The 144,179-nt window shown below is 39.2% G+C and overlaps 3 protein-coding genes across 4 annotated transcripts in view; 1 reads left to right on the top strand and 2 right to left on the bottom strand.

Moving 5' to 3' along the window:
- Window positions 1-454: 454 nt before the first annotated feature.
- SYTL3 (synaptotagmin like 3) lies at window positions 455-38,261 on the top strand. Its single transcript, XM_070733785.1, is given in 12 exon segments — window positions 455-865; window positions 7,454-7,669; window positions 10,469-10,487; window positions 10,489-10,534; window positions 18,014-18,065; window positions 20,520-20,586; window positions 23,494-23,560; window positions 27,317-27,444; window positions 28,336-28,455; window positions 30,189-30,367; window positions 36,307-36,409; window positions 37,631-38,261. Coding segments are annotated over 12 exon segments (1,287 nt in total). The 5' UTR covers window positions 455-755; the 3' UTR covers window positions 37,811-38,261.
- Window positions 38,262-44,656: 6,395 nt separating this feature from the next.
- EZR (ezrin) lies at window positions 44,657-90,021 on the bottom strand. 2 transcript variants are annotated; one of them, XM_070733786.1, is made up of 14 exons: window positions 89,572-90,021; window positions 88,000-88,097; window positions 71,331-71,414; window positions 67,541-67,636; window positions 64,055-64,329; window positions 63,058-63,141; window positions 62,482-62,628; window positions 56,821-56,917; window positions 55,510-55,673; window positions 54,383-54,513; window positions 52,124-52,284; window positions 50,475-50,567; window positions 46,909-47,160; window positions 44,657-46,045 (listed from the first exon to the last, which is right to left on the bottom strand). In XM_070733786.1, the coding sequence occupies exons 2-14, from the start codon at window positions 88,009-88,011 to the stop codon at window positions 45,881-45,883; spliced, it is 1,761 nt and encodes a 586-aa protein (XP_070589887.1). In that variant the 5' UTR covers window positions 88,012-88,097; window positions 89,572-90,021; the 3' UTR covers window positions 44,657-45,880. The 2 variants fall into 2 exon arrangements, with proteins under 2 accessions (XP_070589887.1, XP_070589888.1); XM_070733787.1 differs by lacking the exon at window positions 89,572-90,021 and adding an exon at window positions 88,206-89,298.
- A 34,710-nt stretch (window positions 90,022-124,731) lies between these two features.
- The window catches only part of RSPH3 (radial spoke head 3), a 44,134-nt gene continuing 24,686 nt past the window's right edge, over window positions 124,732-144,179 (bottom strand). Inside the window, exon 8 of the mRNA XM_070767278.1 lies at window positions 124,732-124,885. Coding sequence (XP_070623379.1) covers window positions 124,732-124,885 — 154 coding nt within the window. The remainder of the gene's footprint in view (window positions 124,886-144,179) is intronic.

Here is a 144,179-nt window from a genome sequence, read left to right on the forward strand (position 1 = left end):
TTGAATTAATGAATTAATATGCATTGGTGTAATATGAATTGCACATTGCTGGAAATAACAAAAGGACATCATCTTGATTTGTATGAGAGGGGTGTGGTCAGTTAGAATTGCATTGTTTTATGCAAAGCCATTTTATGTGCTTCCAAAGACATAGGCAAAGCATAATATATTCTCTCTCTCTCTCTCTCTCTCACACACACACACACACACACACAGAGCACACATGAAACTAGGAAACAGCCCTTTACCTTTTATTACTTTGCTTATTGTAATCAGCTATTAAATACTTTTTTTTAAAGCAACATGTAACAAATTGCACAGAAGGCGTATAAGCGTGGTAAAACTGAGCAATGATAAACCACATTTCATACCACACTTATGGACCAACAAAGTAATATAGTCAAAAGAACCAGGAGACATTAAACAAAAATATTCCCGTATCAATTTTCTACCAGAATTGCTAATTTATTTCTTTTATCAATTTAATGTTATTTCCAGTAGACTGGGAGCCTGAAATTCATTTCTTCATGGGAGAAAGCAGTCAACTGTTAATAAAGAAGAGCAGCTATGCTAAACAGATTATGAGTTTTTGAAAACAAAAGCTTGCGTGAAATACATATCTCTATTTTTACCGTTTGTAAAACAGACAATGCATAGCAAATGCTTCACTAATGAATGAAGGATGTAAGTTTTCATAACTCCTTTGCCTGCTGGATAACACTGGATTCTCTGTCTTATGAACGTCAGAAGAGAAGATGTCTCAAGAATTTAACCTTAACTTACTTAAGGAACTGGAGCAAGATATTGTTCTAAATGTCCTTTGCCGTGATGAAATATTGAGAAAACTGGAGGAACAAAGAGTAAGGTATGTGTGTGCTTATTTGGGAATGCAGGGCGCTGTTGTTTTCTGAGCTGTGTAAGCTAATCTACTGTTCAAAATATATGTATTATTTATTTATTTATTTATTTATTTATTTATTTGTCAAACATGTATAGGATCGTAGTAGTTTGTATAAACACAACATAAGTTAAAAAAAAGTAACTATAAAAGAAGACAATAGGACAATAGGACAGGAACAGTAGGCACAGTGCTGTGCTTATGCACGCCCCTTACAGACCTCTTAGAAACGGGGAGAGGTTGACTGTAGACAGTCTATGGTTAAAGTTTTTGGGGTTTGGGGAAGAAAGCACAGAGTCAGGTAGTGCATTCCAGGCATTGATCACTCTATTGCTGAAGTAATATTTTCTGCAGTCGAGTTTGGAGCTGTTTATATTTAGTTTGAATCTATTTTATACACATGTGTTGTTGCAGTTGAAGGTAAAGTAGTCATTAACAGGAATGTCATTTTGGTATATGATTTTATGAACTGCATTTAGATCAGATCGGAGATGACGTAGTTGTAAATTGTCTAATCCCAGTATTTCAAGTCTGGTGGAATAAGATATTTTGTTGCGAGTGGAGGAGTAAAAGACTCTTCTTGTGAAATTGTATTAATTGTACAGTGGTACCTCGAGATACGAGTTTAATTCGTTCCGGACCTGGGCTCTTAAGTCGAGCAGCTCTTATCTCAAACGACTTTTCCCCATAGGAATTAATGTAAATAATTTTAATTGGTTCCAGCCCTCAAAAAACTCACAAAGTTAGTCTAAATTATGCAGAAAGACATGTTTTTAATGAAGAAATGTACATGTACATATAAATGAATAATGAAGTTTCTTTCACTTAACTTGTAAACTTTCTTAAACTTTTAAATTTACATATGTTCAACTTCTCTGCCACCCAATCCTGTAGGACAGAGGTCCCCAACCCTTTTTGCACCAGGGACCGGCTTTAAGCGATCAAGAGAGGAATGGCTGAATGAATGGACGGAGGGTGGGAAGGAAGGAAGGAAAGAGGGAAGGGACAGGAACAGAGGAAGGAAGCAAGGAAACTTATGAAAGGGGAGAGTAAGAGAGGAATGAGTGAAGGGAGGGAGGGAGGGAAGAAGGTGGGAAGGAGAAAGAAAAGAAGAAATAGAGGAAGGGAAGGTAAAAAAGAGAAAGAAAAAGAGCAAGAAAGAAAGCTGCAAGCACCCCCCCGAGCCCCCCAGGCCGGCTGCAACCTTTTAAAACACCCGCACCGCTTCGCAGCTGTCTCCTGAAGCCGAACGCGGAAGTTAGCGTTTGGCTTCAGGAGACAGCTCCTTGGCGCTTGTATCTCGAATTTGGGCTTGTAAGTAGAACAAAAATATTTCTCCCCTCCCAGCTCTTATCTCGAGTTGCTCTTAAGTAGAGCAGCTCTTATGTCGGGGTTCCACTGTATTGTAATAATGTCTGGTAAGCAGACCAGGTTTCAGACAGGTGAGCTGTATTCCAGAATTGGTCTAACAAATGTTTTGTAAGCTCTGGTTAGCAATGTAATATTGGGAGAGAAGAAGCTACATAAGATTAGATTAACAACTCTTAGTGCCTTTTTGGCAATATTGTTACAGAGGGCTCTAGCATTTAGGCCATTGGATATGAGTACTCCAAGGTCTTTAACAGAGTGAGGGTCATCTACAAGTTCGTTTCCTCCAAGTTTGTATTTTGTATTCTGATTCTTTTTGCCAATGTGTAAGACAGAGCATTACGGTGGACGCGGAGTAAGCACACAGACACAGTAATGGGTTATAAAATGGGTCACATTTATTATAATCAAACAGGACCTGCAGAGATAAGACAAAGAGGGCGGAAATGTCAATCCAAATTTTCTGAGCAACTCTGGGCGAAGCCTCCTGCTGAGCAAAAGGGGGAGGTCACCTTGAACTTGAACTTGACCTCCCCCCTTTTGCTCCCTGCCACGCCCTTGCGTGTGGGGTGGCTCACCCACCCAGATACTCGACTCTAGGCGTGCGGTGGGTGAGCCCCAATGGCGTTTCCCCTCCATACCCGAGCCGGCCGAGCCCTGTAGCCATGTCGGGGAGTGGCCGTTCACCTTCCAAAAGGTACCCAAAGAAGATCACACAATTGCTGAAATCTCCATTTTCCGCCCTTTACCACTTTCCTGTGACCAGAGGGACGCTACCCCCCCCACTCACCTTTTCTGCCGCCGGTATCCTCCCATGTCCTGTGGCGCTCCTTGCGCCACCACAATCGCCACTGGCCTGAAGGCGGCCAATGGACCCTTGTTGGCTGAGATTTGAAGTTGTCAAATTGTTTGACCATTCTGCTACTTGACCAAGGTCTTTTTGAAGGTTAGCAGCATTGTTGGGGATGTTAAATAATTTAACATAATCAGCAAAGAGAACACAGTTGCTTATAGTATGATCACAAAGTTCGTTTATGTAAAATATGAAGAGTGTTGGTCCTGCCTTAAGGGACACCACTGTTGATAGGAGCAGAATTTGATATGGCACTTCCTATTTTGACCACTTGTTGTTTGTTAGACAGGATCATGGTTATCCAATCATGTAGGGATCCAGAGATGCCATAGGATTTTAGTTTCAGAAGTAGTTTATTGTGTACTACTGAATCAAAGGCTTTACAAAAGTCTATGTAAATTGTGTCTATTGTTTTACCTTGACCAAGTTAAGTGGTCCATATGTTTTTGCAGTGTAAGAGTTGTAGATTACAGGATAATTTTTTCCTGAAACCAAATTGTTTGTTGAAGAGTAGGTTATTAGTTTCTAATTGGAGTGTAATGGATTGGTTTATGATTGATTCCATGACTTTGCAGGTGATTCAACCCAAAGAGATTGGTCTGTAATTTTCAATGTTACTTGGATCTCCTTTTTTGAAGATAGGGATAACTGTGGATAGTGAGCATAGGTTGGGTAAGAAGCTAGTCCTGAAGGATTTAAAAAAAATTATGCTTAGAGGTTCGGTCAAGGTTGTGGAGGGATATTTAAAGAAATATATACATAGTCAATCAGGTCCAATAGATAGAGATGCCTTTCTAACATTATCTTCTGTAAAATTGATTTGTGTTAGATCGTTGAAGCTAATTGTGGTACAACTAGGAAATATTGGGCATGAGCTATTGCTGTTTACAAAGACTGAGCTGAAGAATGTGTTAAAGAGGTTGGCTTTAACTTTTTCATTGTTATAGTCTTTACCATTTGATCCTTTAAGGCAGACCTGGGCAAGATGCGGCCTGAGGGCCGGATGCAGCCCGCCAGCTGTCTGTGACCGGCCCGTGGAGGTCGGTCCAACTTTTCTAGATAAGAACCAGGTGTTTAAGATATAATATATAATATATAATTATATATATAATATATAATATAATATATAATTATAATTTATAATTATAATATAATTAATTCAGTTCTACCCAATAATATACAGTATTGGGTAGAACTGAGTTAATTATATTAGTCCGGCCCTCTAAAACCATCCCAATTTCTCATGCGGCCCTATGGCAAAATTAATTGCCCACCCCTGCTTTAAGGGATGGGATGGATCTTGAGTCTTTTGAGTTGGTTGTTTACAACGTTATATAAGGTACGTGTGGACTTTGTGGGTAGAAGGTTTACTTCTTGATGGATGTAATAATTGGTGCATTCAGAATTTATTTGGTAACACAGATTTTTGTAGCAGCTTTTAAAGTTTGCAATGTATCCTGCTTTGTTTTTTCACCAGAGATCTTTTTCTGGATTGTAGCTTCTTTATTTTTATGGGTAATTTATTTTCCTTGGTTTTGATGATTATTAGCGGTACATAGAATTTAATGACTCTTTGGATTTCAAGTAAAAATATATTGTAGTAGTCTTTGGCAGTATTACAGCCAGAGAATAGAATATGTCAATCAAGGATAGTGTATGCCAATAGAACACAATTATTACAGTTGCTTTACTGAGGACCAAAAAAAAATGGCATGCAAAAATGTACAAGTTTACTGTCCAGGTTTTTGAGTCATCCTGAATGCTTCTGTGGTAGGACAGTACAAAAACACCCTCTAGTGTTGGAATTTTAAATGAAATCATTTGTAGGAAAAAACCTAAGTGATTTCATAGATTAATTTAACGAACATGGTGATTTGCTTAAGAACTACTGCAAAAAAAAAAAAAAAAAGTAAAAACAAGTCGATCAAGTGCCCAACTTATTTTATGTCCATCATAACTCATGACTACCATTGGCAGGCTCCATTACTATCCTAAGTTGAGGACTATATATCACTTGTTACCAACTCTTATATTTCAGTTACTGTGATGAAAATGCTAGCTGATGACTTAATACGTTCTAAGAAGATAAAAACACCAGAGTAAAACTGGTTTCTGGTTTTGTCGTTTCCTCTTCTCTAAAGTTAGAAGCGGTCAATCTGCCACTCTCTAAATAACTGGTTCTTTTTCTTCCTCTTTTATGTGGATTGTTGGGTTACAGGCTCTGCAGCAGTTTGGGTGCCTTCTCAACATTTCAAACAGGCAGAAGCAGAGATATTAGTAGACCAAGTTCCAAGTGTTTTTGTGGGGTTGGGTAGTGAAACTGGTGCTGTGTAGAAGTGCCATCATTCATTGCTAGTGGAGTCAGCATGGCAATTAAGAATTTTTGGGAAAAATATAAGGCTTTTGATGCCTCCATGCTGATTTTCAACATAAAGAGTGTACAGTATCAGAAATTTAAATATTAAGAAAGCATACCATTCAGTAAAGCAACTGTAATAATTAGCCAACAATCTTTAAACATGAAAACAGAATTTCATGTTCAAAACCAGTCACTTTTTAAAAATTCATTAAATTCATAAGGCTCCTTAACTAATGATGGATTGATACTGTATTGGACAAACATATTCTTGAGGGCAAAGTTGCACAAATAATGGGAGACCAATAATGATATTGAATCATTCATTCTAGTAGTAAGACAGATCTTAATGCTAGTGCAATGTTATATGCTTGCAGGGAGTTCTTCACTATGATTGGTTTGGTTTACTACAAATATCACCCCCAAATTATGGGAAACTCATAATTGATCTTTCAGAGGAACTGCGACCCTATTCACAACAGAGTAAATGGGTTATTTATCAGCTTTCCCACCAATTAAAATTTCAATTAATTCTCCCTCCTCGAAACGCTTTTCAGAGAATATTTCATGGTTTATCTATGATCTATAGATGAAAATGCAAACTAGAACTTGTTTCTGCATTGATAAGGCTAGATCAGAGGTGTGCGTTGTTGACTTGCTCAAAATGCTACGTAGCCTTAACATTAGGATCACACTGCAAAAATGGGAGGAGTGGTGAGAGCCAAGTTTAGAAGGAGGGTTTAGAGGTTTTAATCGGTGACATTGTTCGATAGTGTCATTGATGCAATTGACATGAATTTCAGCAAATTTTGGGAGACAGTGGAAGACAGGAAGCCTAGTGTACTATGATCCATGGGGTCGTGGAGAGTCGGACATGACTTAGCAACTGAACAGCAATAAATAGAGGTTTTAAGTATTTTGAAGAGTTAGACACTAGAGTGGCAAAAGAGTTTTGCCCTTAAACTGGCATATCTTCTAGAGCAGAGGTCCAGATTTGGCCCTAACCATTCTGGGAGGTTTAGAGTTCTACATAAGGAACATGCTGTTTGAGATCCTTTGGAATCCAAATCTCCAGATTCTTTCCTTTCCCTTATCCAGTTTATTTAGGGATGTGAGAGGGGTTGTAAGCAGTGATGAGATTCAAATAATTTAACAACTGGTTCTCTGCCCTAACAACCAGTTCACCAAGCTTCTCAAAATGTTTCCCGAATTGGTGCAAACTGGCTGAATAGCACCGCTGGAAGATAGAATAACATTTGCAGTGCCCCATATGCGGAAGCCATTGGGAAATATAGAAACTGTTAAATATGCATGGAAGCAATGTAAATAAGTTGAATGTGGATTGAGCGTTCTGATTGGTTGAAACAATGACAGTTGAGTTTAGGCGGGAAAGTGAAAGTATATAAGGAGCGCTCTGACACTGTTACAGTCAGTCGCGTTCTGAGCTGAAGTCACTTTCCAAAAAGAGCTTTCTCCTGCTGAGCCAAATAAAGAATTTAAAAGAACCGATTGCCTCAGTCTTCTTCAGAAACAATTTAAGTACAGGGTCAGATTTCCAGATTTCCAGTCAGGACAAATTGGAATCTACCTAATGTCAAGTCATTCAGATCATTCAAGCCATGTAGCTCAAGATTCTATTTTTCATGAGAATCTGTAGCTTGACACCCTTCCTGGTTCTTCTTGTTCCCCGAGCAAGTAAGAATCAAATTAAAATATATCCAACTCCTCAGAATCATCCAAAATTGCTGGGAATTCAGATGCTATCATCTTCTCGAAAACCTTGTTCAAGAATGGGTCATTAAATATTCTGGGGTAATTTCCCAGGCAATTGACATTGGAGATTTAGAAGGGTTCCTTTCCATGGAACTCAGAGTATCACAATTCACAAGTAAAGCTTACTAATTAAAATTTGTAGCACTGGTGTATCTCCCATCTGACAAATGTGTAAATATTCTTATTTCTTTCTGGCCAACTACAGCAAACTGAAAACCCAACTGCAGCAACTTTGGCGGAAAGGAACAAAAAATGCCAACTATGGATCTCAGAAACGGTCCTGTGCCCGTTGTCAGAAGCCGTTTGGAATCCTGATTGATAGAGGAGCAGTGTGCAAAGGATGCAGCCATCTTATATGCTCTCAATGTCGCATTACTGTAAACGCCTTTCTGTGGAAATGCACTGTCTGCTGTGCTTCTGAGTAAGAACCTATCTTACAATTGCTGGTTATTCATCATCATCATCATCATCATTATTATTATTATTATTATTATTATTATTATTATTATTATTATTATTATTATTTGTTCTGTCGGGCTCTCTGGTAGACTCCTCCCAAAAATTCACAGGTACAAATTTCAGACACACACATGTTTGAAAATTCAAAACAATGTTCTTTATAATGAAAATTCACTTAAATCAAGCCCTCTTTTGGTATAGCAAAGAGCGCTCGTCTCCAAGCAAACTGGTAATTTGTACAAATCCCTTATCAGTTCTGTGATACTTGTGAGGCAATTCACAGTCCTTCTTCTTTCACAAAGTGAAACACACTTTGCCCTGGTTTAGTTTCAAAGCGGGGAAAAATCAGCACACAAAAGGTCAAAGTCAGTAAAGCTGTCACGAAACAGAACGATCAGATAATCCTCCACAATGGCCAAACCCACAGGCTGCTATTTATAGCAGCCTCACTAATTACCACAGCCCCACCCAACCACAGGTGGCCTCATTTTCTTTGATAATAATCTCTCAGTTGTTGCTGCCTATGCATCGCTCTCCGCATGCGTGGCTGTATCATTAACTCTTGTTCTGAATCCAAGGAGGAGCTAGATAATTGATCTCCTTCTGAGCTGTCTGCCCCACTCTCCTCCTCCCTGTCACTCATGTCTTCTTGGTCAGAGGAGCCTTCATCAGCAGATTCCACCGGGGGCAAAACAGGCCTGCAGCATGTGGATGTCTCCCCCACATCCACAGTCTTTGAGGCAGGAGCTGGGCCAGAGCTAACCACAACAATTATTATTTATTAGATTTGTAGACTCAGGGCGGCTTACAGCAATGATAAAAACAATATATAACGACAAATCTAATAGTTAGAATCTAAAATAACAATAATACATTTAAAAAGTCTAAAAAACAAGAAACCCCAATATATTAAAAAAACATCCATACAGTCATATCATACACAGAAAACTACATAGGCAGGGAAAGATGTCTCAGTGCCCCCACGCTTGATGACAGAGGTGGGTTTTAAGGAGTTTACGAAAGGCAAGGAGGGGTGGGGGCAGTTCTAATCTCTGGAGGGAGCTGATTCCAGAGGGTCGGAGCCACCACAGAAAAGGCTCTTCCTCTGAGTCCCGCCAAACGACATTGTTTAGTTGACAGGACCCGGAGGAGACCAACTCTGTGGGACTTAACCGGTCGCTGGGATTCGTGCGGCAGAAGGCGGTCTCGTAGATACCCTGGTCTGGTGCCATGAAGGGCTTTATAGGTGATGACTAACACTTTGAATTGTGACCGGAAACTGATTGGCAACCAATGCAGACTGCGGAGTGTTGGGAGTAACATGGGCATATTTGGGAAAGCCCATGATTGCTCTCGCAGCTGCATTCTGCACGATCTGAAGTTTCCGAATACTCTTCAAAGGTAGCCCCATGTAGAGAGCGTTACAGTAGTCGAGCCTCAAGGTGATGAGGGCATGAGTGAATGTGAGCAGTGACTCCCGGTCCAAATAGAGTCGCACCAGGCGAATCTGGGCAAACGCCCCCCTCGCCACAGCTTTAGTAACTTTCTGATATGAAAACACATCAAACTTAGGTACAGGTGGTCCTTCACTTACAGCAGTTCATTTAGTGACATCCCCATAATTTGGATGTTTGATAACTGACTCACATTTATGATGGTTGTAGTGTCCCAGGGTCATGTGCTTCTGACAGACAAGATTCACTTAATAACCGTGTTAATCAATTTAAGAACTGTGTGATTCACTTAACAAATGTGGTGAGAAAAACGTGGCAAAACTCACTGAACAAATTTATTATTTAACAACATAAATTTTGGGCTCAGTGATTGCAAGTTGAGGGCCACCTGTATATATTTGACAATGGGAACTCCTATCTTGGGAATCAGATTTATAGGCGTTTCTGAACAGCCAGTTGCTGAAAATGGCAGAACGGCTTGATAAAGGATAAGTCTGCAGTTTCAGAAGAAGAATTGGAAGAATACAGGTCCCAAGGAGCAGGTGTGGGGGTTCCACTTACCTTTCGCCCATGTCCCCCATGCAAATTCACTTCTGCACATGCTCAGAAGGTTGTTTCAGCATGAAACACAGCTGGTGAGCTGCTCGGCTGTGCTTTGGGCTTTGGGTGAAGAAATAAAGGTCGGTATTAACTGGGGGGTAGTGGGAGGGTTTTTTTTCAAAGCAGAGGATGAGGAGAAGCCATCCAAACATCGAAAAAATCACTGAAAATTCTGAAAAAAATATGGCAGCACACACAGACCGGCACAGACTGAACTGGATCCACGACTCCATATACACATCACCAGTGGGTTGCTAACGGTTTGGGCGATCTGGTTCGAACCAGGAGGAACCCAACTCTGCTGAGGAGGGAAGAAAAAAAGGGTTGAAGTGGGTACATATATGAGCTAACTTTCAGGAAAAACTAATTTTGTTTTATTTATTAATACAATTATTATAGAGCCAGAAGCCAAATACTTACAGTGTCTGAATGGAGTTTCAAAAATAAATTGCAGCTATATTGAGAGAATTCATATTCTCTCAATATGAATTATTGCAAGATTTGAAAAGAAAGGGATTGTGTATGCTACTGCGAAGTCACAGAATACATAACTTTGATTATGCAAGAGTTGATGTTCCACTGCTCTTGATCACCATGATGGAATTGATTTGACTTTAAAAATAACTAGTCCATTTGTTGTTCCTAAAGTCATCCTTGAAAAAGGCATGTAAAAAATTCAAATAAGCACTTATTTTGTTTATTTGCAGGTCTGTTAAAGTGAAAACAGGGTGAATGGTTCTTTGAGGAGCGAGCAAAGAAATTCCCAACTGAAGGTATCAACTAAAAACGGAAGCATTAAGTCATATGCCAGATAAATTGATAAATTTGATAAGTTTCTCCTTCTAATTCATGTTTTGTCTTAGCAAAAACAGTCTTCAAGAATGCAAATCTAGAAGTATCGAGATTTTGAAAGGCAATTTTTTTGACCTATTAATAGTAGTAATTGTATTGAATTTCTTATATTCACCTTGCCTTAGCTATAGATATATATGCATTTGTCATAGATAATAACACTCAACTGCTTACCAGTAGATTAGAAACATAGAAACATAGAAGTCTGACGGCAGAAAAAGACCTCATGATCCATCTAGTCTGCCTTTATACTATTTTTTGTATTTTATCTTAGGATGGATCTATGTTTATCCCAGGCATGTTTAAATTCAGTTACTGTGGATTTACCAACCAGGTCTGCTGGAAGTTTGTTCCAAGGATCTACTACTCTTTCAGTAAAATAATATTTTCTCATGTTGCTTTTGATCTTTCCCCCAACTAACTTCAGATTGTGTCCCCTTGTTCTTGTGTTCACTTTCCTATTAAAAACACTTCCCTCCTGAACCTTATTTGACCCTTTGACATATTTAAATGTTTCAATCATGTCCCCCCTTTCCCTTCTGTCCTCCAGACTATACAGATTGAGTTCATTAAGTCTTTCCTGATACGTTTTATGCTTAAGACCTTCCACCAATTTTGTAGCCCGTCTTTGGACCCGTTCAATTTTGTCAATATCTTTTTGTAGGTGAGGTCTCCCGAACTGAACACAGTATTCCAAATTTGGTCTCACCAGCACTCTATATACACCTTCCTTTTTTTAAAAAAAACTATCATGAGAATTTTCTTAAGTGGATATTTCTATGCATGCTCTTAGAAACATAGAAACATAGAAGTCTGACGGCAGAAAAAGACCTCCTGGTCCATCTAGTCTGCCCTTATACTATTTTCTGTATTTTATCTTAGGATGGATCTATGTTTATCCCAGGCATGTTTAAATTCAGTTACTGTGGATTTACCAACCAGGTCTGCTGGAAGTTTGTTCCAAGGATCTACTACTCTTTCAGTAAAATAATATTTTCTCATGTTGCTTTTGATCTTTCCCCCAACTAACTTCAGATTGTGTCCCCTTGTTCTTGTGTTCACTTTCCTATTAAAAACACTTCCCTCCTGAACCTTATTTGACCCTTTGACATATTTAAATGTTTCAATCATGTCCCCCCTTTTCCTTCTGTCCTCCAGACTATACAGATTGAGTTCATGAAGTCTTTCCTGATACGTTTTATGCTTAAGACCTTCCACCATTCTTGTAGCCCGTCTTTGGACCCGTTCAATTTTGTCAATATCTTTTTGTAGGTGAGGTCTCCCGAACTGAACACAGTATTCCAATGTGGTCTCACCAGCACTCTATATACACCTTCCTTTAAAAAAAAACTATCATGAGAATTTTCTTAAGTGGAAATTTCTATGCATGCTCTTGCCACAACTGCCTACATACCAACTGTCATTGCTTACTTGGCTTCCTAATCTTTTCTCCATCTACCCAATTAATTCCAGAGCATTTCTCTTCCAAAAAACACTGGAAGATAGAGGTCAAATTGAATTTTGTTCTAGTTGCAAAAAAGGGACATTTGTTCAAAGGCACTGTTGCTGTTGAGATCCAGAAGATGAAGGAGGGTTGTTGTGGATGTTTTTAGTATATTTTTAAAAATAATAGAAAAGAGAAGAAAGGAAATGCAATTTAAACATAAGATGGGGAAAAGAAAAGAGGAAATTATGAAAAAGAATTAATATTACAATTATTTTTATAACAACAACAACAACGTACAGTAGACACCAATACCACCGACAACAACAACAACGTACACCAGACATCATGATTGTGGAGAAAAAGAAAGTATAGAGCATCAACATTGCAATCCCAGGAGACAGCAGAATTGAGGAGAAGCAGCTAGAGAAATTTGTGAAATATAAAGGTCTGAAAATTGAGCTGCAACGACCCTGGCATAAGCCAGTGAAAGTGGTCCCAGTGGTCCTTGGCACGTTGGGTGCAGTGCCAAAAGATCTCAGCAGACATTTGAAAACCATTGGAATTGACAAAATTTCCATCTGTCAATTGCAATTGCTTTACTGGGATCGGCATACATAATTCGCCGCTACATCACACAGTCTTAGGTGCTTGGGAAGCACCCGATTGGCGATGAAATACGAAATCCAGTATAGTGATCTCGTTTGCTGCGTTGTATTGTTAATAATAATAATAATAATAATAATAATAATAATAATAATATATAAGTTAATTTTAATTACATTTCAAATGTATATATTCAACAATGTTAGTAGGAACAAGATCAGTGATGGGCTCCTATGGGTACAATCGGGTACGTAGTACCGGTAACAAAATTTGGACTCCACCCAAGAGCACCCAATTTGCACTGAAAGATTTTGAAACAAAATGCATAAACCATGCCCACAGTGTGGTAGTAAAAATTTTGGTAGCCCATCACTGAACAAGATATATAAAAAATCTAAATCTAGGTATATACTTAAAAGTATAACCACCAAGAGAAATCATTTTTATTTTTATTTGTAAAGGCACCAACTCGTCGTATTTTGACATAATGTTACTCTCCTGATGCCATTGTCCCACCTTGATTATTAGATCCATCAGATTGCTTCTTCTTTCTCTTCAACAGTTCTTGCTAGGCTTTGGGTTGGGGTAGGATATAATGGGAAAACCCCCAGAAAAATCTAGTTATTTGTCTGTGAAATATTGTCTGTTAAAATTGGTTTTTTTCAGCTAGATTTTTTTTATATCAATCTTTTTCCCACCTCAAGATGTAGAAGACACCTCCAGGTCAACTGACTAGAAATTATGCAATATCAAATTCTATAAACTTAAAAGGGAATCAACTTGGGGAAGATAACATTTCCTAGATTGACAGTTTAAAATGGGGAAAGCTGAATTTTTGAATGGAGAAATTTGGCAATCAAGAACAATGATTTGTTCTTTGATAAGGACAAATAACTTTCTAAATATGCAAAGTAACTCATATAATCCTTTGTTTTCCTAGAAAAGTACTGGACGTCTAGCAGTTTTCAGTGCAAATTATTGATTATTGAATTTACAAATGAGATGTTATTTTATAAATTCAAACAGTGCCCTCTTTTGGCACTTCATCATAATGCCAAAGAAATTATTCAGTTTTAAATGCAATTCAATATAATATAATCATTATGATGGTACAATTTAGGAAAAAACCTGCTAAATTACTAAGAGTTCATACTAATCCAGTTCTAAAATGCAGCATAATATTAACTTGTCCTGCTAGAGAAAAGACTTCCCTTAGCATAGAACTACCACATCTACAATATACATGAAATGTAGAACTCTTTACTCTTTATTTTATGACCACTTGTTTGCATTTTTACAGTCCAGCTATAGCAATGTCACATTAGCAGAATGGACAAAGAAGTTTTCTTCCTTACATTTGTGCTTTCAAAATCTGCTTCATAATTATGGGATGTCCTGCAGTAGATTGGGATGGAAGCACAATGGGATGGGATGGACAGGAAAGGAAAATTCAGTTGTAAATGTTGGATTCTATTTATCTAGCCTGGTATGTCATCCAGAATTAGAATTCAAATAAACTCAAATAGTTTGAAGATTGTTTTTGCAAATTGATTTCTCAGTCTTGAAAAATGAAAAAAAAATGAATGGGAAATAATATCTCTTGATAAAAAAAACCTTAAAATTTGGAACAATAACTAGAAACTGAATAAATGTAAAAAATGGTCCAGAAATAACCTACTACCCATGATTGTGCTTATGCCCCATTGAAATCAGCTGATTTCAATAGGGTAGGCTGTAGGTGTATAAAGAGGTAAACCTTAATTATAACTCACTTGAAGCCAAAATAATTTAACAGACTAGTAATATAATAGTAATATGACTATTAATCATAATAGCAATAATTATTATCTGTTAATTCCCCTTGGGTTCAGTTTACAGTATTTATAATTATACAAAGCCAATAAACTCTTGATATATTTGGCACAGTGTTAACAATAAGGAACTGTAGAAAGTAGGACTATAGATCAATTCCATCTTTTCATAGAAAACTAATCACCTACACTTTCATGTATTGCTTAGTAATAAATTAATTTTAAAACTTCAAACAAATGTATTTTATCTGTTGTAAAGATTTGTGGCATTAGTGTAGTATTTTTCACATAATGCAAAAACATTATTTGAAAAACAAGATACCTATCTAACAGGGGTAAATAAATAAGCAAAACAATCTTTTTAGAAGAAATTTCCAGGCTGCATTTCAACTGAAATATGAAACATGACTAACCATGAGTAACCATGACAAATATAAGAAAATAAATTTAGTCCAGCAACTAATGCTAACCCCAACAGCAACTCGCCTCGAGTCCTCAGAGAGGGGCATCATATAAATCCAATAAATAAATAATAAATAAACATGGACATTTGGTAAGAGCAGAAGTAAAAAGAAAAAGCTTTAATAAAAGAACCAGTTCAACAAATGGATGGAAGCTCTAGGTATTCATGGCCCAGTCAGGAACATTCCAAAATCCAAAGTCCAATGGTTGAAAATGGCCCATTAATCTTCTAATGGCAACCTCTTGTCTTCCAAAACCCAAAATGAAATTATGAAATTATTTTATGAATACCAAATTAATGCTTCATTAAATTAATTATTGACTGTTCCAACTTTTCAAATAATTGGTTATCTGGCATTTAATCTAACACCTTCATACTAGTTGGCCATGTTCTCTACCAATCTATCATAACTAGAACTCTTATTAATTGAATAAGCTATATAAAAATAATATAAATAAAATACTCTTTATTGCTTCTTAAGTACAGTAAGTCATCAGAGCTATGATGATAATGATGATAGAAGGAGAGTAGATTTTATGCACATCATGCTTCACAATACCTACTTAAACATATTTTTGGATTTCCAATTTCAGATGAACAGAAATCTAGAGCATACTATAAATGTGACAGGAACAGAGTCCTCGGAGAGGGGTGGCATACAAATCCAATTAAATCTAAATCTAAATCTAAAACTGGAAAAGATTGTAAAATATTTGGACTAAACAATTGAATTACAGAGACTATGGACTAAATCCGCAATATTTCCCCTCATAATTATTGGAACATTAGGAATTATAATAATGCAATTGTAAAAACTACTGAAAAAATTGTACTTATTTGACCTTATTTATGAAAAAACAAAAACCACATACATATATTACTGTGATATTTGGACAATTCTTAGGCTTTGGGATAAAGCTTGAATCTACCCTAAATTATCAGGGCAGCGTTTTTCAGAAGATAAGTAATCATCAACATAATCTTTATTTGCAATCTGGCATGTTCAATAATTAATATATTTGTAAGTAGTAGTTTTTTTAAAAAAAACACACCTGCATTTAGCCTTTGAAATGTTCATTCTACTTCCCTTCACAAAAATCTTTCCCTCAACTTTGTAGGTGTGTGAATAGGATCATTTCATTATTTAAAGCTAAGACTCTGGATTTGAGGGCTGTTTAGTTTGTGAAGTAAATTTGAAGAAGGCATTTCTGTTAATTTAATTACTGATCAAACTGATTAAAGCTTGCAGTTGTGGTGGAATCTTTTCTGCCAGTAGCTATTTTTCTTAGGAAGGTCAAAACTTAAGTTTTTCTCCCTTCATTCTTCAGTGTCCAGTTGCTGCATTTTATTACCCGTCCATCACCCTGGGGGGGAATTATTGATCCCCTTGGAGAGGGTCCGCAGGCGTCCTCCTCGATCCACAGCTCACATTAGAGAAACATCTTTCAGCTGTGGCGAGGGGGGCGTTTGCCCAGGTTCGCCTGGTGCACCAGTTGCGGCCCTATTTGTACTGGGAGTCACTGCTCACAGTCACTCATGCCCTCATCACCTCGAGGCTCGACTACTGTAATGCTCTCTACATGGGGCTACCTTTGAAAAGTGTTCGGAAACTTCAGATCGTGCAGAATGCAGCTGCGAGAGAAATCATGGGCTTTCCCAAAAATGCCCATGTAACACCAAGACTCCACAGTCTGCATTGGTTGCCGATCAGTTTCCGGTCACAATTCAAAGTGTTGGTCATCACCTATAGAGCCCTTCATGGCACCGGACCAGGGTATCTACAAGACCGCCTTCTGCTGCAAGAATCCCAGCGACCAGTTAGGTCCCACAGAGTGGGCCTTCTCCGGGTCCCGTCAACAAAACAATGTCGCTTGGTGGGATCCAGGGGAAGAGCCTTCTCTGTGGCGGCCCTGGCCCTCTGGAACCAACTCCCCCCGGAGATTAGAATTGCCCCCACCCTCCTTGTCTTTCGTAAACTCCTTAAAACCCACCTCTGTCGTCAAGCGTGGGGGAACTGATCTCCCCCTGCCTATGTAGTTCTAGTGCATGATATGACTGTATGTATGTTTTTTATATTGGGGTTCCTTGCTTTTAGATTTTTAAATGTATCATTGTTATATTAGATTTTAATTATTCGATTTGTCAATATATATTGTTTTTTGTCACTGTTGTGAGCCGCCCCGAGTCTGCGGAGAGGGGCGGCATACAAATCTAATAAATAATAATAATAATAGTAATAATAATAATAATAATAATAATAATAATAATAATTAGGTAACCTTAGTATTATAGGCTAGGATGATTTATATAGAAACGCTCTCTGTATACATTAACGAATCTGGAGTAGCAGATCTACTGCCAGAAGACTTCTGAATATCATATACACACTTCCCTGTTTTATTGGCACACTTGACATGAAAGATCAAGTGATTGGCCAGTGTGAGAAAATAATTTTTATTGTCCGCTTACTTGATTATGCCAAAGAATTGCCAAATATTGTTAATGATTTACCTAATACAGAATGATTTTCTTTGTGGACAGCTATAAGAACACATTCCAAATGTAATTCTTAATAATCAATGCTTTTATTGCTGCACACCATTCATCATTTGCAACATGTGATGGATTGAATCACATGGGTTGATTGTGTTTTAGTTGGCTGCCTCTCTATAGTTTTATAATCAGTGAGATTTTTCCAGGACTATTTGTACGGAAAAGTTGTGCGACATTTAAATGGTATTACATAGGAAAGTTGCTTCTTTTCATTTTGTGGTCTTGCCTTATTGGTGTTTATTTCTTCTTCTTCTTCTTCTTCTTCTTCTTCTTCTTCTTCTTCTTCTTCTTCTTCTTCTTCTTCTTCTTCTTCTTCTTCTTCTTTTGCTGTAGTTGAGGTCTCCATAGTTTATTATAACATGGGGGATTGAATAAAAACAGGAACCACAAACATTTTCATATTGGCAATGTCAAGTAGTAAAAACAGTTGATAAAAATGGCTACATCTGATTAAAAAAACCACTGGCATGCAAGAACAGGTTTATTGCTATCAATGACCTTGGGTTCTTTTGTTTCTTGATAGGTAGATATGAAACTGCTGGTGCAAAACTCTTGAAATCTTATCAGAAATTAAGGTAAGGACAAGAAGGTTGACGTGTCCTACAGACGTTTGATGCAGTACTAAGTGCGTATTATCCCATGCAAGAAGCCTCTTGAAGCTTTTACTGGTAGTGAGTGTAGATAGAGTACACATTTCGTTGCCATGGACACTTTTTAGATACAAAACTTGTGCAACTTCAGCCCTAGCAGCATTTCACAACTTGGCCTCATTCAGATATATAAGACTTGCAATTCTTGGAATGTCTAAGTCCAACTTTAGAATGGCTTAAAACAAAAGACGTCTTCGGCAAACTGATTCATGAAATCTCCACGTGCAAATATTTACTTGGGGAAATTACTTCAGTTTTCCTTGTGTTACCTTGCAAGCCATCAAAAACACAGCCTTTTATCTCAGCCTTGCAGTCTAGTCAAGTACTCGGTGTTGCTTTGTAGTTATGACTTTTGCTATAGCCACAACTCCAAGAATATTGAGGGTAGCATAGGGCAGGGATAAAGGGATGTCTCTTTAACACTGTGGCCCTTGACCCTGATACTGTAAGCTGTTCTTGCAAAGTTGGTAAAAGGGATTAAGTTGTAAAGTTTTCTCTCGGTTCCACTAAAAAAGTTAAAGGTTAAAAAGCTTAAAGCTTAAAAATAAATACCAAGACTAACCGGAATGTGACTGGCAGATCCCAAATATTATTACCTCTTGAATGTTGAAGGGAAATGGGGGAGTTGACTTTCAGTAAACTATTCAATCAAATATATAGTTTCAATCCTGATATCCTTTCCTAGTGTTATTCAAGAATCGTTTTAATAAGAATTGAAATGCAAATGTTACAATTTAAATGTAATGTCACATTTTACACACATAAAACAAGCACTTTTTAAATGAGATTTCTGTGGCATTTCATGCAGTTGTCCTAATGTTTCAATCACAGATGTGATCTAAGTGACAAATGCCCTAATCCCGTGTCCCAAAGGTGCTTTTTCAAGTGGCTCTGAGTTGAAGAAGCTTCTTGGATGAAAAACAAAATATCTTATTAGATATTTGAATAAATGGTTTACATTCAGTGGCAAATATTAGGGTAAAAATAGTGAAATCTAATAGGTTATAGATGCCCTTAGATGTCACTAACATTTTGTTATGTCCGTAAGGAAGTGTGGACAAGGAAGTGTTACGACTTCCATTCTTCATGTTGACTTTAAGAGGATCAAGTTGGGTGAACATCAGCATTTAAAAAAAACTGATGTTCACCGAAAAACCCAACATGATAATAGGATTTTTTGCTAATGACATTGGGAAAACTGTGAGAAGACATGTTTATCCACCCATGAGTAGATAAACATTTGGACAGATGGACAGATGAACCTATTCCAAACTGAGGTTTCATGTTCCTATAAATCTTAGGTCAATCTTAGCTTAATTCTCATATCAAGAAGTAGTTCTTGCTCTTTGTTTAAACTTGGAAGTTACTGTAGGCTGAGAAGATTTATCTCCTAAGTTTTATCTTTATTTCATTTTCTTAGTTCTTCATAAGAAGGTCTTCATGATCCTTTGCAGTCTTTTAAGTTCAGATGGAGATTTTAATGTATTTCATAGCTTGATGCTTGGTTTCTGAAGTTAGTTGTTAATATTAATAGTACAAAATACCATACATGCACAACAAAGAGAAAGCCAGTATATTTGGTACAAGTAGTCCTCAATTTATGATCACAATGAAGCCCCACATTTCCATTGTTAAGCAAAGCAGTTGTTAAGTGAGTTTTATCCCATTTTACAACCTTTTTTTTGCCACAATTGTTAAGTGAATCACTGCAGTTGTTAAATTAGTAGCACGGTTGTTAGGTGAATCTGGTTTCCTCACTAACTTTGCTTGTCCGAAGGTAATAAAAGGGGATCACATGACCCAGGAACACTACAACTATCGTAAACATAAACCAGGCCGAATTTTGATCATGTGACCACAGGAATGCTGTAATGGTGATTGTGTTTGGAACTGGGTCACAAGTGACTTTTTAAAGCGCATTTTAACTAAACGGCAGGTTTTTTAAAATGCAATTTGAACAGCCACTAAATGGACTGTTGCTATATTGTATTTTATGTAACTTTTTATTATTATTTTATTCTGTTTTATTTTATTTTATTCAGTGATTCACTTAACAATTGTGGCAAAAAAGGTTGTAAAGTGGGATAAAACTCACTTAACAACTGCTTTGCTTAACAATGGAAATGTGGGGCTTCATTGTGGTCATAAATTGAGGACTACTTGTATCAAATATACTGCTTTCTCTTCATTGCGCATGTATGATATTTTGTACTATTAACATTAACAACTAACTTCAGAAGCCAGGCATACATTAGAAATTCCTGAATTCTAAAATTGGAGATAAATAATGAAATGTGAAGGAGTCAATTCTGGAAATGTAGCAGATATAGTTGCCAATTGCTTTGTTTGATGTTCTTTTTTTTTCTTTAAAACTCTTAGCAAGGTATCGGTGATTCCTCCAACTCCTCCACCTTTTGCTGCATCCGCCAATAGAACGAGTACATTGGTAATGTATCATTCTGCTTTTCTATTTGACCAATCACCTACTTACTCACAAACCTTTCAGCTATTATTGATTTTATGCTTAATGTGTTTCTTTTATCTTATACGCCTTTCTGTCTGGTAGTCTTTAGAAACTGATCTCTTTGCATGTTTTCTTTTCAGCCTAAAGTAGCAGACTTAGCTATTAATTTGTATAACCATCCATGTATTAACTATTAAATATGAAATAGGGAAGAGACTAGACCAGTGATGGCAAACCTTTTTTTTCCTTGGGTGCCGAAAGAGTGTGCGTGCGTGTATGCTATCACGTATCATGTAGGGCGAGTGTCCACACCCATAATTCAATGCCTGGGGAGGGCAAAAACAGTTCCCCCCACCCCTCCAGAGGCCTTCTGGAGGCCTGGAAACAGCCTCTTTCCCAACTTCTGGTGGGCTCAGCAGGCTTGTGTTTCGCCCTCCCCAGGTTCCAAAGGCTTCTCTGGAGCCGGGAAGGGTAAAAATGCCCTCTTTCATCCCCCAGGAGGCTCTCTGGAAGCCAAAAATGCCCTCCCAGGGCAGGCCGCGAGAGCTATCATGGGACTTCCAAAATCTGCCCACGTTTCACCAACACTCCATGGCCTGCACTGGTTGCCGATCAGTTTCCAGTCACAATTCAAAGTGTTGGTAATGACCTATAAAGCCCTACATGGCATCGGACCAGAATACCTCTGGGACCACCTTCTGCCGCACGAATCCCAGTGGCCAATGAGGTCCCACATAGTTGGCCTTTTTCGGGTCCTGTCGAGTAACAATGCTGTTTGGTGGGACCCAGGGGAAGTGCCTTCTCTGTGGCGGTCCCAGCCCTCTGGAATCAACTCCCCCCGGAGATTCGAATTGCCCCTACCCTTCCCACCTTCCGCAAGATGTTGAAGACCTATCTATGTCGCTAGGCATGGGGGGAATAACTATCTCTCCCCCCCCCACCTTTTTCCCCTGACTGTAATATATGAGAATGGTGTGATTGTGCAGTAATGATTGCTTTTAATATCTATGGGTTTTAAATCTCGTTTTTTAACTCTGTTGGATTTGTATTTTATGTATTGTATTATTGTTATTGTGAGCCGCCCCGAGTCTTCGGAGAGGGGCGGCATACAAATCTAATCAATCTAAATCTAAATCTAAATCTAAATCTCTGTGTGAGCCAAAAACACATGCATGGTGGAGCTGAGCTAGGGCAATGGCTCACGTGCCAGCAGATATGGCTCCGCGTGTCACCTGTGCCACCCGTGCCATTGGTTTGCCATCACTGGACTAGACTTAAAGAACAGGAATAAATAGGAATGCCCCCCTCTCATCTTGCTGTTCATTTTTCTGCCATGCCTTTCTTTCGATGATAATCATTGTCAGGTAAAGGAAATGAATGTATGTAACTGAGGAGAAGGCTGCAGCAGCAGATAGAGGTCCACTATCACTTGGAATACACCTGAAATGGTACGACCGAGACAACACTGAATACAGCTGCAATAGAGAAACTATTTCCTTGTCCATTAGTGCGTTCCTATTTGGTGTTCGGGTCACCCTTCATTTCATTTCAGTACTGTAGACATTTGTTTACGCTGCTCCTTGTCTGGAACAATAACTACGCTGTAGTCATTTTCTGTAGCAATTTCTTCCGTAATTTGGAAATGAATTAATTTTGGTTGCCTTTTGTTTAGTCTGAGTTTACTCTGCCACACTCTGGGATATTACAGTATCGTCTCTCCTATTGCAAAATAGAAATATTCATGGTTTATTCATCTGTCTCGTCTTCATGATAACTTTAATTTAGTTAAATGAGGATGGCAAAGTTATTTTGTCTGCATTGCTTCTCTTCAGTTTCCCAAGATTAGTTAACGATACATACTTTGCAGCCAGTTTCCATCCTACCCACCCCAATACTGCAGGGAGCAATATTTGAAATTGCCAGGAACTAACTCTGAGTCATGCCATTTATCATGATTGATTACTTATTATTTGTTTTAAGGAAATTTTTGCCTTTTGTTGTAATTGGAGAGCTTTGATTCCTGTTTTAAGCCTTGCATGACAAATAAAAACAAGTCCCTTATTTTGAAAGTGGCATTTGAATTAAATGGGTTTAATGAGTTAACATTTTTAATGAAGAGAATAGCGATTAATTTTTCAAGGAAAGTAAGAATGTGATTGAAGTAAAAAAAACTAGAAAGCCGATATTGTGTACTATGTACTGTGACATAATTTATTGCTTTAGAACTCTTAGATTGAATCATATTTCCTATTTAAATATTTTCAAAAATGAAATATAAAATAATTATAAGCAGTTACTAGATCTGAGTTGCAAAAATCCCGATGGTCATTAGATGGCAGCAAAGTGACAAAAATGTAGTGGTTATTATTATTATTTTTAATTTATTCTTTGTCCAGTATACAGTACAAATGAAAGAGAATAGACATTAAGTAATATAAAGATAGGAAGTAAAGAAGAAGAGAAGTAGATAGGAAGAGAATATATATAAAGGGGAGGATATATAAGATAAAAGGGATAAGGAAAGACAATTGGACAGGGGACGATAGGCACATCAGTGCACTTATGTATTTGTTTCTTTACAACCCAGACTGGGATGTTGGCTGATTTATAAAATTACTATGGTAAATACGGTGATATTTTAAATTCCAAAGGACTGGACAGCATTTGATTTTTGGCATGAAAGCTGGCTGGGTGAATTTGGTCCAGTTGCTGTCTTTAAACCAATTTACCTCACATTATTGTATGAAAAATAGGAGGAAGAAAAAGTATTAAGTAAATTTGCCACCTTGAGTTGGCCAAAATATTTAAAAGGTGGGAAAGAGGATATCCAGGAAACCTTGAGAAGGTAGCTCCGTTTTATTTATTTCTTCTTCTCTTTTTGTCTTTCAGGAATTAAATCCAGGTTTCCACAAGTCTATGGAAAACATTTTTCTGACTTTTACCACACATATCAAAAGTAAGAGTCTTTACTATTCTGAAATAAGATGTTGTATTAAAAGGGTAGGTCTAGTCATCTGATAGCTTGAAGAATAGTACTGTATTTTACGATCTATTTTTTGACTTTGGGGGAGTTAAAGAGATTCCCAACAAGTATCAAGTGTGCATCTGACTTAGAATCCGGATTTGAACTTCTTCAAGTATTGTAGTTTACAAGGAATGGTAGCTTTCCTGCCTCTCATTCCCAATACCATTCATCAGGAAAATAATAACTTCTCATCTGACAATTCCCTTCTGAGGCAGAATCTAACGTGGTCATGACGCTAGATTGAAGTGTTAAGTTCTTCTACTGAAGAGGCAGGAGATGGTTTATTGGTCATTGCAAGCAAACACCAGCAAGTTCTGCTATAGGCAGTGGTTTAAATAAGGATCCCTTTAAATCAGGAGCCAATCAGATTTTATTTGCTTCAGTTCGTGGTTGGACTGGAGTGAAAACTTCCCAGCTTCTTAGGAGAGAACATCAATATTTCATCATTCATTAATAACCTATATTAGTAAGTTCTAGTGAGGTTAAATGAGATTTCTTAGTTATGCCACTTCTGATTGTAGTTACAGCTTGTGGGACTGTATTATTTACCATGCTCTAAAAATATGCCTGCAGAACATGAGATATTAAAGAGTCCTCGGCATACAAATCTAATAAATTATTATTATTATTATTATTATTATTATTATTATTAATTATTATTAAATTTACCCATCATGAAGAATTATTCTTACATCATTTGAAAGAGTTCTGTATACTCTTACCAAGATAATACAAGTTACAGTCACTTCTAATTTCGGTCCTTTGTGACAATATCAATCAAAATGGTCAATATATTCTTAGATTTTCCTCTGTTGCAACATTGATCCATTTAAAATGTATTTGGCTGCCCAACTCACTCTCAGTGATTCTGGGTGGCTTACCACAATGCAAACCCAATAAAACCAAGAATGGAAACCAACAATCCCATCCTCACATCCTGGCGACAGCAATGAAATGAATCATTTGATGGGCTCCGTCCCACTCTGGCCATCCCAGACCTGTTGGCAAAACCCAAGCCTTGCAAAATAGGATCAAAGTAGGTGCCAATCTTATCTATCCACCCAGAGTCCTCCCGGAGTGGTGCAGCATATAAATCCAAATACTAAATAATAAATATCTCCATGGGGATGATATCCTTGAGACATCTTATGCAATAAAAATTCACATATAATTTGCACCTATGGTTATTTGAGAAATAATCGAGACAAGGATTTCTGCCCTCCTGCTTATCATCAAGTTTATTGTTAAGTCAAATGTGGAGCCACACAAGAGAAAATAAAGAGCAAGTTGTGAAGTGTTTTTTATATTCTTGCTTTTGTATAGTCAGCCTCTCCGCTTGTAACTCGTTCTCCATTCCGTGCCAATGTAAACTGCAGTCCTACAATATACACAACTGTCTGAGAGACGTTTCCAATAAACTGACCAGGAGACATTCCTTTGAATTCATACTACTCCCTTGAAACGATGTTATAGATAATAGAATAAAAATTGATCCTGTACGGTTGGGTTTTATCTATCTATCTATCTATCTATCTATCTATCTATCTATCTATCTATCTATCTATCTATCTATCTATCTATCTATCTATCTATCTATCTATCTATCTAGTTAGTCCAATACACAATAATACACAATGAATGTTATAGAGGATATAGTAGAGAAGAAATACGAGATATAGGAGAGACTATAGGACGGAAGGCACTTTAGTGTGCTTATGTACGCCCCTTACTGACCTCTTAGGAATCTGGAGAGGTCAACCATGGATAGTCTAAGGCAGTGATTTTCAACCTTTTTTGGGCCGCGGCACCTTTTTTACATTTACAAAATCCTGGGGCACACCACTAACCAAAATGACACAAAATGACATTCTAACACTGTATATATTATACAAATAGTTAATAATATAGTTTCTAAATGTATTTATACTCACGTAGTGTGAAACCTGGGCCTGTTTCGATGAACACAAAAGGGCAGGAATGTTTTTAGTTATTATCGCAGTCAAGCTTGAGAAGCTCAGTTCACATAGATATGTGGTTGAAAATGGGAGCAATCTTTGTTGGCCAGAATCAGGAACTCCTTGGCAACAAATAACCAAAAACTGTCCAAAGGAAGATCAGCAAATTTTAGCTTTAAACCATGATTAGAAATCGGGACCTTGGGGAGGAGTAGCAGCTTCAATTACTCGCCACGGCCACACAATGACAAGTGCATGGCAGCCCAAACAGGGACCTTCCTGGGTGTGGATGAGAGGAGGCCTGCTATTGGTTCATTGCTAGTGGTCAGGATGAAACCTAGAAGGTGATTGGTCAGTGAGCGTTCCCTGTGCCTCTTCCTGTCGCTGATAGCTGGAGGGATTGTGAGGGGAATGTTTATGTTCGGATGGAGGCGGTCCGGGTAAATGGCCTCCGCAGGCCATATCCGGCATGTGGGCCATAGTTTGGGGACCCATGTTTAACTTCCCCACAGCAAACCTGACCATGTCTCACGGCACACTAGTGTGCCACGGCACACTGGTTGAAAAACACTGGTCTAAGGGTAAAATGTTGGGGGTTAGGGGATGATACTACGGAGTCCGGTAATGAGTTCCACACTTCAACAACTCGATTACTAAAGTCATATTTTTTACAGTCAAGTTTGGAGCGGTTAATATTAAGCTTGAATCTGTTGTGTGCTCTTGTGTTGTTGTGGTTGAAGCTGAAGTAGTCTTTGATAGGCATAGATGTTAGATACAGGGGTGGGCTGCTGCCCAGACGGGGGGTGGAAGGAATGCAGTGGGGTAGCAAAAATGGAGCTCCACCCCAGAGCACCCAATTTGCATGAAAGATGTTGAAAGAAAATGCAGGGCATCCTGCATAAGTCACACCCACAGTGTGGTAGTAAAAAAATTGGCATCCCTTCCCTAGTTAGATACATATTGAAACTGTTACTTTAATTTAGACCTATGTACAGGCTGTACTTCTTAGCAAGAGCTGTCTGGATGTCAGTTTTTAAAATTATTATGTGGAAATTGTAGAGACTCTGTGTTGTGGGCCTGATTTCCAAAGTACATTTCCAAATTAAAGTTATATTTGTATAATCCCATTAACCCTGGGATACCTCTAAGTAGGCCTTTTCAATATGTCTTCTGTGAAGCACTAAGCTCCTACAAGAACTAAGATTCTATGACTTTTCCATTGGCAAAAAAAAGTTTGTTCAAATATATCAATTTTTCTGTTACAAGAGCTTTATTTCTTAATCCAAGATCAATTGGAAAGATGACTGATCCTGTTAGCTAAGGTAAGACTAGAATTCCCAGTCTCCAGCGTCTACCCTGATGCCTTAACCACGACATCAAACTGGCTCTCTAATCCAGTGTTTCCCAACCTTGGCCACTTGAAGATATTTGGACTTCAACTCCCAGAATGCTGGCTGGGGAATTCTGGGAGTTCAAGTCCAGATATCTTCAAGTGGCCAAGGTTGGGAAACACTGCTCTAATCTATTAGAGAGAAATACCTCCTCACAGTAAGTATTATATAATTGATATATTTTAATAGGGCTGTTTTAGTTTCATAAAATGCAAACAAGAGTATACTTCAAATGCTGCCGGCTCAGCCTTGCAAGTATTATAACAATGATAAATTTTAGACTTACAACTATGAAGATACTGAATTCACTTTTTTTAATTCTCTGATTTTCCCCCCTCTAGAAATCTCAAAATCACAGAATGATGTGGCCAATGAGAAATACCTTCTCACAGCAAATTATGGGCCTGACAACGATTCAGTGAAGGATAGGAGAAGCCTATCTGATACAGCTATTGATATTTCAACTAGGGTACGGTACTGTTGAATGACATTAACTATGCAATATATTAATGGAATGTTGGGTATTCTGCACTTGAATCACGATCAGATTTGATGAAAAAACACAACAAGTTCTATGAACTCAATAAATTATACAAAATATGTGTCAAGGTTCCAGGTAACATCCAAATCTAAATCAGAGTCCAAGTCAATGTATTTCTCAAAGTTCCAATTTATTTCTGGAGCCATCCTGGCACCTACACTGAGGAACCTGAATGTGAGCTTCCCATCCAATTGAAAGTTCACATGCTTTGCCTCCCATCCATAAACTTGTCACATTGCCCACTTAGGTTGTGCCAGTGTGGTAACTCCTCCTTCTGCTTCCACCCAGGTGGTGGACATATGATGGCCTTGAACTTCTCAAAAGAATGCTTTGTGGCCACATCTGTTCCCTCATGAAATCACCCCTCCCAAGTTCCCATAAACATCAGGACTTCTACAAATAGTGTGGCAAGCCATTGATTTATCACCCACTTCTGCACTGGCTTGACATATGGAGGTTTACAGCATATATAATTCCTGTAATCACATTAGTGTATACTTGGGAAATCATAGTTTATTTATCTCTCCTCCCCAATGGGAAGGGGAAACACATTCACATGGAGCTTCCAGATCTACAGTGTCTCCATTAAGCTCAAACTGTCCATGCAGTCCATTGCCAAGTATGGCAGTGAATGGAAGTAGCTGGACTCTTTTTTAAACTGTCCATTTTGCTATGCATTGTTATAATTACAAACAGGTTCACATTATTAAGCCATTCAAATTTAATCAATGACTGCATCATTTTAAAAGCCCCCCTTGTGTTGATTTTATAAAGTAGCATTTATATATTATTGCCCCTCTTCTTCTTTTTTAAACAAAGAAATCTTCTCTCAATGGAGAACAAGTTGATGGTAGAATTGCTTGTATAAAAGCATCAAGTGAAGAAGTCATATCCTCCACGGTTAAAAATGATGCCTTAATCTATGGAGATAGAAAATGTGTAAGTAGTGATCCTCTTTGTCCTGTTTATATTATTATGCATGGAAAATGTATAAATTTCTAATACTTGGCAGTTTATCAGTTTATCTATCTTCACAAAAAAGTACCATATAATTCTCAAGAATATGTACAATTTCAGAAAACATCTGTTTCAGGGGCAGAAATAATGATATAAACTTAAATATTTATCTCTTTACAATGGGCCTTTTTAAAATTTTGAACAGCAGAGCAGAATGCTACTTCAAAATTAGTTGTGTGGGAAATCTTATCTTTCTTCTTCAGATATTAAGCTTTTATTATAATTTGATTGGACAAATAATAAATGACAAAGAGATGCAAAAAATCCCCCTCTAACTCAGTGTTTTCCAACCTTGATGTTAGGCCCAAGCCCAAAGATGGCACAGTGAGATCCATTCGAATCCAGTCCTTTATTTACTTATACATATTTAACAGAATCTTGCCAAATGAAAGCTATGTCCTTCTGACCTACTAGATGTCGTATATCTTGAGCAACTTTAGGGTGAGGCTACCCTTAACCACTTCAATCCTCCATCTTGGGACTGCAGTCTCTTGATCTGGGCCTCTATCTAGGAAAGCTCTGGGTTACTGCTTCTGCAGATGTACATTCCATCACAACCTGGTTACTTTAAGATTTATTTATTTATTAATCAGATTTGTATGCCGCCCCTCTCTGCAGACTCGGGGCGGCTCACAGCAATAATAGTACAATGTAAACAAATCTAATATTTAAGTTTAAGTTAATTTAAAACCCCAATTTAAAAACCAATCATACATACTAGCATACCATACATAAATTTTATAAGCCTAGGGGGAGGGAAAGTATTAATTCCCCCATGCCTGACGACAGAGGTGGGTTTTAAGGAGCTTACGAAAGGCTAGGAGGGTGGGGGCAACTCTGATATCTGGGGGGAGTTGGTTCCAAAGGGTCAGGGCTGCCACAGAGAAGACTCTTCCCCTGGGTCCTGCCAAATGACATTGCTTAGTTGACGTGACCCGGAGAAGGCCAACTCTGTGGGACCTAACTGGTCTCTGGGATTCGTGCGGCAGAAGGCGGTCCCGGAGATATTCTGGTCCGGTGCCATGAAGGGCTTTATAGGTCATAACCAACACTTTGAATTGTGACCGGAAACTGATCGGCAAACCAATGCAGACTGCGGAGTGTTGGTGTGACATGGGCGTATTTAGGAAAGCCCATGATAGCTCTCATAGCTGCAGTCTGCACGATCTGAAGTTTCCGAACACTTTTCAAAGGTAGCCCCATGTAGAGAGCGTTACAGTAGTCGAGCCTCGAGGTGATGAGGGCATGAGTGACTGTGAGCAGTGACTCCCGGTCCAAATAGGGCCGCAACTGGTGCACCAGGCGAACCTGGGCAAACGCCCCCCTCGCCACAGCTGAAAGATGTTTCTCTAATGTGAGCTGTGGGTCGAGGAGGATGCCCAAGTGTTGAAAAAAAGATGTGTGGTCTTCAATCCCCAGAATTTCGCAGCCATCGTAACATGTATAAACATCAATTCCCAGAATTTACCAGCCAACATGTTGGCTGGGAAATTCTATACATCGACACCCACACATCTGGAAGTTGCCAAGATGGAGAAACCTTGTTCTAACCCTTTATGCCATCTAGTCAGTCTAGACTTTAGGATTCTAAATTAAATCTAGAAAGCCAACGATTAAAACCCTTTTGTATTGTCTTAATTCACTTTCTTATACAGGATAGTTTATCCAGCATTAGCAGTGTTTGCAGTGGGGCTGTTGACTTTGCAAAAACTGATGTGTGTGGTGAAATCGAATTGGCCATTAGGTACAATTTCAAATTTGGCATTTTGGAAGTATGCATCAGTGCCTGCAAGAATTTGGCCTATGGAAAGGAAGAAAAAAAGAAGTGCAATCCGTAAGTTTCTTTGGATTTAGGTTTTTTTTTTAAGATATATTTTAAATCTAAAACAATATTATTTGTAAAATTGAATCCCCAGGGAGGTGGGAGGAGAGCCACGTGATGAAATATATATCATGATGCAAACTTTGTCTCTTATGAGTGTTCTGTCTGGGTCACTCCGGAAGCTATGACCAACCCAAAAAGATAAGCCAGACACACCGGTTGAATCCAAACACAGTTTTATAATGGTAAAGAGAAAAGAAGCCAACAGAAAATGTCCTTACAGATCAGGAAAACAGTGGAACTCCAAATAGATACATGAAGGCAATTGTTCATACAGAAACACAGGACCCTTAATGCCAAATAAGGCTGTTGCTAACAGACACAAACCTCCCACGGGTCTTCAAGACTGCTGGGCCACGAGCCAGGAACAAAAACGCTGAGAGAAAAGGCAGATAACACCAACTTCACTTTGATAACACTCCACGCTGCCGGAATGATTCTCATGCCTTATAAACCCTTCCCTGCTAATGAGGACCACCCCCCACCCCCTGGTGTTCCTCATTCAACGCTGATAATATCTACGTAGCTGATTTCTCCTTTGAGCTATGCGTCTCTGCCGCATGCTAATGATAGCTTGTGCGTCATCATCCAGAGACTCCAGGGAATCACAGCTACTTGCTTGAGATAGCCCTTCCCCAGGGCTCCCAGGCCTTGCATCACCTTCACTTTCGTGATTGCTGTCTGCACAGTCTGACTGCAAAGAACTCTCCTCTTCACTCTCAGCCTCCCCCGGGCATGGAGCCAGCAGAGACGCAGCTGGTCTTTGATCTGACTCAGAACCATAACAATGAGCTTCTATGTGATGCCACAATGCTCATTTCATTATTTTTATAACATTGCTATTAGGAATGAACACCTATGCATATATATATATGAATACGGTGGTATAGAATTCTGCAACTTAAAAAAACAAAATCATTAATAATATTAGTAATAGGCTTGTTTACTTTCTTCCACTTGGCATTTATTTTCCTCTAAATCAAGTTTTTAAACAAACATAGAAACATAGAAGATTGACGGCAGAAAAAGATCTCATGGTCCATCTAGTCTGCCCTTATACTATTTCCTGTATTTTATCTTAGGATGGTGTTCTGTCTGGGTGCCCCCAGACTTCAGCACCAACTGGAAAAAGCAGCCAGACACGCTGGTAGAAACAAAAGCACTTTATAATTTGAAAATAAACACAGAGGAAAACCTGTTCTTCCCCACAGGCAGGCTATGAGCCTTCGCAGCAGACCTCTTGTTGGCACACCCACCTTTTCCCCTCAAGGTTTCAGTATTCAAAGTCACAAGCCAGAATTCCAAGACGCCAAAGATCACAGCCAGGTCTCACGACTCCCAAAGATAATTCTCCACAAACCAGGAAGGGTGGGTCTGCCTTTTTAGCCTTTCCGGAGAGCACCACACCCAAACCCAGCTGTTGCCCATTCAGTGCTTGAAGTACCTGGCTAATTGTCCCCTTCGTTGGGTTGCCCTTCTCTGCCGGAAATCTATTATTCCTTGTGCCTGGTCATCTAAAGAATCCAGGCTGCTTGCTGGGGAGAGCTGCCCCTCGGGCTGAGATTCCTCCTCCTCGTCTGCCTGAACCTCCTCCTCCTCTCCCTCCTGTTCCTCATCCTCCCCCCCTGAGCAGAGAGCCGGCAGAGGGTCAGCCGTTCCCTGTTCCTCATCCTCCCCCTCTGAGCAGAGAGCCGGCAGAGGGTCAGCCGTTCCCTGAGGGGCCTCAGACGGAATCACAACAGGATGGATTATCCCTGGCATGTTTAAATTCAGTTACTGTGCATTTGCCAACCATGTCTGCTGGAAGTTTGTTCCAAGCATCTACTACTCTTTCAGTAAAATAATATTTTCTCACATTACTTGTAATCTTTCCTCCAACTAACCTCAGATTGTGCCCTCTTGTTCTTGTGTTCACTTTCCTATTAAAAACACTTCCCTCCTAAACCTTATTGAACCCTTTAACATATTTAAATGTTTCGATCATGTCCACCCTTTTCCTTCTGTCTTCCAGACTATACAGATTGAGTTCATTAAGTCTTTCCTGATAAGTTTTATGCTTAAGACCTTCCACCATTTTTGTAGCCCGTCTTTGGACCCGTTCAATTTTATCAATATATTTTTAGTCCTATGAGGTCTCCTACATAGGACTTGGACTTTTTGTTAAAAGCGTTTCCAGACGCTCTGATCTGCAAGTAGCATAGGTGATGATTTTTCACAGAACACTCTTTTTTTTCTCTTTGTCCATAGTCTTTTCAGAAGACCAGTTGACCCACACTTAGAAATACTCCAAGTCCCTCTGTATTGGAGACCTATTACTCATGCAACCAACTGGAAAGGTGGTTAATGCCTCTCTTCGAAACACCAACCACACTCTTGAAAGCTGCCCCTGCCACACTTTTAGTAGTGTGATGATTTTGGATCGGTGTAGGAAACCCCCCACCCCTGGAAAATCTCTGCCATTAAATTGTTCTGCAATAAAGCTTTAAGGACTGGTCCACTTAGGGCATTTATGGCTAAGATAAGTGAAAACTTGGTTTAATTCCTAGAACAATGCCAATCATGCTGGCAAATATTCATGCAAACTCAAAGATAGATGAAATGCACTTTAACATGGCCATGAAGAACAGCCCATAAAGCAGCAGATGTAGGAGATGACCAGATTGAGCCTGAGGGAGGGGTCAAGTGCATCATAAGTCACAAATCCATGCCCTTCTACGTAAGTTCAGCCCAACTTGAATAGCTATCTTATCTCCCACACATTTCCCTTAACTGTTAGTTAGAAACATAGAAACATAGAAGACTGACGGCAGAAAAAGACCTCATGGTCCATCTAGTCTGCCCTTATACTATTTCCTGTATTTTATCTTACAATGGGTATATGTTTATCCCAGGCATGTTTAAATTCAGTTACTGTGGATTTACCAACCACGTCTGCTGGAAGTATGTTCCAAGCATCTACTACTCTTTCAGGGAAATAATATTTTCTCACGTTGCTTTTGATCTTTCCCCCAACTAACTTCAGATTGTGTCCCCTTGTCCTTGTGTTCACTTTCCTATTAAAAACACTTCCCTCCTGAACCTTATTTAACCCTTTAACATATTTAAATGTTTCGATCATGTCCCCCCTTTTCCTTCTGTCCTCCAGACTATACAGATTGAGTTGGCCAAATTCTTGTAGAGAATAATATTTCTACTCATTTGAACTGCTTGTATCTCTGGATATCCCAGCCACTTAACAGCTGCATTAGTGGTGTTGAAAAAAATGGCTAAATGTGTCACTTCTTTGATGCCCTTTGCAACTGACAGATGTTTTGTTTTCCTTGGTTTAGAAAGAACACACTGATAAGCTTGTTTCGCTCCCACCTTTGTTATACCATTGAGTAGGCTCATTCTCCATCATGCTTCTTTATTTTCAGCCCCTGGATTGTGAGTTGTAACAAATGTGAGTGTTGCTTAAGATCGGAGGGCCAATTTTTCATTCACAGGGGGTGAGTCAGGAGTCATAACAATACTTCATTCATAGCAGCAAGAGCCAGTTTGGATTAGTAGTTAAACCATAAAGCTGGAGATCAGGACATTGTGACCATGACCATAGTCCTGCCTTAAGCACAAAGCCAGTTGGGTGACTTTGGGCTAGTCAATCTCTCTCAGCCCCAGGAAACGACAAACTGCTTCTGAAATTTTGCCTAGAAAACTGTAGGGACTTGTCCAAGCAATCACCAGAGGAGTCAATCAGTATTCGGAAGCACATATTCACAAGTAGCAAAAGTATAATAAAATATAACTTATTATATATATTTCAAAGAGATATTATAAATCTGGGCATCTTTAAAAACACCAAAACATTATGAAAAACAAACCACAGTAAAAAATCCCTGGTGCTCATTCCCAGGTCACAATTTTTTCACTATCAGCATTCTGCCTTGCTGGGCTGCAATCTCATCGTTCCCCGATGTTTGAAGGAAGACCCACCTCTTCGAGACTTCTGAAGAAGGTTAAAACAATGGAGAACTGCCATATTTCTGGGGAATGAATGTTCCAGAGGCCAGGAACAAAGAGGGAGAAAGTGTGATTCCTGGGACAAATGTTGCTAGATGGTAATATTGAGGGAAGGAGCCTGAACACATCCAGCCTATCATACCATATAAAACCTAACTACAAGTTCAAACCCAGTAGGGCGGTTTCTTGATGTCTAAAATTTATTTGTACTGTCTAAACTCTAAAGACAACTACGGTATCTGTTTTGTTGATTTAATGCTCTTCAAATTCATGAAGTAATTACTAAGTTTGTTTCTCAGAATTGATGGATGGGTTGACTAGACTAGTGTTTCCCAACCTTGGCAACTTGAAGATATTTGGACTTCAACTCCCAGAATTCCCCAGCCAGTGAATGCTTGCTGGGGAATTCTGGGAGTTGAAGTCCAAATATCTTCAAGTTGCCAAGGTTGGGAAACACTGGATTAGACTGAAGAACACAGATTCTAGAGAAGACTGACTAATTATGAGTCATCAGGAAAAAATTAAGAAAGACCAAAACAGAGGGAATAAGAAAACAGCCTTATTATAAAAAGCAAAAAGCAAATGCTTCTTACAACACAAAATAAAATTAGAAAGCAGAAGCCAAATACATAGAGGTAACAATGATTATATTTTTCCTAACTGAATCCCAAGGCCTACATACTATCATAGTTCCCTCTAAGCGGAGCAGTGAGCAATCGCTCCCTTAAAAATCATCATCAACTCAGAGTTTTCCAAACCTGCCCAGAAGCTGAGAGGGAAAGAGTGAGAGGGAAGGAGAGAGAGAGGAAGAGAGGAAGAGAGAGAAACAGATAGAAAAAAGAGAGGAAGGAAAAGAGAAAGAAAAAGAATGGGAGTAAGGAAGAGAGAAAGAAAATCAAAATCTAGTTTGAAATTAGCTTAACTATTTAAGTGGCATTTTGATATTGATAGAGTTGCCCTATTATGAGCTCACTGTTATAGACACACAGTACAGTATTTTATTTTGAAATTCTCTGAGGCAAAACAGGGTGGGTTTTTTATTTGTTTGTTTGTTTATTTATTTATTTATTATTTCTGTGCCGCCCAGTCTCAAAGGGACTGACGCTCAGACACTATACTTTTCCGCCCCCCCCAAAAAAAATTAGAGGGAACACTGCATACTATATGTACAAAACTGATTTCATACATATGCTTATTAATGTTTCAAGCTTAGCCTTACAATCTGTTTTCATTGACTTAATTCACTCTTAAAAAGTGGATATAATAATAATAATAAAGAATTCCATCACAGTGATCAATGTATACTAGACATCACGTGGCAATTTCAGTTCACAAGTATACTAAATTGAATTTGTACTCATTTAAGAAAAAATTTAAAAGTTTCAAGTTTAATTGGATTTGTATAAAGATCTTATACAACATAAAGAATTGAATCCTAAAATATCAAAGTAAGTGTAATTTTGGGTCAGATAATAAAATGTTCTTAAAAAATACCTGTTATAGTAGTGTCTGGGACTTGAGTTATTTTTTAAAAAAACTTGGCCAACATCCAAGTTTTTATCCTTATCCTGTTGTAAGCCGCCCAGAGTCCTTCGGGAGTTGGGCAACATAGAAGTACAATAAACAAACAAACAAATAGACAGACAGACAGACACACACACAAAATCATACATACATAAAATCCACACTTTACAAAGCAGCCTATGAAGTCCTTCCTTACTCTTCAAGTAGTACAAAAAAAAAATATCAACACTGCATTTATGAAACTGAGAGAGTAACTTCATGCAATTGATCTTCAGAGGCATCAATTAACCACACTCTCTTTATGTCTTTATTTCTTTCCTCCCTTCTTTTCACAAGTTTTAATTGTTGTCTCTATCTTTGATTGAAAGATATGTCAAGACTTACTTGCTGCCTGATAAATCTCCTCAGGGTAAACGGAAGACTTCTGTCAAAAAGAACACACCGAATCCATTGTTCAAAGAAATATTAAAGGTACCCTAAGCAATTCTTGGTCATATTGTCAAGGAAGATCACAATATACAGGATTTTTTTAAAATTTATGAGCAAAAGTTCTTCCTATGAGTTTTTAAAAACAGCTCCAATCAGTATAAAAGTGATAATTCAAAACCGTTCTATAAAATTACTATGTAGATTTAAAAAAAAGATATTCCTCTATTAGGATTTGCAGTGAAATCCTAACAAAGAAAAGATGGAAGGGAAATGGAATGGAAATTTCTGGCCTCCCATCTAGATATGTTTGGATTTTTGAAGCCTATGTATGCCATTATGAGAGAGCTGCTTGCTACTGGCATAAAAGTTTGAAAAGTGTTCGGAAACTTCAGATCGTGCAGAATGCAGCTGCGAGAGCAGTGCTTCCCCAAATATGCCCATGTTACACCAACACTCCGCAGTCTGCATTGGTTGCCGATCAGTTTCCGGTCACAATTCAAAGTGTTGGTTATGACCTATAAAGCCCTTCATGGCACCGGACCTGATTATCTCAGGGACTGCCTTCTGCTGCACGAATCCCAGCGACCAGTTAGGTCCCACAGAGTGGACCTTTTCCGGGTCACGTCAACTAAACAATGTCATTTGGCGGGGCCCAGGGGAAGACCCTTCACTGTGGCGGCCCCGGCCCTCTGGAACCAACTCCCCCCAGAGATTAGAATTGCCCCCACGCTCCTCGCCTTTCGTAAACTTCTTAAAACCCACCTTTGCCGTTAGGCATGGGGGAACTGAGATATTCTTTCCCCCTAGACCTTTACAATTTACGCATGGTATGTCTGTATGTAAGTTTGGTTTTTATAATAAGGGATTTTTTAAAGTTATTTTAGTATTGGATTGGATTGTTACATGCTGTTTTTATCAATGTTGTTAGCCGCCCCGAGTCTACGGAGAGGGGCGGCATACAAATCCAATAAATGAATGAATGAATGAATGAGTGAATGAATAAATAAATAAATAAATAAATAAATAAAATCCAACTAATAAATAAATCAACACTGCCTCGGATTTTCACAGCATTTCATATAGTATGATGACAGTTGATGTCCAGAGATTGGTACTCTGAATGCAAAGAGTGGGAATAATTGTCAGTGTGCTGATCTTGCTCATTTTTGTTGCTTGATAGTAGAAAAAAATTGCATGGCCTGCACCTGTATAAATTGCATTTGTTAATCTCACACTGATCAGTAACCACATTTATCTTTATAGTACAATATTGAATATTCCCAACTGCAACGCCGACAGCTTCAGATAACCGTCTGGCACACTGGAATTTTCAGACATCCTGTATTCCTTGGAGAAGTGGTGATAGATTTTGAATCCTGGGATTTTGAAAACTACTCTACTCACTCATTCAACTGGTACCAATTGAAAGCCAAAAAGACATGACTGCAATCGATTTATTTATGTTTACTGTATTTATACGTTTCGTGTTTCTTCAGATTTTAAGAATAAATGTGCCATAAGCAGATCATTTTGTTCAATGAAGTAGGTGCATTTAGAGTTCAATTAGAATGCATCTCAAAGATCATGCAATCCCTTCTCTGTGTCAGCTAGGTAAAATTGCTGAACTTGACTTCTGGAAATTTCATAAACACATCCAAGTACAGTGATACCTTGTCTTACAAACTTAATTGGTTCCGGGATGAGGTTCTTAAGGTGAAAAGTTTGTAAGACGAAACAATGTTTCCCATAGGAATCAATGGAAAAGCAATTAATGTGTGCAAGTTTAAAATTCACCCCTTTTGCCAGCGAAGTGCCCGTTTTTGCACTGCTGTGATTCCCCTGAGGTTCCCCTCCATGGGAAACCCCACCTCCGGACTTCTGTGTTTTTGCAATGCTGCAGGGGAATCCCAGCATCGCAAAAATGAGTGCTTCACTGGCAATGGAAGTCCAGAGGTGGGGTTTCCCAGCGAAGGGAGCATCAGTGAAATCACAGCATCGCAAAAACATCGAAGTCCTCGAAACTCCACCTCCAGACCTCTGTGTTTTTGCGATGCTGCGATTTCACTGAGGCTCCCCTCGCTGGGAAACCCCACCTCCGGACTTCCGTTGCCAGCGAAGCACCCGTTTTTGCACTGCTGGGATTGCCCTGCAGCATCACAAAAACACGGAAGTCCGGAGGTGGGGTTTCCCAGCGAGGGGAGCCTCAGGGAAATCCCAGCAGCACAAAACAGGTGCTTCGCTGGCAACAGAAGTCTGGAGGCGGGGCATCCCAGCGGCAGCAGTGGGTTTGTAAGGTGAAAATAGTTTGTAAGAAGAGGCAAAAAAATCTTAAACCCGGGTTTGTATCTCGAAAAGTTTGTATGACGAGGCGTTTGTAAGGTGAGGTATCACTGTAGTTTAAATTTGTGTACAGTACAAATATGCATTGTTATAACTTTCCAGGATTTTTTGACTTCTTGATCTAGCATCTGATCATATAATTTCCTGGCTGTTCCACAAATGTCCAATCCAAAGCATTAACCAGGCTATTAAAAAAAAAGATTTACATTATCTAGGTCAGCAAAATCACTATTATTCCCCCTGGCATTTGGATCAGGTGGTTAGGTAAGCACTGTTGATGGTAGGCCTTTATGTTTGGGGTTGTCATTTTAACCAGAACCCCATGGATTATATTTTATTGTTGTTTTTTAATCTTTGTATGCTGACCAGAGTCATTGTGAAATGTGTGGTTGTATAAACTACTTAAATAAATATACCTTCCACTTAATATATCAAATGAAGAAAAACCAGAAGTTTTCAGTGCACTCTGCTTCATCATTCTTTACATTTTTAATCTAAGTTTCCTTACACATTCCTTTAAATTTATTGGTTTCGATTCTGCCCTTGGAGCAAAGGGGAAAAAAAGTATCATATATGCGGTAGCATTTTAAATATTTGTAGAGGCCATTGCGTCTGCTTTAAAATCTGTTCTGAACATATTCAAGCATAATGATAGCCATCAGCTTGCATTAGATAACATAATTAAAAACTAGTCCAGAGTTTAATGGAATCCTCATATAAAACAGACCTGTGCTCCAGAGGGCATAATGTTGGATGATAAACAATTGGAGGTAACTATGATTTCCATGCAATATTTCTGGATTTCTGTTTTGAAAATATTTTATCTGAAAAAAAAAAGGATTTAATGAAATATAGTTGTCAGTATTTGAATGGATATAGTAAATTCCTGGCCTGAGATTTGATTCAAGAAGTTAATTCTTTTTTTTCTTAGAGAAGATCATGAGCATGAAAGAAAATACAAAACACAATACAGAGGCCCCTTGATTTTCGCGGGTGATACATTCCAAGACCGCCCGCGAAAGTCAAATTTCCATGAAGTAGAGACCCTTCCTTCCTTCCTTCTTTCCTTCCTCCCCCTCCCTCCTTCATTCCTGGTTTTACTTATCCCCAGAACCCACAGGGGCAACGGGGCACCAATGCTCAAGGTCAGGGCAGGGGAAGGGGAAGCTCCAGACAAGAGGGATCCAACCCAGGACTTGAAGCTGGGATTCCAGGTCGGTCAGCTGGGAGGTTGGATGCTACCACTAAGGGAGACGGCTTAGGTGGGTGGGGGAAGAAGAGGTGGTAGTGGCGGGTGGCAGTGGAAAAAGAGGCAGCAGTGCCCTTTGGTGCTTGAGGTGACACTGAGCTGCAGGCAGAAGCTACCGGAGGGTTGTGACAGGCCCACCGCAAGCCACCCATGCGATTAGCGTGTGGCCCCCTGACCCAACAATGCCCTCAGCTCCTCCCCCCTTGGGCGAGTTAGGGTGGTCTTGTCCGCCCGTAAGGCTCAGCTTCAAGTGGAGCGTACTAACGCTCCGAGAATTAAAGGGGAGGGACCGGGAGGCTGGGGCAGAAGCGGAGCTTTTATTTAAAGAATCAGGACAGCTGGGGTGGGGGGTGGAGAGGAGTTAAAACGCACAGTACTGTACATCGGGGAGCTGCGGGAAAACCCGTGTTCAAAAAAACCACAGACTATTCTTTTATTAATATTTTTTGAAAACCCGTGGTATAGCCTTTCCGCGAAAGTTGGACCCACGAAAGTCAAGGGACCACACTGTATATGCTAATTTTGCTGCCAGTTTTTTAGTCCATTTTTGTTATGTCCCCAAATCTTACTTTGTATTTGTACAAGATTTCAGGTGGTGACAAAGCTTTCACATGGAACATCAAGAAGCATGCCCCGCGTTAATTGTTCATACAAAAAAAATGACTCCAATAGAAGAGAATATATGTAGCTCAAGATTGAACTGAGGAGTTCTTTGTGTTTGTTGAGTTTGGTTGTTTGCTTGTAGATGTTTCATTACCATTCTAAGTAACATCATCAGTGCTAGGAGTGTGGATAATTAAATTCCTGCAATCAACCAACCAGATTCAGAGAGCACCAAAAACTCCACAGGGAATTACCATCCGATTGAATGCTGCATATAAGAAACAGGAAAGTTATATTACAGGGATGTCAAACTTGCGGCCTATAGTAGACCAGATGCCTCACATGTTGTCCACACCCCCAGTTTAGAGAAGGGGGAGAAAGTTGCAATACATCATGTGACACGAGTTTGACACTCCTGATGTATTACATTAAAAACAAAATACATACATACACATATTCAGTGATGTAAGCTTCCACCTTCAATATGAAATGGTATACGTAGTCCAGATACAGTCATTCCACAACGTTTCAAATAATTGGACATTCCTGTATTAGTGCTGTTAGCTAATGCAATCCCTTAATGGAACGATTTCTTCAGTGGGAACTTTTCAACTGACACGTCTTTCTTTCGCATGCTCCTTTCTATTTTACTACTGCTTTTTCCACTTTGATTTTTTATTAGACCTTTTTCTGATTTAAAAAAAAAATAAATTAACTGTATTAATGGAAAACATGGCTATAGAAAAAATTACCAAAGATTATAGAAGAACAGAAGCAGATAATGGACCTATAATGCTCATGGACCAATGACAAATTCCCTGTGTGTCCAATCACACTTGGCCAATAAAGTATTCTATTCTAAAAATGGAGGAACTTTCTAAAACTAAAAATATTAAACCAGCCAAAGTGCTTGGGCCTGATAGATTATCAGGTTCTTATTATATATGTTTGGAAGATGAATGTTTACAATCTTTGCAAAACAAATTAACTCTTACAGGGAAGAAAGCTGTTAAGAATTCAAAAGAGGACAACTTAACAAGATTTGATACATAGAACAAGATTTAACTTCAATAACAAAAGTATAGAGTAGACCAATATCATTATTTTAAAAATGGGTAAAATAGGTAAGATCAATTTATACTTCATAGAAACATGTTAATGGAGATTTAACAAAACCTTGCAAGATATAAAAAGGAATAAGACAGGGTTGCCCAGTCTTCTCTCTTGTTAGTTTGGTTTGTGAAATACTGAATAGAAATATTAGACAAGAGTAGAGTATTGTGGTAGTAAAGATTTTAAAAGGAAAAAAAATATGTTAATGCTTTTTGTAGATGATTTTGTGTTGGTTTTGGAAGATCTTTTAATTTTTTTATCAAGGGACTATAAAATAAAATCAAGAGAAGAACTAATGGCAGGCTGATAGAATTTATGGTTTTGAATATTGTTAAGATTGGATTTGGAACAGAATTGTGTACAAAAGATGCAAATGTAAATTTCTAAAATATATAAAGATTTATTGAAATTTGAAACAGGAGAACAAGTAAATGGGCTATATTATGTAGATGGAACAATGGGAAAATATGTGGTTGAAATAATTGAAATTTACATTGTTATAACTAAAGAATTTTTATAACCGTTGGAGTATGTCACCAGATAAATTGTCTAGAATGACTAAGGCATTTCAAATACATGTTGGAAATGTGAACAAAAAGGAGGGTTACATGTTAGATATTACATGTTATGCTTTGCAGACATGTAAAAAAGCTAGAAACTTTTTAATTCAAATACATATGTGGTAACAGTAGATTTTAAAGATTAATGTATATTTCTGGTCAGAGAAGACAATTGTGTCTTACTGAATTACTGATCCCTTTATAGACTTTTTTGCATAAACTAGAAAAACTGGTTTTTGATATATGGTTTTATAATTTGACAGAATAGATTATAGAAAGAGAAGTCATTTGTAAACTAATAGAATAAAAGGTAAATAATTTGCTGTGAAGATCAGAAATCACTTCTATTTTCCAACCCTTTATTGGACTTCATAGCTTCCTTTATTCGTTTGTATTGTTTATCTTTCATTTTTAAAATTTGAATAAAATTATATAAAAATGAACTTTGAAACTTGTAATTACTTTATGAAACTTCTATTGGCCCCAATAAAATGTGTTCTGTATTGATTTTTATTTTTTTTCTCATGGCCAACAGGATTAATGCTGTTTTATGGGAAAGTTATATACTATTTTGTTTATAAAAATGCAGCTCAGGAGGAATCCTTGAATACCATTTTTACTCAACTGACTGTTGTATGTCTGTCTCTTGTGCCCTCCATATGCCTATAGCCTTTACATAGAAAAGCAACATTCTTCAGTCTTTTTATGAAGTGCTAAGATTATTTAGACAAGTATTAAATACATTCTAATTTCAGGATAGGAAAAAGTAAAGGGAAAACTTACTAATACCAAATATACTCAGGGATTCTACAGTACTATTGGAACATCTTTTACAAGAAGTATTATATGTTTTTAACACTGCTGTAAATCTGGAAATCTTTAACCAACCATCTTAAAAAAAAAAAATCTATGTTTTGGAACTATGTTGAACCCAATGCCATCTGGGAAATGAAGATGATTACTAAAGATGCTAATTAATTTTACCGCATGCTACTTTTCCATTTAAATTACAATCAATATCATGTTAATAAATGGAACGAGTAAATAATATGGGTAATTTGGGAATTACAAAATGCCACTTTGGATTGTACACATCTTCAAGGTCCTGATAAAACAGAAGGGCAGAATGCTCCATTGGTTTTTGAATAAATGTCAAAGCAGCTGTCCTGGTGAACATATGAAGCTCAAAAAAAGCTCTCTTCTTATTGTCAAGTAATTATTCTTGGTATTCACAAGGCTACAGACAATGCAAACTTACCTAGCAATGAGGTGAAACAAAAGATATAAATTTACAGGACACAAATCACATTGAGTGCAGGTGGAGAATCTAAGAAGACGTGCTTTATTCATAAGATGTAATTATGGCCTGTTACAGGTTTAGCTTGACCTCAGTCTAATGTTTTGCAAACTCAGGCCAGCCTAAAGTTAAACTATCACTAGACTTCCAAGAAAACAACATGGAATGCAGAAGCCGCCAGTTCTTTCGTTCGACTTTGATTTTTTTTATCACCCACAAGTAGGAGCATCTTTCCTGGGAAACAAACAGGCAGCCTTTCAGAATCCTGAATATGCTGGCTCTGATCAGGCCAGAAGTCTTCAAACTTGGCAACTTTAAGACATGTGGACTTCAACTCCGAGAATTCTCCAGCCAGTTTCAAAGTTTATTTATTTATTTATTCAATTTTTATGCCGCCCTTCTCCTTAGACTCAGGGCGGCTTACAACATGTTAGCAATAGCACTTTTTAACAGAGCCAGAATATTGCCCCCACAATCCGGGTCCTCATTTTACCCACCTCAGAAAGATGGAAGGCTGAGTCAACCTTGAGCCAGTGATGAGATTTGAACCGCTGACCTTCAGATCTACAGTCAGCTTCAGTGGCCTGCAGTACAGCACTCTACCTGCTGCGCCACCCCGGCTCTTTGTTGCCAGGTTTGGGGACCCCTGGATCAGGCTATTGCACTTTATTTGTAAAAAACAGGAAAGCAAAAATAAAAACAACCCCCCCTTTCCTAAAAGGTACTATCATGCAGATTGCAGGCTAGTACTATTCAGTAATCAGCTGGGTTAGTTGCTAGACTATGATTAAGACTAAACATGGGTCACACTATTTAAACCTTGCCATACTGGTTAAAGCTTATAGTTTATTCATTTCTACCTTGCATCCAAAGCAAATATTTTGCTGTTCTGTGTGACTAGTTTATATACTACTAGTCTGCGGAGAGGGGCGGCATAAAAATCTAATAAATTATTATTATATTATATTGAACTTAATTAAACATTTATCTTCAGTGTCGTAATTTCTTCCATAATCATTTTACCTTTCTGTTTTATTATTAACATTCACTGTTGCTTGAACAAGTGGGTTGCTTCATAGTTTTTCAGAAAAAAAGAAATGGAGAAATTTAAGAGGAAAAAAAAAAAGTTGCCTTGCAGATTTTTATTTGCGGGCCGATTGCATTCAACAAATCATCCCACACACTATATCAGGATTCCAGAGGTATAAACTTCAAAATACAAAGCAGCATAGAATGTAAAGCAGGTCTAACAACATACTGTACTCTTGAGGCTGATGATTTCCAAGGCCTAAAATGGGATGGGGGTGGGAGGGCTAGGAGGTGATGGTGGTCAAATGGAGGTAAACAAGGGGGTACTGAGGCAAATCTATAGCAACTCTCTTCAAAAGAGACATTTTAAAAAGCTGATAAAAGTCCCTTCATGACTGGAGTCTGAAACGGTACCATTTTTAAAAAATTAGAAAATTTGCTAGAAAAAAATAAGAATAGTGAAAGTAGTTGTATTGAATCACAGGCATGCATTACAATTTTCTTTCAAGTAAAAAAATCATCTTTACAAATGTTTTCTAGATTGTGCCTCACCCAAGAAATTTGATTTCCCCCCCAAAAAATATCATTCGCTTAACAAGAAATAATAACAAAATATACAAAGCAAAAAAACCCTTTTCAAACTAGAATTATATGCTATTTATATTTTTAACACGCATATGTATATACGTGACATATATATATTATACATATAAATATGATACTACAGCTGACTGGTTAAGCTGCAGTTCAACACTTGAATAATATTGCATACCGACAATTTCCCTCTATCTGTGATATAAAAGAGGCATCCCTTTGTGATCACCGGGAACTTGTCTCATTCAAGATGAAAGATTTTTTTAAAGTCTTTTTGTGACATTTTTACAGCAATAACAAGAGCAAGTGAGTTGGAGGACTGACTTGAGACCTAAGAACGTCATAATCTTCAAATACAATGGGTGTTCAAGAACAAGAAACATGGCACAACATTTTCCCACACCCCAAACAAATCTGGATATATTTGTGGTAGTAAAAAGCCCTCTATTAAAGCTGCAAAACATTTTTAACATGTAGGAAAAAAGTGATTCCGAGACACCCTTTGACATTAGTTTTTTTTGACACAATATTAGTAAGATTTTACTACATCTGTGACCGTTCTCCTTATTATACTTAATTCCTGTAGCTGCTTCTATTAAATTCAGCTGACACCTGACAGTGTGGGAGTTTATTTCTTTATTTACTAGTACGACTTTGCAAGTGACTTTTCATGGAGAAACGTCAACATTCAAAATCTGCATTTCCCAGAGTCTTCATTGAAACTACATTTACATAGCTTCAAATTCATCAATTCTCTGCTTGGTATTCCCTTGTCGTATCTGTCTCAGTGTCTTGTACTTGTCTCGGCCTTGTCGCATGTTCTCTGTGTGGATGAGGTCATTCGCAGTCTTCAAATCTTCATCTCTGGCCAGAGCTAGTTCATCGGTCAGTGTCTACAACATTTAAACATAGCATTAGACACTTGCACAAATAATACATTTGTGAAACTGACATTATTTATTTATTTATTGGATTTGTATGCCACCCCTCTCCGCAGACTCGGGGCGGCTAACAACAGTGATAAAAAACAGCATGTAACAATCCAATACTAAACAACTAAAAAAAACCCTTATTGTAAAACCAAACATACATACAAACAAACAAACATACCATGCGTAAATTGTAAGGCCTAGGGGGAAAGAATATCTCAGTTCCCCCATGCCTGGCGGCAGAGGTGGGTTTTAAGAAGCTTACGAAAGGCGAGGAGGGTGGGGGCAATTCTAATCTCTGGGGGGAGTTGGTTCCAAAGTGCCGGGGCAGCCACAGAGAAGGCTCTTCCCCTGGGTGCCGCCAAACGACATTGTTTAGTTGACGGGACCCGGAGAAGGCCCACTCTGTGGGACCTAACTGGTCACTGGGATTCGTGTAGCAGAAGGCGGTCCCTGAGATAATCTGAGGAAAACAAAAAACTAACATGAAATTCTGCAAATGCTATCTGAGGGTGAGTTTTGCAGATATCAATCTATGCTCGTAAGCATAGTCACATCTAAGAGCCCATAATGGTTAGCGTTAGAAGATTGGAATCATTTAAATTTGCCAACACATTTCTACCTTCCATATAAAATACACTTTATTTTTAGATTATGTCCTATGTCATTATCTTCTTTCTGTATAAAATGTGAAATCTTTCTTAAGCCTTTGAAAAAAAGATAAATTTCAATTACCATCTTTCTCCCTTCTTGGGCAAATTATAAAATGGTACTCGGAATGAGAATAAATACTTTGTATTGCTAACAGATTGTTCAGTAAGTTCTACCTTTAGCTGTCTTTGGACACGCTCATTCTTTTCGGCTTCAGTAATCCGCTTCTCTTCATTACGATCGTTCAGTATGCCTTCACTTGAGAATTCTGCACTGTAGCCATTGGACTCGGTCCCTTCATCTTGAAGATTATCATGAACATGATAGTTCACTGGTTCATATACAGGTGGAGGTGGAGGAGGCGGAGCAGTCATTACCAGGTGTAATTCTTCCTTCGTTTTCACCAGATCATCTTGGGCTTCTTTAGCCTAGAAAAGGGAAACCAAGAATATGTTTCCAGTGACAATGTTAATTCGAAAATAGATGAGATCTGATATGGCATTTATGCCTTCCTGAAATAATCTTAAAATATAAATTATATAAAATAATACAGTGTTCCCTCGATTTTTGCGGGTTCGAACTTCGCAAATAGCCTATACCACGGTTTTTCAAAAAATATTAATTAAAAAATAGTTTGCGGTTTTTTTTCTATACCATGGTTTTCCCCGCCCAATGACATCATACATCATTGCCAAACTAATAATTTTTACAAATAAATAACAAAAAAAATAATTATTGTTAATAAATAATTATGTTTATAAACATCAGGATTACTAAGTGTCTTATTCAATGGTGAATACCAGTAATAATGGTGAGTAAATGGTTGTTAAGGGAATAGGAAGTGGTAATTTAGGGGTTTAAAGTTTTAAGGGATGGCTTGTGATACTGTCCATAGCCAAAAATGGTGTATTTACTTCCGCATCTCTACTTCGCAGAAATTCGACTTTCGCAGGCGGTCTCGGAACGCATCCCCCGCGAAAATCAAGGGAACACTGTAACTTATATTTTAAGATTAAAATCTTATATTTCCTGTATGTTATATCCTATATTTTAAGATTAATAATTTATATTTTAAGATTATCGTATTTTAAGAAGTCAAATAAATTAAATTTATTGGCAAATGGGGTTTGTGTTCCCCTAAATTATGTAACTTGTTGCTTGTGTCCTTAGGATTTTTGTTAATATTGATTGTTTCCTGATTGCTTATTTGACCCCTATGACAATCATTAAGTGTTTATGTACACTGAGAGCATATGCACCAAAGACATATTCATTGTGTGTCCAATCACACTTGGCCAATAAAGAATTCAATTCTATCCTATCCTATCCTATTCCATTCCAATCTAATGTAGCTTGATTGCTTAGCCACACAATCAGCTGTTTGATGAGAAGCTGTTCCCTGAAGCTTTGACATATTTAATTATGGAATCCTCTATCTCAAAATAGAGTAAATTACTTTCATAAACCTGAATGTTTTTAAAAGGCAATAGTCAAATCTGTGGGGAATAAAGCTATCAGTGTTATTAATTCAGTCACAATGGCTATGTATTGTTTATACTATTAGATGCAATATGCTTTTGAATATAATATTTGGGAAACACAAGTTGGTATAATTATTTGTTTGATGTATTTATTTTTTTATTTATTTATTGGATTTGTATTACTTGCAAGAAGAAAATTTAGTGGATAAAAAGAGCCATCTCTGCATGAATGGCTCTCTATCGTTGATGTAACCTGCAAGTTATCAATAAAGCATAGCTGTGTACTGAATTTGTCTTTCTTATTATTTATGTTGTGTAAACATAATATAGAGTTAGAAGTCAACTGAAAAGCTTTGAGTGTGGTGTAGGTGTAAGCAACAGTCTTGGTTTAGATTTTGTTGGAGTTTGGAGAAGATGGAAACAAAGGCTTGAGATTTCTTTATTGTGATAAGTGGGGCCAATAAAAATAATAAGAAATTAAAAGCAGTCTTATTTCAGCTTGGTGATGGGAAGGAGACAACAGGCATTACATTCTAATCTGAAGAGAAGGTTAACAAGCAGATATTGCAGGGGTTGAGAAATCTGAAACTTGTTATGTATCAAGCAAGGACATTACATTGTTATATTACATTACTTGTTATACCTGGCTGCATAGCTAGAGGTATAACAAGCAGGAAGAGGGAGATTATGATCCCACTACATAGAGTGCTGGTGAGACCACATTTGGAATACTGTGTTCAGTTCTGGAGACCTCACCTACAAAAAGATATTGACAAAATTGAACAGGTCCAAAGACGAGCTACAAGAATGGTGGAAGGTCTTAAGCATAAAATGTATCAGGAAAGACTTAATGAATTCAATCTGTATAGTCTGGAGGACAGAAGGAAAAGGGGGGACATGATCGAAACATTTAAATATGTTAAAGGGTTAAATAAGGTCTAGGAGGGAAGTGTTTTTAATAGGAAAGTGAACACAAGAAGAAGGGGACACAATCTAAAGTTAGTTGGGGGAAAGATCAAAAGCAACATGAGAAAATATTATTTTATTGAAAGAGTAGTAGATCCTTGGAACAAACTTCCAGCAGACGTGGTTGATAAATCCACAGTAACTGAATTTAAACATGCCTGGGATAAACATATGTCCATCCTAAGATAAAATACAGAAAATAGTATAAGGGCAGACTAGATGGATCATGAGGTCTTTTTCTGCCGTCAGTCTTCTATATTTCTACATAAGGGAGGAATACATTTTTTACAATGAAACAGAGAGGCCTATATAACAGAATTAAAACTTTTAGTGCAGCCTTGTGACTTTGGACAGTGAAATGACTACGTGGAATAAGACTTGAAAGAATAAGAGTCAGATTGTTAGGGACAGATGATTTAACATTGGAACATGCTGTTGATGTTTGTAGAGCTGAGGAGTAGGCTGTAACTCACTTAAAAGACCTTGGGTGTATTGATAAGGAACTGGTTATTTTGAGAAGTCATGAGAAAGCTTTAAACCCCAGTCAACAGTTGTAATGCCAAAGACCAAAGAGTGGAAGAACCCATGCCTGAGATATAGAGTTACTCAAAAGGCGCCTGGGCAATGGTTGGAAAAGAATGCAGAAAATGTGGGTGGCTGAATATTTTATAAAAAGTGAAGAACTAAGAACAAAAAAAGTAACAACAAAAACATTATGTACTATATATTACATGAGAAAGAACCTTCTTCAGAGCTTTGTAACGGATTGATTACATGGAAGGTTTAGAAGCTGAATGCGCTGTTTGTTTAGTTATTAATGTTGTAAAACTGTAATATTTAAAACTCATAAGGGGGAATAAATACTAGGTTTATAGCCTGTATACAATTGTTTAGGTTAAAAGCAGTTTTAAAAGCAGCATATCTGATTTAGCTGCAGTACTGCTTCAATGAGGAGTTCCACATGAACTCTCGAGTCTAGAGCAGAGGTCTTCAAACTGGGCAACTTTAAGACTTGTGGACTTCAACTCCCAGAATTCTCAAACCAGCTGGTTTTTTTTAAAGAAATAGGAGGCCTATACTACAGCAGTCAATTCGTGCATTCTGTTGGCCATTGTGGAAAGCAAACATGGAATGTCAGTTCTGATGCTGTATGGCTCATCTTATATTCTTACAGTGTAGCAAATTTTATACAACAGTAGACTGTTTACAATGAGCCATGTAGTAATCAAGATCCAGGGAAGGCTTAGAGGGGCTAAAACCCTGCAAGTAAAATAGAGTGGAATGCACTTGCTTACCCTGTGCTGCCATTCTTCAACCTCAGACTCTTTACGCCTTCTTGCCTCTTCCAGAAGAGAAATCTTGGCTGTGTACTCTGCGAGTTCTGTAGCCTTTTTTGAGAAGGAAAAAAGAAATTACACGAGATAGAAGTAGTTTGGATCAGCAAGAGAACTGCTCCCTATTCCTAAAGCCTCTGGGTTTGTTCTTGGATAAGAAAACGACACAGTAGCAGTTACAAAAAAGAAAATCATATGTGGGAAAACTTCAGTTATGCTAAGGTTAGAAACAGGAAAGTTATATTACAGGAAGGCATGAGTGATAGGAAAATATATATTTCTTTCTATAAGATATAGTTGAACCCTGCAGGGGTTTTAATTCATTTCCAAATGCAGCCCAACCACTTGCCCTATATTAGTGATGGAGAACTTATGGCATGGGTGCCACAGGTGGCACGCGAAGCCATATCTGCTGGCACGCAAGCCGTTGCCCTAGCTCAGCTCCAATGTGCATGTGTGTGCCAACCAGCTGATTTTTTCGCTCACACAGAGGCTCTGGAAGGGAGTTTTTGGCCTCCAGAGAATCTCTGAGGGGATGGGGGAGGGCATTTTTACCCTTCCCCACCTCCCGGGAAGCCTTTGGAGCCTGGGGAGGGCAAAATACACGCCTACAGGGCCCACCAGAAGTTGGAAAACAGGCAGTTTCTGGCCTCCAGAGGAATGGGGGAGGGCATTTTTACCCTTTCCCACCTCCCGGGAAGCCTTTGGAGCTTGGGGAGGGCAAAATACACGCCTACAGGGCCCATCAGAAGTTGGGAAACAGGCCTTCTGAAGGGATGGGGGAGGGCATTTTTAGCTTCCCACCTGGCTCCAGTGAAGCCTTTGCGGCCTGGGGTGGGTGAAACATGAGCCTACTGGGCCCACCAGAAGTTGGAAAAAAGGCAGTTTCCAGCCTCCAGAGGGCCACCGGGGGGAAAAGGGAAGCTGTTTTCAGCCTGCTCAGGTATTGAATTATGGGCGTGGGCAGCTGTCAATGCGCGATAGTGCACATGCACGCTCTTTCGGCACCTGAGGGAAAAAAGGTTCACCATCACTGCCCTATAGCATCGGTAGATTGTAGAAACCCTTGTTTTGTAAAAAGCGATGTGCCCTTAAATTTTGTCATTCATTCAGGAAATATTTGTGCTTGTGTTATCCATTTTCTGAACTGAATCCATTTTAGGTATCATTATCATGTTTACATCAGGGGTGAAATGCTCCCAGTTCGCTTGTGCCTGTCAGTCGTTGGGGAGCCGGCCGCGAAGGGAGCATGAGGCTATGCCCACCCATCTGGATGCCACCATTTGGGTTCTCTTACCCTCTGCGCATGCACATAACACTTTGCACATGTGCAGATGATAAAAGAACCTAAATGGCGGTGTCCAGGCGGGTGGGTGGAGCCTCGAGCTCCCTGCTTGACCAGCTCTCAGACAACTGACAGGCACGATTCACCCCTGGTTTACATGTTTTAAAATTACTTTGAAAAGACACTATAGGTTGCCGTGAAGGTCTTGAGAAGCAAATTTGAAAAGCTATAACTGCTGATGATGCTTGAGGAACTTAGCCCAACTTCTTTGCTAAGATTCATATGAATTTTCCTAACTTCCTTCTGAAATGCATCCGAGCCATACCAGCTGCTCCTGACTCTGCATCTGGTCAACCGCCTGCCTCTCCAGCTCTTCCTTAGCTCTCAGAGCCGTCAAACGCTCATTCTCCAGACGCTCAGCTTCAATCTGGGCCCTTGTTCTTTCATCTTCCAGCTGCCTGGCTTTTTCTATCTGGTCTGAGAGCTCTGGCAAAAACAGGGGAAAAAACAACAACAGCAATCAGCCACATACATGTATATTTTAAATGTTGATTTTGTTCTTTTAAACACCACTCTTTAGAAATTGCACCAGTCTGGCTGCTTATGAGAGAAGGTAATACAGGTAGTCCTTGATTTTCAATTAGTGACCGAAGTTACAACAGCATTGAAAAAGTGACTTATGACCATTTTTTTACACTTATGGTCATTGCAGCAGATTGATCTTTGGATGCTTGACAATTGACTCATCTTTATGACCATTGCAGTGTTATAGGGGTCAGCTTTTGCAACTTCTGACAAGCAAAGTCAATGGGGAAACCATTGACAACCGCAGCAAGAAAAGTTGTAAAATGGTCCAAAACCCACTTAACAAATTTCTCTCTTGGCAACATAAATTTTGGGCTCAATTGTGGTCATCCGTTGAGAATTACCTGTAGTATTTGCAGAGAGGTAGTTCCTTCACATTATCATTTTATGGCTAAGGATGACTTAGCAACTAAGACTTCTGGCTTCCGTGCATTTATGCTTCTGGAATGCTGGTGCTTGTTTTATGTGTTAAGATATTTTTTGAAGATAAATAGTTACAGCTTTAGTCACCAGAGATGACAGCACTGGCCGACTTGCAGGAAGTCCCCAGGCTGTTGACTTAGGTGGAAGACTGGAAAACATCTTAGAGGAAATATCTATTCTCAATCATCAAGGTCATGGTTGTCCCAAAGGGTCCCCCCCCCCCCAATGAACTGAAGAAACCTTTTCGAGAAGAAGCAAAACATTTTCAAAGGGGGAAAAAACCCCCTATAAAGTCCAGTTGGCTTTTTAAAAAAGTACCTTTGGGACTTCCTAGAAGAAAGCAAAGGAAGAAAATCACCTTTGCTTTGTGGCCAAGAAACCAACATGGATGTGTCCAGGTTGTGAGAATGTTATAGATTAAAAGGCAGGTGTCATCCATTTAGGTTTTATAATTATATTGTGATTATTTCTATCTAGATTTATTAGACCAACTTCGAACCAAACCACATACCTGCCAAGATAATCAGTGCTGATTTCACTGAAATTGACACTACACAAACATTACTTCAATGGTTAATTTTTTGATCAACCAAATTATTAGCATAGGAGGCGGATACTTTCTACCCAGCAATGCTGCTAAACATCAGATCCTGATCGCAACAGCACATCCCTGTTACTGCAGGCAAAGCGAAGTCTTCGCCTACCCCTCACTCTCTGAGGGATTGTTCCTCAGGTCAAGGTCCTGGGGGTTCATTCTCCTCTCAGAAGGACATGTTCAGCTGGTCTGGGTATTTCAATTAATTAGGAAACCAGCAATAGCAAGAGCATTTAGACTTATATACCGCTTCACAGTGCTTTACAGCCCTCTCTAAGCAGTTTACACACTCAGCATATCGCCCCCAACAATCTGGGTCCTCATTTTACCGCCCTTGGAAGGGTGGAAGGCTGAGTCAACCTTGAGCCTACTGAGATTTGATCTGCCAAACTGCTGGCAGCTGCTGATCAGTAGAAATAGCTTGCAATACAGTGTTCCCTCGATTTTCGTGGGTTCGAACTTCGTGAAAAGTCTATACCACGTTTTTAAAGAAATATTAATTAAAAAATACTTCACGTTTCCCCCCCCTATACCACGGTTTTTCCTGCCCCGATGACGTCATATGTCATCGCCAAACTTTTGTCCGCCTTTAATAAATATTTTTTTTAATAAATAACCCTGGTGAGTAATAATCTAAATGGTTGCTAAGGGAATGGGAAATTGCAATTTAGGGGTTTAAAGTGTTAAGGGATGGCTTGTGATACTGTTCATAGCCAAAAATGGTGTATTTACTTCCGCATCTCTACTTCGCGGAAATTCGACTTTCGCGGGCGGTTTGGGAACGCATCCCCCGTGAAAATCGAGGGAACACTGTACTTCACTCTAACCACTACACCACCGAGGCTCTTGCCTTAATCCAAGGTAATACCATGACATTTCACATTGCTATTGCTTGTTAAAGACACTGCTTCTTGGATCAGAAAGGGGGAACGTAGAAAGATGAGTGTGGGTTTCGGCAACAAAATGCAAGTAGAGTAGTACCTTTTTCTGCTTTCTGTGTTTTCACTTCATATTCCTGCAGCCTCATCATCAGCTCTTCTTTCTCTCGCAGCATCTGCTCTTTTTCCTTCTCGATTGTCTCTCTTTTCTTCTTCTCATTTTCCAGCATCTCTCTTTAGGTATAAAATTCAATTAGTTTTAGAACTGGAATTTAGACTACGATTTATTTTACCTGTAGAAACATTTTGCCACATTTTTCTGATTTTTTCCCCTCCCATAATACCCAGGACGAAGCAATGTAAAAGTATCTGATCGTTTGTTTAAATCAATAGTAGTACTCATTATGTAAGAATGACATTTCTAATCACTTATGACTGGTGTCTTAAACCTTTCTATTAAAGAACCATGAAGGTCCAAAGACGGGCTACAAGAATGGTGGAAGGTCTTAAGCATAAAACGTATCAGGAAAGACTTAATGAACTCAATCTGTATAGTCTGGAGGACAGAAGGAAAAGGGGGGACGTGATCGAAACATTTAAATATGTTAAAGGATTAAATAAGGTCCAGGAGGGAAGTGTTTTTAATAGGAAAGTGAACACAAGAACAAGGGGACACAATCTGAAGTTAGTTGGGGGAAAGATCAAAAGCAACGTGAGAAAATATTATTTTACTGAAAGAGTAGTAGATCCTTGGAACAAACTTCCAGCAGACATGGTAGATAAATCCACAGTAACTGAATTTAAACATGCCTGGGATAAATATATATCCATCCTAAGATAAAATACAGAAAATAGTATAAGGGCAGACTAGAGGGACCATGAGGTCTTTTTCTGCCGTCAGTCTTCTATGTTTCTAAGGAAGTAAAGAGGATCTCAAGCAACTCAATCTCTTACTAATCTTTACTCACCGTAGGTTTAATTTCTGGTAACCCTACAATTGCCATATGCTATGGTATGGCTGTCCACATATCTACTGCAGAATGATCACACTTAGGATAGTACGGTAGGAGAGAAGGACAGGGAAGGTAGGCACAATATTGTGCTTATGCATGCCCGTTACAGACCTCTTAGAAAAGGGGAGAGGTCAACAGTAGATAATTTAAGGTTAACTTAATGTAGGGGACCCAACAGAGATATACCATGTTGTAGTTCCTAAGCCCCTGCACACACCTTTCTAGCTCTTTCTGGTGCTTCTCTTCCCGAGCTTGGGCTTTCATTTGCTGGACCTCAATGGTGTCAGGTTTCCTACGGCGCATATACAGCTCATGGTTTCCCATGCACAGCTGCAGGATTCTCTTGTTGATTCTTAGGCGAGGAGCATAAAAGATAAAGTCCTGGGAAGAAGAGATGAAAAGGTTAAAAAGACACCTATGCACACTCAGATATGCAGTGCCCTTCCTTATAGTTTTTGTGTTAAAACTTTTCACTTGCTCCTTAGTTCTTCGTAATGGAAAATCCAAGCAGTAATAAAGTAACCTGTTTAATTGTGTGGGGATTAGATCTTCTCTTGCGACTGGCCTATAATTGCTAATTTCAGCACTAAAAATGCATAAAAAATTTCTGAGCCCGACCAATTTAATAATTGCTATAATAATGCTTCTCTAACAGCCTCTTTTGTGACATTCGTTGTGTTTTGTGCATGGGTTAGTAATGGTATGGAAACCATCCAAATTCAAAACTTCTGTCCCTAAGTACTTAATAGCCAAGTGTGAAAGCAAATACATTTGCAGGATGGAACAAAAACAGAAGGGAAATTATGAAATACCAAAAGGAGAAAAATGAGGCTAACGTTAAGAAGAAAAACACAATAAAGTTATTCAGGGCTCCAGTGAATATTTAGAATACAAAATTTCAGTACGGTTAATGGCTACATGACTAAATTTTCTCTTTACCCGCAAAGAATAATTTCTACTAATCAAATATTTAAAAGGGAGGTTCTGAAATTGAAGCAGGTTCTTCTGAGACCCATTTATATTATAACGGAAAGCAAAATGAGACATATTTTTCAATATGCCAACCTCTTAAAAATATTTACGGAAAGATTATTTCAAAATTACCTGGGAAATTAAATTCTACAATGCAGCGATAGAAGATGTTACTCAATAAAGAATATTCCTGTTGTAATTTGCTTTACAAGTTATCATTTTAAGACTGCAATTTTAAGACTCCCAATTTTGCAGAATATAAGAGAAAGAAAGTGATATCTATAATATTAATGTTCTATAAATAAAATAAAACGATTCAACAAACATTCTAACATATTGATATGGACATGATGAAGAGAAGGGAGCATACCACATTTTTGTTGAAGCAATTTCAACTGTTAACCAGATTTATTTTATAGAAACTGTTGTTTCCATAATTCAATTACTGAATGGGCATGAAATTTCATTCTACATTTTATGCAAACTAAGAGGTGGAGATTTACCAAATAGTAAGTAAGCTCTTTCATTTGGAGCAGTTATTATCAGTCATACTCACTGGTGATTTCTTGTCAATTGGTTTTATAACAAACTTCTTATCATTGAAAGATATATTTCGTATTTCACTCCAAGGGAAACCAATTTTGGGGGTTAACCTGAAAACAACAAAGCATATACAGATAAGGAAACAATCTCCAATACAGACCAAGAAATCTGGCTAAATTACAGGTAGTCTTCAATTTACAATAACAATTACTGGAATTTTAGTCTCTAAGCAAGTCATCAAGTGATGGGAGTTAATTTTACAATATTTTTTTTACTATGGTTGTTAAGCAAATTACATAGCCATTAAGTGAATCATGCAGTTATTAAAGCAAATCTGGCTTCTCCAATTGACTTTGCTTGTCAGAAGCTGGCTGAGAAGGTTGAAATTGAGATCATGTGACCGAAAGATACTGAATCATTGTAAATGTGAACTGGTTGCCAAGTGCCTGAATTGCAGTCACATGGCTGTGGAAGTTCTTGCAATGGTAATAACTTTTGAGGTTGGGCATGTCACATTTTCCAAGGGCATTGTAACTTCAAACTGTCATTAAACCAATGGACATAAATCAAGGATTACTTGTATTGCGATGTTGCTACCTCCCTGTCTCATCAGTTTTATATAGCAGAGCTGGGAGTAAAATAGATCTGGCTATAGATTTCTGCAATAAGTTGAACTGTCGGCACCTAACAAAAGTTACTTCAACCTTCATGAACATCAGAACATGGCTTTTACCAGAAAAAAAAAGACAGATTACTGGGTTTAATGTGATCAAAAGAGGCATCCTGACAATATGTGTTTTGCCAAATACAATTTTGTACCTGGCTTAGTTGGTGCTAATGCTATTAAAACCAACAAACAGTAAATAGCATTTCTGAGTACACAATCTATATGACTGCTTATACCCTTCTCTATAGCATCAACTTCCAGGGATTGGGGGGAAAATAATTCAAAGTCTCTCTCTTTCTCCCTCGCTCTTTGTACCCTTATAGTTCTAACACCTGTAATTATCTCTAGATCACAATTTTTAAAGTGGAACATTGCCATCCTCATAGAGACAATAGGCTCTACCACATAAGTTTCATCTATTTAAATCTCCTTTATAATCCTCCTCATACCGCAAAACATAGACATATATAACTCACACAGAATATTACAACTGGAGCATTGTGTGTTAATGCTTCTCAACATATACAGACTACTGTTTTAAATATATTGATGCAGTAATTAAGTGCTGGAATCCAAAGGTAATTTTCATAATGAAAAATAGAAGTGCTGTTATTTATATGCTAAACTCAGTATTAGCCATAGGTGTGCCTTACCATATTCCACCCTCCAGCAATTTCTATGCATTCATCAAGTATTTAAAAAAATGAAGGGGGGGGGGAAGCAATACATTAACTTCCATATTATGAAGATTCTATTATGAATCATTAGATGTGCCAATTTTCTGTGCATATCCCCCCTCTCCTGATTTTCCTTCAGAAGCAAATGTTTCCTCTTGCAGGCTTTATATAGCTTGTAAAACCAGTTTGAATGACTGCGGCTACACAAAGAGACCTGTCATTCAAGAATCTAGAAGTAGTTTCACTCATGCAATCCTCAGAGTGACACTCCTTATTTTCTAGGTGTGATAGGGTTGCTAGGAAAAAAAATACTGTTCTTCACTGATCTTGGTGTAATTTTGATTAAAAACGTCAAGAAAGAGCTATCATGTAACCTTTTTTCAATATTTACAGACAGCTTCTACAGTTTTAATGTTTATATGGCTTATAATGTGGCTTGGGAACAAAGTCAAGTTACTATTTATAAATAATCTACTATGCTTCAAAAAGAAGATCAAGTTAATTTAAAACTTGTACATCCTTGTTGTACTGAAAAGAAACAGTTCCTTTTTACATTCAGTTTTTTCTGTCTCGTTTCCAGATCATCACTATGCTGTTTCCTCAAATCTCTTCCTTAATAAGGATCCCTAGAGCTACTGGCTTAAAATAACAAAGAATGTCAAGGATTTAACTTAACTTTACCTGAGCAATTTCCAGATAAAAGCCAACCTGTTGGCTAAGAATAATTTCTCACTAATGGCTCCTAGCATGGAATAAGCTATTATAAAAAACTCCCAACTGAGTTTAATGAAAGATCTCCATTGGGGCGAAAACAAAGTGAGAATCCTGGATGATTAAGCAAGGCTTCTTATATGGTGGCGATAATGTGAATACAGACTTACCCTGTTTCCCCAAAAATAAGACATACCCCGAAAGTAAGGCATGTCAGAGGTTTTGCAGAATTTGCTAATATAAGGCACCTCTCAAAAATAAGGCGTAAACAAGTTTACATAAGGTATGGTGGAAAAACATACGGTACCATTCAAAGCTGTTCATAGCGGTACCGTAATAATGTGGCGTCCCCTGCTGGCCCCTTCCATCGCTTTGTACCGTCCAGTACAGCAGACACAGTCTGCTGCTGTCTCACCGCCATTACAGTCTCCACTACAGTGCATAGACTGTAGTTCCTCTGGTGGCCGGACGCTGCAAGTATACTGTTGTACCATATAAGTGCCGTTGTTTGTGTGTGGGGGTGCCATACTGACAGGTACTGTACCGTAATCAGTGTACCGTACGGTACACTTTCTTTGGGGGTGTCAGCTTTTCTGCCTGTCAATTTGTCTTATTTGAGAAATATAAGGCACCCCCCGAAAATAAGACGTAGCACAACTTTTGGAGCAAAAATTAATATAAGACAGTGTCTTATTTTTGGGGAAACATGGTAGTTACTTTAATGTACCACAGCTCTCGAAACAGGGATTCCCCTAGCCTTAACTAAAGATGACAGGGATTGAATCTAAGGCTTTCCACAAGCAAAATTCTTCCCTATGTAATACACACACATACAATACAGAACAGGTTACTACCGTGTTTCTTTTTATCCCCAAAAGCCCCACTACGTCTTACTTTTGGGGTATGTCTTATATTGGAAAAAAATTGAAAGGGTCGCGTTCCTGAAGGCGGCATCTCCCCAGAGTCCAGAAGGGCAGCCGCGGGACAGGAGCCTTGTGAGCCCTTTTCCAAGTTCAACCTTAGGGCTCCAGGGCAGCCTCCTCAAGGGCGACAGCCGCCCTCATTCTCCTCTTCCTCCTCCTCCTCCATCACCGCCGCCACACCGCGCTGCTCACCCAGAGCGAGGGGAGGAGTATCTGAAGAGAGCGCCAATGGGAAGGAAGCGCCCCGACCTCGTCTCGGGCGACAAGGGATGGAAAGGGGGGGGGGTTCCTTTCAAGGGCTCCGAGAGCCTGTCCCCTGCTTCACCCCCAGGAGGGACTGTTATTTCCCTCAAAAGCCCCATGGAAGTGAAGGCGACAAGCGGTTTCGAGGCTCCCTCACTTATCTCGCACCCCCCCAACACCATCACCACAGTCCCTTCTCTTCCCCTCTTCGAGACGCGGGCAAAGGATGGGTGGGGACTTTCCTACCTCTGGCCGGGCGGCTTCCCTTGCAGGGCCGTTTCTGAGGAGCCCGCCGGGTTCATAATGGTGGCAACCCGCGGCCGCCAAGGCAGGGCCCTCGCCCACCTCGACTGCCGCGGAGAGGCTGCGCCGTGATCCCTCGACGCCGCCTCTTTCCTCCCTGCGGCTAGCTTGGCTCCGCCGGCAAGTTTCACTGGCTCTCGAGGAGGCGAAAGCGAAGGCAGGAGCAGGTCGCTCGCTGCAGCAAGCCCCGCCGTCTCCGGCTGACAGCTCCCTCTAACGAGCCAAAGCTTAGCAGTCTGGCTTCGTCCCTCCGTCAGCCAAACTCCCCGGCGGGCTGGGCCTCAGCAGGCCACCTCCCTCACAGCTCCCGTCCCCAGTCACGGAAGAAGGCAGAGAAAGCGCGCCCTTCTTCCCGCTTAAAAAAGGAAGGCAGCTCGATGAGAGGGAGGCGGCAATACCCCCGTGTTTCCCCGAAAGTAAGACATATGTCTTACTTTCGGGGTACGGCTTATATTAGCTGACCCCCCTGAAACCCCCGATACGTCTTACAATCGGGGGTGTCTTACTATCGGGGAAACACGGTAAGAGTATAACATAAAGTATCTGATTGATACTTCAAATCTTCAATTCGGTGGCACAATGCATGTTGTGAGCCACCCTGAGTCCTTCGGGATTGGGTGGCATACAAGTCAAATTAAATAAATAGGACAACAATTTTGAATCAACATATTTCATATTGGCTAATTTACAGAACACACTCCAAAAGTGGGACCCATGATGGTAAAGGGATTAAAATTTGGCAAAGTTGAGACCGATTCAATAGCATGCCTTTTGACTACGCTTCCCAGAAACCCTTAAATTATTTGGCACAAGGAATAATGAGAAGATTTTATCCTTTACTTCCCCATCCCCCTCTGGCCCCTGTTCCCAATTTGTTTGCAGTAAGAACTGACGGGTTGCTTTGGAACTGAAGTTGAAAATCTGAAATCTCTTAACAGTGGTGGCTGGTAAGGGAAGAATGAGTGACTCAGATGCCTGCGAGCAGGGTAGGGCCGGCAGGGGTGTGTTGATGGTCAAAGGGTAAGCCCTCTTTCTCCTTGGAGGGAGGGCTCCCTTGGGGACATGCCAGAATAGGGTGTGTAGGGGTGCAGATTTCCTTGTGGTCTGTCACTCCCTTTGTACCTCCTTTCCCCAACAAAATGGGAGGAAGTTCTGTAGGTCAGCTGAAGTGGTGGAGGAAATAGCTTCACCAGAGCTCTCCTGAAATTTATGAGGGAAGGCAAACATCACAAGCCTATATTATATATGGAAATCAGAATGTGCCACTGGGTCATGGATTGTGTACCTCAGGGGTGTCAAACAGGATTTCTTCAAGAGCCAGATCAGCACTGTAGTTCTCCTCTGCAGGCCGGCAGGGGGAGATGGGATGGACGACTCCTGCAGCACTTTGCTGACCAAAATGCCCCCACAGTGCCCCATTTTGGCTGGCAGGGTGTTGCAGGAGGCTGTCCAGGACCAGCAGGGGGAGATGGGATGGATGACTCCTGCAGCACTTTGCTGGCCAAAATGTCCCCACTGTGCTCCATTTTGTCTGGCAGGGTGTTGCAGGAGGCTGTCCAGGACCAGCAGGGGGAGATGGGATGGACGACTCCTGCAGCACTTTGCTGGCCAAAATACCCCCACCGTGCCCCATTTTGGCTGACAGAGACACCGTGGGCCGCCCCTTTGCTATTTCCAGGCCAGATTTAAGCACCCATGGGCCAGATCCAGCCCACGGGCCTTGAGTTTGACACCCCTAGTGTACATTATACTTTGGCTTATATCTCAACCCTAGATCGTACAGAAAATTGTCCAAAATTTTGACAACTGAAAATGGACTGGCTTCTGTTTTTTCTTCTTTTAGAATTATCATTAAGGTATGATACATAATAATAAAGACGAGCCATGAAATGTAGCCCCTGTCTCTTCTTCCGAAACCACAAGCCTGTACATGAATTTAAGGAGAAAACAGCGCAGTTAAGAGATAAAGCAAGGCAAGTGACATTGAAGTCACACGCACCTCGGCACATTATTATTTAACATATATTCTGAAAGGCAAGGTGACCTCAGCAGATATGATTGCTATAAAAGTACACATTACAGGTGAGGCAATTTTTTGGCACAAGAGCAGTTCTTTAATCTTATAAAGGGTTACAAATATCTCCACTTACTTGTCATCCTTTTCATAAATATTGAGCCCAAGTGCATCTACTCCCAACCAAAGGTCTGTTCCTTTCTTATTTTTTATTTCAAAATAGTTGATTCCATACATTTCGAGATCCTGAGCAATCTTCAAATATTCCAACATGGCATTTTCTCTGGTTAATATGAAATGGGAAATGTTAAGAGTGATGCAGAGCTGGGAAAATAAAATACTCAGACCGCTAAACGTAACAGAAAAGATCTAAAAGAATCAATGGACTTCCTTATGGAATATTAGCACTTTACTAACCCTTTCCACCATTTATCAATGTTTTTTTCTCACTATGCGTTCAATATTATTTCACTCAATCATCTTGGCTTTACCTATATAGTTATAGTACATGCTGGATATTATTCATATCAATCGTAGTTTAATATAAGGAACACAGAACAAAAGGTACTTCAAAGAAAGTGGTGCTTTAAAAATCTCTTAGTTCTCATATAAGATGTGGGTTTGGAATAAAAGTATTAAACATTGGATAGTTTAAAAATAATTAAGACCAATTTTTAGAAGTCAACAAAAAAAATTCAATGATATAACTCACTTAAGCATTCCACCATGTTCAGCATGCCATACTTGAATTCTTTCTTCCCACTGTTCTCTAGATAGCTTGTGTTGATCCATTACTCTAAAAATATAAAGATATACCATGAAATTTAAGGTTCAATTTGTTTTATTTACAAAAAATGTCATGTGCTAGCAAAGTTGGGTATATGGAAAAGATGGCACAGAAGATTTAAAGTTAAAAAGTCCCTTTTTGAGATTTTTTTAAAGATGAACCTTGATCAAGTTAACACTAGCCTTTTAATGATTAAATTCTAGCTTTACTACAAAGTTATTCTTTAAGGATGTGCAAATATCTGCAAAGGTCCCTGGGCCCGTGAATTTTATACTCAAGAGTTCCATGGAATAAACTGATGTCTTAAGGCAGTGTTAAGTAGCAGCAATTTATTAGTTTGTTAACTGAAACCAGAAGTGTCCATCCTAAGATAAAACACAGGAAATAGTATAAGGGCAGACTAGATGGACCATGAGGTCTTTTTCTGCCATCAGTCTTCTATGTTTCTATATTTCTATGTGAACTTAGAAATAATAGACCTATTCAACTGATTCTCTATATATTGATAATATTTCCCCATTTGTTTGTTCCAATTTTCATTAGTTTTAGATCACATTTTACTTCAGGACTTCAAAGTGGTACACATAGTTCCTTTAATTTTCCCCATAACAACCACCCTTTGAAGTAGTTTGAGAAGAGATTCAAAACCCTAATATTTTAAAACTTTTAAATCGTGCTAAATTTCATGAAAAATACAACATACTGTAGTTCTTTTCTATTACCGGTATTTTAGCTTTATCAACATTTTGAAAAACAAATCTCAGACTTTTCATTTTATTGTGTTACTCTCTTCTTAATACATTGGCTATCAGACATAACAGTTGCAAAAGCTGTTCTTTGTCTTTTACACATCCCACATCTGGAAGTTCATTCAATATAATTGGGGAGAGCTGGGCCTCAGGGTATCAAGAGAAGTGCTTACCTCTGGGGGACCAGGCGTTCAGAACTGAGATACCCAGCCTTGTGCAGTTCTTTATTATAATCTCCAAATTTGGATTGCACAGCATAAGATCCAAGAAGAACAGCAGTTTCAGGTGGGCAATAGATCTCGTCACTAAGAATGCCTTCTTTCACTTGCAAGAAGAACAGTTTCTGTGTGATATCCTGGATCAACTCTACAGACACATCCTCGGGAAAAAACTTAGCCCGAAATCTGAACTGGAGAGGATTCTCTTTCTTGATTTCTTGAGCAGAGACCTAAATAGAAATAAGTCAAGAGGAGCAACAACAAGTATCAGTAAATTATGAAATACTAACTTGTTGAACACAAAGATATTTGTTTATTCAATTTCGGTGCTGCTTTACTCCAATCAATAACAAAATTTTATTATCAAGTTATTACATATTTTGAACTTGTATGATTGTCTCCGGATCCAAAGAATCAACTTATTTTAAATCTGTAAAAACAACAGCCTCTACTTACGTATAAAAGGTTATTCTGCCCCCAAAATACCAGTGTTGAAACAACCATTTCAATTGCCTTTCTGATTCCTTATGACTTGATAAATAATGTTGTTCAGTAACTATTAAGGTCATGAGGGGTCCTTGGTGCTGTCTGAGCTATGTTGTTCCCTTGCAGACATTTCATTACCCAAACCAGGTAACATGATCAGTGTTCCTGATGATGTTACCTAGTTTGGGTAATAAAACCTCTGCAAGGGAACAACCAGGCTCAGAGAGTCCCAATAACCCCTCACTTCAACCCTGAGTTACAAATATTCTCCTTTATTGGTAATATTGGGTCATATTGTAACATGGCTACATGGGGGGAAGGATTGTTTGAGCAACATTTCTGAGCTTGTTTTCCCCCCCCTATAGCTCAGCAAACATCAGGATTTGATAAGTCTAGAAGCAGGAGGAACGATCTTCCAGGATGTTTGCCCTGTCAGGAGATGTTTAACTTTCAGTGAGGATGAACATACATTCTCTCTCTCTCTCTCTCTCTCTCTCTCTCTCTCTCTCTCTCTCTCTCACACACACACACACACACACACACACACACACACACACACACAACACAACACAACACACACTTTTTGCACTGAGGAAAAAGAAATTGCTTTAGTACTTAACAGAAGTGAAATGTCTTTTTGAAAAATCAAACAGACGGCTGACTTTGTGATAAGGAAAGCTGGAGACGCTTCCTAATATTTGTTCCCTCCATGTGTCAACCAGAGTTACGCTTGTTTTTTGTTCATTTGCTTAATAAGGGCCCACTAGGGAAAAGTTATCCATCATTATAGCACATCTAGATTATAATGACAAATAAAATGGTGTTAAATATTTTAAACATTTTCTCACTTAGTCTATGTGTTCTTGACTGCTTGCAACTTTTTTTTATGTCAGCATCACAATATAACCTGAGTTTACAGATTTATATAGTCCCTTTAAATGCCTTTTTCTGCATCAGCATTCCTACTATGCACACAATAAACTGCATCTACTAAATTTGACATTGATAATTGACACAGTTGTTTCAACATCAATTGAACTGACTGCAAAAGCTATAAATGTAGTTTTAGAAAATTAAAGGGAGGAGAAACTGAAACTTCTAGTTTGCATGAACTGAGTACAATCTGGAAAAAGTTGTGAAAGACTAACATAAACTTTGTATGTTCTTTTCAAAACCTTAACATCTCCGGGACCGTCTTCTGCCGCACGAATCCCAGCGACCAGTTAGGTCCCACAGAGTTGGCCTTCTCCGGGTCCCGTTGACTAAACAATGTCATTTGGCGGGATCCAGGGGAAGAGCCTTCTCTGTGGCGGCCCCGACCCTCTGGAACCAACTCCCCTCAGATATCAGAGTTGCCCCCACCCTCCTTGCCTTTCGTAAGCTCCTTAAAACCCACCTCTGTCGTCAGGCATGGGGGAATTGAGATATTCCATTTCCCCTAGGCTTATAAAATTTATGCATGGTATGTCTGTATGTATGATTGGTTTCTTAAATTGGGGTTTGTTTGTTTTTTTACATTACTTTTAATATTAGATTTGTTCATATTGTCTTTTTGCTGTTGTTAGCTGCCCTAAGTCTACGGAGAGGGGCGGCATACAAATCTAATTAATAAATTAATAATAAATTAATAAAAACCATCTTGCTGTTTTAATCTGTTCCAATACTAAATAGTGAGGGACCAGATTATATTGTCATTTTTTCCCCTAACAGATATTAATGCCTCCTATCAATAACTACAAATAGGTCAGTGGAAAAATAATTTTCTGAGAGAATTCTTTAAATCAATGTGGATTATGAAGACCTATGTCTCGATTAGTGTCCACACTGTTAGCTGTAAAAAAAAAGACCACTCTAGGTAGATTGACTAGTCTTGAAAAGTATTTAGAAACTTATGTATGTGTACCAAGAGACTGAGTTAACTCAAATAAACACAATAGAAACATAGAAACATAGAAGACTGACGGCAGAAAAAGACCTCATGGTCCATCTAGTCTGCCCTTATACTATTTCCTGTGTTTTATCTTACAATGGATATATGTTTATCCCAGGCATGTTTAAATTCAGTTACTGTGGATTTACCAACCACGTCTGCTGGAAGTTTGTTCCAAGGATCTACTACTCTTTCAGTAAAATAATATTTTCTCATGTTGCTTTTGATCTTTCCCCCAACTAACTTCAGATTGTGTCCCCTTGTTCTTGTGTTCACTTTCCTATTAAAAACACTTCCCTCCTGAACCTTATTTAACCCTTTAACATATTTAAATGTTTTGATCATGTCCCCCCTTTCCCTTCTGTCCTCCAGACTATACAGATTGAGTTCATTAAGTCTTTCCTGATACGTTTTATGCTTAAGACCTTCCACCATTCTTGTAGCCCATATTGTGAGTAGACTAAAGGAATGTTGCGACTGAACTATGTTCAGATTCTCAGTGTGCATGCACACTCAGTTTGCCAACTCACTTGTCCCCACCAGACAGCCAACAATCTTTATTTATACATTTAAAAAAGAAAATGTAATTCCTGGACAAGAGGTTATCAAAAAAACTGACAGTTGTAACAACACCAAGTGCTAGTTGTACTGAAAATCTGCTTTAGATAGTTCTGCTGTGCCTGCTAAGTGTACTTCAAGGTGCAAATGGCTTCTTGCCCTACAGTCCAGTGGTGAAATGTACTTACTTTCCCTACCAGTTCAGAAGCGTATGATTTTTTAAAAATTGTGAAGGGGTGTGCGTACATGCGCAAGGGGGCGGAGGGGGTTACATGATTTTTTTAAAAAAATTTAAATACAAATAAAACAGTAATATTAAGCAATGGTGACAGCAAATAATGCACATGTAGTTTTTCACTGAAATGACTGTGATTTGACATAAAAGATTTAAATGGAACTGGTTATCACTTAAATAGTGCACATCTATGTTTGGACCTTTGACAATTAAAATTAGCTTATTTCATTACCTTTTTCTCCAGCTTCAGCCAGGTTGGGAAACCTTTATTATCCGTGTACTGAAGACCAAAGTACCATACTTCACGCAAACCTATAGTCTTCACCACCTGAAAGAAATTAGGAAAGGTTGAAGCAGTGGGTTTAAAGCTGTAACGCTTCCTAAGACAATTCATACAGGTAATATTAAACCATTAAAGCTGAGGAAAAAAAGGACTGGTTTCAAAGACTGAAGAAAAGACATACTGTTCATGCTGGCATATTAAATATTGATTAAATCTAAAATAATTACTTAGAATGCTATTAGGTTCAGAGCCTTGCCCAAGGAAATTCAGGTTGGACCCATACTGTATAACAACATCTCAATAAAGCATGGCAATTTTGTTTGAATACTACATCTTGTATAAATCAATGAGACTAATGCAACATAATTAAATATGCACGTTGGAAGATTATTTTAATTGTCAAATCTCTACATTATGGTTGCTTCTCTTTTGTAGCGATTTGCTTTTTTCTATTTAAACAATGCCTTTTCCTGGACTTAAATGTAGCAACACAGATTCAGAAAAATACATGTACTGTATGAATTAAGGAAGTATTAAGGGAGCAGCAACCGAGGGCAATCACATGTTGCTGCTCATCCATCACTTCTTAAACTTAAACATGTATCTTCCTGACCATGTGCAGCTGTGTGGCCTAAAAATGTACAGTTTCAATTATTTATTTATTTATTTATTTATTTATTTATTTATTTGATTGATTGATTGATTGATTTGTATGCCGCCCCTCTCCGTAGACTCGGGGCGGCTAACAACAGTAATAAAAACAGCATATAACAATCCAATATTAAAACAGTTAAAACCCTTATTATAAAACCAAACATACATACAGACATACCATGCATAAAATTGTAAAGGCCTAGGGGGAAAGAGTATCTCAGTTCCCCCATGCCTGGCGGCAGAGGTGGGTTTTAAGAAGCTTATGAAAGGCAAGGAGGGTGGGGGCAATTCTAATCTCTGGGGGGAGTTGGTTCCAGAGGGCCGGGGCCACCACAGAGAAGGCTCTTCCCCTGGGTCCCGCCAAGCAACATTGTTTAGTTGACGGGACCCGGAGAAGGCCAACTCTGTGGGACCTAACTGGTCGCTGGGATTCGTGCAGCAGAAGGCGGTCCCTGAGATAATATTTCATAGTTGCAAATTTTTGGAGGAATTAACTGGGGCTCCTAACCAGCAACCCAATTCTATAAGAAACTGGAGGAACATGGTGAAATTGCTATTAACTATTTATAAGGGTAGTCCTTGATTTACCACCATTCAAAGTTACAATGACACTAAAAAAAGTGACTCATGATAGGCCTTTCAACAGAAGTAGGAAAATATAGTTCTGTAAGTGGAGATTTGTCATTGGGTCTATGTGGGTGACACTTTCTGTTCCCACCTTCCAGGAATAGTGCTCACTCATACTGGTAATAAATCTGGCAAGCAATAGGGATAAGCTCCTGTAGAAAGATGAGAAACACAGAGCTCCCGGCCAGAGTACCTCAATGTGGATCATAAGCATGATTCAGAGAAAAGGGAAGAAGAGTGGGGTAGCTAGAGGCCAGAAGAATGCTGTTTTCCTGTAAGCAATCAAAATAGAAAGGAAATTTTTGTGCAATAGAAGAATGATTCATATATGTAGAATCTGAAGAACAGTGGTAGTAGGGATATGAGCAAGAGAGATTTTGTATACTGATATGAAAGAATTCAGGGGATCATCCTACCTTGAGAAATCAATAGCTAAAGCAGAAAATTAGGTTCAGAACAATGAATTTCTTTTTTTGTTTATTATTATTTTTGTATGCTGTCTATCTTACTGTTGAATTTTTACTTTAGCATTATTTAATTTTTATATCAAATGGGTATTTAATTGCACTCACAAATGTTCTGATTGCTTATAGTTCGTGACAATTGCTTTTGATTTATTTGTTTTTTTTCTGATCTGCTCACCAATTTGACCGAATTATAGGCTATTGATAGATAAACTTGACTAACTTGCCTTCAGCCAAACAATAATCCCTCTGGTTACTCCATTTAATTTAAGATAAAGTCTCTTCCAACTTCTAATTAGCAGTGATCATCATAAAACAACTATTGTATATGACCATGAAGCTATCCCGATCCCTCTGTGGGATAAAATTCAAGTCTTTATGGTCAGAGTACAGCATGTGTATTATGAGATTGGCTGAGCCTCCTCTCGTGCACCCCGCCCCCCCAACACAATACAAATCACAGTGAAAGACAGAAAATCCTTATCTCAATGAATCCTGCTAACAAACACCCAATCCTATTGCATCATGTGAACTTATTGCACATTGCACGGGCCCTGCAAGCCAATCGTACTATGTTGTTGTAGTTATATTTCATTCAGGAGTCTGACAGCCTATGGATAAAAATTGTTCTTCAGCCTGTTTGTGCAGCTGCCTATGCTTCTATATCCTCTTCCCAATGGTAGGAGAATAAAGAAGTGCTGATCAGGGTGTGACTTATTCCTGAGGATTTTCCTCGCTCTAAGGCAGTGAGCCCTAGCAAAGTCATCTAGTGGTATCAAGGGACAACCCACAATAACACGATAAATTACATTGTTTGGTTTCATTTCATGTAGGAAACAGAAAATGATATAAGCAAGGTAAAAATAAAAAAGGTTACTGGGATATTTCCTCATTTCAGTAAGATATAAGATATATAGAAGCCTGAATTCTCGAATGAAGATTGTAAAAATTAACAAAAAAAGAAAAAAAATGTTAAGAACTGATTCCTTAAAAGACACATTTCAGAGATAGGTATGTTCAAATTGTATGACTTTTCTGATTGTTATTTGCTTGGGGTGGAAAATATATACACCAGAATTAAAACATTGAAAAAACAGTAGACAGCCCAGGATAATAAAAATAGTAATTAAACACCCACCCACCTTCCCAAAAATCCTGCTGAATTTCAAATAGGGGAAGGCAAGTTTTATAGTTATTACACTAGCAAGGAAAACCTGTTGTAAAAGAATCTGTGGACGATGTTAGTCAGGAAAAGCAGGAAAAAAGCAAAGAAATTGATGTGCTTGCAATAGTACACACACACACACACACACACACAGAGCGAGAGAGAAAGAGAGCGAGAGAGAGCGAGAGAGAGAGAGACTTCAATATTTGTGAAACTGAAAAGTGGGAGAGCACAGCAGCAGAATTGTTCAATAGAGAACATAATAGTTTAGACTGAATATCTTGCAAATTGCTGTTTATTTATTTATTTTATTTTATTTATTTATTAAATTTGTATGTCGACCCTCTCCGAAGACTTGTAAGTTTAAGGCTAATATCACCAATAATCAGTCTTGAGTATTTAATGTCATTGTTATGTCATTCTAAATAGAATTCTAAGGAAGTGTATTAGGATTTGTTTCTGGGGGTGGGAGGGAGTTGCAACCCAAGAAATATATTAAAGCACACGACAGAACTTTTGTTAGATGATAGCAATCTCATTATGAAAATACAATAATGAAAAATCAAAAACCTATCTTAATGTTACATAGAATTGCAAGGGAAATGTCAACTACCACAATTATTGAACCTGCAATAGCAGTATTGATGGTAGTTTTATTTTCTTTGGCTTAAGAATAGGTAGAGATGGTCAGTGAGTTGAAGAGATAAAAAGGAGAGGAATGCAAATCTGTAGTATTCATGGTTTCAAGGTTTTTGTTTGGCCAGAATTCAAATTTTCACCTGCAATTTCTTTCTTTCTTTTTTTAAATTCCATGCATGCTTACACTAACCTGATCAAACAGCTGCTTCCCTGTAGTGTTAGGCTGGATGGCAAATTCCAGTTCTGCATCCATTGTGGTAACTCGAACATTGACCTAGAAGAAAAGATGAAAGCAATGCATAAGAAAAAAATTGGACCCAATCATTTCTGAGTTTATAGTTACAGAAAAGTATATTAACTGGAAAATCGGAGCTTTAGTGTTTGTTTCATAAGGCCATTTATTTCTAGCACAGGGGTGTCAAACCCGATTTCATTGAAGGCTGCATCAGGAATGTTTGACCTTGGGGTGGTGGGTGGCTGGGCTGGGAAGACATGGCCAGCTCAACATCATAGATTCCCCCATTGCATTAAAATTTGTTTTTCTGAAATCCAATACTTTGGTTGCAGTATAGGATTGCTCACAATCAGTTTTTACATCAAACCACAAACATAGATGGTCACTGCAACCTAAATTTTCTCCCACCTTGACCTCTGAAACCCAATTCCCATTCGTAAACACTAAATCTAGAATATTCTCCCCTCTAGTTGGTGTCTTAACCAGCTGTGCCAGAGCTGCTCCTGTAAAGGCCTCTACTATATTCTTACTTTTGCATGTAAGGGCACTGGGGATATTCCAGTCAACATCAGGCATGTTGAAATCACCCATAACCACAATATCTCCCTTTACAATATTGTTTTATCGCTTGTTGTGAGCCGCCCCGAGTCTTCGGAGAGGGGCGGCATACAAATCTAATAAATTATTATTATTAATTATTATTATCCTGCCATTTGGGTAATTTCATCCACCATCTTGTTGTCATATTCCTCAGATTGCCCTGGAGGCCTATAGATCACCCCAATTCTAATGACTGAACCGTCTTTATTTTGCATGCAAATTCAGAGAGCCTCCAGATCTTTACATGTATTATCAGTATTGTTGACAGTTTATAACAAAGCACATTGAATTCCATGAATTCCACTGCATTAGTTTACAACTTTCAATGTTTCTCTCAAACATTATCAACTATACCAGTGATGGCAAACTTGTGGCATGGGTGCCATAGGTGGCACCCGGAGCCATATCTGCTGCCACGTGAGCTGCTGCCCTAGCTCAGTTCCAACGTGCATGTGTGTGCTGGCCAGCTGACCTTTGGCTTGCACAGAGCCTCTGAGAGGGTGTTTCTGGCCCCCAGAGGGCCTCCAGGGGGTGGGGGAAGCTGTTTTTGCCCTCCTCAGGCATTGAATTGTGGGTGTGGGCTTGCTTGATAGTGCGCACACACACTCTTTTGGCACTTGAGGGGAAAAAATTCGCCATCACTGAACCTTTTTTAAAGGTACATTTAGGTACTTAAATTTATTGTTGTAGTAAAAGATCAGTATATTTATAACAGGACAGCCACATCTTTATACTTTAATATATGGATAATGTGAAAATGTTACTTTGGGCACATTCATTTTTTTCCTATTCTCAATTAAAAACATATTTTATTTGCACATGTGGCTGGCAAGCATGCACACAGCTCAATTTGCTCATGGGAAGTGGGGATTTGCATTCGCTTGACCACCATTTCTACGGCCCGGTTGCAAACAGCTCATGGCCCACTAGTGGGTGAATAGCCCAGAAGTTGGAGATTTCTGCACTAATACACAGAATAAGTATGAGAATACTGTACAGGAGTCCTTGATTTATGACTATAATGATCCTGGGATTTTGGCTGTACATTGTTGTAGTCTAGCTTAGTCACCATGTGACCCGATTCAATTTTACAATTGTACAATGCCTATTAAGCGAGTCACCACATTCTTAAGTGAACCACATGGTCATAAGTCTGAGTTCAGCTTACCAATGCAAAATGGCAAAACAAAAAAGTCACAAATGAGAGCTGGTTGCCAAATATCTGAAGTGGGATCATGTGACTGTTGCGGTGGTGCAGCAATGACAACTTCAAGACTGGATTGTAACTAACTTTTTTTCAAACCCATTGCAACTTTTAACATTTGTTAAATGACTGGGAAGTGAAGGACTACCTGTAATACTTTATTATTACTGCCTCCTTCCTGGATGCTCTGCATGCAATTTACATGTAACTCAGGCAGCTATTAACAAAAACCTGGGAGGCATAAAATAGCACCTTCCAGTTCTGATTTCCTGGAAGCTGACCAAAGCCAGATAAAAATTTGAGGAAAGCAAATATTATTATATAAATTAATATTCATTTAAGGAATATTATCTAATATTGGACAATGAAAATTAGAAAAACACTTGTCCCAGGGGAAGAGCCTTCTCTGTGGTGGCCCGGACCCTCTGGAATCAGCTCCCCCCGGAAATTAGAACTGCCCCCACCTCTGCCGCTAAGCATGGGGGAACTGAGACATTTCCCCTGGGCCTATAGTTTATGCATGGTATGTTTGTGTGTATGTTTCTTTTTTAAATAAGGTTTTTTTTAGTGATTTTTAATTATTAGATTTGTTATATATTGTGCTATTACTGTTGTGCATCACCCCGAGTGTACGGAGAGGGATGGCATACAAATCTAATAAATAATAATAAATAACAACAATAATAATAATATTAAGGGATAACAAATTATTCTCTACTATCAAATCTTACTGCAGATTTGTAAAGCCATTTCATCTCAACAGTGCTTTAAATTCCAAGAATATTGAGAACTATAGAAAGAAGGGATAAAATGGCATAGACCAGTGATGGCGAACCTTTTCACCGTTGTGTGCCAAAAGGGGGGGGAGCATGTGGGGGTAATGTGCATGCATGCCCACACCCATAATGCAATGTCCCCCACATGCCCTGCCCCACAAGCATGTGACCCCCCTGCAACAACTCCCCTGGAAATGCATGCGCAATCCCCTCACTCCCCCATCATCACCATCACCACACAAGTGTGTCACACAAAGGCACACCCTGTTGCCCGTTTTTGGGCCTGGCAAGTCTCCCTTCAGGTCGGCACATCTTTTACCCTGGCACTGGATGCTCCTTTGGCGCAGACTCAGCTCCTGTAGCAGCGCTGCTTGTTCTCAGTGGCTGGAAAGTGGGGGTGGCGGTGGTTCTCCTGCAGAACCCCAACTGCAAGTGGGAGGCCATCCCCTCTACTTGCCCGCCACCGAAAACAAGCAGCTCTGCCCCTTTTTTTCCTTTTCAGACCAGCTCCAAGCAAGAGGTGCACAAAAATCAGCAGCTCTTGCGCTGCTTCCTGAATTTCTAGCTTGGAAGCTTGGAAAAAAACACAGCCAAATTAGGTGGGACTTGCCCTATCCAGATGCCTCCAAAGGCTTTGCACTGAACTATGTGTCTTGGTAGTGATCACCCACTGAAACGGAGTGAATGAGCTTCCCACTTCTCCTCTACCTTCATGCTATAACTGCAAATTTTATACTTGAGAAGAACGTTCTCTTTATTTTCACTGAGAATTCCACCTTTATATATTTTATGCACCGTTACTATACTTCTTGTGATCTACTCACAATCTCACGATTTTATATGTTTAATCATATTAACACAAAATTTTAAAAGGAATTATTTTTTAAAAAAACCTTGCTGCTTCAGTCTATTTTAATAATCTAAATCTTTTAGCCGAAGAAGTGTATGCTGTGTTCTGTTGTCAGCAGAAAACAAGTGATACGAGTGTAAAGTCACAAACTACAGTTTGAACTTTGATCTTTACAGCTTAAAAACCCTGATCTTGTTTAGCCCTGGGCTGCCAAAGCTGTTTAAACCTTTTACATTTCTTATACATTGTAACTTAAACTATCATAAAATCTAGAAGAGAAAATGCTATATACTGTCTAGTTTCAAGCTGCATTACTTTAATCTTTTGAAAAAGTAAACAAACGGTCTGAAATTGTAGCACAATAAGCAAAAACAAAAAAAACCCCTGTTAACTATAAGAATTAGACTAAAATATCTATAAGGCGAGGCAACAAGTTGTAGAAGACCGGCTTAAGGATTTATTTAAAATATTACATAATAATGTCCAGAATACAATTAAAATGTATTTTTATTTCCTATTGGGTTTCTGTTTAAAATAAGCAGCTCACTTTTTTCTGAAAGCTGCCATCAAGCTTTCTACTTCCTCTCAGCAAAATTTTTATATGGCTCAATTAATTCCTGCATTTATTATTCCTCTTACTTATACTTGTGACAGCTGCAGCATTTGTGCCATTTTGAAAAGGATAGGACAGAAGAGTTCTTAAGAGTTTCCCACTTTTTAAAATTGTTGTTGACACGGTTGCACTGTTTCAGATAATGGGCGACATCCAACACCACATCCTTACGCAAGAATAATTTCTCTTCATTAGTTAATCCTCCAATTCTTTGGGATAAAGTTCGAATATATACTGTACAGTTTAGAAAAGAGGATAACAGTCTCTTTTGGTTATTGGGCCTTGATTCACAAAAGTAGGGCTAAACTTGGTTGCAGGACTCACTACAAAACATAAGCAATTAAAGCAATTGTGGTTGAATTATGCTGCATATATTTACGCTGATTGGGTTATCACTGTCCAATTAGGGTGACAAATGATTCATGTTTCTATGCTGCAGAGACCGAAAAGAACAAAGAGAAAAGCAGCAGTTGTAGCAAATGTCCTCCCAAGCAGATTTTAACAGCTGTATGCAAATTGGCACTTAAGGCTTTTTTTTTATGAAGATGGTACAAAACAGTTGCTCAGCCTTAATAGTTCTAATTTTCAAAAGCTTACATGCTTATCTTTGCAGCAAGAAAGGCGAGCAATTTCTGTATCTACTAAATACTGGAAATAGACCAAAGAAGTTGGTTTTTCAGGTGACACTAAAAGAAAAACAACAAACTTTCTTTTCATGAGTACTCTTGTTTCCAGAAATATAATTTGTGTTATTATACAAGTTAAAAATTGTGTTTTTAAAAATTCACATTTTGTCCCAAAGATCAACTCTCCCTTCTCTGATCTGAATTCACAGAATAGAATCTTCTTCGTGAAATCAACAAAAAGATGGCTAGGTCACAGTAAGGCCAGTTTACTTGTGAACTGACAAACTGTAAATCAATGTTTCCCAACCTTGGCAACTCGGAGATATTTGGACTTCAACTCCCAGAATCCCCCAGCCAGCAAATGCTGGCTGGGGGATTCTGGGAGTTGAAGTCCAAATATCTCCAAGTTGCCAAGGTTGGGAAACACTGCTGTAAATAGTATTAATCTTTACATATTGTACTAAACAAACCATAGCAATTTGGCTTACACACAAACACACACACAGAAATACATATAAAATGGTACATAAGCCATAATGTCCACATGATAAATCCAAAGTAAGCCAACTGGTTCACTAGCCAGAAAAATACAGGTAGAAAATTAAATATTGATTAAAAAGGTAACTATAACAAGAAAGGAGAAGATCTGGAGGGACAGGGTTGCATGTTGAGATTATACTGATGAAATTTTTGTTTGAAGTCAGGCTTGCTAAAAACGGAATATTGGGAGACACTAATGTAGCATCGTTTTCAAACACAATTTACATGTTCCAGAACATCTACATTTCTTTTTGGTATCACAATCAACTGTTCAGTTTTCCTTAACCATTCTACTGGATCTATTTTCCTAAGATTTTGTTAATGCTTCAACAGATCCTAAAATATAAAATGTAATGCAACACAAATAATATAAAGATGTTAACACCACATTTTATCTACTACTTCAATAACCAGCCCAAAATAACTATTGTAGTGTTCCTTTAGAACAGGGTTGTCAAACTTGCATAGTCACATGAAGTATCCTGATTTCTCCCCCTTCGCTAAACTGGGCATGGCCAGTACATTATGCATTTGGCCCGTGGGCCACACGTTTGTCACCCCTACTTTAGAAGGTGCTTAGAATTATACTCACCTGCCTGAACATCAATTATGAGAAATTTCCTCTCCTCTCCCTTCCCTTTCTAGATAAGTCGGGGGATTTTCTTCTTCCTATCCCAACAATGCAATTTTAATACTCAGGGGGAAGGTATATCTGGATAGGTTTGAGGCTGACGTTATGATTTTTGTATGACCAAATTAGTGTTTTAAGAAATATGTTGATATTTTAAAATATGTCTCATTCATGGTATCATTCAAGAATCAATTAGTATGATGGGCCAAATGCTGATCAAGAATGAAATCTATATTTTGTTAAGGGTATGAGAATTTTAAAAATTTGCCCTTAATACAATATGTTAATTTAAACTGGAATTAATTAGATTATTATTCAATCTAATGAGATAACTGTTACTATTAATAATTCTATGAAGTTTTATATTTTCTGTAGCTTAGCCCTTAGTTCTACTTAGATTTGCTGAATTAATAACACTACAAGTTAGCTACTGGGGCTATAGGATTGATTAATATGCCTTCCTATCCCATTCCAACTTGCTGTTTATTTCAAAGTAATAGTAACTTACATGCACATAAAGATACACATGGCTAATCTTTAACAATGTAATCACGCTCCAGCACAAGTCCCAAAAACAAAGCAAGAGAGGGAAAAAAGGCCTTTTCTACATTCTTTCCTGTTTCCCTTTTATCTGAAATTCAATTATCGTCCAACATCTAAGAATATAAATAGTATTGAATGCCACCCACAATTCAATAGAAATGTAGAAAAAGCTTGTATTATTTTGAATATCATTATTTTGTGTTTCTCGACTCAAAAACTCAGCTTTCATATTCTTTAAGTAAAACTGCTTTCTCTTACGTGTATTCCTGATATCAATTGAAACTCAAAAATTTTAAGTGGCTGTATGTAAACAAATTGTCTGTGAAGCCTAAGAGTTCTTGTTACATCCTCAACTAGCAGAATCATTTCTGTAAAACAGGAGATTACACACATTCCCTAATTTGCATAATTCATAAAAAATGCAAATTCGATGCTACAGAAGCTTGGTGTAAACTTCCACCATTCCATTTCTCTGTATAATATAATACCTCCAGTTCCTAGAAGACAGACAAGATAATAAAGAACAGTTTGCAATTGAAAAAAAACCAGGAAAACCATGTAATGATCATATCTATATTTCATTTTTTGTCACCAATTACTTACTTTTAAATCTGACTTTTTCTAGCTTTATGCTTTAGAATAGGCTTAAGACCAAATTTAAAGCTATTCAATAAATATTGAATGCAGTATATCCAATCATTAACGACTAGCCCAAGGATGCATTAAGAATCTTACCCTTCAGCCTATGGTTTAATATAGCTACATAATAAGAATTGGAATAGCACTTAGACTTATATATTGCTTCACAGTGCTTTATAGCTCTCTCAAACCGGTTTACAGAATCAGCATATTGCCCCTGACAATCTGGGTCCTCATAAGGATGGAAGGCTGAGTCAACCTTGAGTTGCTCAGGGTCAAATTGCTGGCAATCAGCAGAGTCAGCCTGCAATACTGCATTTTAACCACTGCGTAACCACAGCTCATAGACTCATAGCATCATAGGATGGCTTACATAGTAATTCAGGAAAAAAAATAAGCTCAAGAATCAATGTTTATTTTGCAGTGAGTTGAGGCCTGCTGCTATATGTAAGCCAGTAGTGGGCTTCAAATTCCAGTTCGCTATTGGGAGTGTGTACGCACACTTCTGTACATGCGCAGAGACAGTCGGGCAGGTATCGGAGCTTTGATACCACCACTATCAATTTACCCCAATCTGGGGAAAACTGGTAATAGCCCACCAATGATGTAAGCCAGTGTTTCCCAACCTTTGACAACTTGAAGATATCTGGACTTCAACTCCCAGAATTCCTGGCTACGGTGAATAGAAGGCCTATATAAACTAGACCAGTGTTTCCCAACCTTGGCAACTTGAAGATATCTGGCTGGGGAATTCTGGGAGTTGAAGTCCAGATATCTTCAAGTTGCCAAGGTTGGGAAACACTGATGTAAGCAACTCTTCAACTTTCAAAAATAGATCGGTGGGATATGTACTCCAAAGGTTCTCTCTCTTAACAAAAATGACATGCTATGTTAATCTAAGACAAGGGTAGGCAAAGTTGGCTCTTCTATGACATGTGGACTTCAACTCCCAGAATTCCTGAGCCAATCATGCTAACTCAGGAATTCTGGGAGTTGAAGTCCACAAGTCATAGAAGAGCCAACTTTGCCTACCCCTGATCTAAGATAACCCATTTTCTTTAGGGCAATCTTAAAAAAACCTGTAGGGTGTTTGTAATGGTTCTAGGTTACCTATCTAACTACTGGATAGGAACAAGAGAACTTGAGGAAAAAGATAAATGATCCCCATCTTTTCTCTACTGAAATAAGAAGGTGACTAATGCGTTTAAAACAGGGTAATCCCCTATGATGGTTCTTTTCCTTTTTAAATTATTCTGTCAAAGAACTGCTTAATTACTAGTTAGGTAGAAAGCTGAGCCTGGACAGTATGAAGTACTCAGCCAATCTCACAAATCTTAGTACTATCCTTACATTCCTAATAGAAAAATCAGTGCCTCTTGTCTCCTTTTACAATACATTTCGGAACACGTCAGGCTTCCGGCTTCCCAGCATTAATTATCAGCAGAAAGGGGGGGGGAGGGGGAAGTCTGGGAAAAAACTTTTTTTAAATGTCAGGTGACCAATCTAACTCGGGCACGGGTTAAGGACGTACTGTAAGCAGCTTTTGTTGATTAGATGAAGGAACTTTTCCTCAGCCCACAGAACATTCTTGTGTAACTTAGACATAAAGTCCAGGAGGTCATATTGAAACAGAACCCTATCACAAAGCCTGATTAGCAAATTCACTGTACCACTTTATGCTGCTTGATTGAGAAGTGTAGAAAGCCTCTGATTGCAGAGGAGGGCAGTTGCTTTTTATCAGTGCAGACTGTTCAGGATCAAGAGGTGAAGGAGCAATGAAAATATAGGATGGCAGCAGAAAAAACAGCAAGAGCATATTTAAAGGTACAGGAACTGAACTTGAAAAAGTGCTAATACTTATACTGAATTCAACATTAACTCGATTTATGGCTATAAAAAACATCAAAATAAATTACTCCTAGTTCACATTTCAGGCTAGGAAAATAACCTCTATTCACTATGTTTCAATAAATAATAAGAAAAATGCATCAATTATAAACCTTCTATAAATTTATTGGCAGGCCTACAAAAACTATCCTCTGGATCAGAGCAAAGATCTATATAATCCAGTAACTTATTTCTCACAATGATCAACTGAAGATTTATAAAGAATATGTTCATAGAGAAAGTTGAGAAAACAAAGCTCTCTAACTGATTTATCCACACGATGAATAATTTTTAAGAGCTGTATCTTAAGACCCTTATCACTCCTCCCAACCAAATAAAATCCACATATGTTAACAATCAGAACTCCTAATCGTTGCAGCAATTAACTGCAGCATTAAAAGAACTGGCAATGTTAGTTTTGATTTCAATAACTTAAGGATAATATCTAATGTTATAACTTGAGTATGTTGGTTGGCTTCCTATATTGTGTGGTCTTTTAAAACCATGGTTTCCTCCGTATCACATTAACTTCCTAACTGCTAATCCATAATTTCTAAACTATAATTGCAGAAAAGACCCCTTTGCTAATTTTTTGTAACATGGAAATAAAGATTTGTAGAAGATTGCTTAAGAAATAAAGCATACTAAATACTTTAGACTTGGCAATGAAATTAGAACTTGAACAAAATTAATAAATGCAAGATTTTAAAAAGGAAGAAAAGACAAATGGAATCCTCAGGCCTTCTAAAAAATAAAATACCCCAAACCTTAGCACCTTAACTTTTTTTTGTCTCTCAAAGTTAAGGTGCTAACTTGCTAACTATACAATTTCCTTCTTTTGTGAAAACACAAAAAGCAGCAGTGGTGAAAGCATATTTATCATCCATTTTCTCAAGTCATACTGGTAACTTTAATTATTACAATCTCCATAGGCCAGGCTTACTGAACCTGTGGATATATGCTCTACCTACAAAAAAGCCATATAACAATGAGCTGTAAAGAATCCATAGAACTATTATATCTTCACCCTATCAATTAGCTATTTTATGTTTTAGGTCAAAGAGCTTTATCTTTGCATCCATTTCATGTCTGCAAATATCCTTTTTTTAAAAAGTAGAAATTGTACTAGCAAAATTCTCCTAAGTATCAGACACTTTTACTTCAACTTTCCTGACCTGATTTTCTTAACATTAGCAAGTTTTGTACACGGTATTAGAGGCCTGCAGATACTATGGCTGTGATGGCAAACCTATGGCACAGGTGCCACATGTGGCACATGGAACCATATCTGCTGGCACGTGAGCCTTTGCCAATCTCAGCTCCAATGTGCATGTGTGTGCCAATCAGCTGGTTTTTGGCTGGCACAGAGGCTCTGGAAGGGTGTTTTTGGCTTTTAGAGAGTTTTTACCCTCCCCTGGCTCCAGGGAAGTCTTTGGGCCCTGGGGAGGGCGAAACACGAGCCTACTGGCCCTACCAGAAATGGGAAACAGACTATTTCCAGCCTCCCGAGGACCTCAGGGTGGGCAGGGAAGCTGTTTTCACCATCCCCAGGCATTGAATTATGGGTGTGGGCACTCGTGCATGTGCCATAGTGCGCACACACTCTTTCAGCACCCGAGGGGAAAAAGGTTCTCCATCACTGTACTATGGCCTTCCTAGCAGCCTTTTGTGGCTCACTGGTGTTTTCCTTTAAGTCCCAGCCACTAAACATTGTTGCTGCCAGAATAACCTGCTGCCATCTCTGCCCCAAAAGACAAGTTGCTGTGCACCTGCAATGCTTCCAGGCTGCATTGATTGGACCATTGAACAGCTGATCAATGCACCAGGTGTTCCTTTGTGGCCCATGGTTATTTTTAAGGTATCAGTCAGGCCCTTTCTCTCCATGCTGGCCTTTTTGTTTGCTAATACAAATATAGCTAATATAGGTTTTCAGAGTTACATAACTAGTGTGCTTGTCAGAAGTAAATGTTTCACAGTTATTCTTAACATTGGGACTCTAGTTCTCCTATAGCAGTGGTGACATGCAGAGCCCTATCTATACTTGAACTTAGCCAAAAGGCCGAGAAGAGATACATGGAGCCATATCTGAGGGAACATGAGGCGTTGCCAGCGGTGGGCTACAAGCCGGAATGCTAAATTGCACTCACCTCCATGGCTCATAAGTTCTTGCGGGGCCAGAGCGATTTTGCTGCTGCACCTGTGGAGGTAGCAAAATGGTGCATGGAGCCACAGGTGTGCCCGTGTTTCGGCATGCATGGAAGCAAAAAACCATAACCGAAACACCGGCGCACCTGCGGCTCCATGCATGATTTTGCTACCTCCAGCAAAATCAAGCTGGCCCCGCAAGAACTTACGAGCCATGACAGCGAGTGCAATTTAGCATTCCAGCTCGTATCTCACCGTATGTGTGTGCCAGCTAGCTGATTTTTGGCTCAGCCAGAGGCTCTGGAAGGCCATTTTTGGCTTCTAGAGAGCCTCCGGAGGGGATGGGGGAGGATGTTTTTACCCTCCCCCAGCTCCAGGGAAGCCTTTGGAGCCTGGGAAGGGCAAAACATGAGCCTATTGGGCCCACCAGAAATTGGGAAACAGGGTGTTTCCGGTCTCCAGGGGGCTTCCGGGGGGGCGAGAGAAGATGTTTTCACCCTCCCCAGACATAGAATTATGGGTGTGGGCATGAGTGATAGTGCATGCCCATGCTCTTTCGCCACCTGAGTGAAAAAAGTTTTGCCGTCACTGGTCTAATATATTTTTTTCTTTGCTTTTTAAACTTCCCCCTACATTTAAAGTGGCCATGGAAATCAGAATCCTAAGAAGAAGAGTGTTCTGTAGATTTGTCACAGAGAGCAAAAGTTACAATAATCCCAGGCTAGGATAATGAGAATGCAGTTTGAACAGTACGATATTTGAGCATCTCTCTACACCAATTCATAGAATAACAGTAACTATGGACCCCTGGATCTCCAGCCCCAACCCTAACATTACAAAAAATGAATATGCGTTCTGTGGAAAGTTTATTTATTTATCTATTTATTTATTTATTTATTAGATTTTTAGGCTGCCCTTCTCCTTGTGGACTCGGGGCGGCTTACAAGGGTATAAAGACAAGTAAAAATAGAATACAATTAAATCATTAGAAAAAAAATAGGTAAAACCCAATGTAAAAATAATCAATCATCCCTCATTCATACTAACGGCCAGAGTGGAACTATCGCCGATGGTCTCCAGGCCTGCTGGCCAAGATGTGTTTTTAACGGCTTTTGAAAGGTGAGGAGAGTGAGGGCAGTACGAATCTCCAGCAGGAGTTGGTTCTAGAGGACCGGAATCGCAATAGAGAGGGCTCTCCCCCGCAGACCCGCCAGTCGGCACTGCTTGGCCGACGGGACCTAAAGGAGGCCGATTCTGTGCAACCTAACTGGTCACTGGGACATGCGAGGCAGAAGACGGTCCCGTAAATATCGTATTTTTCAGTGTATAAGACTCAATTCAATTCAATTTCAATTTATTAGATTTGTATGCCGCCCCTCTCCAAAGACTCGGGGCGGCCCACAACAACAATAAAAACAATATAACAGTGAACAAATCTAATATTAAAAGAAAAGATATATGAAACCCCAACAATTAAAACCATACAACACATACATACCAAACATAAAATGTAAAAGCCTGGGGGAGGTGTGTCAGTTCCTCCATGCCTGGCGATATAGGTGGGTCTTGAGTAATTTGCGAAAGACAAGGAGGGTGGGGGCTGTTCTAATCTCCAGGGGGAGTTGATTCCAGAGGGCCGGGGCCACCACAGAGAAGGCTCTTCCCCTGGAGCTTGCCAAACGACATTGTTTAGTCGATGAGACCTGGAGAAGGCCAACTCTGTGAGACCTTATTGGTCACTGGGATTCCTGCGGACGCACCTTTTTCCTCCCTAAGAGGCTGATAATCAGGGCGCGTCTTATACTCTGAACGTAGCTTTCCCCCCCCTCCCCCTAGCCCTAACTAGGTGCTAACAATGTTCCCAGCTCTTACTGGCTTGCAAGCTCTTTCATTGTTACTCTCTGCCAAGAAGAATTTTTTCCAAGCCCTATTTGGGTTTTTTCCATTGCTCTATTTGCTCTGACTGTTTCTTTCCAGGTGCTAATGATGTTCCCAGTTCTTGCTGGCTTACAAGCTCTTTCACTGTTACTCTCTCAGAATAAAAAAAAAAAAGCCCTTAACCAGAGGATAAATTAATGTGCTGAAGCTGACCAGACTAAGGATGCTAGCCAGATGAATACCTGGTAAGCAGATTCTTTTCCCTATTTTCCTCTCCAAAAACTAAGGTGCATCTCATACTCTGAAAAATACGGTAATGTGGTCCAATGTAGGGCTTTATAGGTAATAACCAACACCTTGAATTGCATTCGAAGACCAATCGGCAGCGAGTGCAGCTCATGTTTAATAGAACTATTCAGTTAATAGAAACATTTCAGCAATCCATTGCACAGACAGATATCATGGTTGTGCAATAACAGCTCCTTTAGCCTTAACCACACAGACAAATACTGCAATATCTTCTTGGAAGAAACCTACTTTTGTGAAGCTAACAAACTCTAATTCCAAGTTCATTATTAAACAGCTTTTCAGATACCAATTTTGCCGGAGAAGCACATTCTTGGCTTCCACGTGACTTGTGGAAAAGTAATTCAGGACAGCAGCCATCCAGTGCAAATGCATAGTCCAAGGTCATAAGGGGAACTACAACAACCACTCCTGTTAATCTGCGTCTATATAAAAAAAGTTTACAATTTGAACTACAGGATGAGAAATACCTTCCGGGGAGTTGTTTTTTTTTAAAGGCTGTCTTTGACTTGAGACCCTCTGAAGTTACACGGGGCTGCTTATGACCTGTTCAGTGGCTGTTTTCCCAGTGGTACTTTTGGGTTTTTGCATCACAGCCACACTTCTGGTCATCTGCAGTGTCCCACAGTCACATGGCCAGATTTAATAAACCTTTCTCTGAAAATTGCCACTTCCATTTTTTGGGAGAAACTGTGTCAATAGCAAAGATTTTAGCTACTGTGCCATTCTTAATGACCCCAATGACCACTTTACAATTGGTGTCTTAATGTAATGGTCATTACAAAAAGGTCTGGTTTTTGGGTTGGTCATATTATTGGGTTGGTCATGTGACCAACTCATTTTAAGACTTATATAATGGAAAGGCTCCGTTACGGTCTTAAATTGAGGACTACCTGTTCAAAACATTCTACTCCAAGATCAAACTTCTGAGGAATTTTACAGAATGTTCCATTCTTGTTCTGGACTATGACTATCCAGCCATTCCTGGGTTAGCCTGGCAACCTTCCAGAAGTTAATCTTTCAGGACAAGAAATGGCTTACAGTGTACTAAACATGGATCAGATCACTTTGCACATATTACTTTCAACTTTTTGTGCATAAAAGCAGTTGGATATAATTTTTAAAGAAAAATGTCAGAGTTAATTGGAGTTTTAGATTAGATTTTAAGTTTTGGTTTCTAACATGTTCCATTTGTATTTATTTCTGTTTGTAAGCTGGCCTGAGTCTACGGAGAAAGGCGGCCTAGAAACCCAAACTCCTACCCTCAAAACGTCGCTACACAGCACTGCACACCAAGACAACTAGACAAAGAACAGTTTTTCCCCAAATGCCATCACTCTACTAAACAAATAATTCCCTCAACACTGTCAAACTTTTTGCTAAGTCTGCACTTCTATTTCTATTTGTTTTTCTCATCATCCCCATCATCCTTTTCCTCCCACTTAGGACTGTATGACTGTAACTTGTTGATTGTATCCTAAGATTTTTATTAATATTGATTATTTCTTGACTGCTTATTTGACCCCTATGACAATTGTTAAGTGTTATACCACATGATTCTTGACAAATGTATCTTTTTCTTTTATGTACACTGAGAGCATATGCACCAAGACAAATTCTTTGTGTGTCCAATCACACTTGGCCAATAATGAATTCTGTTCTATTCAAATAATAAATAAATAAATAAATAAATAAATAAATAAATAAATAAATAAATAAATAAGTACTTTAAATTTTCTGAATAAGCTAGAATTCTTAGTTCAGCTATTCAGCAAATCCTATTAAATGAGACAATTTCTAAACGAAAATAAAAATTGAATGACATTTGATGCAAGAAGAGATATTCTAGTACCTATTACTGGGCTGAAAAGAAATGCTTTAATAGTTGAATCCTTTATAATAGTATGCTGAATTAATTGATATCATTTAGGGAGCACAAAGTAAGTCTTTAAATTTAATTTTGGGGAAAAGGCGGGACTCCCCCCCACCAAAACTCCCCATTGCCCAAATAAATAGAGAAAAACATGGTCAAAGGCACAAAGGCTCTTCTCTCCTGTCAATCAATAAAGAACAATAGCTACTTAGGAAAGAGCATGCCAGATATAATTAGTGTGAATTAGTGCAACAGGGTGCTGGAGAGAGAAAGCAAGGTCCTGATTTTCTCAGAGGAATCCTATCTTGCATAATCAATATCTGCAATCTTGGGTCCAAAGAATAAACAATATAACACAACCCACCTCACCAAAGACAAAGGAAAAAGCATTCCAATATAGAGAGAAGAATCACAGAAGAAATTGATAAAACACATGACTTTCTCAATTTCTTATCTGAAACAGCGGACTTCCTTCACATCAACTTTTTTTAAAAGGACCCAACTTTAATTTTCTGAAGAAATTTACATTCATATGGTGAACACAAGACTTGAGCATGCATAAAAGCTATGCAGAATTCAGGATAATTATATGGCTTGGTGTCCTTATTTATCTTTACATTTTAACAGACAACAGGAAGCCAATGCAAGCCTTAGGACAACAATATATTTTATTATAGTTGCAATAAGTAGTCCATTCATAGGTGGTAATATTCATGTTCTAGTAAACTAAAATATTAAACATGCACATTGGCCAAGTAATGGCATGAAGAAAATTGAGTAGACAAATAAGGAACTTATTCTTCAAGCACAGTCTGCAAAATGGTGCTAACAGTGATACTCAAGAAATTGGAAGTTGAGAGAAAAGATTAGTAAGAAAGCTGAAAGTGTCCCATTCCCTTTTACTGTATCAAAGCACTGCAGCCAGCCTGTGTAGAAACTGCTAGTTATTATTGCCAAAATGTACCTTTTTAAAAAAAACCTCTATGTCACTGGTCAGAACCTCAATCAGTTTTTTCCACATTAATAACCACACAAGAGAAATTTAGATTTCATACAACATTACTGGTTAGTTTTACTTAAGACCTAGCCCTGACAATGTACAAGCACAAAATGTGTCAGATTTATATCAAATGGGATTGCATTTGTATAGTTTAATCTATTTAGTCTCATATCTACGATATGCCATCCAAACCTTTGTAGCTGTTTTCTTTAATGACAATTTTATACCTGTCAAATCAGAGTTGCTTTATAATGTTAAAGGGGTTTACTCCAATTAAAATGGAATAGATTCTGAATCAGGAGATAAAACCCCACAACAAACAGTATAATTTCATTAAATTTTAATCAAAGATTATGCATTTCTTTGCATTTTTAGACTCAGAAGGCCCCTAAAGAACACCTTACAGGCAAGTGCAGGTTTATAAATGGATAATTTCTACAACTCACACTAAAAGGAACTTTAATGGAACGAACATCACACAACAAAGTAAAGCTCTTTTTGCTTTTAACTTACCGGCTTCGGCATTTTTGGTTCCTGAGGTTTTCCTGTTGATCCAAGACCAAATATTCATACAGTAGTTTATAGATATCCTTTCTTTGCTTCCAGGAGATCTGGTAGAATGAGGTACAAGGAAGACCAACTCAAGACACATGACATAGTTAAGGAGCTTTAGGCAGGTTAAGTAAGCAAAAAATGATTCACTCATGACCAATAATTACCTAGTAACACCACCACTTTGCAAAGAAACAGAACCAGCAGCCACACCCAGTAGGAAGGGGGGGGGGGGGAGAAGAGTCCAATTGTAAGTAGAGAAGGTCATTTCGCCAGCCACACCCATAAGAGCAGCTATAATTTCAAGATTCTTGAGAAAGAGAGGGAGAGAGAGGGGACTCTCTTGGGGCTGATATCTAAAGCCAGTATCCCAGCAACAAGAGAATCAACGAAACCCCCTCGGAAGGAAAACTTGTGCTTAAGCCTCTCAGGCCACCAGTTGAATAGCTCGTATTTCTCCAAGTCGGCTCCCTTTTAGAAGACAATGGCTGCAATCCGATTAGGACTATTCCGCACTAAGCAAAGCTGCAGGCGCCCGTTCCCACACATAGGACTTAAAACACGAGAAGGGGTCGATCTTAACCCTGGGGAGGATTGTGTATGTGTGTGTGTGTGGGGGGGATCAGTAATTGTTCTCTGGTGCCCGACTGCTTTGAAAGGAGGCATTTTCTGATAATGTAGGTCCGATGCAACCCACAAGTCTTTCTCAGTGACTCAATTTTTTTTGGGGGGGGGGGGAAGAGATCCTTTCGTTCAACGCCCCCCCCCCCCCCCCCAAAGGACACAAACGGCCTCCTTTTTATTACTGGCAGGGTTCACGTACAGGGAAGTTCAGAATTCGCATTCCCGCGCTCGGGAAAAAAAAGAGATTTCAAATTATTTTTTGGGAGCACAGTTCTCTCAAGTAACTGGATGAAAACGCTCGCTCCTAATTCGCCGCCGGTATAAAACGCGCTCTGAAAAAAGCCGGACCCGAAGACAAGCGCGACGCCATCCAAACGGCATAGAGGCGGCTCTTCCTAAAGCAAGAGGGGCTTTCCTCTTGGGGGAACCCCCCCCCCCAGATTTCAATCTTTTCCCCGCTTCCTGAGGTAGAAGTTTCCTTGAACTCCCCGTGGGACGCGGAGGGAGAGGCTGCTTCTCCCTTCCGCAATCCTCCGGGAAGCCAAGCGCGAAGTTTATTTGTCCCAAACTCCGAAGTGAGGCTGTGAGGGGAGAAAAAGAGAAGGCGCAAATCCCGCCTCGAAAATGAAAAAAAAACCCACCACTCCAAATTCCCCGTGTGTGTGAGAGAGAGAAGTGCAGCGTGGGAATCCCCCGCCGCGGCACCTGTGGCCAAAGCCGTGTCCGTCCCCCACCCACCGCCCCCACCACCGGCGTTTCTTCCTCCTTTCCCGCCTCGGGAAGCCGAGAGCTTCCCGAAACTGTTTCGGATCTTTCGGGAGGCCCCACCTGTGGTTCCCCCCTCCCCACCCTTTTCCCGCCAACGCAAAGGCGACCTGCGGAGAGAAGGTCGGCTCGGCGCGGCCTTACCTCGGCGGCGCGTCCTCTCCTTCCGAGCGGCTCGAGCGGCTTTTGCTGGCAGCGCGGCTTGCTCCAGCAGCTTTGGCTCTTTCTCTGGGCGGGCCTTTCCCGGCCCCTCCCCGGCTGGCCGCGTCAATATGGCTGACAGCGTCGAGGGGGCGAGCGCGGTCGAGGGTGCCGAAACCTTTCGAAGCCAACGTGCTGTGGTGAAACCTAGCCGGCAACGTGCCGAAGGCTTGCAGCGGCCTCCCAGATGGTTGTTCACCCGAGGGAAGGAGAACCGGAGGAAGAAAGATTTAACACGCCCGACAGCGGGTGCATTAAGCCTGGCCGGCTCCTGTGATTTGCAAAGCGATTGTTAAGGACTCTGGACTGTTCTTGCCCTCATGCAGAGTCGCCGAGCACTTTCTGTCCCAACTCTGCCTGAAAAGTTACTTCGTTGCTTGTAACTTGTTGAATGAAGAAACCAGATTACAAAGTAGCTTGAATTAATCATAGTCCCAGCGACCAGTTAGGTCCCACAGAGTCGGCCTTCTCCAGGTCCCATTAACTAGATAATGTCGCTTGGCAGGACCTAGGTCAGTGATGGCGAACCTATGCTATGGGTACCACAGGGGGCACGCGGAGCCATATCTGCGGGCATGCTAGCTGTTGTCCTAGCTTAGCTCCAATTTGCATGTGTGTGCTGGCCAGCTGATATTTGGCTCACACAGAGGCTCTGGCAGGGCATTTTTGGCTTACAGAGAGTCTCTGGGAGGATGAGGGAGGGCAGTTTTACCCTTCCCCAGCTCCAGGGAAGCCTTTGGAGCCTGGGGAGGGTAAAACATGAACCTACTGAGCCCACCAGAAGTTGGGAAACAGCCCATTTCCCTCCTCTAGAAGGACTCCGGGGGTTAGGGGAAGCTGTTTCGCCTTCTCCAGGCATTGAATTCTGGGTATGGGCACTCATGAATGTGTGATAACGCACGCACATGCTCTTTCGGAACCTGAGGAAAAAAAGGTTTGCCATCACTGACCTAGGGGAAGAGCCTTCTCTGTGGGGTTCCCTGCCCTCTGGAATCAGCTCCCCACAGAGATTTGTACTGCCCCCACCCTCCTCGCCTTTCGCAAGAGTCTGAAGACTCATCTATGCCTGTAGACTCTAGCCCTCTGGCCAACAAACATAACATATGTTTGTTGTTTGAATGGGAATAAGTGATTTTTAATGTTATTAGGGTTTTTAGATTAATTAGTTAAATTAATTGGATTTAGGATTTTTATATTGTTTCTTTATATGTTATAAGCCACCCCGAGTCCTCGGAAAGAGGTGGCATATACATTAGATAGATGGATGGATGGATGGATGGATGGATAGATAGATAGATAGATAGATAGATTGATAGAAAAAAACCTCATAATTTTAGATTGATAAATCTAAACCAGAGGTGTCCAACCTTGGTCACTTTAGGTAGGACTTGTGGATTTCAAGTCCCAGAATTCCTCAGCCTGCATTTATTGGAGTTGAAATCCGCAGGCCTTAGAATAGCCAAGGTGGGACCCCCTGACTAAAATCATTATTATCATTGCCATCCCGGTGAGGGTATCCATGTTAGTCCATTGAGTCTCTTTACTGAGGAAAGAATTTAATGAAATGAGACCAAAAGAGTGCAGGCTACAGAAGTTTCAGAACTTCCTGAAACAAAAAATGGATCATCTGAGAGAAGCAGATGGCAATAAAAAAAAGGAAGCCCAAGCCACAACTACAGGGAAGAAAAAGATGGAAGAAAAAGTAGCATATATCTCTTTCTAGCTAGCCATCATGAATGTGAAAATGTGCCTCTTTACCTAGTGATTTTGGTTTGATTTGATTTGGTTTGAAAAATACATTTTTTTTTACAAATACAGTAAATAATGTGCTACAAAGCACTAAGCGATATTTTAAACATTGAGAAAATGATTATCATTTCATGAATTACCAATTTCCCAATCAGTAGTGTAGCCATAGGCAGTTGCACAGCATCACAATACACGGACAGCAATTGATTAAAAAAGTCAGTTTTAATCAATACCTGATACTACTGAACCCTATTTGGGATTCAATGAAGATACATATATTATTTTGACTCATGTCATGGCCTGAGATAAAATCTTGACCTGATGGTCCAATTTGTGTGTGTGTGTGTGTGTTTGTTTCTTTCAGCACTATGAAAATAATTTGCTGATATCTTTATTCCTTATCTAATTACCGCTGTAAAATTTCTTCCTAGTCTAGAAATATGTCTGGTGTTGCTTAACTTTTTGACATGAGCAGTTTAATCTTGCTAATGCTGTCAGCTATTAGTTCTATCCCTTGGTTCTATTGCTACCCAAAACAGTAACTGAATACAAAAACTTTGTGGCACTTTATTTCTGGGGACATTGTAGTCTCTTCGCTCCAGATAAAATCAGGAAGAAAAATGAGAGAGCTTACCAGAATTTTGAAAAAATGTTTTAAAAGCAGACCGTGCTCTAATATTGGTGTGTTGATGTGAACATCTTATTTATGTTCCACATATAAATAATCAGTGGAGAAGAAACAATGACAGAGTTACTAACACAATGTTACTAATCTGAAAATGCTTTACTACTTGTCTTGGTTGGATACTTCGACACAGGTTATTCATTAATACATTTTTTCTTGCTTTATCTAGTGTCCTAGCAGAAGAGTGGGTGGCTCATGGACGAAATGGACAAATAATTGAAAAGTTCTTCGATACTATAAATGTATAGCCCCCAGTTGTTATTTTGCTACATAAATCAAAGTTCCTCAGACAGGAATGAATAGCAAACCCTTTGAAACAAATGTATCTAACTTAACTCTAACTTAGCTCTAACTTAAAGCATTGCATTATAGGAAGCACAGATGTCTACATATATCATGGCACACATCTGAACTGCATATATTTATACTGCAGGGCAGAAGTAGACAACTCATTGGCCAATGAGTATATTAGTTGCATCACTATCTTTACCAAATGGCTCTCATGGACATGCTTATACATCCAGACAACGTTTGTGATATGCCAATCATGAAACATCCAATTTATGCAAAATGCTGCAGTTCTTCTCCCTGTTTTCTAATGTCATAGGATGTTTACTACTGCCTCATTTTGTCTTTTTACTTGGGGGAATGAGGCAGAGTTGTTAATCCTGGCAAACAGAGCTCTGAGCTGCAGTGACTTACCATTTTTATCTTAAAATGCTTTAAAATGCTTATGAGGGGACAGGGACATGCAATCATTGATAGATGCTTGGGTCTTATTGAATAGCAAGCTGACTTCTCATTTAATTCTTTTGAAAACAACTAAGGAGAAGATTTGTTGACCCACCTGAGACATGTTGCCTGGCCCTATAGTTCATGCTTTTGTAGCTTTTAATTGTATCCATGGTTTCAGACTGCAAGAAAGGATATTTTGGGGACAGGGCATAAAATACAGTAGTTTCAGGAAGCCAATAAGTGTTTATAAATTTGGAAAAACAAATGGTAAGACCTCTTTCAGCTATGCCAAAAAGAAATCCTGAAAACAGCAGATGGAGAAAAGATTAGATTTAAGGGATCAGAGAGAGGGGGGGGCTGGGGCTATTATTACACCCCCTCCCCATGAGTTTTTTTTATAAGGGTTGTTCAGAAAACAGTTTTGTAGGACAACAAACGGATGCTAAAAATAGTTAGAAATCTCCTTATTTGGGGATGGAATTCTGGCATACACAGAGCTTGGCTTTATAGTGCTTTTGGTGTGAGCTTGTACAATTTGCATTGATCGAGGCTAGTGTATTTCAATCTTGACAATTATAAGATGAGTGGGTTTCAAGTCCCACAATTCCCCAGCCAACAATGTAGAAGTTGACAAGATTGAGAAACTCTGATTTAGGCATTATGAGGATTCTTTGGCCTGCCCAAATATGAATACAGTTTCATATATTGGTGTCTTTGGTGTATGAGTTACTAAAGATTAATGTTTACATTCATTTCATGCACTTCTTTTTTAGCTTTTTACACATGGGGGAATCTAGGATTACTTATTCTGGGAACTGAACAAAATATACAGATAATTTCATAATGATTTAACCATGATTTTCTATATATAGACATATGTAAGATAAATTTCCTCAAGGGTGGGGGGGGGGGAAACCTTTCAGCTTCTACATTCCACTTCACTGATTGCTGGCTGAAAGGGGCTGGGGAATCCTGGTTGTGATGATGGCTTTGCTTGCTTCATAAATGGAATGAGAGGACGTGTAATTCAGAATCAGATTGTAATGTTTAATTGGGGCTAGAGATCAAAACAAAATGGAGTGCCTAGATTTTCTGATCAAATAATCCATGTCCAAGTAGGGACTTAAGTATTTGCATGAATCAATATTTATGGTTCAGACACAATATACATCTCATTTAAATCAAATATCATTTATTATGGTGTAAGGTTTTATAGATCCCAGTTTAGCAGTGAATAGCCTGGTGATTCTACTTTGTTTTTTCTTAACAGAACTCTGACATTTGGCGAACGCACCCAGTCTGTTTGGATGTGCAAAGTGACAAAGAATGGTGGAAGGATCGTTATACTTTTTACTGCTGTATGCATTCTTACATTAGTAGAAAGCATGGTCCATTATGAAGGAAGTTATCACTCCTTACATTGATAAATGATGATAGTCGCTGCTCTCTTTGTGGTTGCCATCATTTTGATTGTGATCTAGAAGGGGGCCAGGATTGTGGCTAAGTCCGCTCTGCTGAATTTGTGAACATTGCAGGCCCACATTAATAACTGGAATATGGAGACAGCAGAAAATAAGAGAAAGAACTGGAGAAAACCACAAAATATAAAAACCTGCAAACTGAAGTAGAACAACTGTGGCAAAAGAAAGTTAAGATAGCACAAGTAGTAATAGGCCTCTTGGATCCAATTGCTTGAACACAATCGGCATTGACAAAATCATTATTGGTCAATTGCAAAAGGCAGCTTTACTTGGAACAGCTTATATCCTTTGATGATATCTTTAACACCACCAAACAACATCTTCCTATCCCAAATTCATGGGAAATCTATTTATCCATTTGATAGATGGATACAAATGCCAAATCCAGTCTAAACCATAAACTAATGTGACCAATCACAATAATAATAATCCCAGGATAGAGGGACAAAAATGACAGATCCAGTCTGGATGATATCTTTGAGACCAACCATAATAATTTAAGCTTGGATGCTATAATGACTCAGGGAGGTCATGCGTATACGTAGCTAATATTGTCACGATCAGTTTCAAAACCAAGCTGATCGGATCTTTGACAATTTCCTCCAAATATTTTTAGCTGCTTAAATAATATTCTTTTAGTTGCTTAGAATCACAAATTGCTACTGATATATACTTAAAGATCTATACCGGATAATCACTTAAAGATCTATACCGGATCCTTATTTATCTTTTGCCCATTTAGTCTATTCCTGCTTACAAAAGCACAATCTGATCGTTTTGAAGCAGCCACAAAACTCCTGTTACTTACCTTTCTCGACATTCACTACAGTGTTCTTTTCATTGTACATTCCATGCCTTTCAACTTTTCTACACAAGGTTTCCAGTGCCCCAGAAAATCTTTAATACTCATTCTTCCATGCAGAGCTGCTTGGCAGGCATAGATACTCTATTGTGTTGGTGTTATTACCGAATAATGAACGCATATGTCAAGCCACAAGATATTTAAAATTAAATTTGCTCGGTTCAGCTTTAACTCTCATAACTGATTTTTTTAATTTAAAACTGAGGCTGCTTGTTACCAATAAAAAGTCAGTGTGCAGAATAAAACAAATGCAGAAAAAAGTAATGCAAGTAGATAGGAGGTTACAAGTGTAATGCGTCACAATTAAATAGCAATTGACCCATTTTTGAATCAGCAAAACACTACACTGGAATGAACTTTGCTGTCCCTGTTAACAATACCTACTCCGCCGTTATTTCACCTTTTCTGAGACAGTGACAAAAGTACTGTCTTAATTTACAGATATTCCTTGATTTATGACCACAATTCAGCCCAAAATTTCCATTGTAAGCAAGACAGTTGTTAAGTGAGTTTTGCCCCATTTTATGACCTTGCCAAGCATCTGAATTTTGAGCATGTGACCATGGGGATGCTGCAACGGTTGTAAGTGTAAAAACCGCTCATAGGTCACTTTTTTCAGGGCCTTTGTAACTTCAAATAGTCACTAAGTGAGTGGTTATAACTAGAGGGCTACCTTTACTGCATGCAGACCGCACTAAGAAAAGCAACCGCTTGGTTTTTCCAACTTTCCTGCAATCTTCACCTTCAGATACGTGGGGAAAACCTAGTTTTGATGTAGAGCAGGGGTGTCAAACTTGTGATCCATCGGCTGGATGCGTCATACGCTGGCCACGTCTACCCCTGTTTTAGCAAAGGGGGGAAAAGTCACGATGTGTCACGCAACACTGCCTTGATGATGCGAGTTTGACACCCTTGATGTAGAGCAGTGATGGCGAACCTATGACACAGGTGCCATAGGTGGCATCCAGAGCCCTATCTGCTGGCACACAAGCTGTTGCCCTGGCTCAGCTCCAATGTGCATGTGTGTGCCAGCCAGCTGATTTTTGGCTTGCACAGAGACTCTGGGAAGGCATTTTTGGTTTCCAGAGAGCCTCCAGGGGATGGGGGAGGTCATTTTTACCCTCCTCCAGCTCCAGGGAAATCTTTGGAGCCTGGAGAGGGTGAAACACGAGCCTACTGGGCCCACCAGGAGTTGGGAAACAGACTGTTTCCAGCCTCTAGAGGGCCAATGGGGGTAGGGAAGCTGTTTTCATCCTCCCCAGACATTGAATTATGGGTGTGGGCATTTGTGTGTGCAAAGCATGTGCACACGCTCTTTTGGCACCTGAAGAAAAAAAAGGTTCGCCATTACTGATGTAGAGGATGGTAATGCATGACTTTACACAACTTATGGCTGCAATTAAAAGGTGCTAACTTAACCGGTAGGACACTTTAGCACTGGGATGGCTTTGGGTGGCTTAAAATTGTCTTGCTCGTGTTGGAGATAAGATGAGGTGAAATCCAACTCATGGAGACATGGCAGAAAAAACATTCAGCACTTATTTCTACTTTGGTTAGGTACAAATGGAGAAAAATCCAAAGTAGCCAAGATCCTTGGTAAAATTCTGTAATTGAGGGTAGGACCTGACATAATAATAGCTTTATCTAGAAGTACCTTTGAACCCTGTGGCCCTTGAAATATATTTTTCGAAATGTATAATATCTATATAAAGCTTATTAGGCCACTCTTAGGCCAACCTACCTCACCAGATTGATGCTGTGGGGAAAATAGCACGTATTATACACAATGTTTTGAGCTTCTGTACAAAAGGCAGGGTATAAATAGACAAATAAAACAGATTAAAGGATGACTATATTTCCTTATAGCTGTCCAAGTAGAATCTGTATCCTCATGCAAGTTTCAAAATGTAATATTACTAGAACCTTGAAATTTCAGTAATTTTTTTCATGCAAGATTTTTTCAAAAAAAATTGCAGTGAAATCTTGATTTGCCATATCTCAGTACAATGGTCTTCAAATGCAATGGACAATTATTTAATTATTTATTGCATTTATGTCATTTATAGACAGACAGACAGACAGACAGACAGACAGACAGAGAGACAGACAGATAAATAGATAGATTTTTATTGGCCAAGTATGATTGGACACACAAGGAATTTGTCTTGGTGCATATGCTCTTAGCATACATAAAATAAAATATACATTTGTCAAGAATCATGTGGTACAACACTTAATGATTGTCATAGGGGTCAAATAAGCAACGAAGAAGCAATATTAATAAAAATCTTAGGATATAAGCAACAAGTTACAGTCATACATGGGAGGAAATGGGTGATAGGAATGATGAGAAATATATATTATATATGACATTATGCAAATCAAAGGGTGAAAATGATGGAAATTATGTACTCTTCAATTGAAGGAATTATCAGGAATAATGATAATCCCTCTTCACACCTGAATCAACATTTCATTTTTATACCTTCATTTTATACTGAAAATCCAATCATTATATTCAAGTACATCATATTCAGAGTAGCTTGACCATAGCTCTTGATAAAAGCAGAAAAGAGAAAATTGATACATAATTTCTTACTGGAAATGCTATGTCTTATATGACATTTCAGACGTTCCCTTTCAATTACATATTTATTTTAAAAAATCCATACATAGTTCCATGTTTTGTTCAGATGTGAATCCCAAGTTCTATAAGTCCCATATAGTCTAAGCACGAGAACGTAAGATTTCAAGATAACATCTGAGTAAAAATTATGAACACAGAAAGCTGCCTGAGTCAGAGCATTGCTCCATTATCTACATTGCATGTGCTAACCACAGATCAAGGACCTTTCATCAGGATATCCAATCAGTAGATTTCTATTTGAGTAGATCCTGTTTTGCATTGAAACTGGGCAACTGCTGTTTTGTTTGGCCTAAACAAGACATGCACAATCTTCTGAAACAAGACATCTTCTCGGGAAATGAGTCATTGAATTTTGTTCCTAGAAAACCAAACCAAACCAAACCAAACCAAACCAAACCAAACCAAACCAAACCCCCTTGGTAGAGAAGAAAATTCATTCAGCTAAAACTTTGTATTTGTCAACTAACATAGAGACAAGCTATTTTTACTGCTACTGTAGTAAGTACAGTATTTGCATTTACAATCAAGAATTTTCTTCTGCAATCATCCTGCCTGATTGGCATGCTGTCTCTTTCACATTGTCCTTCAGTTGTCACTGGGCTATTAGGATTTTTTTTTAAAGTTGCTTCTTCCATTTTCCTCCTTACACAACAAATGCCCAAGGACCAAATAAAAGTATTTTGTTTAGAAGACTTTTTTCTTTGAAAGTCATTCTAACGACCCAGAAATTTCTTCTTAGTACTAGATTGCTTCTCTCCTTGATTAGTTTCCATTCAATGCTTTGGAAAACAGATTGACCCTCCATCTTCTTTGTGGAAGTCTCTTAGATATTGGAACACTGCTATCATATCACTCCCAGTCCTCCTTTTCATTAAACTAGAACACCTAATTCCTGCAGCCATTTTTTCTTATGCTTTAGCCTTCAGTTCCCTAATCATGTTTGTTGCTCTCCTCTGCATTTTTTTAAAAGAATCCCAACATCTTTATGGCATGTATGTGGCAATCAAAACTGAATGCAATATTCCGAGTCTTGCCAAGACATTATAAAGTGGTACTAACCCTTTAGGTGATCTTGATTCTATCCATCTATTAATGGAAACTGTATTGGCTTTTTTGTTGGCTGCAGACACTGTTGACTCATATTTAAGTGATTGTTCACTAACATTCCAAGATCTCTCTTTCACAGTTACTATTGAACTATCACCTATTCCAGGGATGGCAAACCTTTTTTGGTTCAGGTGCCAAAACGATTGGTGTGTGCGTAATAATATGCATGTGTGTGCTCACACTCACAATGCAATGTCCTCCCCTCTGCAACATGTGGACAACCTCCACCCATGTCCCCCCTCCCCCATGTATGCACACAGGCCTCACTCAAGCCTCTGGACTTCCCGGAGGCCTATTGTGCTGTTTTTCACTCTACCGGGGTTCAGAAAAGCCTCCTGAAGCCTGGGAGGACTGAAAAATGGCCCAACGGACCAACTGGAACTTTCCCTGTTGACTGTTTTTCACCTCCCCAAGCTTCAGGAGGCTTCCCTGAACCCTGAGGCTGGCAAAAAGGGGTTCAGGAGGCTTTCCTGAAGCGTGGGGAGAGTGAAAACAGCCGAAAACAGCTGAAAATCAGGTGGCAAGTGCACACATGCACACTGGATCTGCCATAGGGCAGCGCCTCATGTGCCTTCAGATATAGGTCTATGTGCTATCAGTGACATGCCTGCCATAGGTTCGCTATCACTGACCTATTCTATACCTGTGCATTTGGTTTTTCTTGCCTAAATGTAGAACCTTGTTTTTCTTACCACTGAATTTCATTTTATTAGATAAGTCCCAGTGTTCAAGTCTGTCAAGATCCATCAAGATCTGGATCTTGAGCCTACTTTTTGGAATGTTGGCTATTCTGCTTGATGTTGGTCAGCCAGTTATGAATCCATCTGATGGTGATGCTGTCTAATGCACATTTTTCTATCTTATCAAATAGTAGATTGTGGTCTACTTTATCAAACGCCTTATTGAAGTCCAAGTAAATTACATCCACAGCATTTCGCTGGTCCATTCATTTTGTCATATTGTCAAAGAATACAATAAGACACAACCTGTTTCCGACAAACCCATGTTGGCCTCTAGTCATGATTTTGCTTGCCTCTAGGTGTTCTCAGATTCATTGTTTGATTATCTTTTTCCAGAATCTTCCCAGATATTGATGTCAGGGTGATAGGTCTGTAATTTCCTGAATCCGCCCCCCCCACTTTTGAAAGTGGAAACTACATTAGTCCTTTTCTAGTCATCTGCTAGAGTCCTGGTGCTCCAGCATCTTTGAAAGATTGTTCTGTGAGTCGCTCTCTCTTTACCCACCTACCCATTTCTGCATCGCCCCTATACATGCACTTTGTATGTGGAGTGGGATATGTTCAAACAAATATGCCATCACTGTTGCCATTATATAGAAAATAGCGCTAAGCCTGGTCAGCATGATAGCTGAGATGTAATAGTAGAACATCTTCACAGCTGTAAAGGATGCATCAGAATATTGGTCATAGATAACTATGAACACTATATAAATATTTTAGTGAAAGCAAAGGAGAAAAATACTATTGCACACAGGAACAATAATAACATTGGCTTCTTTGGTATGCACTATAATTACTAACACATTAGCAATGAAAAATCTGAGCAAGTGTAAAATAATATATTTGCCACTCAGTCCATTTAATGACCTTTTTATTTACCTTTTTATTGTCAATACTACTCATTTTATGATTTGTTTAGCATAGTGTTTAGATTTTTATATCTTTATTTTTTCAATGTATAAGACAATTCTTTTAACTTTTGATATATGCTTTAAATATTTGCTTCATAAATTTTTAACTGGAACATAAATTCCTTCAGTTTGGTTTACATAAAGTTGTATAGTCACAGTCCACGTAGCAGAAATCATGCATTTAACATGAAATATTGTAATGATGAGCCAACAGCGAAATAGTTTGTGAAGAGCCAGCCTCTGTTTCTGTCTTTGCTGGCTAGACATCATTGATCCCAATGGATTAATTTTTTGAAGCCATGTTTGGGCCAGTGATTACTATATTCCCTAATTTGGTTTGCATTTGCACTTAAGTACAGTATTATTGAAAAGAAAATGGTGCCAAAGCTAACTTGGAGCTCAGTTCAATGTGGTGAAGAAATATTGTGTACATATAATTGTAGAAAGAGCTCTTGAAAATGCACCCTTATTCATAATTAAAGTAAAAATTATTAAAAAATATTGTTTCCCATTAAGGCTAAAAAAGAAATATCCCTCTCTTCTTTCAGAGCAGTGATGGTGAACCTTTTTTACCTCGGGTGCTGAAAGAGGTTGTGAGTGGCCACACCAATAATTCAATACCTTGGGAGGGCGAAAACACCTTCCCCCATCCCCCTGGAGGCCTTTTGGAGGTCAGAAATGACCTATTTCCCAACTGCTGGTGGGCCCAGTAGGCTCTTGTTTTGCCCTCCCCAGCCTCTAAAGGCTTCCCTGGAGCTGGCAGAGGGTAAAAACACCCTCCCTATCCCCCCAGAGGCTCTCTGGAAGCCAAAAAACCCTCCCAGAGCCTCTGTGCAAGCCAAAAATCATACATACTGGCACACACATACTACATGTTGGAACTGAGCTGTATGCCACCTGTGACACTCGTGCCATAGGTTCGCCATCACTGCTCTAGAGACTCCATATGTGGATTCTATTTTTCCACTATAGGAATTCAGAAACCTGTTCTGAGCTCTATGAGTGTGTGTATGTATGTATGGGACTCAGGATAGCAAGAAGGTGATGTTTGTGTGCACGCATATATGTGAGCAAATGTCTGCATTACGAATCTCAAACTGACATTTTAATTGCTTCCTTCATCACCATCCTAACATGGTGATGGTGGGGGAGGGCATAAGGGGAGGGCATAGGTGTGGGTATGCATATGCGCGCTAGCCCACACACTCATCCTTTTGGCACTTGAGCCCAAAAAGGTTCGCCATCACTGCCCTAGAATATATACTGCTCATCAAAGTAAAGGGGACACTCAAATAACACATCATAGATGTGAATGAATGAAATGTTCTCATTGAATACTTTGTTCTGTACAAAGTTGAATGTGCACAACAGCATGTGAAATTGATTGTCAATCAGTGTTGCTTCCCAAGTGAACAGTTTGATTTCACAGACATTTGATTTACTTGGAGATTTATTTATGATCTAATTTGATTTGATTTGATTTGTATGCTGCCCCTCTCCAAGGACTCGGGGCGGCTCACAGTATATACCAAAAAACATAACAATACAATTTATCCAATTAATATACTAAAAAGATTCTTAAAAATTCTAACTTTAGAACATTCATTTGCATTCATTCAATAAATCACACTAAAGACATTCATTGGTCAGGGGGAAGATCTAATGTCCCCAGGCCTGGCAGAAAAGATGTGTTTTTAAACTCTTTCGGAAGGCAAGTGTTGTTCAAGTGTTCCCTTTATTTTTTTTGAACCGTGTACATACATTTTCTGTGGGGAAAGATGATCATAATTGTTTATGTTTAGAACATCTACAATTTATTAAGTCCTGCCCAATAACATCACTATCCCATCTTGTCAGCCTGAGACCAGTCTAAATAACTTCATAAGCAAGATGACATGGATCAGGAAGACACATTATTGAGTAACAACATGGTACAGGCTATTACAGCAGGGCTCACTATAGAAACCTATTTTTTTTTTAAGCTGGACCATCCTAAGAGTTTAGTGGGGGAAGTTCTCTTGGGATATTTCACTGTGAATGGTGGCACTGAGAACTAAAGTTTCTGAACACAAAGGTTGGTGATTACCTTGAAAGCCATAAATGGCTTAGGTCCAAAGTGCCTAAGCCAGAATAGGGAACTGAATATGATTTGAAGGCTGCATTCAATCCTTCATTTCCTCTATCAGGCTGGATCGTCAGGGGCTTGGAATTTAGGAGGAGGAAGTCCAACCCCTGACACTTGCATTTTTCTTGTGGAAGGCAGAAGTGAATGACAGTTCCCTGCCTGCCCCTGCATGAAGGAAACCTTACTCATAACCAGACTGTTGCCCACAAGCTGGTGGAAAGCCGGCCTCTGTCTTTTCTGAATGGGGAAGCCATGCTTTGGGTGAAAGAGCTATACTTCCTGACATTGTGCTGCGATGCCCGTGCCTTCTGCTTTCAATGGTCTTCTGCTGTACATCTGGCAACTCCAAATCTCAACTAGAAAATGCTCTGTCCTACACACTGGCAAAAAGGATCAGAATGCCAAATACAAGCTGAATAAACAAGACCTTACAGACAATTGTCACTCCATAAAAGACCTTGGAATACTCATATCAAATGAGCTAAGTGCCAAAGCCCACTGCAACAATATTGCCAAAAAGGCTTCAAGAGTTGTTAACCTACTCTTACATAGCTTCTGCTCCGGTAATCTCACACTACTAGCCAGAACATACAAAACTTTTGTTACACCAATCCTTGAATACAGCTCATCTGTCTGGAACCCACATTGCATTTCAGACATAAATACACTAGAAAGTGTCCAGAGATACTTTACTAGAAGACCCCTCCATTCCTCCACTTGCAACAGAATACCCTTCGCACAGTGAAGGCTACCAAAATGTTTACTACCACACTGTGGGCGTGGCTTATCCAGGATGCCCTACATTTTCTTTCATCTTCTAGTGCAAATTGGGTGCTCTGGGGCAGAGCTCTATTTTCGCTACCCCACTGCATTCCACCCTGTCCGCGCAGCAGCCCACCTTTGCCTACGCAACTAGACTTACAATGCTAAGTTTAGAAAGCATAGAACTACGTTGCCTTAAACATAACCTAAGCATAGCCCATAAAATCATCTGCTACAACATCCTTCCTGTCAACGACTACTTCAGCTTCAACCACAACAACACACGAGCACACAACAGATACAAACTTAAAGTAAACTGCTCCAAACTCGACTGCAGGAAATACGACTTTAGTAACCGAGTAGTTGATGAATGGAACTCACTACCAGACACTGCAGTATCATCACCTAATCCCCCAAAACTTTACCCTTAGACTACCCACTGTTGACCTCACCTGATTCCTAAGAGGTCAGTAAGAAGCATGCATAAGTACACAAGCGTGCCTACCATCCCCTGTCCAAATGTTTCTCTCTTACTAGTATCATGTATACAGTATAAGCATTGTTATATCTTTGTATGCTACCAATACGTACTTGAGAAAATAAAAATCAATCAATCAACCAACCAATCAATCTTCTGCTGATGGTGTAGCACAGTGGAGAAGAGAGTAGATGTTCTTCTGTTTCGAGCATAGCTTTTTGAAATCTCAACTTCTCCTTTTGTTTATTAATTAATTTATTAGATTTATATATCACCCATCTCATTATCTGGAACAACTCTCAGGGAATATATTATGTCCCAAAGACTGAGCTATGCTTCTAGGTATATCTTATGGGTTTGGGGCACAGGTTTGTCTAGATAGACCAGCTTCAAGGGCCAGATGAGTCTCCAGACCAAATATTATCCACATGTAGCTTAAGGGGACACCACAAGTATCACTTGCTCACTTCCTAGGGTATGATAGAGATATAAATATATCCAATATGTAGTGAAGGCATGAATGAGATTGAAAGACTTAATAGCCATGCTTCTACATGGTAGACTCTTTTGATCCAAGAAATTGTCCATTTACTTGTTAGATTGTTAGCTACTTGTTAGCTTCTATCATTGCTGGATTGTTTGAGGTAGATTTTGTCTTCAGGCAAATGGTGATTTGTACAGTGGCTTTGGTGATGTTTGGTGATCTTGGAGCCCAGGAAAATAAAATCGGTCACTACCTTCATTTCTTCCCCATCTATTTGCCAGGAACTGAGAGGGCTGGACACCATGATCTTAGTTTTCCTAATGTTGAGCTTCAAGCCAACTTTTGCACTCTCCTTCTTCACTCGCATCAAAAGGTTCTTAGTTCCTCTTCACTTTCTGCCATTAGAGTGATATCATCTGCATATCTGAGGTTGTTCATATTTCTCCCGGCAATCTTAATTCCAATTTATGATACATCTAGCCCCACCTTTCTCATGATGTGCTCTGCATATAAGTTAAACAGGCAGGGTGACAGTATACAGCCTTGTCAAACTCCTTTCCAAATTTTGAACCAATCAGTGGTTCCATGTCTTGTTCTCACTCTTGTTTCTTGACCCAAATATACCATATTTTTCGGAGTATAAAACGTACCTTCCCCCCCACCAAAGAGGCTGAAAATGTGGGTGTATCTTATACTCCAAACACAGCTCTTTTGAAGCTTTTTTGTACCAGCCCTAATGAGATGCTAACAATCTTCTCTGCTTGCAGGCTTGTTTTCATTGCTACTCTGAAGGGTTTTTTTCCAGCCCTAAGTCTTTGCAGGCTTGTTTTCATTCTATTCCCTCCGAAACAGGTGGGTTTTTTTCAGCCCTAACCAGTACATAAAATGTACCTAACCAGTACATAAAATGATGTACTGAAGCTAATCAGACTAAGGATGCTAGCCCGATGAATACCTGATAGGTAGATCGCCCCCACCATTTTCCTCCCCAAAACTAAGGTGCAGCTTATACTCTGGTGCGTCTTATACTCCAAAAATATGATAGGTTTCTCAAGAGACAAATAAGATGGACTGGTGCTCCCATCTCTTTAAGAACTTGCCACAATTTGTTGTGATCCACACCATCAAAGGTTTTAGCATACTCAGTGAAGCAGAAGTAGATGTTTTTCTAGAATTCCCTAGCTTTGTCCATGATCAAGTGTATGTTGGCAATTTGATCTCTAGTTGTTGTTGTTGTTATTATTATTATTATTATTATCATTACTATTACTATTATTATGTCAGTACAACACAGCAAACGAGATCACTATGCTGGATTTCGTATTTCATCACCAGTCGGGCGCTTCCCAAGCACCTAGGACTGCGTGATGTAGCGGCGAATTATGTTTGCCGATCCCAGTAAAGCGGCCTTTTGCAATTGACAGATAGAGATTTTATCAATTCCGATGGTTTTCAAATGTCCGCTGAGATCCTTTGGCACTGCGCCCAGCATGCCGAGTACCATTGGGACCACTTCCCTGGCTTATGCAGCTCGATTTTTAGATATTCATATTTCACTAATTTCTCCAACTGCTTCTCCACAATTCTGCTGTCCCCTGGGATTGCGATGTTGATGATCCATACTTTCTTTTTTTCCACAATCAGGATGTCTGGTGTGTTATGCTTCAGAATTTGGTCAGTCTGAAGTTGGAAGTCCCACAGTAGTTTTGCTTGCTCATTTTAGACCACTTTATAAACTTATTATTATTATTATTATTATTATTATTATTATTATTATTATTAATTAGATTTGTATGCCGCCCCTCTCCGTAGACTCGGGGTGGCTCACAACAGTTCCTCTGCCTCTTCAAAATCCTACCTTTACTTCTATTAGTTCTCGGTCCAGATACTGCTGGAGCCTAACTTGTAGGATTTTGAGTATAACTTTACTAGCATGTGAAATGAGTGCAATGATGCGGTAGTTTGAACATTTTTTGGCGTTGCCCTTCTTTGGAATTGGAATGTAAACAGACTTTTTCCAATCATGTGGCCAGTGTTGAGTTTTCCAAATTTGCTGGCAAATTGAGTGTAGCACTTTTACTGCATCATCTTTTAAGATTTTGAATAGTTCAGCTGGAATACTGCCATCTTCACTAGCTTTGTTGTTGCTCAGATTTCCTAAGGACCATTTGACTTCACATTCCAGGATGTCTGGCTTGAGGTCAGTGTCCACCCCATCACGGTTATCAGGGACATTAAGCTCGTTCTTGTATAGTTCTTCTGTGTAATTTTGCCATCCCTTCTGTCTCTGTAAGGTCCCTGCCATTTTGGTCCTTTATCATGCCCATCTTTGCATGAAATCTTCCCATCGTATTTCCAATTTTCCTGAAGAGATCTCTGGCCCTTCCTATTTGATTGTTTTCTTCTATTTCTTTGCACTATTCATTTAAGAAGACATCCGTATGTCTTCTAGTTATTCTCTGGAATTCTGCAATCCATTGGGTGTATCCCTTGTTTTTTACTTTCCTTCTTTCCTCAGCTATTTGTAAAACTTCCCCTGACACCATTCTGCTTTCTTGCATTTCTGTTTTTAAAGGATGTTTTTAGTTGCTACCTCTTGTACAATGTTGCCAACCTCCGACCATTATTCTTCAGGCACTCTGTCTATCATACCTCAAATCTATTTGTCACCTCTATTGTATATTCATCAGGGATATGATTTAGTTCATACCTGACTGGCCTAGTGCTTTCCCCTTCTTTCTTCAATTTAAGTCTAAATGTTGCAATGAGAAGCTCATGATCTGAGCCACAGTCAGCTCCTAGTCTTGTTTTTACTGGCTGTATAGAGAGTGATGGTGAACCTTTTTTTGGCTTACATGCCTCCCTCTGTGCATATGCACAACACACACTGCCCCCGTGCTTGTGTACTCTCCCTGCATACACACAGGCCTCACAATGGACTCCTGAAGCCTGGGGACAGGGGAAAATGGTCAAACAGGCCAAACATAAGTACGGATATGAACGTCTGGTTGGCCCATTGGGCCATTTTTTTGCCATTCCCACACTTTAAGAGGCTTTCCTGAAGCCTGAGGAGGGGAAAATGGCCCAAACCAGACATTTGTTTCCAAAGTTTTGGCCCATTTTTTGACGTCACCACGTTTCAAGAGGTTTCCCTGAAGACTGGGGACAGCAAAAACAGCCAGAAAGAAGGCCAAAAATCAGCTGGCCAGTGCACACATGCACACTGGAGCTGACATAGGGCAATGCCTCACCTTCCCTCCGATTTGGCTCCATGTGCCACCAGTTGCATGTGTGGCAAATGTTCACCGTCATGGGTATAGGTTCTAGAACCTTTCTATCTTTGGCTGCAGAGCACATAGTCTTTTTTTTAAAAAAATATTTATTGAATGTTTAACAATTTTTATTTATTTATTTTATTTATTTATTTATTAAATTTGTATGCCGCCCCTATCCGTAGATTCGGGGCAGCACACAGCAGTAATAGAAATACAATATATAATACAAATCTAATAATAAAAACTAAAAACCCATAATTTAAAAAACATGCACATGACATACCATACATAAACAGTATAGGCCTGGGGAAGTTATCTCAGTTCCCCCATGCCTGACGACAGAGGTGGGTTTTAAGGAGCTTACAAAAGGCGAGGAGGGTGGAGGAAGTTCTGATCTCTGGGGGGATTTGGTTCCAGAGACTCGGGGCCACCACAGAGAAGGCTCTTCCCCTGGGTCCCACCAAATGACATTGTTTAGTCGATGGGACCCGGAGAAGGCCAACTCTGTGGGACCTAACTGGTCACTGGGATTCGTGCGGCAGCAAGCGGTCTCAGAGATATTCTGGTCCGATGCCATGAAAGGCTTTATAGGTCACAACCAACACTTTGAATTGTGACCGGAAACTGATCGGCAACCAATGCAGACTGCGGAGTGTTGGGCATATTTAGGGAAGCCCATGATTGCTCTCGCAGCTGCATTCTGCACGATCTGAAGTTTCCGAACACTTTTCAGAGGTAGCCCCATGTAGAGATATAATATATACACAACATAAAACAGTGCTTAGTGAAAAGTGCCCACCCACCCCGACACACACACATACCCCACCACCAAATCGGGGGTGTTTCTTATATAACCCACATAGTCAATCTGATTTCTGTGTTGGCTGTCTGGTGATGTTCATGTGTACAGTCGTCTCTTGAGTTGTTGGAAAAGAGCGTTTGCTATGACCATCGCATTCTCTTGACAAAATGCTACCAGCCTGAGCCTTGCTTCATTTTGTACTCCAAGGTCAAACTTGTCTGTTATTCCTGTTATCTTTTGGCTCCCTACTTTAGCATTCCAATCTCCCATGATGATAAGGACATCATTTTTGGGTGTTAATTCTATAAGGTGCTGTAGGGCTTCATAGACTTGGTCAACTTCATCCTCTTCAGCACCAGTGGTTGGGGCATAGATTTGGCCACTGTGAGGTTGAATGGTTTGCCTTGGATTTGAACTGAGATCATTCTGTCATTTTGGGGATTGTATCCCAGCAATACTATTTTCCTATTCTTTTATTGGCCATGAATGCTACTCCATTTCCTCTGAGGGATTCTTGCCCGTAGTAGTATACCTGATGGTCATCTGAATTAAATTCACCCATTCCTGTCCATTTTATTTAATTGATTCCCAAGATGTTGATGTTCAGTCTTGTCACCTCTTGTTTGAACATCTCCAGCTTGCCTTGATTAATGGATCTTACATTTCAAGTTCCTATGGAGAATAGATTTATTTATTTATTTATTTGTTTGTTTGTTTGTTTGTTTGACTTCTTTGCCGCCCAATCCTGAAGGACTCAGGGCGGCTTACAACAATGATAAAATACAATAAAATAGATACAAAAGATAAAAGAAGTCGAACATTTCTAAACCAAAACATTATAAAACAACCCCCCCCATAAAGATAAAAACAATCACAGTCATACACACGCATACCATTCATAAAATTTGGCCATCTAGAATGTAAAATTTATGGCCCCCAAACCTGCTGACAAAGCCAGGTCTTCGTGGCCTTATGAAAGGCCAGCAGGGTGGTGGTGGTGCGGACATTGGGTGGAAGCTGGTTCCAAAGAGCCGGGGCAGCCACAGAGAAGGCCCTCCCCCGTAGTCCCACCAACCTGCATTGCTTAGTCAATAGAACCCGGTGGAGACCAACTCTGTGAGCTCAGGGAGGTATGCGGCAAGAGGTCCCATAAATAGCCTGGCCCTGAGCCATATAGGGTTTTATAGGTAATAACCAACACCTTGAATTGTTCCCACAGACCAATTGGAAGCCAATGAAGCTCGTGGAGCAAAGGTGTTATATTGTTGTACCTAGGTACACCCATGATAGCTCTCACAGTTGCATTCTGGACTATTTGCAGTCTCCGAACACTTTTCAAGGGTAGCCCCATGTAGAGCGCATTGCAATAATCAAGATGGGTAGTGATGAGGGCCTGAGTGCTTGTACAGAGAGCCTCCTGGGCCAAGTAGGGCTGCAACTGGTGAACCAGGTGAACCTGGGCAAAGGTCCCCCTGGCCACAGCTGAAAGGTGATGATCAAAACTCAGCTATGGGTCCAGGAGGACACCCCAGTTGCGGACCCTATCCTCTCCCAGAACAATGGACGGATAGATAGAAGAGTCCTTAGGAGGAAAAGCCCACAGCCACTCAGTCTTGTCTGGGTTGAGCCTTACACCATCGGACTTTCCTTTCACCACCAGATACATCCACAGCTGAGGATCCTTTCAGCTTTGCCCAGTCACTTCATTCTTTCTGATGCTACTAGTACTAGCCCTATGCTCTTTCCCAGTAGCACATTGGATACCTTCTAATAATAATAATAATAAATTTATTGTCATTGTCAAAAACAACGAATTGTCATTGGCAACGAAAGTCATGTGACACCCAGAGACCAGTCCCACCATACATAAAATCAGAATAGATAAATTTAAAAATAGAATAAAAAATAGAATAAATGTCCCACCCACTACAAATTCCCCACCCTGAACCACTCAACCATCTACATGACAAACCGAGTAATATTGTCCAACAGTTCACTGATGGTGACCCTTTAGTTCGTTGTTAAGTGCGAGTACAGCTCTGGAATAAAAACTATTCAAGAAACGTGTGGTCCGAGTTCTAGTTGTTCTATATCTTCTGCCAGAAGGCAACAATTCAAAGAGATTGTAAGCAGGATGAGAAGAGTCTTTGAGAATAGTATGCATCTTCCTAGAACAGTGAGATGTGAAGATGTCATCCAGGGCGGGTAGCTGGAGCCCAATGATGTTCTGGAAGGCTCCTCTTCCAGTGCCGTATCTTTTTGCCTTTTGGTACTGTCCACTTTTGGTTTTCCTGGCAAAGATACTGGAGTGGGTTGCCATTTCCTTCTCCAGTGGATCCCGTTTTGTCAGAGCTCTCTGCTATGACCTGTCCTTCTTGGGTGACACTGCATGGCAGAGCTCATAGCTTCATTGAACTACACAAGCCCCTTCGCCATGACAAGGCAACAATCTACGAAGAGGGAATTCAAGGTACACCCGTTAAATTTTATCATTTGCGTTTAATAAGCAAGGAATGTGCAATATTGATGATTTGAACTTAAATCTCTCCAGTTAGCCAAAGACTTTATTGGAAAATCTTTTAACACTTGCCATTCCCACGAGCTGCTATAGAAATCATATGAGAAATAAAATACATGCTTTGCTTTGAATTTTTTGGAAGCAAAGGGGATTCCTTTGGAACATATAAATACTGTATTATATTGTGACCAAACAGCAAGTGCTTGATGTCTAAATAAAACTGGAGGTTTATTTTCAGTTAGTTAATTATACAAAGGCAGAGGAGTTCCCTTGTGACATAATTATTGTTTTTGTAAAACAAAAGCCCTTTGGGGAGAGGAGGTGTTATTTATATGTTTATACAATAGGTAGCAATTTTGGATGGCTAACCCTTCCAACCTGATTGAATATTTAAGCAGAAGCAACACTAATCAAATGCCTAAGTTCTTACGCAAATTAATGGGAAAAAGATGACAATGACATAGGTATTCCTTAGTGTTTTAAAAGATTTATCCACAACATATTAGGGAGACTTCCCGGTTTTAACTTTAACTCTTAATACTGGAATCATTCATTCACTCATTCATTCATTCATTCATTTTCTATTCTATTCATCTTACTGCTACTGAGATTCTGTGTTGCTGAACAGGATGATCCATAGTTAACATTACTTTCAACCATGGGAGTTCATTACTTATCTTAGAGCCAGTTATTACCTTTCAGCTCAGCCCACCTGAAAAGTGACTTATGAGACAAAAGAAAAAGACACACTGTGAACGTCTCCATGTCCTCCGAATGAAAACCAGGACTATAAATTGAATAAATAAATTTTAAAAAATCAAGAAGGATGGCCAAACCAACCTTATCATTTTTCATTTTAGATTCTTCATAATGAATCAAGGTTAGAGATATTATGGGAAAAGCAAAAGGGCAGGAAGAGGTTATTAGTATCTCATAATTTCCACCTGACCACAGAAGATTGCAACTGCACGTAGGGGTTGCAGGACAAAATAACCACTTCTGTGAAGACCCATAAAGACCTGCTATAGCAGGGGTCTCAAACTTGCGGCCCGCGGGCCAACGGTGGCCCTTGGGACAATAGTTTGCGGCCCCCACCTCAATATCAAAGTTTAATGTTAGTGCGGCCCGAGTTTGATACAAACGGCACTTTTCAGTGTTGTGTGCAGAGGTGAATGTGGTTTCTTCAGTCTTCTATATCTGCTGTTTGTTATTGTTATTGTTGTTGTTGTTGTTATTGTTGTTGTTGTTGTTGTTATTGTTACTGTTACTGTTACTGTTACTGTTACTGTTATGTCAATACAATACAGCAAGCGAGATCACTATGCTGGATTTCGTATTTCATCACCAGTCGGGCGCTTCCAAAGCACGTAGGACTGTGTGATGTAGCGGCGAATTATGTTTGCTGATCCCAGTAAAGCGGCCTTTTGCAATTGACAGATGGAGATTTTGTCAATTCTGATTATTAATCTGATTATTATTATTATTATTATTATTATTATTATTATTAATAATAATATCATCATCATCATCATCATTTTCATTTTCACTTTATTTATTACTGATTTATTTATTTATTTTCTTATGAATTTGTTAATTTATTTATATTTTTTAAAACAAAATAAGATGAAAAAAATGAAGACATTTGATAATATTGGAATGTTTTTTGTAAGAGCTTTTCTTGTGGAAAACCTGATGCGGCCCAGCCTCACCCAGACTATACATCCAGCGGCCCCCGGGTAAATTGAGTTTGAGACCCCTGTGTTATAGGTTGGAATCAGGCCATACCTGCAATCTCATTTAACTCTCACCACTGACTTTCCATACTGATGATGGCTTAGCTATTTTTCTGATCTATTGCAGTCTTGAAGAGGTGTTCCTCTTGAAGCAGTGTTCTAATACCTAAGGAGCTGCAATAAGAAGAGAGGGTTAATCTATTCTACAAAGCACCTGAAGGCAGAATAAAAAGCAATGGGTGGAAACCATAATCAAGAAGAGAACCAGCCTAGAATAAGGATAAATTTCCTAACCTGGACTTGCCTCCAGAAGTTGTGGATGCTCCATCACTGGAGGTTTTTAAGAAGAGATTGGAAAGCCATTTGTCTGAAATAGTATAGGGCAGTGATGGTGAAACTATGGCAAGGGTGCCACAAGTGTCATGCTGAGCCATATCTGCTGGTACGCGAGCCATAACCCTAGCTCAGCTCCAGTGTGCATGTGTGTGCCAGCCAGTTGCTTTTTGGCTCACATAGAGGCTCTGGGAGAGCATTTTTGGCTTCCAGAGAGCCTCCGGGGGAGATGGGGAAGGGCATGTTTACCCTCCCCTGGCTCCAGGGAAGCCTTTGGAGCCTGGGGAGGGCAAAACACGAGCCTACTGGGCCTACCAGAAGTTGAGAAACAGGCCGTTTCCAGCTTCCAGAGGGCCTCCAGGGGGTGGGGAAAGCTGTTTTCACCCTCCCCAGGGATTGAATTATGGGTGTGGGCACTCACGCATCTGCAATAGTGTGCGTGCATGCTCTTTTGGCACTTGAGGAAAAAACGGTTTGCCATCACTGGTATAGGGTTTCCTCCTTGGAAGGGCTTCCAAGGTTCCTTCCAGCTCTTAATCGGCCAGCCAGATAATTTCCAATTTAGAATAATCAAAGCTTGCTGAGAGTGACAAGTGTGGGGATAGAGATTAATTTGGGTTGAAAAAGAGTGGGGAAATAGAAGGTTGCATAAATGAGGAAGCTGTTAACAATATCCCATTTACTTTCATAGCTATGCAAAGTGTAAATTATTTGCTCACAAACTTTTAAAAATACGATGAAAGACATTTATGAAGCTCAAGAAAAAAAGTTTAGAACAAAATAAATTGCTAATTTTATTTCTATCTGCTGCCTGTGTCTGTTTGTTGCCTGCTAACTATTTTACATTGAAACTTAGCATTTACCTCTTCCCATTATGCAAGCAAACTGCAAACTTCCTGAGTCCAGATTTAAGAGTCAATGCATTCTACAAGTATGAGCAATTAGAGAAATATTTCACCTCATTTTAAAAATACAGAGAGTACTTTGTACTGAGTAATTGCTTTGGTGAAGAACTGAATTAAGTTATGCAATTAAAAGCACTGTAACAATGCTTATAAAAATCTTAGGTCAAATTTTGAATTCTCAGCTGGGTCAAACATACTGTTATTCACTAGCTAGGTATTCTTCCATGAGTTGGTTAGATCACGTGGTAAATGTACATGCCATGTTAAGTCTCCATACGATTTGTTTGTAAGGAGGCTTAGCATACATTCATGGAATTGGGAAGAGAATTGAATTGGAAGTAGAGCAGCATAACTTCATTTCTGTGCAGAAATAATTTTTGGTGGCAAGCACAATAGCATCATAATATCTTAAGCCAACACAAGCTGTCTTAAATGGTCTTGATAGATCAGGACACTTCAATCAAGACTCCCTCAAATTATCAGTAGTTAAGAAAATTATTTCAAAGATGACGTTTTAAAAAATATTGTAGCTATTTGGAAATCATCAGCAAGAGGGGGCAAGGTGCCTCTGCCCTGGAGCTCCCGCTTGCAGCCAACCCCCCCGCTGCCACCCCGCAGCTACTGCCCTGTGCCACTGCTGCCGGTGCCCTCCTGCTCCTACTTCGACCCTTGCTTGGCGGCACTGCCTTCGCTGCCAAGCCCTGCTGCCCCTGCAGGCCTACCTTGGCCCCAAGCCCTTCCTGCTGCCTGAAAGCTGTAACAGGGGAGGTGGCAGCATGGTGTACGAGAGATAAAGAGAGAGAGAGAGATAAAGAGAGAGATAGCAAGAGAGAGAGAGAGAAAGAGAAAGAGAGAGACACACAGAGAGAGAGAGAGAGAAAGAGAGAGGGGGAGAGAGAAAGGAAGGAAGAGAGAGAAAAAAATGAGAGGAAGAGAGAGAGAAAAAAATGAGAGGAAGGGAGAGAGAAAAAATGAGAGGAAGGGAGAGAGAAAGAGAGGGAGGGGAGGGGAGGAGGGAGAGAGAAAGAAAGAGACAAGGAGGAAGGAAGAGAGAGAGACACAGAGAGAAAAAAGAGAGAGGGAGGAAGAGAGTAAGAAAGAGGGAGGGAGGAAGAGAGAAAAAGAAAAAAAAATTGCGAATTTTTTTTGCTAAACTTTTTTTAGCCCCCCCGCTCCAACTCAATGGTGGTCACTTTACACTTGGACCCTTTCTATAGCTGCTTCCTTAATTTCTCTGAATTCACCGGCAATGATTTACTTATGTGTGAGTTGGGCAGCTATGTATATTTGTTAAATTTAATTAATTAATTCATTAATGATATCCCTCCCATGTATACAAAGAACTTGGAAGATCTGCAGCTAACATTTCTAATAAAATAATTAAATGGCATAGAAATGAACTAAAAAGTTACAGGGGTGGCATACAAATCTAATTACCAGTAACAAAATAATAAAATAAATAATAAAATAAATAAATAGGAAATATGATGTCGACAAAATAATTGCCTGACCTTTTTTAAGCTGACTCCCACTCAGTTTGCCATCAGAATTTTGTATCATAGAAAATAATACGGTGTTTTATTTTGTACTGTGTACTGTGTGATGTATTACATCGATGGGGATTCCACATTGGTTTTTCCTTATGAGTTTATTACTCTCTTACCACAGAATACTAAAAGAGAAACCGGAATCCAAAAACACACCCACCTTAAAGACACACTATTTGTTGTGCAATACCATAAGCTTGCTAAATTGAGGCCTGGTGCAAGCAAGGGCAGTGTTAGTGAAACACTGACTTTCAGTGTATACTTTTGGCATACTCCTCTTTGAAACTGATCCAGTTTCTCTAAAGCTCTTAGAGTAGCTTCCTCAATTTGATGTCCTCCATACCACTCCCATCACTTTATCTCAAGGACGGGTAACTTAGGATAAACTTTTCAGGTCTTGAATAAGAAGTCCCATCAACTCAACTGTTATGGCAAATGCCATGGGTACATGGGAGTTACAGTTAAAGAAAAAAGTTGGAGGACACTGGATACTTAGTCCTTTACTAGTGAACATTGTTTATGTTGCACATGGAAGGAAATAAGGAGAGTATTGATACAAGGAGCCTGTCATGAGATACCAACAGGATATATCCCAACCGTCATAAAGTTTTGAGAAAAAGTGTTCAGGTAGGACCTGGGGTGGTCTGAGAAGCTTGGGAATAAGTGTTTCCCCCACCCATGGGAGGAAAGTCCTAGTGGTAGCTTCCCTACCCTGGTAGGCACTGTAAATAGAATGTTAATTTGACAGTTTCTTATTTCTCCCCTGAAGCCCAGTCTAAATAATTTTATTTTTATTTATTTAATTTATTTATTTTGTCCAAAACACAATGAAGGTTACAGAGGATATACTCGTAGTAAAATATATCAATGAAAGAATAGGAGAAAAGATGTAGGAATAAAATATATCAATGAAAGAATAGAAGAAAAGATACAGGAATAGAAAAAAAAAGATATATAAAGATATATAAAGCAGTGATGAAAAGGATCATCTCTTTCAATCAGATTTTATTTATTTATTATTTATTATTTAGATTTGTATGCCGCCCCTCTCCGCAGACTCTGCAGATACATATGTTCCAGTATGCAAAATGTTGTGTAGAGCAGCACGGATTAATTATTTCTGCTTCTTATTCTCGATAGTGAGAGACTGGCAATTTTGCATTGTTTTCAAATTCTTTGGCGAGACTCAGAAAGGGAAGCCCCCATGCTATCTATCTATCTATCTATCTATCTATCTATCTATCTATCTATCTATCTATCTATCTATCTATCTATCTATCTATCTATCTATCTATTGGATTTGTGTGCCGCCCCTCTCCGTAGACTCGGGGCGGCTAACAACAGTAATAAAAATAGCATATAACAATCCAATATTAAAACAGTTAAAAACCCTTATTATAAAACCAAACATACATACAGACATACCATGCATAAAATTGTAAAGGCCTAGGGGGAAAGAGTATCTCAGTTCCCCCATGCCTGGCGGCACAGGTGGTTTTAAGCAGCTTACGAAAGGCAAGGAGGGTGGGGGCAATTCTAATCTCTGGGGGGAGTTGGTTCCAGAGGGTCGGGGACGCCACAGAGAAGGCTCTTCCCCTGGGTCCCACCAAGCGACATTGTTTAGTTGATGGGACCCGGAAAAGACCCACTCTGTGGGACCTAACTGGTCACTGGGATTCGTACTGCAGAAGGCGGTCCCTGAGATAATCTGGTCCGGTGCCATGAAGGGCTTTATAGGTCATAACCAACACTTTGAATTGTGACCGGAAACTGATTGGCAACCAATACAGACTGCGGAGTGTTGGTGTAACATGGGCATATTTGGGAAAGCCCATGATTGCTCTCGCAGCTGCATTCTGCATGACCTGAAGTTTCCGAACAAATCAGAACTGACTTCAAAGCAGAACCAACGTTGAGATCAGAGATACAATACAGAAGAAAATAATGAATCTGCCATTCTCCTGGATCTGTGATGGCAAACCTATAACACAGGTGGCACACAGAGCTATATCTGAGGGCATGCGATGCATTGCTGTATGTGAGCTCCAGTGTGCATACGCATACTGACCAGCTGATTTTCTGCCTTCTGGAGAGCGGGGGTGGTCATTTTCATCTTCCCCAGGCTTCAGGAAAATCTCCTGAAGCCCGGGGATGGTGAAAAATGGCCCAACAGCCTAACCGGAAGTATGTTTCTGAACTTCCGGTTGAGCCGTTGGGTCCGTTTTTCTCCATCCACAGGCTCCAGAGGCTTCAGTGAGCCCAGAGGTGAGCTGCTAAGGTGGAATAGTGATGTGTGCTTACTCCCATGGTGCTGAGTGCTAGCAGAGTCCAGCGCAATTATACTACTGCACCTGTGCAGGTAGCAAAATCACACGTGGAGACTCAGGTGTGCCCACGTTTCAGTGCATTTTTTGCTTCCGCTAGCATCAGAGCCACGGTTCCATTATAGCAGCCCACCTCTGAGTGACCCCTATGTACATGTGTAGGGGGGGTAGTGTAGGGGGTTGTGCATGCATGTAAGGGGGGGGAAAGGCATTGCATTATGGGTGTAGGCATGCACATGCGTGCTATTGTGTCCATGCGCGCCTTTTTGGCACCTGAGCAAAAAAAAAGGTTTGCCATCACTGTCCTAGATACTGATTGCAACTCCGTGATTACTTTTAACTTCTAAAATCTCCAGCCACACGTCTCCACCAATAGGTGTGAAGCATAAAGAAAAAGACCTTTATTTTATTGCTTTATTATATAATATTCATTTTTAAAGCTTTTTGAAATTTCCATGTACCTAACTTCAGTAGTTCTCCTATACAGTGGTACCTCTACTTAAGAACTTAATTCGTTCCGTGACCAGGTTATTAAGTAGAAAAGTTTGTAAGTTGAAGCAATTTTTCCCATAGGAATCAATGCAAAAGCAAATAATGCATGCAAACCCATTAGGAAAGAAATAAAAGCTCAGAATTTGGGTAGGAGGAGGAGGAGGAAGAAGAGGAGGAGGACAGTCGCTGCCCAGAGCGAAGAGAGTGTTTCTTTTCTCTGGGCGCTGGCAGAGGTTTATTCCCTCTCCAAATGCCCAGAGGAAGGAAAATGCTTCGTTCGCTCTGGACTGCCAAAACCTCCTTAAGCGCCACCGAAAGGCTCCTCTGGAAGCCCAGAAAAACCTGAGATGCCCGGGATTAAAGGGGGAATGGCAGGAAACTGGCCAGGCCTTCATGCCGCTCTCAAATTTCCTGGGAAATTTTTCCGGGCTTGGGTTCTTAAATAGAAAATGATTCTTAAGAAGAGGCAAAAAAAATCTTGAACACCCGGTTCTTATCTAGAAAAGTTCTTAAGTAGAGGCATTCTTAAGTAGAGGTACCACTGTACTTCATTAAAGAATTCCAGCCTCCTTGTACTTCAATTTTTTTCATAGCCCCAGTGTTGAACTGTCTCTTGGTTATCACAATTGTGACAATTCTCATGTATTTCTCTCCCCCCACCCCACCTCAATGTCATATTGCTTGACATACAAAAATTAAGCAATGGAATAGTTTTCTGGTTGAAGAAAAAAACTACCGTATCCTCTGAATTTCTGCATAACAGCTTGTTTTGGGATTCAGAGCTAACTGCATAAGAACCAGCTCAAATATTAAAAAGTTTAACATTGAGCTATTTGAATTGGCCTCTAGAAAACCTGCACAGCCAGGCTTCAACAGACTTTGCTGTCTACCTGAGGAATTCAGGAAGCAGATTTGTTGCAGAACTCCTTCCTTATCTAGTCAACCTCTGGGACTTTGGGAGTCGAATTTCAGAGCAAATGAAGCATTATGGAGGCTCAGTGAACTTTGTGGGAGGGACATTAGAGGAAAAGGCAAAGAGAAGTCTCTCTCTCTCTCTCTCTCCTGGCAACACAGAGCACTGAGGTCATCGAAAATGGATGGTTTATTCAGTCTCTCCTTGTGACACACCTAGCCCGAGGTACACCACTGTGAAAGAATTAGCTGTGATTCATGAGCAGAACAGTAAACAAAAATTGTTCATTAGCAACTCCTGTCAAAACATTGTGCTAAACCACATTCTGACAGTGACTTCCTTTTCTTGTCTCAATTTTTCTTTAGTATTCTAACACATTTTTAATCTGTATTAAAATGTTAATCTTATTCTTAATATTAAATGCATGATACATTGAACTGCAATTAGGCTGCTATCTGTCTATCTGGAGAATCAGCTCTTTCTGAAAGACTTGAGTATTGCACGTAGGACTATCGATTTGGTTACAAAACTGTAGAAGACCATTAGAAAATAGCAAACATAAGAGGTTTTTGGCTTGTCTTAGTTGTTGTTTATTAGTTGCCTATATTTTTGCAGCCTCTATAAGTCAAGGAAGTATATTACTAGGTAGATAGCCACTTTGTTTGAATCCTTCCTTCCTTCCTTCCTTCCTTCCTTCCTTCCTTCCTTCCCACTTGCTTGTCTGCCTGCTTTCTCAACTGTAAGACCAAAGGTATTTCTCAAAATAACAGTTTGTTTAACGAATGGTTTGTTGAACAACTGAGAGAGATGTGGATTATACGGCACACTATGTCAAATCAGGCAAACCCACAGTCCTACCCTGAAGAAAATACAGTTATCTGCTCAGCTGCAAAAATCCAGATGATCACTGGACGACAAACAAGAGACACAAAATAGATGATTCTGTTATTAGATTGATTAGAACTGGCTGATCACTTTTGCACAGTGAATTTTTTTCAATGAATGGATGAATTTAGTCAATGGCTCTGTACCCAGCTAGAGAGAAGTGTCACACCTGTAGTATTCAACACTTTTATGCCTGACTTTGTTGATTGGGGCAAGTGCTCAATTATTAGAATTGCAAGTACACTTTTATACTATTATTACATCTGCAGCTGACATAAACATAAAATATCAAACTATTTACAGTTAGAATTTAAGACCATATTGACAAGCTACAAGGGTCACCCAGAAAGTAATGCACCACATTTTTTTTCTCAGCCTACAGTAATGGTATGAATGCGAAACTTTAGATATACAGTACATTATTTGAATTGTCAGGAGTGCGTGTGTAAATTTTGCATTTCTTCAGACAGATAGCGTAGCTGCAGCAGTGTTTCAAAATGGCGTCTGTAAGTGATGTACATTACAAGCAGCGTGTCGTCATTGAATTTCTCACTGCGGAGAAAGAAACTGTTGGGAACATTCACAAGCGTTTGTGTACAGTTTATGGAGAATCTGCAGTCGACAGAAGTATGGTTAGTCGCTGGGCACAGAGGGTGAGGCCATTAGAAGACAGTTTGGCATAGCTCCAAGATTTGCAAACCAGAACAAGGAGTGATATCGACAGGGCATATACACCCTTGTGTTTCGCTGGAGGAAGGCCATAGAAAGGGATGGAGCTTACGTGAAAAAATAGGGAGTGTAGAAGAAACATCATTCTTTGTGTGTAAGTTTCATTGTGTTCAATAAATAATTGTTGAAGAAAAAAATGTGGTGCATTCCTTTCTGGGCGACCCCTGTAGAACCTAAATTTCTGAATTTTCAACAGTGATAAGTGCAAAGGTTAAGAAAAATAAAGGTATGAATATAGGATAGAGTGAGGTAGGACCTGGGTGTTTTTATAGATCATAGGTCACACATGAGCCTACGGTGTGACATTACTGTTAATGAAGCAGCTGAGAAGTTTGTGAGACTGGAAGCCATCTTGGGCATATGAGAGCATTTTTATTTTATTTTATTTTATTTTATTTTATTTTATTATTTTATTTTATTTTATTTTATTTTATTTTATTTTATTTTATTTTATTTTATTTTATTTTATTTTATCTTATCTTATCTTATCTTATCTTATCTTATCTTATTTTATTTTATTTTATTTTATCCAATACACAAAGAGGGTTTTAGTGGGTATATATCTATATACACATAGTAAAATACATAATGAAGGTTATAGAGGAGATACTCATAGTAAAATATATCTAAGAAATAATAGAAAAGAAGATATAGTAATATAACATATCAATGAAAGAATAGAAGAGGAGATATAGGAATAGAAGAAAGGTATAGGAGATATAGGAGAGCAATAGGACAGGGGACGGAAGGCACTCTGATGCACTTGTACTAGAGTGCCAAAGACAAATTCCATGTGTGCAATCACACGACCAATAAAAGAATTCTATTCTATTCTATTCTATTCTATTCTATTCTATTCTATTCTATTCTATTCTATGTGTTTAAGCAAAGGCGAGATGATCATTTGTGGGGCATTCTGCAAAAATGGCTTCCTGCACAAGCTATGGGGTTGGACTGTACGATTTCTTAACGTTCTGTGATTCAGGCTTGAAATGTATCTCATTGTGTACAAAATTTGGAAGTCCTGACTTTGTGGCACAGCTTAATCATACATTGTTTACAATCCATGTTTCATGGTTTAGCATGTTATTGAATGTAGTACTGTATATTCAATAAATCACGATTAAACAATTCATGTCTTAATGGAATGTGTGGAAACTGAGTCACGGTCAGCTGAAATCCATTCCTTTCTTCAGTTTGATGATGTCTTTGAGCTATGAGTATTAGAGAAATAAAATATCCAAGAGGGCACATTTAATGATGTGAAATTCATAACATTTTATATTTGGATAGGGAGTCTCTCCTCACAATCACTCATGCCCTCATCACCTCGAGGCTCAATTACTGCAATGTGCTCTACTTGGGGCTACCCTTGAAAAATGTTCGGAGACTGCAATTTGTCCAGCACGCAGCTACGCAAGCTGTAAATACACCCATATCAGTCCAACACTCTGCAAGCTGCACTGGCTTCCGATTGGTCTCTGAACGCAATTCAAGGCATTGGTTATAATTACCTATAAAGCACTGCATGGCTTAGGACCAGATTATTTACATGACTGTCTTCTGCCTCCCATCTTCCAATGACTGACTAGGTTGCATAAAGTTGGCCTCTTCCGGACCCCGTCGGCCAAACAATGCTGGCTGGCAGGGCCAAGGGGGAGGACTTTCTCTGTCATGGCCCTGGTCCTCTGGAACCAACTCTCCCCATCATACTTCCCCCTCTCTCCCAGCCTTTTGAAAAGAGCTTAAAACACAGCTATGTCAGCAGGCCTGGGGGAGTTAAGTGATGTATGAGTGTTGATTGTCTATTGTTTATCGGGATAAAACTTTTTAGTGTTGATATTATGTATTGGGGTAATTTTAAATTTTGTATTATGCTTTTATTGCTGTAAGCCTTTCTGAATCCGCGAGAAGGGTGGCCTATTAATATTATCACCTCGAGGTTCGACTACTGTAACGCTCTCTACATGGGGCTACCTTTGAAGAGTGTTCGGAAACTTCAGATCGTGCAAAATGCAGCTGCGAGAGGAATCATGGGCTTCCCTAGGTATGCCCATGTTACACCAACACTCCTCAGTCTGCATTGGTTGCCGATCAGTTTCCGGTCACAATTCAAAGTGTTGGTCATGACCTATAAAGCCCTTCATGGCATCGGGCCAGAATATCTCCGAGACCGCCTTCTGCCGCACGAATCCCAGCGACCGGTTAGGTCCCACAGAGTTGGCCTTCTCTGGGTCCCATCGACTAAACAATGTCGTCTGACAGGACCCAGGGGAAGAGCCTTCTCTGTGGCGGCCCTGACCCTCTGGAACCAGCTCCCCCCGGAGATTAGAATTGCCTCCACCCTCCTTGTCTTTCGTAAACTTCTTAAAACCCACCTCTGCCGCTAGGCATGGGGGAACTGAGACATCTCCTCCGGGCCTATACAATTTATGCATGGTATACTTGTGTGTATGTTTTCTTTTTAATGACTTTTAATTATTAGATTTGTTATATATTGTGTTATTATTTTTGTGAGGCGCCCCGAGTCTACGGAGAGGGGCGGCATACAAATCTAATAAATTGAATTGAATTATTTTATTTATTTATTTATTTATTTATTTTTGTTTGTTTGTTTGTTTGTATTTATATGCTGCCCTACTCTGAGGACTCAGGGTGGCTTACAACACATAAAAAAGAAGAATACAATATAATTGTCTAAATCCAATTAATTTAAAAAACTAAATGTACTACTACTAATAATAATAATTTCATCAGCCTAATCCTATGCCATAATGAGATAGTATTGATGGCTTATGAGAACCTAACCTTTTATTGGGGTGTTAGAGAATGATACTGCCAAATTCTGCATGCAATGTGTGATCTATCACTAAACTGTGTCCTTTCCCATTTTGGGTATTTATTCCTTTCTGAGAGAATGCCTCAAAATCCATGTTGAAGAATGAAATGTTTTCCAAAGCAGTTCAGCATTCCCATGTTAGCATATTATTGCCCAAAATAGAGAAAAGGCTCAATTTCTCTTCAAAGTGTTTCCATACATGTGCTTATGTGCATATAGAGAACATAATAACAGAATTGAAAGGGATCTGTTCCACTGTTGTTCTGTCAGGAAATTTGTTCTTAGTTCTAGATTGCTTTTCTTCTTGATTAATTTCCATCCATTGCTTCTTGTCCTGCCTTCAGTGCTTTGGAGAATACCATATTTTTCTGAGTATTAGAGGGTGGAAATGCCAGGGTGTCTTATACAGTACAGTGTTCCCTCAATTTTCACTGGGGATTCGTTCCAAGACCGCCCGCGAAAGTCAAATTTCCGCGAAGTAGAGATGCGGAAGTAAATACACTATTTTTGGCTATGAACAGTATCACAAGCCTTCCCTTAACACTTTAAATCCCTAAATTACCATTTCCCATTCCCTTAGCAACCATTTAGATTATTACTCACCATGCCTATTTATTAAAGTTTATTAAAAAAAATGTTTTAATTAAAGACAGACAAAAGTTTGGTGATGACGTAGGACGTCATCGGGTGGGAAAAACCATGGTATAAGGAAAAAAACCGTGAAGTATTTTTTAATTAATATTTTTTAAAAACTGTGGTATAGACTTTTCGTGAAGTTTGAACCCGCAAAAATTGAGGGAACACTGTATACTGAATATAGCCATTTTTGCTGCCCCAAAGCTTCCCCCCCAGCATCCCATTTTTTGCAAAAAATGGGCCCGTCTTTTCAAAGATGGAGGCATTTTTGCCATTCCACCAGCACCCAGGAGCTTCCTGCAGGTTTTCCAAATTCTTTGCCCACCCCATTTTTGCAAAAAAAATAGATGAAAAACACCCAATTTTTTGCAAAAACTGAGCTGTTTTTGCCTTCTAATTACCACATCTAGGATGACTGGAAGACTTCTGGGAGTTGAAGTCCACTAGTCTTAAAGCTGTCAAGTTTGAAGATCCCTGGGTTAAATGTTAAGAGTGCAAGGGTCTTCAAACCTGTGGACTTTAACTCCCATTCCTGAACTAGCATGACTGGAGGAGGAATTCTGGGAGTTAAAAGTCCACAAGGCTTAAAGCTGTCAAGTTTGAAGTTTGTAAAGATGGTTATAAAAAGTATACATGTTTGTAAAACGTATTATGCTATAGTGGTATTTTATTAAATAATATATTACTACACCATTTGGTTTTTTATAAAATAAAAAGGAAATAATAAACAAACAAACAAACAATAAATAAATAAATAATATAATATAATAAAAAGGAAAAAATACCTTTTTCTTGTTTTCCACCTCTAAAATCTAGCTACGTTTTATACTCCAGTACATCTTATACTCTGAAAAATATGGTAGGTTGACTCCCCCTTCTTTGTGGCAACCTCTTATTATGGTGGGAATGGAAAAATGGGAAAAAGGAAGATTGAGAAAAGAATATATTATTTTTCACACTGTACCAGATTTGATAGAAAATGAAAAAAGTGAATTGACAGCTTCCCCATAGCTACAATTACTGGTACTGATGTCACAATACAAACAACATACTTCTTTGGAAAATAAGGTGGATAAAATATCCATATCATTTCATTTTTGAGATTTTGTGTCATCAAACCCAACTATTAACTTAATTAATTCGCTCTAGTTAACCCTTAATAAACTCTAGTGAGGAGGAGGAGGAGACAGAACTACAGAAGAATTAGAAGAAAGGCTGGTTCTCTCACAGCAAATATGAGGCAATGTGATTTTACTGGAATGGAGACCTTTATATTAGAGGGAAACAAAAATAAAACCCTTGCATAACTTGTCTGCTCAAGAAATTCAAATTAAATTTCCAGAACAGATCTAAGGCCCCATGACTCAAAGCCAATGAATGGTTGGAACTTTTAATAATTATTCAATCATTACCTATTTCCTAGAAGTGAGAAGGAAGATAACTTTCCAAGCTATCCCACTTGATTATATGGACTATTTGTTTTAAAAAGAAAGATGTTTGATCTTTGCTGCCAATGCAGCTATGATGGCATATAAGAAATTAAAACGAGAAACTATTTTTAAGTTACAGGGTCTTGTTTGGGGGATTAATCTTGAATACATCTTTAAACACACTTTTTAAATTTTATTTTTATTTTATTTATTTATTTGTCCAATACACAATAAAAATTGACGAGAATAGACATGTAGTAATATATATAAAGAAAATGATAGAAGATATAAAAATAGAGAAGAAGATATATGAAAGGAAGAAAAGATATATGAGATAAAGGAGAAACAATTGGACAGGGGACGAAAGGCACACTGGTGCACTTATGTAGGTCCCTTACTGACCTCTTAGGAACCTGGAGAGGTCAATCATGGATAGTCTAAGAGAAAAATGTTGGTGGTTAGGGGTTGACACTACTGAGTCCGGTAATGAGTTCCACGCTTCGACAACTCGATTGCTAAAGTCATATTTTTTAGTCAAGTTTGGAGCGGTTAATATTAAGTTTGAATCTCTTGCGTGCTCTTGTGTTGTTGCGGTTGAAGCTGAAGTAGTCATTGACAGGCAGGACATTGCAGCATATGATCTTGTGGGCAATACTTGAATCGTGTTTTAGGCGTTGTAGTTCTAAGCTTTCTAGAGCCAGTATTGTTAGTCTATTTTGGTAGGGTATTCTGTTTTGAGTGGAGGAGTGAAGGGCTCTTCTGGTGAAGTATCTTTGGACATTTTCGAGGGTGTTGATGTCCGAGATGCGGTATGGATTCCAGACAGATGAGCTGTATTCAAGGATGGGTCTGGCAAAAGTTTTGTAGGCTCTGGTGAGTAGTGTGAGATTTGGAATTCTATTCAGGGTGAACATAATTTGAAAACTCCCTGATCAAAAAATAATGTGTTTGGCTTTATTACAAGGCTTATTGTATTAAGCACTTGGCATCTTGTAGAAAACGTGCTGTTACAATTTTGTTCATTTCTACAACAGTTGCCCAACTACATACTTGTTTGAGTCTGTACCATGAAAGTAACTCCTACTCGAAACAGTGACACTGCTTGTTGCATCACTGTTACACAACGCCTGCAAGGCTGGCTTCACATCCCTTTTTGGCGAGGCATATCAAGTTCTGATATGTAGAATCCCAATTTGCCTAAAACGAAAACGTACAAGCATCTGCTTGCTTTTTCCTCCCAGGAACTTTTGGGCAAGTTCTTCTCTTACATCCTACATCCTCTCCTGCAGTTGATAAATCCTAATTTGCATGACTGAAGGAGATAATTTAACCCAAGGAGATACAATGGCTCACATGGATCATGTCCCCTTTCCCCCTCCCCTTCCTAACCAACTTGCCAGAGGAAAAAAAAGTTCTTGAAGATGAATGCCTTCAGCCATATTTGGATAATTTTACTTGGCCTCCGGAAGGTATGATCTCTAGTCTAGCAATCTCAGAATCTCTTAGAATAAGAAGCAGGGCAGGTATAGGCACCACATTGTTCTCACTGAAGGGTTGCAGGAACTGGGTATGTCTAGTTTAATGAAAAGAAGGACTGGAGAGACATGACAACGGTGTTCCAATATCTCAAGAGTTGGCACAAAGAAGAGGGAGTGAAGCTATTCTCCAAAAGCACCTGAGGGTAGAACAAGGAGTAATGGGTGGAAACTAATCAAGGAGAGAAGCAACATAGAACTAAGGAGAATATACCTGAGTTAGAACAATTGATCAGTGGATCAGCTTGCCTCCAGAAGTTGTGAAGGTTCCAACACTGGAAGTTTTTAAGAAGATGTCGGATAACACTTAGTCTGAAATAGTGTAGGGTTTCCTGCCTAAGCAGGGGGTTGGACTAGAAGACCTCCAAGGTTCCTTCCAACTCTGCTCTTATTGTTGTTGTTTCTTTACAATAGCAAATCCTTTTTTATATGGATTATTTTGCAGCCCAGATACAGAGCAGGAAAATCAGCTCTCTGGAATCAGCTACCTCCTGAGATTTGCATTGCCCTCACCTTATTGGCCTTCCGGAAAGCTTTAAAAACCTGGCTTTTTCGACAGGCCTGGGGCCATTGACGGGTGAAGGTGGGGGTTACTAGAGAGGTCGGCCCATCAATGTATGGATGGCTGCAATTATTTTAAATTGAAATGATTTTATACTGATCCATGTTTATATTTGTTGTGAGCTGCCCTGAGACCCTAGGGACTTGGGTAACACAGAAATATAATTAAAGTAAATAAATTTAAGTAAGTAAGTAAGTAAGTAAGTAAGTAAGTAAGTAAGTAAGTAAGTAAGTAAATAAATATTATTTATTATACAGAATGACTTAATGAACTCAATCTGTATAGTCTGGAGGACAGAAGGGAAAGGGGGAACATGAAACATTTAAATACGTTAAGGGGTTAAATAAGATTCAGGAGGAAAGTGCTTTTAATAGAAAAGTGAACACAAGAACAAGGGGACACAATCTGAGGTTAGTTGGGGGAAAGATCAGAAGCAACGTGAGAAAATATTATTTTACTGAAATAGTAGTAGATTCTTGGAACAAACTTCCAGCAGACGTGGTTGGTAAATCCACAGTAACTGAATTTAAACATGCCTGGGATAAACATATATCCACCCTAAGATAAAATACAGGAAACAGTATAAGGGCAGGCTAGATGGACCAGGAGGTCTTTTTCTGCCGTCAATCTTCTGTTTCTAAGATTAATAGCCCACTCTTAAGTGGGCTGGACTTCCTTTCCCACCAGGGTTGCCCCATCAGTAAACTTCGTTTAAAGTACCGAAAAGATCACCGAATCTTTCTAATCGACCAAAGCGTGATTAAAGTTCCGTGATTAAAGAAATAAAATAAAACCTCCGATTCAAACTATATTTCAGAAAAGGGAAGTGTGTGTGTGTGGGATGTCTGTCAATTTTGAATCATCCCCTCCGATTTCTTCTACACCGTCACCACTTCCTCGGAAGACGTAAATGACGGAACTCCTAACCCACCACCTGTCCTTTGTCCACGTTGTCGGCGCCGCTTGCTCCAAAAAAAAAAAAAAAAAAAAAAAAAAAAAAAGCCAAGCGTAAAAGGAGGTCAGATTAAGTATCTGTAAATAAAAAGAATTGCAGGCGGAAACTTCCGCCTTTGTAAACTGATCGCCTACCGCTCCTTTTCCCGTCTAGTTTCGTTCTCTCGGGGCGGGGGTGAGCGGAGGGGGGGGGGGAGAGCAGCAGAAAAGAAGGGCGGGCGGTGGAACTTTGCCCTGGGCGCGATTGTTGCTGTCATCAAGATCGGCGACCAATGAAAAGGACAGGTTAAAATAGAGCCGTATAAATAGCTGAGGCGGCCTGGCGAGGAAGGCGATAGGGACCGCGGTGTAAGAAAGGAGCTGGGGTTACCTACCGCACGCACAGATGGGGCGAATTGCTTACAACTCCGGTTGGTGCCTTGATCCGGAACGTTGCCCGAATGCGTCCAGTTATAAAAAAACCCCAAGTGTCTAGAAGTTTGTTTTAACTCTTTAACTCAGGGCTCCCCAAACTTAGCAACCTTAAGACTTGTGGTCTTCAACTCCCAGAATTCTGGGAATTGAAGTCCACAAGTCTTAAAGTTGCCAAGTTTAGTCCACAAGTCAAATCCATAAGTCAAGCTTACCGTCCCTGTCCTACTGTCCTATTGTCCTCTCTCATCGTTACTTTTTACCTATTTTTATACAAGCTATTACCATTTACCATCCATGTTTGACAAATAAAGTCTTAAAGTTGCCAAGTTTGAATAGCTCCTCCGTTATTATTGCAGCCAGATTTGGTGTGGATAAGTACACATTTGTAAAGTTAGTTGGTCAATATTCTCTCTCTCTCTCTCTCTCTCTCTCTCTCTCTCTCTCTCTCTCTCTCTCTCTCTCTCCTCCCTCCCTCCCTCCCTCCCTCCCTCCCTGTCTGTCTGTCTGTCTGTCTGTCTGTCTGTCTGTCTGTCTATCTATCTATCTATCTATCTATCTTTATATGCCACCTACTCCAACAGAACTCAGGGTGGCTTTCCTTCTGTCCAGTTGTGACATTTTTTTTTAAATAAAGTGGCCTTCGTTTAAATATTGGGAATGTTCTCAAATGAATTATTATCCCTGATTGGCAAGTCATTGTGTTTCCCAGCTAGGTTTGTAGGCTGACTTTTTCCTTTCCATCAAAACTGCAACTTGCATTCTCAATTAAGTAGGCATTTTAATGGAAACATTTTTTAAAAAAGTGATCTTTCCCCTTTGCTGCCTTTTTAGAGCTCTGGATAATTTACAACAACTTAAAACCAAGAAAATCACAATCAAACTATAATTAGAAAGAAAAATGGACCACTTTCCTGAATAAAAGGGGGGGGGGGGTAGAATAGAATATAAAATTTTATTGGCCAAGTTGATTGCATACACAAGGAATTTGTCTTGGGTTGTCACACAGTGTAGGAATAGCAGTTGATCTGAAGTTGAATTAGTGATCTGCCTTTGAAAATATTTTTTTTAATGGTAACAAACATGGAATTACTATCTGTAGCAATTTGTGGTGTTTCTTGTTTTGTTGGTCAATGTAAGAAGCATACAAGAAACTGTCAAACATATTATATTGGCTAGGCTAACACAAGACTAGCTATGATTTGTCATTCTGATTGATTTTATGCATTGTGCTGTTAGAATGCGTGAACTAAGATTAAGCCAAATCTAACCTGCAAAAACCCAAGTGACAGCAAAGGATAGGAGATTTTTCTTTCTTTCTGTTGCTATCAAGTGACTGCCTAGATTTTTGCTGCCAGATCTACTAACTCTAGAAAGGCAAATAATATTCCCCTTCCACTTTCCCTTAATGTTGTTCTGGTTAGCATTATAAAAATACATTTTTCATAAATGAATAAGTGGCTCTCTTGTTGTGTTTTGGGTTAGAAACAGATACATATCCCTTCCTTTGTTCTCATAACTTTTTGTGAATTACTGAGAACTATTTCAGGTGTTTTTATGAACAATAAAGACCTGTTTTACAGATTTATCATGATCTTTGCTTTTCATGAAAGAGAAATGGAAAGGTTTAGCAATTTAGTTTAAATGCCTTTTGTATATCTTTGGAATCTGTATATGGAACTACTAAAACTCTCACCATGAGCTTTAACTTCTAGAGTTGTTAACCTGATCCTATGCAGCTTCTGCTCAGGCAATCTCACACTACTCACAAGAGCCTACAAAACTTTTGCCAGACCCATCCTAGACTACTGCTCATCTGTCTGGAACCCATACCACATCTCAGACATCAACACCCTTGAAAATGTCCAAAGATTTTTCACCAGAAGAGCCTTTCACTCCTCCACTCGAAACAGAATATCCTACGAAAATAGACTAACAATTCTGGGCCTAGAAAGCCTAGAACTACGGCGCCTAAAACACGATTTGAGTATTGCCCACAAGATCATATGCTGCAACGTCCCACTGGTCAATGACTACTTCAGCTTCAACCGCAATAACAAAAGAGCACGCAACAGATTCAAACTTAATACAAACCACTCCAAACTTGACTGTAAAAAATATGATTTCAACAATCGAGTTATCGAGGCGTGGAACTCATTACCGGACTCAATTGTGTCAACCTCTAACCCCCAACATTTCTCCCTTAGACTCTCCACGATTGACCTCTCCAGGTTCCTAAGAGACCAGTAAGGGGCGTACATAAGTGCACTGGTGTGCCTTTCATCCCCTGTCCAATTGTGTTTCCTTTCTTTCACCTATCATATATATTCTCTTCCTTTCATATATCCTCTCCTATAAGTTCACTTTTACCCTTATATATATTTCCACATGTCTATTTTTCTTCCTATGTATTTGTGTATTGGACAAATGAATAAATAAATAAAATAAATAAACTGGGTGAAGTAGTGCATCATAGGGCAACAATTTTTGAACCAAGGTGCTCAAAAGGGCTAATTACAGAATGTGTCCAAAATTCGGGACCCATGATTCCCAATGGAATGAACCTTGGGAAGATTGTGACTGCTTCAGCCATGGGATCTTCATTTTCAATGTTACATGACAGTTTCACAGCCACTCCTGCTCCCACTGCTTTTCTTCCCACCCTTGGTCATTCAATTTCTCTGTTTATTGAGGAAATATCTCTGAAATGTTGACCGAACCAGTTTTCTAGTTATTTATACATTGTGTGCAGATCTTCAAAGGGGCACTTGGCTTTGCTGAAGTTTGGTTCAAAGTGTTCTTTCAAAGTAAGGCAATACCCTGCTTATCTGCTAAAAGGCAGAACAGATATGTACTGCTTTGCTCAGTGGCTGTGATGTGTGAAGAACATCATCAGCATCGCCTCAGCACTTCTTAGCACACTGAGACAGAGCGTAAAGCAATCTTCATGCTTCTTAAATTTGATATGGCTGACATCTATTCTTGCCTTCTAGCAGTTGGCTGGAAGGATTGTGTATATCAGTGATGGCGAATCTTTTTCCTTCCGGTGTTGAAAGCGCATGTGCATACACTATCACAGCGTTTCCCAACCTTGGCAACTTGAGGAGATCTGGACTTCAATTCCCAGAGTTCCCCAGCCAGTATTTGCTGGCTGGGGAATTCTGGGAGTTGAAGTCCAGATCTCTTCAAGTTGCCAAGGTTGGGAAACACTGCACTATTGCACCTGTGTGACTGCCCACACCCATAATTCAATGCCTGGGGAGGGTGAAAATTGCCTCCCCTGCCTCCCTGGAGGCCAGAAACAAGTGCACTAGAGTGCCTTCCGTCCCCTGTCCTATTTCTCTCCTATATCTCCTATACCAGTGATTTTCAACCTTTTTTGAGCCGCGGCACATTTTTTACATTTACGAAACCCTGGGGCACATTGAGCGGGGGGAGGGTTTTTTAAAAAAAGTTTGTACAAAAAAATTCTCTCTCTCTTCCTCCCCTTCGCTCTATTTCTTTCTCCCTTCTTTCTCTCCTGTCCTTCCTCTTTCTTTCTCTCTCTCTCCATCCCTCTTTCTTTCTCTTCCTTCCTCTCTTTTTTGCTCTCTTTCTCTCTCCCTCCCTCTATGTCTCTCTCTCTCCTTCCTTCCCTCCCTCTCTTTCTCTCTCTCTTTCTTTCTCTTGTTCTCTTTCTCACTCTCTTGCTTTCTTTCCCTCTTGTTCTCTTTCTCTCTCTCTTGCTTTCTTTCTCTCTTGTTCTCTTTCTCTTTTTCTTTCTTTCTCTCTCTTGCTTTCTCTCTTGTTCTCTTTCTCTCTCTCTTGCTTTCTTTCTCTCTTGTTCTCTTTCTCTCTCTCTCGCTCTTTCTCTCTCTTGCTTTCTTTCTCTCTTGTTCTCTTTCTCTCTCCCTTGCTTTCTTTCTCTCTTTCTTTCTCTCTCTTTTGTTTTCTTTATCTCTGAGCTTCGCGGCACACCTGACCATGTCTTGCGGCACACTAGTGTGCCACGGCACACTGGTTGAAAAACACTGTCCTATACCTTTCTTCTATTCCTATATCTCTTCTTCTATTCTTTCATTGATATTTTTTATTCCTATATCTTCTATTCTTTCTTAGATATATTTTACTATGAGTATATCCTCTATAACCTTCATTATGTATTTTACTATGTGTATACCCACTAAAACCTTCATTGTGTATTGGACAAAATCAATCAATCAATTTTCCAACTTCTGGTGGGCCCAGTAGGCTCATTTTTCACCCTTCCCAGGCTCCAGAGGCTTCCCTGCAGCCTGGGGAGGGCAAGAATACTTTCCCCCATCCCCTCAGAGGCCCTCCCGAAGCTGAAAATGCCCTCCCAGAGCCTCCGTGCAAGCCGAAAATCAACTGGCTGGCACACACATGCACGTTGGAGCTAAGCTAGGGCAACGGCTTGTGTGCCAGCAGATATGGCTCCGTGTGCCACCTATGGCACCCACTGGAATTATTTTTTCGTAAGTCTTAGTGATATGATTTGACAAGATCCAGGCATTTTATCACGCATGACAATGCAGGGAGATGGCTGTTTGCAGACCAAAAGAAGGTTATCCTTTAAATAATTATAAAATCCTTCGCAGATTTTAACTTGCACATGAATCAGACAACCACAAATATAAAATTGTCCTATGCAACTGCCACTTCTGATGAGTTTAAATAAATACTTCTATTACCTCTATTATGTAAGTTATATTTTCACAGGGATGCACTGTTCTCATGGCATGAGAAACACACCCTTTGTATGCAGCATTTTTTCCTTGCTTGAAATGTTTGTTCTGCCTGGAAGATTAATGTTGTGATTTTCTCAGTGTTCAGGTTATTCACCCAGAGGTTAACCCTTTACTGTGGCTGCTAGAAGATGGAAAGCAACTAAAAACATTATCAACACCAGTCCTCTTTTGATTTGGGAATTAAATACAGGCAAAGAAAAACTTGGATCAAAATACTGCAATGATATTGGAGGAATTCAGTCCCAGCAAAAACAAAGAAGGCAAAAAATAAATAACTACAACCATGCTTTCTCTTAAGGGTGTCCCCTTGACAATTCTTCCTTTTTTCTCAATACTATTTGCCTGATTAGGGAATATTATATGTAGGGAGGGTAAAGAAATTAAATATATAAATAAGCAGGGAAATGGCAATCTCTTCTAAAAGTCTCTATATTCCATCTCTCCCCACACCTAGTGGTGGGCTACGAGCCGGAACGCTATATTGTGCTCACCGCCATGGCTCGTAAGTTCTTGCAGGACCAGCACAATTTTACTGCTGCACCTGTGGAGGTAGCAAAATTGCACACAGAGCCGCAGGTAAAACCTCGCCGAAACACGAGCACAATTTTGCTATCTCCACAGGTGCAGCAGCAAAATCGCGCTGGTCCCGCAAGAACTTACGAGCCGCGGCAGTGAACGCAATTTAGCATTCCGGCTCATAGCCCATCACTGCCCACATCTCGGTATTGGACATAATCATCCAGAAATGATGGCTTGACTTCTGAATGATGGATACCTTATCATAGTGATGGCGAGCCTTTTTTCCCTTGGGTGCTGAAGGTGCGTTATTGCACTTGTCTGCATTTCCACACCCATAATTCAATGCTCCTACATCCCAAGCTTGCATGCTAAACCCTCACCACCACTGCCCTGCCCATGCAGAACGTAACCTTCTCCTGTTTTTCATCCTCCTGAGGCACTGCCCTGCCCCCCTAGAGGCCAAAATCCTCCTCCCAGAGCTTCAGCACAACCCAAAAATCAGCTGGAGCTGAACTAGGGCAACAGCTTGTGTGCCGGCAGATATGACTCTGTGTGCCACCTGTGGCACATGTGCCATAGGTTCACCATCACACCCTTATCAGATTCACCAGGTAGTTATCAAAATTAGTGTCTTCCTTAAAGTGGTATATCTATGTGCAACATCTTTTAAAACAAGATGTATCTGGCACATTCATTCTAAAAGTGTAATGGATGATGGAATACTAAGTACAGTACTTTAATTGTTTAGATTATTATATTTTTCCAGCTTAGTATCTTGTGATTTTGGACTGGAACAGTCCAAAGCGGACAGTTATAGTGTAGATGTTTGGGGTTTTTTTACACCACTGATAATGCTTTTGGAACTGTTTTTTTGGTACTGCTTCTGTTACTCCAATGCTTTAACTAGAATATAGATGTACCGGTATATTTAAAAGCATTTTAAACAATGATTTCTGCGGATTTACAGGTTAGTGACCTCTTGTGGAGTAAAAATACAAGAAAGAAAAATAAGTCAGACCTGTTTGCACGCAAAAAGGATTACTTTATATTGTGCTTCTTTTAGCAACACCGCATTCCATGTGAATGAACTATTAACAATGCTCTAAGACAGGGGTGTCAAACTTGTGGCCCACAGGTCCCATGCGTCATGTACTGCCCAGTTCAGTGAAGGGGAAAAAAGTCCTGATATATCATGTGACACCGCCATGACGATGCGAGTTTGACAACCCTGCTCTAAGACCATTCAAATGTAATACAGGCAGTCCTTGACTTATAACAGTTCATTTTGTGACTGTTCAAAGTTACAATGGCACTGAAAAAAGTGACTTATGACCATTTTTCTTTTTGAAAAAATAATCTTTATTAAATATATACATTAAAATGCTTCATCTTTACAACGTTGCAGTATCCCCATGGTCACGTGATCAAAATTGAGACACTTGGAAACTGACTCATATTAATGGTGGTTATGGCATCTTGGGATCAAGCTTGTGTGTGTGTCTGTTAGTATATGGGTTTTTTAAAATCTTTAAATATTTTAATTAATTGGATTATTTATGATTTGTTGCACTTGTTGTGAGCCGCCCCGAGTCTTCGGAGAGGGGCGGCATACAAATCCAAATAATAAATAAATAAATAAATAAATAAATAAAAGTGATCCCCTTTTGCGACCTTCTGATAAGCAAAGTCAATGGGGAAGCCAGATTCACTTAACAGCCGTGTTACTAACTTAGTGACTCCAATGATTCACTTAACAACTGTGGCAAGAAAGGCTGTAAAATGGGGCAAAACTCACTTAACAAATGTCTCATTTAACAACAGAAATTTTGGGCTCAATTGTAGTTATAACTCAAGGACTACCTATACTCCTTTTTTAAAAGATTGGATGTTCACTTTTCAGCGGATCCTAAAACATGCACCATTTGAAACCAGATTGAGAACCTGTCATGAGAAGTTTTATTATTAAATGAAATTTACATCATACAAACGTCATATATTTGTTTTTATTGAGGTAATCTGAAAAGTACAGATATGATTAGAAACTTAATAAGATTTATAAATACAGAAGCAGCAGAAATGTTCCAGTATCAAAAACATGACCTTGTGGGAATCAAGAGTAGAACATACTTTTTAAAACCGGTCAAACATCCATCTTTGTTTTTTATTTTTCATGATCTTAACATTATATCAAAAAAGATAAGCCAAGGGGCATTTTCTGATATCAAAAAGGAGCTATGGATACTTATAACATGCATCTTTTCTTGGTGTTCTATGTGTAGCAAATGAAATGCTGTATACTATTATATAATTGAACTTAGTGTATGTACTAGTTGCAAGGAAATTTATTTGTCCTGAAACTCTTCCATCAAATATTTCTTTTAATCAGTTTCATTCTAGCTGGTGCCAAACAGAGCTAATTTATTTAGTCTTAAGTATTTTTGTCATGTCTATATGCTTTAATTCCCATATTTATGAAAGAGCCCACATTTCTCATTTACCATGTTTGTTATAACTTTCACACAATTGGATAAGTGACCTTGAAAGGCTAATAGGAAGTCAGCAGAATAATCTCTCTAAATCTTGTTTTTTTCCTTCTAATTGACGTTCTGAAAAACAAAACAGCAAACACAGAACCATTGTTGTACTTTCTGTAAATATTGCTGTGCATGCAGTCCACAATTGAACAGAAAATAATACAAAAATAGGGATGTGAAAATAGTTTATTCTACGATAGATGCATTTGCCATATAGCTACAAGCATGTTGTAGATGGCTATCAGTCCATTAGAAAGAAAGATAGCAGTTTTCAGGGTAACATTTAATTGCAATTTAGTTTCATTATAGGATAAAGGCTATATCATCTAGTAAATATTTTTTTCCAGTATACTTGTTATAAAATGTTAATCTCTTCCATTAAAAATGGCTTAAATAAAATAAATTAGCATATGATTATTTAAATTAGTAACAGATAAAATAGCATACTATAAAAGATTAGTATAGACTTGGTGGAAAACACGAGACTTAACCAATTAAGGTAATTTAAATCATTTTGATTTTTAATGGATATAATTTAATATGACTAAACCCAAACTTCCTCCATATATTAGAAAATACATTTTTACAGGAATAGTATACTGTATTCCTATATGTCTCTCTCAATTACAAAAGATTATTACAGAAATAAAGTCAAAATAATAACTACAATGACAAAAATTTAAAACAAAATACCCAGTTAGAAAACACTTGAAAAATAGCATTCAAATTTAATGCTTGCCAAAATAACAGCTTTCTTCACAAGTATTCAGTAGATTCTCCCAAATGATTATATAAAATCTTCTTAGAATCTGTGGAGACATAAAACAAACAAAAATGTTTTAACATTGGATATTATCTATTTCACTTAAGAGCCTGTAAACAAAGTATACTATTTGGATTACTTACAATCCAAATAAGTATTCTATGGTTTTAATAACTGTTTAAGAAGTTCATTATTTAGTTGTTTATAATGTCTGAATTTATATGTTGGATAATAAATTATTAGTAGAAACTTAATTGTGCTCCATATATATCTCACAATCCAGCCAAAAGCTGCCAAGATTTTGAAGCTTAACTGAGTTCTGCGAGAAAAAGTTAAACTAGTGCTAAATTCTCCGTTGAATGTTGTCTTATAAATTTCTTAACTTTGGCTGGAAAGTCCTCATAGTGTATATACATTGTTTTTACAGAACTATATACTGGGTAAACATCCCAAACTATTTTACAGGGACTATTATAGGTATAATAGTTAAGTAGACTGATGGCTAAGAGTTCAAAATGAAGGTTTTTACTTTCTTAAGATGGCCGATAATGATGGTTAGATGGACTACTAATAACTGAGAAACAATTTTGTGATTGGAAAGATAAAACAAACCTGTAATATCCTATTTGGCAAATGGACACCCACATAAATGAGCTTAAAATACATATATAAATAGCAATATTGCAGTCTGATGGATTTCTGTTCATTTGTTCAGACTGTTCCATTCAGTGGCTTCTGTGCACTGTTAATTTTCTGCCCATTAGCTTAGTCAATCACTGCTGAGTTGTTTACTTTCCTTCCTCTTAAATGTTTCTTTTAATACTCCTGCAAGGGCTGAATGAAATTTTTTCCCTTGCTGTTCTCTCATTTGGATGGGTGGTTCTGATTTGACTATACAAGCTAGTTTGTCCTCAGCCTTCATCCTAAGGTAGAGGAAAAAGCTTCCCATTTAGACAAGAAGGGTGGGTCCGCAGAGTCAGCAAAAACTAAAATTTGAAGTCTGAAATGGAAAGAATGTGTAGAGGTTCTGGCTATATTTAGTTGCAAGAGGCTGGTGGTATCCAGCTTTCTAGCAGAGAAGAAGCTGTAAAAGTTTCTTTTCAGGATTTCAAAGGCAGGAGATCTGTTTGCTCCCAACATACTCATCCTACATATTTGTAAATAAAACAAATATTACAAGCCTTGCATCTCTTTCTGAGTGAAAGCCCAGCTGGTGGAATTCCTGCATCATGTTAAACAGTGGTTTGTTTAAATATGGCTTTTATATAGTATGCTAGTATAACACTGGTAATATAGAAGAAGCCTCCACCTGGAAACCCAATGTACATAGAAACAGTAAACACTCAGATAGGATACATATAACAAATATGTATAATAATTAATCTTTTTAATAATTCACTTTCAGACTTTGGTTTATAACTTTCATTAACAGTTAGCAAACTGCTCAGAGATTAGCCTGATCGTAAGTAGTTAACAATTAAACTAATTTCTTGCAGTGGAATGCAGCCACGTTCTTTCAAGTAGCTATGTTCTTCTTGAAGTGCTGGCCTGCTAACAGGAATATCCTCAAAGCCTAGGCATTAGAGCAGCGACCTCGGACCTTTTGGGCACCAGGAATTGATTCTGTAGAGAGAAGTTTTTCCATGGACCAGAGGGGGACATGGTTTTGCATACTGTCTGCATAGAAACAGCATTTTTTCTTGTTTGTGCAGCCCAGTTTCTGATATGCTGTGGCCAGTGATGGGCTACTGCCCCTCGAGGGGAATGCGGTAGGGTACTTAATAGTTTTTTAAAAAAATTCTCCTTCCTTCTCTAGTACTAGTACCTAGGTACCTACTAGGTACTAGTCTCTAGTACCTACTACCTAATACCTAAGTATGATCCTTAATTACTTTTAAAAGAGGAAATAATTAAATAGTATGCGTTTACCCATAAATGCTTTAATCATTATCCAGAACTGAACTTTTATAACAATTAAATAAAATTGAACTACTTGCCTAATCTGTTATCATACTGAGCTTTGTGGGTTCAGTACAAAACGTAAAAATGTTACTGTGCTCCTCAACAAATAATGCGGTCTATCATTTGTCCTTCTTGTGGCTATTCAAATAATGTGACTTAATCAACTGAAAAAGAGTCCAAGCACCTACTTGAAAACTTACCTTGGTCGGTAAGCCACTCCCCCCAGTCACATGATCTTTAAGCCACTTCCTGGTCACATGATTGTCAAGCCACTCCTGCCTGGTCACATGACCATTAAGCCACATCCACAAAATAAACCATGCCCACAGTGCAGCAGTAAAAAATTTGGCAGCCCATCATTGGCTGCGGCCCAGTGTTGATCCATCCACCAGGGGTTTGGGACCCTTGTATTAAAGAGAAGGCGAGTTGTACTAAGCAGTTAGTACAATTAGGCTAGAGTGTTCACGAAAACTCCTAACTGGCACAAGTTAAGGCTCCTTACATGGTTAGACATGGCTCTAACAACTCTTGCACAGATATATTTAATAATAATTAATTAATAACAATTTATTAGATTTGTATGCCGCCCCTCTCCGCAGACTCGGGGCGGCTCACAACAATAATAAAACAATGTACAATGTGACAAATCTAATGTTTAAAAGAAAACACATTAAAAACCCAACACTTAAAAACCATGCAACACAAGCATGCCATACATAAAACTATATAACTATATATTTAAGGATCAGAAGGAGATGCAAGGTGTTTTCCACATTGCTTTGTTTTTAGTTTTAAAAAGTACTGGATATCCTAATGAAGTGGTTCTCAACCTATGGTCTGTGGTCCCCTAGGGGGCCATGATGTCATCACAGGGATCCACAAAGGCTTGAAGAAACATGATTTAAATCTTGAGTGAAGTCTTGGTGGTCTGCGGCAGAGATGGGGTTCAGCAGGTTCTGACCAGTTCTGGAGAACTGGTAGTGGAAATTTTGAGTAGTCCAGAGAACCGGTAAATACCACCTCTGACTGGCACTGCCTCCATCTACTCTCTCTCCCCTGAGTCTCAGCTGATCAGGAGGAAATGGAGATTTTGCAGTATCTTTCTCCTGCCACACCCACCAAGCTACACTATACCCAGCAAGCCATGCCTACAGAAATGGTAGTAATTTTTTAAAAAAACTCATCACTGGTCTGTGGCTATGGTTTGTGGACACAAAAGTTATCTAAAGGGGGTCCATGGTGAAGAAAAAATTAAGAACCACTGCATGTAATGTGACAGAGTGTACACACCTATTAATACACACTATTCCCCTGTGCCTTCATTCAGTTTAATCATATTTCATTGGCTGTGCAACAAAGGATGGCGTTCACATAAAACTACAGTTTTCTTAATTAGGATTATTTGAATAAACGCAACTGACTGGGTTTTCATTTTGGCTGGCTTCACATATTAATGAAATATGTGACTCCAGTCTATGCATGAATGAGGTGGTGAACAGGTGTCAAACTTGTAGTGTCATGTTTCTGTCATATATGGCATTTTGCAACCTTTTTCACATCCATGGAGCTGGGGTGGCCTGTGCATAACACATCTGGCCCCTGGGCTGTCAGTTTGGTACCCTTGGGCTAGTGGACCAAGGTCCAACAGTACCTTGTACAGTATGGAAGAAATGTAAATTTTGTAGGTGAGGGAGGGAAAAAAAAGTCTTGATATGATTTAGAGATGCATTGCTGACTAATTATTGCCTCATCAGCCAATTGTGGGAAATTGTGACTTAATGTATGTTAAGCAAGAATTTTATGAAGGAAACTTGGGCGGGGCAGTGGGGAGAATGAAAGTCTGATTTGACTTCTTTTGGAAAGGTTCAGACAACATACGACTAAAATGTAGTTGGCTAATGTATGGTATAGTAGTGCATTGCATAAACTTGTTTAATACCCCATGGATAATTTAACCATGGATAAGCTTCATTTTTCCATCACACTCAGTTCTATCTGTATTCAGTTTGCCAGATGTGTCATGCGCAGGCTGTTATGTCTGACTGAGAGAAAGTAAGGAAGTCGCTGATTGGCTCAGACCCGACTAGCCTGAAATGCTGCCAAAACAAAATGGCTGTCTAAAGTGTTGCACTGATTTTACACAGGCCATGCCCACCCCAGCTCTGCGAAGGGAAAATAAGTTTCCGAAACGTCACGTAATGGCAACAGGATGCTGCGAGTTTGACGCACCTATTCTAGGTGTTTAGGTGAATTCTCATGTTTTCTTCTCAAGAACTTGAAAATGAATTTATTAAAGGCTACACTTAAGAGGTTCATGTATCTGTATGCAGTTCAGCATTAAGCTATTATTGCTACATGACACGTAGAGCTATAGCTGTTACTTATACAGTAGTCCCTCACCTATCGCTGGTGTTACGTTCCAGACCTGGCCGCGATAGGTGAAATCAGCGATGGGGAATTTATCGACTGATAGTACTTATTTAAGTATTTATATTGTAATTGTTTGGTAAGTTTTCATTGTTTTAAGTATTTATAAACCCTTCCCACACAGTATTTATTTTAGATACAGTATTTAAATACAGTATTTACAATTTTAGATATATATATATTTTTAAAAAACCTGCCGATCGAGTTCGGCGGGCTGTTTAAATCTGCCGATCGACTTCCTCAGAAACCCGCGATGAAGTGAAGCCGCAGTAGGTGAAGCGCGGTATAGCGAGGGACTACTGTATCTGATTTTAGCCACATACTATTCTCTTGGTATAACATATAAGGAGCAATCTCCAGCTTAATGCTTTTCTGGTGTTTTGGAGTACATTCCTGTTATCTAGCCAATGTGGCCTTTGGTTATATCAGTTGATGATGGTACTTAGTGCCAGATTTGAGGTTACAACCAGAGCTGCCGGTTCTGAAAATCCACTCCAAACGAAATAAGAAAGCTACATATTTTACCACCTTTCATCATTGTTGTCCATTAATTTTTAGCTATTCCCACCAATGAAGATGTGTGTGTGTGTGTGTGTGATTTGCAATCAGATTGGTTTTAATTCTGAAGGAAACATACACTGCTCAAAATGTATTTCAGATAAGTGACACCAAATGACCAGTACTAAAAGATATTGAGGCTGTATTCCCATAAATCCATGGGACTTCTGTGAGTCTTCTTGGTCTTTCTGAGCAGGCATGCCTCATGCAGTTAATGAATAACACAACGTCAGCCATCCAGAAAAGGAACTGCATGCTTAAGAACACTGAAGTATAGTGTGCTTCTAATAATTTTACTGACATCTAGTGGCAACACTTCCAGAAAGTCTTGAGAAATTATTAATGTAGAATTAGAATTTCATTAAGGGCAAGACTCAGTCACGGTTAAAAAGGAATAAAATGCATTAATTCTTATGGATGTTTGCTAAGTATCTCAATTTTTTTACTTCTGTTATTCCTTAATTCCCCCCCCCCAAATTTTTGTTATAAAAATCTATCCTATATTATCCTCCTTAGCAAATTCAATTGGATGCAGCAAAATGTAATTAATGCAAAAATTTGAAAATCTACAGGTAGTCTTTGACTGATGTCCACAATACAGCTCAAAGTTTTGTTCGTAAGTCACTGCAGTCAATAAGTTGAAGCACTACATGAGATAGGACTTGATTTTACAAATGTGTTAATGACAATTGTAAAATGAGTCATTGACATTTCATTTTTCACATTTCTGTATGGCCTATCTTCCTCAAAGAGTAAGGTGTTAGAATAGAATAGAATAGAATAGAAAAGAACCGAACAGAATAATTTATTGGCCAAGTGTGATTGCACACACGAGGAATTTGTCTTAGGTATATTTTCTCTCAGTGTACATATGGAGAATAAAATTAAGTAAATCAGCAATTACAGTGCTATATTTTATCAAATATACAACCTGGTCTCCATGATTTCTTGGAAACAAGAATGGAATAGCCAACCTAACAACAACCATCCACAGTGGGCTAATTTGCAGATAGGACAACCTTTTCATATAATATAATGAAGCGATTGCTTCAAGGTTTTTTTTACTAGAGGTAGGAACTATTTGAATGAGGCAGCCCTTCTCGGTGTAGGGGTAGTATTGCTTTTGGCTAGCCAGTAGTGCACCGAAGTTGCTCTTTGACCCCAATCAGACATGGATGGTGATGGAGAGCATTGAAAGAAACTGATGCTCTCTAACCCTTTGATCATGTACAAAGATATGGGAGTTTTTAAAAGATATAGTACAGGTTCAAGTGAGCTTGTCAGGATTACAGTGTACATTGGGGTGTGCAACCATGGCTACTTTAAGACTTGTGGTCTTCAACTCCCAGAATTCCCCATTCCCCAGCATGGATGGCTGAGGAATTATGGGAGTTGAAGTCCACCAGTCTTAAAGTAGCCAAGATTGGTCCAAACTGTGTGAAATTTTCACT

Source organism: Erythrolamprus reginae, chromosome 1 (genome assembly GCF_031021105.1).
Source record: "Erythrolamprus reginae isolate rEryReg1 chromosome 1, rEryReg1.hap1, whole genome shotgun sequence".
In the NCBI taxonomy this organism is placed as follows: Eukaryota; Metazoa; Chordata; class Lepidosauria; order Squamata; family Dipsadidae; genus Erythrolamprus; species Erythrolamprus reginae.

Bases quoted from the DNA above. Each gene is read 5' to 3' on its own strand.
- EZR (XM_070733786.1), bottom strand. The intron at 54,514-55,509 runs GTGTGTGCAGGG...TTATACCTAAAG, and splicing joins CACCAGAAAGAGCTAGAAAG to AGAGATGCTGGAAAATGAGA. The intron at 47,161-50,474 runs GTAAGCAAGTGC...TCCCTTTTCTAG, and splicing joins TTGAAGAATGGCAGCACAGG to GCTAAAGAAGCCCAAGATGA.